At 39.4% G+C, this 120,000-nt stretch overlaps 11 protein-coding genes across 16 annotated transcripts in view; 6 read left to right on the top strand and 5 right to left on the bottom strand.

The window, feature by feature from the left end:
- prickle3 (prickle homolog 3) overlaps nucleotides 1-13,562 on the top strand; it is a 23,482-nt gene extending 9,920 nt beyond the window's left edge. The window contains 10 exon segments of the mRNA XM_030137814.1: nucleotides 7,168-7,351; nucleotides 7,580-7,693; nucleotides 7,885-8,022; nucleotides 8,362-8,565; nucleotides 9,160-9,346; nucleotides 9,990-10,325; nucleotides 10,416-10,654; nucleotides 10,657-10,720; nucleotides 10,800-11,183; nucleotides 11,611-13,562. Of these exon segments, the coding sequence (XP_029993674.1) occupies nucleotides 7,168-7,351; nucleotides 7,580-7,693; nucleotides 7,885-8,022; nucleotides 8,362-8,565; nucleotides 9,160-9,346; nucleotides 9,990-10,325; nucleotides 10,416-10,654; nucleotides 10,657-10,720; nucleotides 10,800-11,183; nucleotides 11,611-12,062 (2,302 nt within the window). The 3' untranslated portion in view covers nucleotides 12,063-13,562.
- A 249-nt stretch (nucleotides 13,563-13,811) lies between these two features.
- fam110a (family with sequence similarity 110 member A) lies at nucleotides 13,812-17,030 on the top strand. Its single transcript, XM_030137863.1, has 2 exons — nucleotides 13,812-13,946; nucleotides 15,195-17,030. The coding sequence occupies exon 2, from the start codon at nucleotides 15,371-15,373 to the stop codon at nucleotides 16,640-16,642; it is 1,272 nt and encodes a 423-aa protein (XP_029993723.1). The 5' UTR covers nucleotides 13,812-13,946; nucleotides 15,195-15,370; the 3' UTR covers nucleotides 16,643-17,030.
- A 198-nt stretch (nucleotides 17,031-17,228) lies between these two features.
- Nucleotides 17,229-24,423, top strand: mfsd2al2 (major facilitator superfamily domain containing 2a-like 2). Its single transcript, XM_030138802.1, has 14 exons — nucleotides 17,229-17,282; nucleotides 18,321-18,440; nucleotides 19,666-19,790; nucleotides 19,890-20,022; nucleotides 20,250-20,328; nucleotides 20,445-20,605; nucleotides 20,914-21,004; nucleotides 21,273-21,394; nucleotides 21,543-21,626; nucleotides 21,735-21,818; nucleotides 21,915-22,027; nucleotides 22,234-22,377; nucleotides 22,450-22,626; nucleotides 24,008-24,423. Exons 1-14 carry the CDS (start codon nucleotides 17,229-17,231, stop codon nucleotides 24,318-24,320), a joined length of 1,800 nt encoding a protein of 599 aa, XP_029994662.1. The 3' UTR covers nucleotides 24,321-24,423.
- A 1,449-nt stretch (nucleotides 24,424-25,872) lies between these two features.
- fkbp1aa (FKBP prolyl isomerase 1Aa) lies at nucleotides 25,873-29,800 on the top strand. Its single transcript, XM_030137890.1, has 5 exons — nucleotides 25,873-26,002; nucleotides 26,107-26,154; nucleotides 26,702-26,814; nucleotides 26,971-27,141; nucleotides 29,153-29,800. The coding sequence occupies exons 1-4, from the start codon at nucleotides 25,966-25,968 to the stop codon at nucleotides 27,100-27,102; spliced, it is 330 nt and encodes a 109-aa protein (XP_029993750.1). The 5' UTR covers nucleotides 25,873-25,965; the 3' UTR covers nucleotides 27,103-27,141; nucleotides 29,153-29,800.
- An 825-nt stretch (nucleotides 29,801-30,625) lies between these two features.
- snpha (syntaphilin a) lies at nucleotides 30,626-37,909 on the bottom strand. Its single transcript, XM_030137845.1, has 5 exons — nucleotides 37,749-37,909; nucleotides 34,150-34,265; nucleotides 33,913-34,044; nucleotides 32,971-33,120; nucleotides 30,626-32,845 (listed from the first exon to the last, which is right to left on the bottom strand). The coding sequence occupies exons 2-5, from the start codon at nucleotides 34,197-34,199 to the stop codon at nucleotides 31,588-31,590; spliced, it is 1,590 nt and encodes a 529-aa protein (XP_029993705.1). The 5' UTR covers nucleotides 34,200-34,265; nucleotides 37,749-37,909; the 3' UTR covers nucleotides 30,626-31,587.
- Nucleotides 37,910-39,676: 1,767 nt separating this feature from the next.
- rad21l1 (RAD21 cohesin complex component like 1) lies at nucleotides 39,677-46,333 on the bottom strand. The gene is made up of 13 exons (XM_030138801.1): nucleotides 45,918-46,333; nucleotides 45,692-45,821; nucleotides 44,032-44,131; nucleotides 43,760-43,857; nucleotides 43,444-43,551; nucleotides 42,992-43,084; nucleotides 42,637-42,744; nucleotides 42,260-42,489; nucleotides 42,035-42,155; nucleotides 40,915-41,051; nucleotides 40,699-40,803; nucleotides 40,405-40,479; nucleotides 39,677-40,039 (listed from the first exon to the last, which is right to left on the bottom strand). The coding sequence occupies exons 1-13, from the start codon at nucleotides 46,062-46,064 to the stop codon at nucleotides 39,854-39,856; spliced, it is 1,638 nt and encodes a 545-aa protein (XP_029994661.1). The 5' UTR covers nucleotides 46,065-46,333; the 3' UTR covers nucleotides 39,677-39,853.
- Nucleotides 46,334-52,942: 6,609 nt separating this feature from the next.
- Nucleotides 52,943-62,046, bottom strand: opn7d (opsin 7, group member d). 3 transcript variants are annotated; one of them, XM_030137852.1, is made up of 6 exons: nucleotides 61,797-62,046; nucleotides 57,372-57,462; nucleotides 57,121-57,283; nucleotides 56,337-56,464; nucleotides 55,889-56,223; nucleotides 52,943-54,954 (listed from the first exon to the last, which is right to left on the bottom strand). In XM_030137852.1, exons 2-6 carry the CDS (start codon nucleotides 57,460-57,462, stop codon nucleotides 54,469-54,471), a joined length of 1,203 nt encoding a protein of 400 aa, XP_029993712.1. In that variant the 5' UTR covers nucleotides 61,797-62,046; the 3' UTR covers nucleotides 52,943-54,468. The 3 variants fall into 3 exon arrangements, with proteins under 3 accessions (XP_029993712.1, XP_029993713.1, XP_029993711.1); XM_030137853.1 differs by having other exon boundaries at nucleotides 61,916-62,046; XM_030137851.1 differs by lacking the exon at nucleotides 61,797-62,046 and adding an exon at nucleotides 60,195-61,206.
- Nucleotides 62,047-70,870: 8,824 nt separating this feature from the next.
- On the bottom strand, nucleotides 70,871-75,414 carry emilin3a (elastin microfibril interfacer 3a). The gene is made up of 4 exons (XM_030137809.1): nucleotides 74,975-75,414; nucleotides 74,694-74,813; nucleotides 74,015-74,547; nucleotides 70,871-73,295 (listed from the first exon to the last, which is right to left on the bottom strand). The coding sequence occupies exons 1-4, from the start codon at nucleotides 75,124-75,126 to the stop codon at nucleotides 71,338-71,340; spliced, it is 2,763 nt and encodes a 920-aa protein (XP_029993669.1). The 5' UTR covers nucleotides 75,127-75,414; the 3' UTR covers nucleotides 70,871-71,337.
- Nucleotides 75,415-82,871: 7,457 nt separating this feature from the next.
- Nucleotides 82,872-88,841, top strand: samd10a (sterile alpha motif domain containing 10a). The gene is made up of 5 exons (XM_030137886.1): nucleotides 82,872-83,180; nucleotides 84,883-85,064; nucleotides 87,975-88,143; nucleotides 88,222-88,362; nucleotides 88,462-88,841. Exons 1-5 carry the CDS (start codon nucleotides 83,168-83,170, stop codon nucleotides 88,482-88,484), a joined length of 528 nt encoding a protein of 175 aa, XP_029993746.1. The 5' UTR covers nucleotides 82,872-83,167; the 3' UTR covers nucleotides 88,485-88,841.
- A 74-nt stretch (nucleotides 88,842-88,915) lies between these two features.
- uckl1a (uridine-cytidine kinase 1-like 1a) lies at nucleotides 88,916-104,057 on the top strand. 3 transcript variants are annotated; one of them, XM_030137839.1, is made up of 15 exons: nucleotides 88,916-89,042; nucleotides 94,979-95,166; nucleotides 95,372-95,478; nucleotides 97,000-97,170; nucleotides 97,501-97,572; nucleotides 97,695-97,884; nucleotides 97,984-98,045; nucleotides 98,278-98,294; nucleotides 99,414-99,512; nucleotides 99,612-99,705; nucleotides 101,358-101,420; nucleotides 101,530-101,652; nucleotides 101,872-101,979; nucleotides 102,191-102,347; nucleotides 102,970-104,057. In XM_030137839.1, the coding sequence occupies exons 1-15, from the start codon at nucleotides 88,954-88,956 to the stop codon at nucleotides 103,050-103,052; spliced, it is 1,623 nt and encodes a 540-aa protein (XP_029993699.1). In that variant the 5' UTR covers nucleotides 88,916-88,953; the 3' UTR covers nucleotides 103,053-104,057. The 3 variants fall into 3 exon arrangements, with proteins under 3 accessions (XP_029993699.1, XP_029993701.1, XP_029993702.1); XM_030137841.1 differs by lacking the exon at nucleotides 88,916-89,042 and adding an exon at nucleotides 92,096-92,410; XM_030137842.1 differs by lacking the exon at nucleotides 88,916-89,042 and adding an exon at nucleotides 92,673-92,827.
- LOC115421865 (uncharacterized) lies at nucleotides 103,353-118,844 on the bottom strand. 2 transcript variants are annotated; one of them, XM_030137856.1, is made up of 7 exons: nucleotides 118,415-118,844; nucleotides 113,098-113,322; nucleotides 112,089-112,146; nucleotides 111,863-111,941; nucleotides 110,343-110,806; nucleotides 108,255-108,392; nucleotides 103,353-107,511 (listed from the first exon to the last, which is right to left on the bottom strand). In XM_030137856.1, the coding sequence occupies exons 2-7, from the start codon at nucleotides 113,229-113,231 to the stop codon at nucleotides 106,972-106,974; spliced, it is 1,413 nt and encodes a 470-aa protein (XP_029993716.1). In that variant the 5' UTR covers nucleotides 113,232-113,322; nucleotides 118,415-118,844; the 3' UTR covers nucleotides 103,353-106,971. The 2 variants fall into 2 exon arrangements, with proteins under 2 accessions (XP_029993716.1, XP_029993718.1); XM_030137858.1 differs by having other exon boundaries at nucleotides 110,343-110,689.
- Nucleotides 118,845-120,000: the final 1,156 nt, after the last annotated feature.

Here is a 120,000-nt window from a genome sequence, read left to right as displayed (position 1 = left end):
ACCTCAGGCCACACTGTGGTGTAAGTTTAGTCTTGTACTCATCATTTGTTTACAGTATGTTTAATCTGTGTAGTATTAACACAGTGCTGTGGTTTAGGGAGGATCATGACGGCAGATCGAGACCACTGTTGTTCAGGTGACAAAGAATGGTCTTAAATGTGTCAGAGCTTTTCTGACTCAGGAGTATGGTGTTTCTGTTGCAATTTGAGATTGATTGAATGATAGAGATTTATGGGGGTCAATATTTTAAGACCCCTGAGTCTTGTGCAAATTGCATCTTCTTTAATTACCAATTTGGAGTAACACCTTCCTATCAGCCCAGTGACCACAGGCTCAGCTGCTGATGCTCGCTGAGAGGGAAGTGATCCATCTTCATCCTGCTCTTTCTCAGACAGAGCTCAGACTGAGGTGAGGGGCAGATGGTGCTTCCGCTCCACAGCAGTCAGTGAATTGAGTTACTTTTGACCTACAGGTCTCCACCATGCTTCAAAAGTGTGTAGAGCCACTATTGCTGTTAGTCTGGGTGGCCATGCAGCAATTACTCAGTGGCTAATTAGTGGCAGAGAGTTATAGGACAAGGCCCATCTGTTTTTTAGAGCAAGATCTGAGACATGCTTTATCATTCTCCACTGGCGTCAGCCTCTGTTATTGATTATTACACCAGCAGCACACTTTTCAGTCTGAGGATTAGACTTAAGACTGGTACACTGGATCCACACCAGTGTTAATAATTATGTACTGACAAATGATATGGCCATTTGCCTCAATGATATGTCCATATGCTATGATAGGAAGATTAGCTTGTGGTGTTTTTTCTGGCATCATATAATCTAAGAAAAACAGAAAAACAGAAAGTGTGATAAGGTATGGAAATGCCCTCTCACAATTTTTGGAGCGAATCGCAATTATTTTGCATAATCATATTATTGCATCCATTCATTAGTATAGAAATGATAAATTTCCTTCTCTATTTCCACATCATTTTCAGTATCAGTAAGTTCTTTGTATATCTCTGTAATAGAATTTGTAATTCTATTGAAGTTTTTTTTATATGAAATCTGTCTCATGCCATTTTTTCTATATACAGCATAAACAGACCTGTCTTCATCCATCACTTGGACCTAACAGCACTACCATTCCTGGTCATGCTTTGGTTACATCCATCATCGATTACTCTGACTCTTGCCTCTCAAGTCCATAAACATCAATTAGTTCAGAATTCAGCTCAACATTTATTACCACATCTCCGTCCACTGAACACATTACTCCCATTCTCAAGCAGCGTCACTGGCTTCCTGTTCAATACAATCGATTTCCAGATTCTGCTCCACACTTTCAAGGCCCTTCTCAGTCTCAGATACCTTTCTGAGCTCCTTCAGCTGTAGTCACACAAGCATTTTGTTGACTGGGTGGCTTGGCTATGTTATTGTAATTGTATGTTTTTATGTTATTTTAATTGTATATTTTTAGGGTATTTTGATGTACTATTTGTGTTGTTGTGCAACAACTTTGGACGTTTTTGTAAAGCACTATAGAAAGTGCTATAAAAAATAAAGTTTACTTACTTATTTTACCAGCCTCTCATACTCTCTATCATCTTTGTTCCAATTCTCCATTTCGTCTGCTACTTTATTCAGCCTTTGTCTTGGGAATGCTCTTCCTCAACACTTTCTACCTTAAAAAACCACCTCCAACCCACCTTTTTAAACTGGTAGATAAGTAGTAATTCTACTGAGCTCTTTTTCTGATCTATAGCTACATTAGTATATTTAATGTTATAATATGTTCTTATATATGATTGCTTCTTTTTTTTTTTAGTAAAATCTTTTATTCCTTTTTTACTGTACCTTGTAATGTGCCCGTGAGTGTGCCCTTAAAGAAACTGCATTATTATTGTTGGTTTTTTATACACTGTTGCCTATAAAGTTCTGGAGACATTCCTCATTAAGGCCATTCCTTCTCTCCATAAGTAATTACCTTTGACCAGGTGCAATGATTATATACAGAGTCCCACTTACACTTTATCTATCAAGAATAAATCACATTGTTACATGTTATGAGAAGAGATCACAATATTTTATTCCAACTTTATGAGCATCAGTGTATGTGTGGGTGTTCAATGGCAGCAAATGGTTCTTCATTAGTGATTCTGTATCTGCATGAACATACTATTGTTATTTCTATACTAAACTGATGACATAAACTCAACAGAAGACTATTAATCATCAGCTAAATGTAATTTTAGTACTAGTCGTTCATGTCATATTCATCATCAGTTACTGATCTAAGTAGAGACAGAGTCATGCTGTGTGTTTAATGTTTCAGATTTTGTTGACTATCTTGGTCACGTAATATGACAAATAGTTCGCTGTTGCTCATAGGCTCCAAATCTGCTCCATTTGTTTCTATGATTAATATTTGGATCAAAGCAACAGTCGCCCATCTGCCATGAATCAGTTGCAGTTTAGTCAGAGCAGAAAAGACACAGTGAGTTTACTCTGTGATTTCACTTGGATTCTGATGTTTCTTGTTATCTTCAAAGGCAGCGTGAGTAAATTGTCGGGTTTAATTGGAAAGGAAAGAAACTTCTTCTGTGTACTTTAGCTTATCTTTGTGAGTATAATTAAAAGTCACCTGAGTATATGTGTACCCGTAACGCTGTGTTTGTATTTTATGTAGTCTACAGTCGGGTTCCGTGCGGTGAAGCCACCTTTTGTTTGAGCCCACTATCAGCGTGGAGGAGGGTGTGAGTCGGGGGTGGTGGGGAGACTGAAAAGAGCCGAACAGAGGGGGGAAATTACCACATGGACAGGAGCTGCCATACAATATCGCGCTCTTACTGACAGACGGGCAGTTGTAGTTATCGGATGCTCAACACCACCAGTGTGGACGGGACTTTGTCAACAGACCAGTCTGGACTAATTTGTCATGATCACAAAAGGTAATGAAGAAACCATACTTTACTGTTCTGACAAGATTAGCATGAATAGAAACTCAAACAGTCATTATGTTGGGAAATTACAGTAGAGAGTGTTTGTGTTTGTGTGTGTTTAGAGGATGAGTTTTTCTGGTGTGTCATAGCCGGTCTTTATGTTTTGTTTGTAGGTTATTAACTCTGTGGACTTCAGATGCTGAACACTACATCGTGTACAGGAAGTTTTACTCCCTGCACTTACATCCTTGTACACATGTGACATTTACAACAAGTGTATAATTGCATTCTGGAGATGTTATTTTAACTGAAATGCATAAAATATCCAAATTATTGGTTAGTATAGAATTTGTAATTAAGTGGATTTAATGTTTATTTTCCATATTAAGCAAAATTGAAATCTCTGATGTTTGATACTTCAGATATTTGACATATTTATATGTCAGCTTCATAGAATGTTTGTATTCACATTTGCATCTAAGACTGTCAGCATGACAAAGCAGTATTCCTGTTGCCCTCTCTGTCCTCCATCAACCAGGTTTATATGGACAACTACATAGCCAGACAACTTCAATATAAGATACATCCTTTTCAATAGGCAGAAGATCAATAGATCCAGGCAGAGCATTTTGTTCCTTATAATAACATATAACAATGTTTCAGGCTTTGAAGTGTTATATATCTTTTTGTACACTTGCATTGAAGCTCCTGATTGTTCTTACTAATACTGATGGATCTATGATTATTATTTTTTCTGTCATCTTTGTGAATCATTATACAGTTGTGGAAAAAATTCTTAGACCATCAAAAGTAATCAAAAACAATGGTTATATAATCAACGACTAACTCCTGTGTGTATCATGTGACTAAAACAGACAGAAAAGAAAACATGGAATGCCTAAAAGCACTGTTTTTGGCAGTACAATGCCATAGCTATTGATGTAAAAACTGAAGTGATTGTGGTTATTATCACGAAAACCACAGAAAATGGCTAGATATCAGCTCTTAAATTAAACTCTTATAAGCTATTTTTGTTCTTATCATTATATTTGTCCAAACAAATGTAGCTTTAGTTGTACCAGGCATTAAAATGAACAAGAAATTGAAGAAAACAAGGGTGGTCTACTATTTTTTTTCTGCAACTGTTTGTAATATGACTGATTTCAGAACAGACAATGATATATGTTCCCTCTAGTTTCTTTCTCTGCAAATATTTACCAGGACAGTCAGAGTGTCTCTAATGGGATTTTACGTCAGTTTACCTTTGTTTTTAATAATTTTACCTGTAAGCAGCTATAAGCAAATATATCACAGAGCCAGAGGTTGTAAATCTCCGTTATCTCAGATTGGGCATGTATTTGCAGTTTCTGATTTGCTCATTTGTGGGATCAGCATTGTGTGTATTGTTGCGTCCCTCTGGTTTAGATTAGTACAGGGAGATTTATTCTGTCACAAACATGGCTTCAGTCTGATCCAAACAATAGCAAGCTGTCCCTGAAAGAGACTGAATGCTTTCATACACCAAATTCATTCATTCGCATTGGCACTCTGTCATCTCTCAGCGAGGGTAGGTTTCATGTGTTTTTGACACCCACTGGTGACTTTATCCCTCTAAGAAATGCTTTCATCATGTGGAGGATGGTGGGGGGTGGGAGCTGGTGGGGTGAGACCGGGTGAGGCATGGTGTATCTGCCATCTGTCCCATCATGCCAGGTCTCCGGCTGTGTCCTGCTGCCCTCGTATATAGGCATGTGTGTCGCAGCCCCTCCTCGTCTTAGCTTCCCACAGACACTCACACAAATACAGCTGGGCCAGATTTGTGCCAGCATGGCTTAGCTAAAGCAGACTAACTGTTTACTATTATTTATATTGGTTCTACCTGCCTGGCGACTTTAGCAATGTAAGGTGCCAATCAAATACTGCTGCATATAAGTACATCCTGTGAGACTGGGATCTAATAGTAGTAATTTCTGTTTTGGCAACTTATGGACCGTGACAAAAGAGGGGAGTGCATTCACATTGTCGCTAATGTTTTAACCAAATACAGTTTTTCGGAGATTATTGATGAATAGAAAAGCCTTAGTTGTGTGTTGGTGAGGTAGCATTTTGGATGGGTGGGGGTTGGGTGCTGAAATAAAGCAGCTTTGTGCCTTGTGAACTTGAGCCACAAGTACCAGCTGGCTGGCCGTTATGCAATAACAGCAGAGACACACACATGCGATTCATGATGCATATGGTCACATTGTTGCATCCTCACACATGCAGTACATGACACCCACTCACCCCACTGTCACACTGCACACTTCACCCAGGCTCCACTGGTACGGCACACATCCACACCAACAGGCGGACTGGATGTGATGAGAAGTTCAAGGGTGAAAGTGGGTGTAGTAGGAGGCTGAGGGAGATTAGTCTTCCCATCTTCGCCTCCCCCTCTTAACTACCCCCGGATTGACAGCCAGCTTAAATCACTGACCTCATTTCTTGTGTGTTTGGTAAAAAATAAAAAAAAAAATTCAGGATGTGCTGGTCTTGATACAGACCTGATCAAATCCCATGTAAGGAGGCTGTGACCGGGTCCTTAATGTCCAATTTTTGCTGTATCAGTTAAAGGATTAGGATTGAATTTACTCAAGCTTGTCAATGCTTTATGCTTTAATCTTACACTGACATGTTTTTGTGTTGTGTTTAATCCTGTTGTGACTTCTACTCTGTCAGTAATATCTGGCTGCATGGAGCCTCAGGGGAGTTAAACTTAAGAATGTGTGTGGGCTGGTTTGTGACATCATGTCTCCAACGCAAAGTGTGTTCATTAATAGTATGGTTAAAACTGTAGGTGTGTCGGCCTGAATCGGGTGTTAAGTGACTTGGAGTCTTCTTATTTTGGTTTGTTTGAGAACCAGCTCTCTTACTTTGACTTAAAAATGGACGTTTTGGGATCTGTTGTTGGGTTCAGCCATCCAGTGAACCTCCAAGTCATATAAGGGCAACATACTGTTTGGCCCATGTATAACCTTAAACATAAAGTAATGTGATATGTTTTATTACAAGTATTGGTACAAGGGCAGTATATTTGATATACCAAGAGAGCATCACAGTAACCAAATAGTTTGTCAGAGACATTTTTCAATCAAGTACACTGGTATTAGTGTGGGACAGAAAATAAAAACCACCAGTACTGTCTTTCAGTCTGTTGAAATTGAGGCAGAAGACTTGATAATGACAGTAACCAACATGTCACACAGGATCACAGGATCAGATTGTGAATTTTTGAGAGACTGTCCATATTAGTAACACAATACCATTTGTTTCTTCAGTGATATTAGCAGCAAACATCTTCACAATAAGGAAGATGATGGTTTATATTCTATTTTTGTTAATTTTTTCCAAGTAGTTTTCATGTTGACCACAGAGTAAAGCAAATGGGCACTTTCTCCTCTTGATGGTCATATATTTATTGTCTAAGCCATTTATTTAGAGTCATACAAGGCAGTAAAGAAGGAAAAGAAATATAATTAATGCTTATATAATTCTTTAACCCTTACCTACCCCCTTTCACTCACACAAGTACACACAATGCAAAACAAAATAAAAAAAAAAAAAAGAACACACACGAAGAACACTGAACAAATGAGTCCATGATCTTAACTGGAGAAAAACATTTCTACAAACAAATTTTATCTCAGAATGTCATCCACGTAAACAGCTGAAGAAAGCAGGTAGGTACATAAAGTCCACACTTAAAAAGAGGAAAGAAAAATCAAACAAACCAGTCAGTTCACCCAACACACATTTTGCAGTTATGCACCATGTAACCGCACTGTAGAAAGACCTAAATCAGAGCATTTCTCATAACCATTCCCTCACTGACAACACCTGAGATTATCTTCAACAACATATTATCATCCTTAGAAAATTAACATTATCTAACAGACAGTTTTATGGAACAAGGATCCAGGGTTTGTCAGAACTAAGCGCTATTTGTTTTATGCTTCAGTTTAATTGTCCATTGTGTAGCGTTTTTTTTACACTATCCAAGTCAAAGAAAGAAGAAAATCTTACTCAAGGCTGCTCTAAATAATTATGTTGCAATCTATTACTTTTCCTCCTCATTTTTGAGTTGCACAAAAAGAGAAGCGCTATCTTATACATCTTAGGTCTTACAGTTGCATCTTAATACTTGAAGCACCAGGAGAACCCACATGTGAAGTCCAACGCTTTCCTTGTCTCCACAGGAAGATCTGTGTGCACTGCAAGTGTGTCCGAGAGGAGCATGCAGTGCGCTCAGTGCCGGGCCAGCTGGAGAAGATGATGACAAAGCTGGTATCAGACTTCCAGAGGCACTCCATCTCTGATGACGACTCAGGCTGTGCCTCCGAGGAGTACGCTTGGGTTCCACCTGGGATCAAGCCTGAACAGGTATCAGTCAGGATGCAGAGCACACGCAGCGTCAAACATCAATGAATGTTACACAGACACAAATGATCCACGCTTTGGCTTGAACGTGTTCATACACACACTCAGACAATTTGATAACCATGGGAAAAATACTCAGCGTTTTTGATTTATTACTATAATTTAATAAATTGCTCTGTGTGTGATATTTCTCGAGTGGCTATGTGTAAACACAATTGTGTCCTCTTGCAGGTGTATCAGTATTTTAGCTGCCTACCAGAGGACAGGGTGCCTTATGTGAACAGTCCAGGAGAGAGACACCGAATTAAACAGCTGCTGCACCAGCTTCCAGCTCATGACAGCGAGGTAACACCACTGCTTGTACTGAATTTTCTGCACTTCCTCAACATTATAGTAGTCTGCTGATTCAGCATTTACATACACACCTGTATCTTGGATGTTTAGATTTATATATTATTTCACATTCTGACAGAAGTACTAAGAGTATTATAACTGATTATGCTCATTTACCAGAGGTGAATGTGTGTTTCTTGCAGCCACAGTACTGTAACTCTTTGGATGAGGCAGAAAAGAAGGAGTTGCGTCTTTTCAGTCAGCAGAGGAAAAGGGAAAACCTCGGCAGAGGTGTTGTCAGACTCTTCCCAGTAACGATGACAGGAGCCATTTGCCAGCAGGTAAACCTAGACTTTTGTTTGATGTTTCAAAAATGAAGATAGTTGCCATCATCAAGCAGCCAAAATCATAGATCAGAATGACAGCATCAGTACCCTAGATTCCTATATTTCTATGTAACATTCATACATGCAGGAAAATGCCTGTAAGGAAGGACAAGTAGAACTGTTCATATGCAAGTAGGTACAGGCATAGCTCAAGGCTCACAACATCATGGGATTTAATGATTACGGGGCTGCATAAATTGCTAAACTACCTCAAGTGTTCACCGCTTGTAAGTGGATATACCACCTAACTTCCTTTCCCTTTGCATCAAACCCCTCTTTACTCCATTTTTCCAGTGTGGCAGGCAGATCTGTGGTGGAGATATAGCAGTGTTTGCCAGTCGGGCGGGACACGGCAGCTGCTGGCACCCTCAGTGTTTCCAGTGTGCCTCCTGTAGCGAGCTGCTAGTTGATCTGATCTACTTCTATCAGGACGGACAGATTTACTGCGGCCGGCATCACGCTGAGAGGCTCAAACCCCGCTGCCAGGCCTGTGATGAGGTAATTGCCCCATCAAGTTTGCAAACCTCACTAAATTTTCATCAGGAGATCAGTTTTACAACTTCTCTTAGCACATAATAGTAGCAGAAAACAGATTATCCTAGTCCCACAGATGATGCTTTGTTTTGCTCTGCTTTGCATTATTGTTTAATCCCCTGCTTCTATATTTATTTTTCATCTCCCAACTTTAAACTACCTACTAAAGTAAAAAAAATCACTCAGTCTATTTAAACCCAAAGTGTCTGGAAACATATTTTAGTGTGTTGCCAAGTGAATTATCAAACTTGCATTGTCATTTTCTGTTGAATTATCCATGTGTATAATAGAAGGGTATTTATAGTCTTTTCTGTCTCATCTTGCTCTGAATGGTCTCTCAGTGTGATTTAAGAGATTAGTTGACATGGTTGACCAACTGATCTGGCATGACTGACCTATAAAAAATCTTTCGACTCAGAGGATATCTCAGCATCTGTTTTTTTCATCTTGTTACCCAAATCCTCAGTACTCAATTGTACTGCGATGATGTGTTTACCTCTGTACTCATAACATCCTCACTGCTGAGCTGTGTCTCTTACTGTTTTCTCTCAATCCTAGATTATTCTGGCAGATGAATGTACAGAGGCAGAGGGAAGATACTGGCACATGAAGCACTTCTGTTGTTTTGAGTGTGAGGTTGCGTTGGGCGGTCAGCGCTACATCATGAGAGAGAGTCGTCCATACTGCTGCTCCTGCTATGAGTCCCTTTATGCAGAGTACTGTGATACCTGTGGAGAACACATAGGTACTGAACTAAACACACAGTCATTTACAGGAGTTTGACTGCAAACTACTGTCATTTTTAAATTTTAGTGTTAGATTTTACATCACATTTCTAAGAAATCATCCTTTACATCAACAGTATATGATACATTGCATATGAATCTCATCACCTCCATCTTGAGTTTGTAATTCTTGCCTCAGGCCAAAGATTCTGATCACCCTAGTTCTACTGCAACAGGAGAACAAAAAGTTCCTTATAGCTGGGTCAACCAGTTAGACTAAGTATGATCTATCAGCATAGCTCCTTTTTACCATAATGTAGATTTAATAGGATTAAAATTTTAATCAACATTAATCTTGTGTTTTACCCACGTACATATTGACATGTGGTGTTAGAACTTAAAATGGATTGAAATGTCTTGAATTCAAAGGATAAATAGAATTAATTATATAGTCTTAAATGCAACAAAACAGTCTAATTTTATTAATCCAGTGTACATATTATACATACAGGACTGAACATCACAAGAGGTCCTTTGTCTTTCAAAGAGGTGTTAAAAAGCATTAACTTTATTTGTCTGATACAAACAGTTAAATCTGTATTTTGAGTTTTGTTTGTCAGTGGCAGGTTTGATCTGTGTAATCATGATTTGATGTCCTCTCAGGTATTGACCAGGGCCAGATGACATATGAGGGTCAGCACTGGCACGCTGTGGAGTCCTGTTTCTGTTGCGCCCGTTGTCGACTTCCTCTACTGGGACGCCCTTTCCTCCCTCGGGGCGGACTCATCTTCTGCTCCAGGTCATGCTCGCTGGGGGAGGACCCCAATAACTCAGACTCCTGTGACTCAGCATTACAGAGCAGACCACCTCAGCACAGAAGGGGTGGGACCTCAGAGAAACATCAGCAACAGTGTGGTTCCCCACTCAAGCCACCAGAGGGCATCACTCCCCCCATTACTCCTGCAAGAGACTGCCTTCACACTGCAAGGGAAAACAGAGGTGAATGTGGTCCACTGGTGGTACACGTTTTTAGGTCAAACACTGATAGGACACTTATAGTAACCATGTTTTTTCCTCTTCTTCACCCAGGTGTCCACTGCACTGCTCCAGTTCAAAACGGAGCACCTTTATCTCGAGGTCACCCTCATCCAAGAGGAAACTACTCACCTCTTCCACACATTCACCTAGGAAATGGATTAGGACCATCATGGCCTAGTGACGTCGCACATTATGGTTTACTCCCAGCGGACTGTGATAATCCTCCAGTCAGCGTTCTTGAGGATGAGCAAATGATCAATGGTGATATAGCACGGCCTATCACTTCAAAGTCAAAGGAACTTCAACTGCTAAAGACTGTAGGACCTGGGTGGATAAAACAAATCAAGCTATGAAAGGTATATTACTTTAATTACTACTAATAATTATCTCATGTGTCAGTTGACTTATTTGATAATCTGTGTTTTCCCTCCTCAGGGTTTCCTCCTCAGAAAAACTCACATGTGAACCACGTCATTTCACCCGACACGTCTCCCCCCTCACCCATCAACCTCCCTCCGCCTCTGCCCGTTAAGTCTCGTGACTTGATGCCACAGGATTCGCCCCCACCCAGACTCAGCCATCCAGAGGACAGACCCCCTGATTCTCCACCTCCCCTGTCTCGCAGTGGGACAGCGAGGGTCAGCTTCAGGGAACCGATCAGCAGCAGCTACTCTGTCGAAGAGGACGAGGACGAACACGAGAATGAGGAGGAGCCGGAAGAGGATGAGGAAAAACAAGAGGATGATGATGAGGTGGAGGGAGCATTTGGAAGCAGGTTAAATCTACAGAAAGGCATCCCACCGCAGATGGATCTACTGGGTAAGAAAGGTGGAAGTGGAGTTGCATGCAGGGTTATTATAGCTCAAGAAAACTTAGGCTACCACTAAAACTAAGAGTGAAAAGGGCCGTTAGCTGTAATATAAATGGAAAAAGAAGAGAGAACCTAATTAAGTGTTGTTGTAATGTTGCACAATATCGGAACTATGGTTTGTATATAAATCAATGGCTTTAATAAAAAAAAAAAAGTCAACTAAAACAAAGTAGGAACTACAGCTAGATAGTTCCTTGAATCCTTGAATTACAAATACAACAACTTAAACTAAATAAAGTCACTCACAAACCAAACTCAAAGACAAATAAAAACAACTTTTTAAAATTTATTTTAAATCAAAATAACTTTGGTTTGTTTCTAATTAAGTGGACATTTAGTCAGTTTTGTTCTGATAATTTTTTTGTTTTCATTCAGATGGATCCTCTTACCATCAGCGTAATCAACGTCGAGGGTATAATCGGTCCCGTATCCCCTCGGACTCTTCTCTCCACTTGGGCTCAGAGAGGCGCTCGAGACGCTCACGACCCGACCGACCCCGGCTGGAAACCTTAGACTGGAGAGCAGAGAAAGAAAGCCGAGGCTCTGCCAACTACCCCTCGCTGAGCCTCCAGCCCGGCCACTGCAAACACGAAGACTCCTGCTCGACATGCTCTTCATCCTCAGACTCGGAGGAGGAGGGGTTCTTTCTGGGACAACGCATACCTCTGCCGCCGCAACTCCAGATGCAAAAACCTGAGGATAAAGACAGAGACGCAGAAAGGGAGAGGGAGGCACAGAAAGAGTGGGGGCTGAGAGGCAGCTTTAGGCGAAGACGAGCCCACAGCCTTGGTGCAAAAGACAAAGATAAAAACTGTGCTATTTCCTAACCCGTAACCACCAGTGACATTAAGGCCCAATCCTAGCACTTGGCCCTACCCCTGCTTTTTGCAGACTCTGGCACAAGGTATAATGTCTCGTGTCCTTTCAGAATCAGGGGGAGAGTTTTCAGATGCAGATGTAGATGCAGACAATATTCCAAATGCTTTGCAGACTATAGCAGTTATTGTGATGTGTGCAAGGAAAGAAGCAGATAACTTACATAAATATATTGCACATAATCATACAAACATTGCTGTAATATCTTACTCACATGTACAATAGTTGCAGAATTATACTTTTTTCATGTACCACAAACTGTTTGAAGGGTTAAAAACAATCCAGCAGCAATTTTTTCTAAATTTTTCTACAGTTCCCCATCCATGTGATATTAGTATATGGTAGACATTTCCACTTTGCTCCACTTGTCAATGTTTCTAGGCTGTAAACCTTTTTCACAACAGACAGTTTGACATGTTACAGCAGGTAAAGCTTCCGATGATCCTAACATTGATGATAGATCTGTTACATTAAAGTGCCCCAGAAAGCCTTGCCAGACAGCCAGCTTGCACAAACCAACATGGAATGCAGCCATGGGTAATTATAGTAATTACACCTGTTCAATTTCAGCCACAAGTCAAAATATTGGCTCTGAAAAAGGTCTATTGTCAATAATAACTTGTGTTGTTCTGTCCTGCAACTGAAGTCAGATTTGTCTGTGTAATAATTGTTAATGGTAGTAAACAAGGGCTTGGGATTGGGCCTGGAATACAGCATGCAAGAGAAGAACATATAGCCCTTTATCACTCCTGGGAATTGACTTTGTGTCCAAACTAAGACACTGTTCATCAAAGGGAAGCATATTAAACCTCAGAAAAGTCTGATGCCATCGACACTTCACTGTTTAACTGTGTAGAAAATAACGTAGAGTGTGTGACTTACATGTGTCATAGCAGGTTTGTTTACGCAGATCTGTCTGCAGTGTGTTGAGCTCAAACGATCATGCAGTGACATGTACAGTATCTGCTTTTCAACGCTACTGTCATTTACATATGCAAACCTCCCATGTAGAACCAGAAGCTGACAGCCCAGTTGTTTTCAAGCACATTCCTCTAACATGGCTTGTAAAAAGGAATAATCTTTGTATTTTAAATTCTGCTGTAAACGTTTTCTGCTTTCATGTGCAATTTTATACAGCTGTAATATATTACAGTTTAAAGAAATGGCCAAATATTATTTGATCGTATGTGACTCAAACACTTGTAGTTTTATACGTTGACAACACAAAGTGGAACTTGTGTGAATGTTACAGGGTTAAGTTTGTAATCTGTGTTGTATAGTACAATACAAAATGCAAATGTCCAATCAAAGTACATTATTTTTATATACATGGTGTAGGTCGTTGTTCTTTGAAATATTATTTGGGATTAAAAAAAAAGATTACTATAATAATGTTTGTTTCTCTGATTCTGTGAGACAATTCTATGGTGACATTAAATCTTCCTAAATAGCTTTTTGTGTCTGCTTTGTTTCCTCACTTCATGTAAACACATGTCCAACATGGACCTTTGATCAGCAGATTGTGTCAACACATAATGCTGATGAATTATGATTCCAGCGAATAGAAAGTACTTATCATGGACCCGCATGAGACAATGGCAGGGTCATGTGTTCTAAGTTAGGCTGCTTCCTTGTATGAGAAGGGTCAGACCAATCAGCAGCTAGAGGCGGGCTTAGAGGAGCACACATGAGTTGTCAAACAGGTTTGTCTTGTGTTGCTAAGTGGTTTCAATACATTCACACACACATTCTCCATAGTGGAACAGCACAGCTCTTGTTGGCTGGACTAAAACAAGAAACAGGAGAGGAACAGGAGCTCAGGCGGGACAGTCAAGGTGAGTTTTTTCAGTTAAAATGCCAAAAGTAAGAGCTCTTTATATGGGTGTTGAAACAGCCACCAAAGAAATACCTCTGACAAGCAGGCTGGAGCTTGTCAGGGCAGGACTGTGTAGGCCTCACGTCTACATGTGGAACATTTGGAATTGTTTACCTTCCTTTCTGTTTCTCTGTCATTTGTCTTTGTGTCTTTTCATGTTTGTCACTAACCCTCAGGTAGAACAAGTTGGCACTTGATTCAGAAACAACATAATGTTTCCATTTTGTTTGACCCACCTCTTTGACATTCCTCTTTGGTGTGTTACACAGTAGCCTGCTATGTTAGTGACAGATTCAGGTGTCCTTCTCCTTTTCTTGGAAATTACCTTGCTTTGTGAACTGGAGAGGTCTGAGGACCACATGTCAGGTAAGAATGGAGGTACTCTGCTGAGTAGCCCTATCAGCAGGAGCTTGGCCTGGCTCAGACTGGAATGGCAAATATGTAGAGAATGTGACTGGCAGATGCAGAGTCTTAAAGCGGCATATTTCAAACACATACAGGATCTTAATTATTTACCGGAGTGCTTCATTTTTCCAGTAAGCATATGGGTACTTACCGAATTTATTACTGTCTTCATAAAACTAAACAAAGAGGGATGGATTGGCAGATGCTTGGTTGACACTCTGTATTTTATGACTTTGCTTAACCTACAGAGGCTTGTACTTCAGAAGGAAACAAGCTAAACCCTGGCAACTGGCTTTATTTAAAGATGAAGAGGCATTGTTCCCACAGCAGCTGTTGGTGTGTGTGATCTAGTGTGTGTGTTTCCTCCAGACAATACTTTGTTGACAGCTGCCCTTATATACCAACCCCATTACCACATACACACACACACACATACACACACTTGTCTTCCTACTCTTTTCACAGGCTCTCCACTGACGGACTGAAAATGAAGTGTCAGTTTTATTGTCTGTTTGTCTGCAGAGAGATGGATGGCTTATTGTTCCAAGTTGATGGTGGTAGCAGCCAATGAACTTGTTGGAAGGAGAGTGGTTCACAAGGATGATTGGTTGCAGTTTAAGAGAAAGGGGAGGGATTATAGGAGTAGGGTCTTTGTTGAGTTGGCAGACAGGACATCTGTTGGAAAGTGCTTGAAAAAGAGATGCTCGCTTGTTATTTTTTAAGTAAATGTTCACTTTCACTATTCATTTTAGTTCTATATCATCCTAATCCTAATTCTGAGGTGGCATCTCTCTTTTCACAGGAATTGCAGATGTTCAGAAAGTTCAGCTGTGATGCAGGAGTTGGATGTCTTCAAAAATGAGCTGGAGATAAAGGCTTACATCTGTCTCCAAAACCAAGGGTGTTTCTTCCAATGCCGGTCAACAAAACGGTGAAGGCAGAGTGAGTAAGTTTAACTACATCCTATCTGTTTACAAAATGCCTGTGGAGACTCTTCAACACCCAGCAAGACGGCCTGTGAGGACCGCTGTAGCTGCCACTCCCCCGCGTTTACGTCCGAAGGGGCCGGTGGGACCAGATTTCTATCGGCAGTGCCTGGCAGCAGCTGGAAGACCAAAGCAGAGTGCAGTGGAGCGGCTGGAAGCAGACAAAGCCAAATATGTGAAGAGTCAAGTCGCTCTTTGCAAGCAGCAGCCGGTCAGGCCTCCTGAAGCCCGTAAACCTCTGCTGATGCCCAGGTCTGCCCTGCAGCCCACCAGAAAGACCCCAGTCCAAACAAAACCAAAGCAGGAGGCTGTCCCGCTAGACTTGGAACACCTGAGCAACCTAATCAGCGGTGTGAACGACGGACCCCCAACCCCCAACACTGGGCCCTCAGAGGACAAGAAGTCTCCAGAGTATGTTTGCCCTACACCTGAAGGAGCTGAAAACCAGAAAAAGGAGAGGCCATGTCCGCCTCCACGCCCCAATTGGTCCAGTCCAGCCAAAGTGAGATTGAAAGCCTCTGGGCCAGCCAAAACAGATAGTCCGGTTTCTTCTGGTCCACCTGCAGGGACGGTACGCAGAGTGGATGTCATGCCTCAGGCCACCTCTGCCAGGCCGCCCTGCAGACCAGCGCAGTACATCCGCCAACCACTTCAGCCCATATCTTTACATTCCCAGTTTCAGCTCCGCCAGACATCTTCACACCTGCGTCTGTTTCATCCCAGACTCACACCCGGTCCTGCTCCTCTGAAACCTGTTGTTGCCCCATCGAAACCTGAAAATCCTCCATCTTCTCCAGTCAGAGCTGCTGCTGCTCCTGCTGCTCCTTCTCCCCCAAACCTCCCTCTTCCAATTTTCCCTCCCCCATCCCCAGCAATCACCCGTTTGTCCTCCACCAGCTCCAGAAAACGTCCCTCTCTGACCCGATCCAAGTCAGATATGAGTGACCGGTACTCCCGGGCTGGGACAGACCTGGAGCGTTTCTTCAACCTGTGTGGTTTGGACCCTGCAGACCTACAGGAGCTGACCGGATCCTCTTCTGATATTGTCTCCCTGGCCCGTTTTCGCAGTGTGAGTGCTCCGGGGTCTGAATGTGCAGGATCTGGCAGAGAACATGAGGATGAGGAGGAGGAGGAAGATGCTGGTAATGCTGCAGAGCGTGTTCCCTATGGCGTCTCTGTAATTGAGAGAAATGCTAGAGTTATCAAATGGCTTTATGGACTCCGTCAGGCCAAGGACAATGCAAATAAGAGCACTGATTTATAGGAACAGGATGAACTTTGAAATAATAACAAAAAATATATCAAAACATTTAATTAAGCTGGAAACAGGGTTGTGAATGTATGACAAGTGGATTAAAACGGGAATGCCAAGTTATTACCATCTGATTGATTGAATATTGTTTTCCTTTTTTAATTGATATTTTGCCCATTCCTCTGTTAAGGGGTGTTTTTTTGTTTTGTTTTTTTTTGTTATAGGACAATAATAAATATGTAAATTCTTTATTTTGTTGAATTTTCTATTTAAACTGTAGTCTTGTAATGGGGTTGACTTAACCCTGTTGTTGTTACTGTCTGTCGCAGTCTGCAGTGACACATACAGTGAATAAATCATATTCTGTGGATGTAAGTGGATGTCATTAAAGATTGAATCATGCAAATTGTTGGAGTTCATTTCAGAGATTCACACCAACACCATTACTAATTAGTGGAGACTGTGTGTAAGGCCGTCCCTATAGTGACACACTGACTCAGATGGAACCGAGAACTAGGTCAGATCCGCTGGTTTTCCCATGGCTGTTCTGAACATCATGTGCATGTAATTACAAGAAGATTTTTTGAAACTAGTCTAAATGTTGCTGATGATGGCCTGCAGAAAACGCATAGTGAAGAATCAGGATCAGCAGGTTTCACTCTAGAGGGAAATTTCATTGCTTTTCCACAAGAGGTCAGAGTACTCTTTCAAACACACTGTTAGATGGAACTCACTTTACAGAACATTATCTTTGAATCTTTACTAAAGTTATCAGAACTAAAATGTAGCACTGCTGTGCATAAATCATGTTCATTCTAGAAAACTGATGTTACATCTCACAAATATTTGCAAATTGGACTCTTTCTTTTTTTTTTTTTTGTACGTGTCTATTTTCTGCGACTCCATACTTTGTGTTTTTCACTCCACTGTAACTCTTCAGATTACACTTTTTTCCTTTCCTGTGTGAAAACCACATCTCTAAATGTGTTGATTTTGAGATAAACTGTAGGATTAAGGTTTATACACTGAAAAAATTAAATAAGCACTTTAAGAACCCCCTCGAGATCACAAAGTACAGATCAAATAATAGTACTGGAATATTTTCACATTGTGGTTTTAGGTCTTTTGCTTTGGTAAAGTATATGAATACTTCTTCCCCTACTGCTGTTGGAAAGTGAGCCGCAACTGTAATAGTAGGATTAGTTCACATTCAAGCGCTAAAGGGTTGTTAAACCAGATTCCAGTGTCAAACAGGTGGGACTTACATTACGAACACCTCTAAGCGCATGGAGAGAGCTACTGTTTGATGAGGACTGTAACCGGCTATAAAAGTTCTTTTTTTTTTTCTGATTTTCAATGATGAGCTGTCTTCAGACTTTAACGGATCACATACAGACATTGAAAAATCAGTTACTGAAACACACTGTGGACAGAAATTCATCTAGTGACCATCAGCACCAGAATCACAAGGTATGAAAGAAGCTCTGTTCTCTTTTTACTTTAAAAAGTATGATTATGTTCATTATGTAGCAGAGATTTTTTATAAGCAGCCACAATAATAATGATTTCTGTCCATGTTTCTCTCAAAAGATTCTTCTCATATTTAGTGATTTACAGTAAGTTTTATTTTATATTTTAGGCAGAAATATTTCCTCAAGCTGCGTTTCCTTTTTTTCTGTGTGGTCTTCAGGGGTCAGGGGGGATTCCTCTGGCCAGGAAACTGTGCTATGCTGTGGGTGGGGTCCCATATCAGATTACCAACATAGCTATGGGTGTCTCCTTACAGATTTTTCTCCTTGATGTTGTGCAGGTAAAATTATTCTCTTTGGTGCATGTATACCTAGGGTTCGTACGGGTGCTTGAAATCCTTGAAAATGCTGGAATTTCAATGTTGTGTTTTCAAGGTCTGAGTTTAAGTGCTTGCATTTAGAACCAAAGCTACATACAGAGAGGTGATACATTATAAAAAAATGAAACCTTAAAACCAAAAAAGAAAATTAGCAGGTGTTAATTTTTGTCTTAATCTTTGTCCTTCAAGTGGCTTCCCTTTTTTGGATAAACTTTTTGCTTTTATGAAACATCATTTTAGGTGTTTATACCATAATACAATAATGATACAATACATGACAAAAATAATCATGACTATATGTATTCCTGTAGATATGTATGTGACCCCAGCGATAAGGTGCGGTGTTGGAAAATTTTGAAAATGACCCTTAAAAGTGCTTGGAAAGTGCTTGGATTTGACCTTGAAAAATCTGTATGAACCCTGTATATCAGGGTGTCAAGCTCATTTTAGTTCAGGGGCCACATACAGCCTGATATGATATAAAATGGGCCGGACCAGTAAAATACTATAAATAATAGGATAAGACCTTTTGAGTGAAAAAAGTAAATTCCGTAATGAAAATGTTTCCATCTACGAATTGTACTTGAACATAACACGAACAAATGTGAACAACCTGAAAATTCATTAGTAAGATAAGTGCAATGTTAACAATATTACGCCTTAGTTTATCATTTATACATGTGAATGACGATTTACAGATCACAGTGGATCTACAAATACACAAAACATTAAATAACAGGGAGAATATTATTAAAATTCCACATACTTCTCTTAAGGCATTTCAGATATTCACATTTTTTGTAAAAGACTAGTCTGTAAATGTATATACTTTAGTGTAATTTTACTTTTTTTATGTACTAAAACAAAGAGACAAATTTACAGGTTTCATTATTTATGTTATTATGATAGTATTTTACTGGTCTGATCCACTTTAGACTGAAATGACCTAAAAGGATTTCAACATCCTTGATTGTTAACATCTTCAGTGTAATTTCTGCATTTCACAAATTCATCCCCAGGGGCCGGACTGAACCCTCTGCCGGGTTGAATTTGGCCCCCGGGCCGCATGTTTGACACCTGTGTTGTATATCAGTAAACCCAAGCTTGTAAATGTAATTATATTTTTAAAAAAACTGTTGAAAATGTATCAGAATTTTAAAACTGATGATAAAAACTGTTCATACAGATGGAAGCTTTCTACGTGTCAGTGATTTTATTTGTGAGCCGGGTGTGGGATGCAGTGACCGACCCCCTGGTGGGATATCTAGTCAGTCGCAGTAACTGGACACCCGTCGGGAAACTGTCTCCGTGGTTAGTGGAGCCAAATATTCAACACATTTCACCTTGAATTTAACTGAAATTTAGCTTCTAGCACCGCAGTCAACAGAGCCGTCCATGTTTATCATGCAGGCTGGCTTTTTCCACACCATTTGGCGTCCTGTCTTATCTGCTGCTGTGGTACGTGCCACAAGGCTCCATGTCTGGGCCTCACAGCGTGTTGTGGTTCCTCACAGTGTCCTGCCTGTTTGAGACCCTCATGAGTGTAAGTCTGTAAGTGTTACAGCCACTTGTACCTCATTTCCCTCCATTTCTCCTCATCTACTTGTGTTTTAAATGTCATTCTTTTATGTAACCATGGCGACTGAACTGCATACTCTTCTCTATGTCACTCTCCTCTCCACTGTGAGCTGTGTCACCACCACCAATTTTCACACCGCTCATCTGCTGTCAGTTAGTCATGTCCTGTTTTCCCCTGTCATCCATTAACAGTGTTACAACGTGCCATACCTCTCGCTGAATATGTTCTTGGGGGGAGACCAGAGAGACAGAGACTCTGCCACAGCCTACAGTAAAACAGCACCAACAGCCAACCTTTTACTGGAACTATTACACCTCCATTATCCCACATTTACTCTGGTTCATCACACTACATGCCCCTTCATCTGTGTATTTGCCCTTTGACAGGAATGAGCGTGGAGATGGTGGCGATGCTGCTGGCTTCAGTAATTCAGGGTCAAGTTGTGGCTGTGTACAATGCAGAAAAGCAGGAGGCCTGTCAACAGCTGGATCAGGCCGAAGAAGCTCCTCAGAGCACGTCTTCACACACTGCTTCGCTCCAGGAAACGGTACAACAGTGAAGTTAAATGCAGCCAGGAGATATTCTCTAAAAAAACCAAAAAAAAATCATTCACTTTCGCTTAGAGAACAGTCCTTTTTCTCGTGCAGCCCTGCAGCATTGCTTTGGCATTGTCCTCACACGGTCCCAGGGATATCTTGTTACCCTGTAATTTACTGTTCTTTGCTAAGCATAAGCATTGTTGTTTATCCATTCCTGTGTGTTCTGGGTCCAGTTTTGTGAGTTATTACATAAGTAGCAGATTACAGTAGTAGATTACATTCATGTGAAGACTCCCTGTGTGTATTTTATCCCCAGCAAAAGGCTTTCCTGACCTCAGCTTTGGTTATGGGTGCATTGTTTTTCCTCTGCAGCCTCATCATCTTCTTGGGGGTGAAGGAGCAGCGGGGTGAGTCATAGATGGTCAACAGTAAATGTCAAAGGCTGCAAATGAAAACAAAAAAATATTATTATGTTTCTAGTATTAACTGGATCAAGAGTTTTATTTGCTATTTGTACACATTCAGGTACATAGGAATTATTATGCAGAGGTCTGTCAGAGGGCAAGTACAAAAGGTTAAAAGATACAACCAGAATAAAAGCCAAAGATATAAGCAGTATAAAACAAAAGAAAAAAAGAGTGTATTTTGAGATTTCATTTTGTTTCTTTTCACCAGCCCCTCTCTGCTCTACTGAAAAGGCGCGACCATCCTTTCTGACCTCACTTAAGATGCTGGTTTGCCATGTTCCATATCATCGTCTGGTGCTTGGTTTTGTGTTCAGCGCACTTGCGTTTCAGGTACAGTTTGAGCTCATTCGGCTGTGCTACAGTCCTCCACATCTTGGCTTTACTGAAGCGTGAAGAAAATCATTCAAACATGTCATACATAGATTTCATGGTTATCAAAGCATGATTTTATTCTCATCCCCTGCCTGTTTTATTTCAGATGTCCCTGGGCAATTTTGCACTGTTTTGCAGTCATGCAGCTGGGCTCGGAGCCCAATTCCAGCACCTCCTACTGGTTCTTTTGGTAAGATGCAACCAAATAGAATTACACACTTTGCTTACCCTTTTTTTGGGAAACATCAGGCTAATTAGTTACTACTACTTAAAATAAAAACTTGTCTGTGTTTTATAGGTTTCTGCTTCAATAGGAGTTCCTCTATTGCAAGCCATTCTTCTGAGAATAGGAAAAAAGGCAACCGTTTTCATTGGCCTATCAGTAAGGGATGCCTGATCTGTGTTCTTTATGATCAGAGTCAGTGTCCGTCGCCTCAGTCTCTTTGGTGCCTGTGTGGCCTTTTTATGTCTTCCTCAGCTCTTCATCCCAGCGGTCATCATAGTTGCCTGTGTTCCCAGCAACCTGCCAGTGTTCATCATCATGTGCCTTCTGATGGGATTCAGTGTGGCGACTATATTCTTGCTGCCCTGGTTAGTCATTTCTCAACAGAGACAAAAAGTTCACAGCCATTTCGAGGCCTCTGTCAAACCTAATCAGTATCAGAAGTGAATGCTGTCCACATAATAGTGATTTGCTTTGACTGTGTAAGGTGGTGAATATTCTGTTGTCTGTTTTGACTGGTCAGTTCACCTTCATTGACATGTGTTTTTGATATATATGTTTGTGTTTGCTGCAGGTCCATGCTCCCGGACGTGGTGGACGACTTTGCCTTGAGACATCCCTCCTGTAAAGACCTGGAGCCACTTTTTTTCTCCTGCTATGCCTTCTGCAATAAGCTGGCAGGAGGTCTGTCTGCTGGAATCTCAACCATGATATTACAGTGAGTCAAACGTCCATCCATTCAGTTTATGTGCTATTTGTGTGCGTGACATTTCGTTCTCGTTCTCTGCAGGTTTGTGGGCTACAAAGCAGGTGCGTGTAACCATGGCGATGGAGTGGTGACTGCTCTGATCGTGCTATTCTCACCAGTTCCTATTGCACTCCTGCTGATAGGGATGGTCTTTTTCCGCTTTTACCCAATCAACGAGAGGCAGCGTTTACAGCTGCAGGAACAAATTACCACAGCTCAGTAAGTGTGTGTTTGCATCATTTTCACGTTTGATTTCTTGTACTGGTATTTGGTGGTAACATTGCTGACATTATTAAAAGGGGGGCCCAATATCTCCACAAAATATAACAGAAAATGTAAAAGTATGGTGCAAGGTTAGGTTGACTGACATCTAAAACTCCTGAATAAGCCTAGAATTTGTTTTAGACAACTTTATAAACAGAGCAGCAAATGTATCATCACAACACAGTCTTTAATGTCTATGATCACCAATAGTATCTATTATGGTGGAAATGCCTTTATTTATATAAAGGACAACATAAAATTCAGGCACTAAGTGATAATTCAAAATATAATTAAATATAATATATTTCAGGAATTATGTGTTACTTGCAAATTTTAATTCTCAAACTTTTCTCATCTAATATTAACTCATATAGGCATTATTTTATCCTGATTTGTCCTCTTTAAATGTATATGTAGCACATTGGTTGCACATGTTCCATCTTCCATCCTATATTCAAAAGTACTTCTGTCAAACAAATACAGGTATTTACAATGTATTGTCTCAGGATTTATTTGATATGTATACATATATATAAAACTGTACTTGTAAAGACAAACTACTCGAATGTCCACAACCTCCTCAAAGCATTGAAACAAGCAATAAATTGACCATAAGTGATTTAAAATGTGTTTATTGCACCACTACTACTATATCATTGGCATAATTGTTGTAGATATTTACTGAGCAGAACTGTCATTTGTAGTGCAATATTTTCATTTTGATGTTACTATGTTTACTTTTTAAACTTTTTTCTGCATTAATGAGGCTTGGGTAGTGTGTTGTTACAGAGCATTATATGACAATAAATATTTTAATAATTATTTTAAAGATTGTTGATCTTTTGTTGAATCTATTCGCACACTGTAAATATATGGATTCCCACACCTTCCTCCCACACCTGCAAAGATGTCTCGTCCTCCCTTTGCCATCCCATGTAAAATTTTCTAGATCCACTCCTGATTTCTGCTGTTAAAAACTTTCTACACCTTTAGTACATAGCTGATCACACATGTCTGTATTTTGAGAGGATTTTAGGAACCCACCACATATTTTGAGCATTGATCAAATCTGTTAGAGACATTGGTGTTTACCACAAAAGTCAGTGTATTTAGAAAAGGGGAACTGCTAAGGAAGACCCTTATTGGTTTAGTTGTGTTTGTGAGAAACATTAGATTCATTCCTCTCATTTTTCTATTTGGAGGTTTATGTTCATTTTGCGTGGGATGAATTGCATGCATCTCCCCTGAGATCTCTGCCTATGAATAGAACTATGTTCTCCAGTGACAACATTATATGGTAATAATTGTTTATGTTTGTTTTTTGCCCTTCATCCAGCTCCCAAGCTCCATCATTATCATCGTCAGACCAAAGAGAAAATGCAGAGCAGTCATCCATTCTGCAACCACCCCATGCTGATCTGACAGCAGCGGCTCGTGTTGCTTCAGATAAATCAAACAGCCCTTCTGGAAAATACGGCAGGCCCAAATGGGTTGTCCCGTCAAATGCAAATCTTCAGTGTCATCCACAGAGACATAGCAGTCCCCAGGAGCGCTCGACAGAACATAAAAAGAACAGACATCTCTCCAAAAATGATCCTGGCCGTCTCTCCAACAGGTCAAATGTGAAACCCAGTGTCTCATGGGTGTAGTGAGATACCAAACTACAAATGACTTAGAATAAAACTGACTGTCAAATGATAAAATTTTTTAATCAGATTAAACACAGGGTTGCTGTGGATTAATTTCGATTAATCACGATTAAATATTCATTTTGCATGAGCAAACAGACTCAAGAAAGAAGGGAATATATATGCACTTAATGTGTTTATTAGATACCTTCAACAGTTTCAACAAAACAACTTGAAACAACTGTTTCGTCTTGTTTTTTTATGCTCATATTTCCATCCAGAGGGCCAACGTGCTGTTTAGTGTCTTCCATCTTTATGGGTTGGTTCTGCTGCCAGCCACTACTGGATCCACTGCCAATTTGCACATGCGTGACAGTAACTCTACTTGGATAAAGTGCCCGAAATGCATTACCAGAGACGTTCAGAGTCATTCTGCGCTGCATATGGGTTAACTGCATTAAAATTTTTTATCAGATTAATCATGATGATGGATTAATCTGTGTCTACATGCTAATTTTGACAGTCCTTGTATTAATTAAAAGCATTAAAAGGGGCAGTGTGGCCTAGAAGGTAGAAGGTTGGACAATTGACTTGTGACAGAAGGGTTGCCAGCTCAATTCCCTGAACCAGCAGAAAAATTATTGGCTCACGTGCCCTTGAGCAAGGCATCTGACAAGGCAGCCCACTGCTCCTAGTCTACATTGTGTGGTGTGTTCCTGTGTGTGCAGCTAGTGATGAGTTAAAACCAGAGGGTCGATTTATGTGTTCATGTCCACATGTAAAATATACTAACATACAAACATTTACATTTTTTTTATACTGAGTCTATTTTAGAGGTTCTAAATAAAATAACATTCCCTCCTACACTTGTGTGATTATCTGCATTGCAAATGTACTGACACTGCAACATAATATCTGTGTTTGATGGATTTCATAATAAAATCATGCTATCCTCTTGCTGACAGCAGCATTTCAGTTTTATGAAACTAAAATGTGTCTGTGTAATTTTATTAGACATGACCAAAGTCTGACAATATTTAAATCTAAGATGAATACATTTTTTTTTAGATCTGCATCCCGCAACTGAAATGGTTTGAAATGCACTCTTCTCTCTTTACCTTACAGATTTCAATTTTTTGTTTTAAATGTATTTAAAATTCTATGTTTTATTGTTTGCAATCTTTAGTCTTGTCTATGTGTTTATAACTTGTCTTTTATTTTCGTGAAGCATTTTGAATTACCCTGTGTATGAAGTGAACTTGCCTGTTATACCACCAACTTAAAACTGGGGTGTTTGCACATTTTTTTCTATAAATTTCACCTGGGATCAATATAGTAGTGCGACAAGAGGATAAAACATAGACAGACACATGGATTATTATATGGTAAATGTTATGATCATGCTTCACTCAGTCTGAATTATGCATAGGTTGACTGTACTGCATATTTACCTCCCACTGATTACTTATAGATTGAGCTGTTATCATAATCTGACACCTGTGTTGAGATGTAGTTTTCATTGGACTGACTTACATGACAATAATATCCTGCATGGTGTGTGTTTTTAAGCCACCCACCCCTCCGCCCCTCCACAGGCCGCCCCTGCCGCCTTCTTCCGCTCACAGGGCTGGAGACTCGCCGAGAGAAAGGATACGAAAGCGCAAACATGGGAGTAGAGATTGAGACCATAACTCCGGGCGATGGTGGGTTTTACTAGCGTTATTTGACCCCAGACTATTACGTATCATTTCCAGAAGCTGTAGTCAATAACCCAGATGTTTTATTTCCTATTTGTGCCTATTTTCAGGACGGACATTTCCAAAGAAGGGGCAGCGCGTCGTTGTGCACTACGTCGGTGAGTGTGGAGGATGGACTGGTGCAGGAGAAACATTTCCACTAAATTTGAATTATTTCTGGCTTATACTAGCAGCCTGGAGGGTGCTGGTTAAAAAGCAAAGTGTGTGAAAGCTCAGTGATTTATTGGCATGGTAGATCCCGTATGTTATCGCTTGTGTTGGTGTTTCCTCAAATGCTGTTTCTGCTGGCTATATTAGCGGCTATTAGCTAGCATTTTATTTCCTCTTACATTTACTGTTTATTAAGCCTGTTCGGTTGACAGTGACATAAGTTAAGTACGGGCTAAACCCAGTCGTTTACCTATCCATTTCGTAACCTTGTCTGTGGTTTTAGTGAGGTGGGGCCACAGTTGAGCTAACGGTACCGTACTTAGTGGAGCCACCTTACGAGCTAACCGGCCCACTGATGATGCTAGTAGGCTAACGTTAGCCTAGCTGCTAGCTGTCAGTTACCGTTAGAAGGATAATGTGACTCACTGACATCCCAGGTCCGCTCAGCATCCTGTAACATACATGGAAAAAACTCCTCATTTTTTGTTTTATCAGGCACATTAGAAGACGGAAAGAAATTCGACTCTTCGAGGGACAGAGGAAGGCCTTTTAAATTCAAGATTGGAAATCAGGAGGTTATCCGTGGATGGGAAGAAGGATTAGCCCAGGTAAGGAGGGGTTGGTTCCCCTGGAAAACCCTCACCCTAACGCACCCAGCAGGTGGAATAACAAGCAGACGTCTTAGATTTACTTCGATAAACAGTTGCATTATTATTTGACCTAAAAAAAAAAGTTGGTAAACTTTCTGTCTCTTCTGTCCACAGATGAGTGTAGGTCAACGAGCCAAGCTAATTTGCTCACCGGACTATGCCTATGGCAGCAAAGGGCACCCCGGGGTCATCCCACCCAACGCCACCCTCACCTTCGACGTGGAGCTGCTGGGTCTGGAAGCCTAAAGCTTGTGCACTCACTTTAATTCCACTCAAACTTTCAGGGTAAGTCCATATTACACTGACTGTGTTTACATGCACACTTGTGTCCTGGTGATAAGTTGTATCCTGGTTTTGATCATATTCAGGAGATGGCGTTTACATGACACACAGAAATCTGGCTACTTATATTCCTGTTTCCATAATATCCTGGTTACTCATTACTGCCAATTGTGCCTGTGATGTTTACAACATAATGCAGTCATTTAATCTGACATTTCAGTACACTGTAAAACCTGATGAGTTGGAACAACTTAAGTTATTTGTAGAAACCACAAATGTGTCTAGTCATTTGAGTTTAACTATGCATAAAAAGTGATTTGATTTGAGAACAGATAATTTGGTGAAGTTATTACATTGACTATTTTGGTTACATTAAGTCAGTTAAAGTTATTTGGATCAAATTAGACTAACTAAAATGGCAAAGGGCGCTGCATCATGGGTCATTAGTATTAGATTATGATCAGCTGCAGATGTCTGACCATGTGAGGAGTCTTCATCCCGGGTGGGCGTGGTGGAGAAGCCAAGCCATGACACCATGAATCACAGTCCATGTGTCAGGAGAGATAATGTGGGAACACAGTGGTGGAGATGAATCCTGCTCATAGACTGACAGCGGCAAGCCATCTCCCCATGTAATGTTATGACAATGCCATCATCATGTTGTGGGTTTGTCTTACTGGTATTCATCTACTACAAGCATTTGGAGATGAGATCAACAGGTAAACATGTACTTCCGATGTTATTCTGTTATTGTCAACGTGTAGGACAAGGAGTAAGATGAAGAACTGCAGTTGTGGCTCAGACTACGTATAAAGTTATGGTCTAATAAATGCAGGGTATGCACCAAGACGCACATGATGAAATACTAAGCAAGTACAAATTTATAAATGAAGGAGAAATAATATTTTAATATGCAGTAGTATTTGCTGTTCCAACCATAAATGTTTTGTATACTGATCTGGTAAATAAAATGATGTGACGTGAAACATTATTGGAAAGATTTCAAGAAGCTCAAAACTTGATTGTTTTGTAGAATAAGCCTAAAAATGTTAATCATACATACAGATGCATTATTTAGTTAACAATACAATGATACTTTATAATATTTCTAAAATAACATTTAAACAATATTTATTATACACTGTAACATTTTTTGAAAGCAGTTTTTATACAAGAATAATTTTTCAAGCGTTAAAGTATCAAAAAACGTTAATCCCTCAACAAATTTAAGAAATGGACTGGTCATTCAGCTGTGTATCTAAAGACCAAATGACAGAACAGAAACGTTTCAAAAACGGTACCTGTTCAGTACCTGTTCCACTTATAAAGTTAATGCGTATTGTTATGTTTATGAAGTGTTTTCCACTTGCAATTTGACTCATTCTGCTGTTCCTGTTGGGGAAGCTGATGTCATTACTGACAGACAAAACTCCTGTGTCAGTAGCTCCAAGTGTGAAATGCTTTCATTGCTGGTGCTATTTTCCTATCTCTCTTACTTTATTTTGCACCTGCGCAGTACTCTGCCATTGCCCTTAACCGGTATAAGGTTATCAGAATTCTTACTCTGATACTATTGGAGTACTCCAGCTGGAGTATTTAGGTTTCTTGTAGCTAGGATAAGGTCCTATCCAAAACATTGAAATCAACATACAGTACTTACATGCACAACATAAAGATGGGATACTCCAAAAAATCCAACAGTATTTGGGATACCACTAAGCAAAGATCATGGAACTGGTGTAGCTTTTTAACATTGCATGTGCATCGGGGTTCTAAAGTAAAACACTTAGGTTAATTCTTCATACATCCCCTCTGTGGTGTCATTTTTTTTCTGCATTGTGCTCACACGCACACACACTCTTAAACTGACTATACATTTAACCCTTGTAATTAACACTGTAGTGTCAAGTGATTAAATGGTATGTACATAACAAGCTTTAGTGTCCAAGTCCCATAATCTCTTCTTGCCTCTCCTCCTTAATCACCGCAATAAGACTTTTTCTTCTCCATGCAGGTTGACTCCTATCTCGGGAACATGGAGGAAAATGTTAACAGATGATTCCTGCTCTTGATTCCTGCATAGGACCTATGTCTATAGCTTCACTACTTCACTCTCTTTTCCATTTAGTTACAAATTGTGTTATATCACTTGCTTTAAAACTTTATTCTCCATACTATATTTTAGATTCTATACAATAAGTCATAGACCATCCCATCCCATGTATGTTGTCATATTCTGCTATGTATTTTTTTATTGTGATTTTTTTTTTTTTTTTTCTCTTTTTTTTTTTGGTTTGTTTTATTTTGGTCAACAGATTTACAAACTGTCTGCCGTCAGGACCAGGTTTTAGATAAATGTCATGCAAGTATTGAATCAGTCTCATTCCTGTGGCTCTGTGGCCTTTTCACTAAAATTGTATTGATTGCGGGTAATGAATTGTCTTGATTAAAAAATAATAAATTGTTGTTTCACACATTGATATTTCTATGAACTACCTTTGTGATACTAGTTATTGGGATAAAGTATTGACTATGTTGTAACCAGGGATTCATGAATCAAGCACATCATTGCCATGAATACAGGTTTCTGAAAATGTAGAATTTGCTTTGTCTATGCTGCAGAATAAATTCTTACTAGAGTAAAATTACTCTACTAAATGTTCACAACTGGACACTGTCTTGTTGAGTGCTGATTTGAGGATTTAATTTTGTCAAATGAAGACCTTGGAGTGAAAAATATCTTCTCTGGCAGGAGGTTGTTTTTTTTTGACTTGCATGATTTTCCCACACAAACTTTGAGGCACACCTTCAGATTTGTGATCTTTATTTTTGATGGAGTTGTTTGTAGCGAGCTGTGGATGTTGTCAAAGGTCTGTTCCTTGAACATTAAAAGAGTAATTTTAACAGACTACTATTTTGGACTCTTAGGTTCCTGAATGCATAACTGAAATGTTCATGAAATGGGCTAATTCAATCTCCCATTCACTTGTTAATATTAATGGTGCTGAAAGAAATTTGATTTTAAAAAAATCTTTATTGTCAAAGAGAAAATACAGTCAATGCATCACTGCCCCTGGCTTGTGCAGAGCAGACTGGATAGTCTAGTGTTAAATGCAGGTTATGCAGTAAGATGCACATGGTGAAATAATAAGCAAGTACAAATTTATAAGTGAAGGAGAAATAATATTTTAATATGCTGCAGTATGTGCTGTTCCAACCCTAAATGTTTTGTATACTGATCTGCTAAATAAAATGTGATGTAAAACATTATTGGAGAGATTTCAGGAAGCTCAAACCTTGCTTATTTTGTAGAATAAGCCTAAAAATGTTTACCATACATACAGATGCATCATTTAGCTAACAACACAATAGGGACACTAATATTTCTAAAATTATATTTAAACAATATTATATACTGTAACATTTTTTGAAAGCAGTGTTTATACAAGAATAATTTTCAAGTGTTAATCTTTAGTTGCTGTGCAAACATTTTTTAGACATCACTGTATCAAAAAAACATTCATCTTTCAACAAATTTAGGAAATGGACTGGTCATTCAGCTGCGTATCTAAAGACCAAATGACAGAACAGAAACATTTCAAAAACAGTACCTGTTCAGAATGATCAATGACTTGATCAAATTAAAGTCCTTACATTCTGACTTCCTAAAGGAAACTTATGGTAACCAGTAGAAGGGAAAAATAGACTGTACAATGTTGAAACTTACTCCCATTTTTTTATTTTCAAGAAATCAATGATCTTTATGCAAGTACACCTGAGCACTAGATTTGACAACCATACTTTTAAGCTTCGGTACATAACCATAAATCCATGAATGGAAATGATATAAGTACAACGTTACAGTAGTCTGCAAATCTATTCACTTTTAACTTTTTTTTTTTCTCCCTGGGGATGAGTAAAGTAAATCTATACCTGTGTTTGTATATTTATTAGCAAGTCAGACAAGTTCTGACTTTTTTGTCTGAACGTGTTTGTTCTCCAAAGACTTTAATTGTAAAAGAAAACTTAATGCTGACATCAGGATGAAGGCTGAAACGTAGATTTTTAATCTCTTTTACTTCTTTGCGGTATAATAAAGTGTGTGTCTTCTTAAATCCAGGGGCTTTTTTAATTCAAGCAAGGAGAGAATCCAACCAAACTGTGTGCCACATGCAAATTGCTGTATTAGAGTAAAAACCACTTAACCTGCAGGCAGTAGCAGTAAGTCTATTTGAGAAAAGCATCTAATGTACAACTAATCCTTTGTTTTCTAATGCAAGGCATGACCACAAACTTACAAGGGCGTATGTGTGTGTATGATCTCAAAATCTTATAAGAGTGGATATCCACATGTTATTAAGACCTAAATGAAATCACTGAAGTCAGGATAGATGTAGCAGAGGTCTGGAGCATTTTTTTTACTGAGGAGTTGAAATGGAGCAGAAAATCTTAGATTGGAGTAGCTCCATTCATGCTGGTCGGTCTGTGTCCTCTGCCTGCACCCTGCCGACGAAGTGAATGGAGGGCCACAGCACAGCAGCCTCTCAGCAGGGATCCGATATGATACACGGGCATGTCCTCCTGCTGCGCCCCTCGGCACAGCCACGCCATTGTGGGCACCACCGGGACCGCCAGCGCTAGAAGGTCTACAAGGAAGTAGCGGCTCCAGTGACAATGCTGAGGGGTGTGCCCTTCTGCATTTGTGTCATCAGTTTGGTCCTTGTTGTCCTCCTCCCTCTCTGGTGCTGTGGTTTCCTGCTTCAGTGGGAGCTGAGCTATAGGAGGGGGCTGGGAGGTCTGGGGCTCTGCTGTAGTCTTTGTTACTTCACTTTGCGTGTCAGGCGGTACTGGCCCTATACTGTATAAATGCTCTGTTGGACACACAGGAGGTAAAGTTGATGGCAACGTCTGTGGTTCTGAGGGCATGATGTCTGCTGTTGCTAAGGAGATGACACTCAGCTCTTCAACGACGCTGTCCTCCTCATGCAGCCACGTCATCGTCGGGCTGCAGGCCTGGGAGCGAACCTCTGGCTTCTTCTCAGCTGCTGGAGCAGGGGTCGGAATAGGATCAGAGGCAGGAACGACAGCATTTGCCACAGCTATTGGGGCTTCTTCCTGAGGTAAATGCAGAAACAGGTGATGATGGGGAATGTAGGTGTGTCCGTTGCACCTGCAGCTGCTGCTGAGTGTGTGGCAGGAGTGTGACATTGGCAGCACAGCTCCCCCACTGCACAGCCTCTCAAAGGTAGAAGAACGGGGCACAGTTGGGGAGCCTCGGCTGTGGGCCTGTGGGGGCAGCTGCTCTGATAAAAGGGCCGCCTCCAGAAGCAGGTGGGTTTGTCCTGCTGGGCGAGATAACCCACTCGACTCAGGAGGGTTTGGGCTGCGTTCCAGCTGCAGAGCTTCGTTGCTTGTTCTAGTGTAGGTGGTGCCACGGCTCAAAGTGCTGGCTGGAGAACAACCACAGGAGCGAGACCTTCCTCCTGGCCGAGCAGGCTGTAACCCTGTATATGGCTTATTTTCATGTGGCTCAGGTTCACGAGCACCCATATTGCATCGCACAGACTCCACCACCTCTTGGAGGTGCTGGATCTCCTTGCGGGCCTCTTTCAGTGCTAACTGGGCCTCCACACGGTGACATTCCTCTTCTATCCAGTCTTCCTGCATCCTGTACAGTTGGGTCCTCAACTCATCTATTTCACAGTCCCTAAGAAAAAGCAAACAACTGGAAATTAGACTGGCTTAAGTCCGTTTTATAGATATAAGGAACAGTAGTGTAGGACTGAAAAAGCTGCAATGCCACAGAGGCAGGTAAAAAACCCAATGCTTCACCTGTGTTGTAGTCTTTCAACATTCTCTCTCAGCCTGGCTCGCAGATGTCGTATACACACCTCCTTCTGTTGCAGGGGTGTGAGGTACTGCTCTGGGGTCGGAGGTCTGATCCCATGGTTGTCACTGCAAGCTGTATGCTTCGCCTGACGCCTAAATCAACATTAAAAATGTAAGTGATGTGCTTCACTCATTACATGGGAGTGCTTCATCTGAGGAAAAAATAGTCATGAAGTGCAGAATGAGCCTGAGGCATAAGGGAACTAAGCACCTGAGACGTTTCAAGCTCTCCCACCACAGAGCTCAAAATGCACAAAAATGCAATATGAAGTGAATGAGCTGGCTGGCCAGTTTTATGCTTTTAGTTAATTTCTGCTGTGTCTTTCAGAGCTGGAGTCACGCTCATGTCCATGTGCACAGTAACGGATATTAACTCCATTTTTCATCCAAGCAATCACATTAATGTACAGTTCTCTCCTTGGTTTCAATGGGAAAAATAGGGAAAAGGATTTTTCACAAGAAAGACAGATTCATGGATTGACAATAGTCAGCAGGTTCTGTTCTAGGTCTTAGGCTACCACTGGTGAAATGTTCAAAGAATTTTTCTACTGCCAGTGACCCAAAGTTTTTGACAAATAGAATCATTCTAATACAACACTGGATTAAACCTTCACTGAGCATTTTCATGTACAATCATATCGAATAACCCTGAATTAATCAAATAATTGAGCTGGTAATTGTGATTCTTTGTCTATATTTTACTAGCTGAAGTCTTGGCTCATAACCTCAGATGAAGGTACACTGTTGAACATTCTCAGTGGAGAGTGTTTTAGTGTCCTGCACATCCAATAATCTTTAACATCAAGGACGGGCTACACAGGACAAGTCAACAAACAACATCATAACACGTTCTTTACAAATTGTGAACAGGTAGAAGCGTCTTACCTGGGTGTATTTGGATACGTCCTGGCTGCGGGGCTGCCTTCAAGTGCTCTAACCCGACCAGGATAGGTGTTGGTACTCAATGTGTCACTGTGGGCATACCGGCCACTGCATCCACTAGTGCCCACTGAGCGCCTTGGAGGAGATCATCACACACTAACTACCATGTCATATTAACAAAAGTCAGCTCTTTAAATATCAGTTGTATGTTTTAAACCACAGTAAAAGAGACGACAGTACCTGCGCTGACCTGAGGAGGACTTTCGGTTTGGAGTGAGAGACATTGACATGCGCTGGATGTTGTAACTCTCCTCTGATGTCTCTATGGAGGGATGCTAGGAGCCCTCAAAGCCAAACTGTCAAAACAAAAACAAAAAAAAATCACAAAAAGATGAGTTTAACATACGTGAAATATCTAACAGAGAATGAAACTATAACTGCACTGTAAGCCCGGACTTTGTATTTACTAAAATGCTTTAATTACAGTGTACTTAAATGACTTAAGTTTTATTCCATTACTATAAAATGTTAAGTATATTCTACTAATTTGTAGACATAGTCAAAAGTACAAAAACAGTTTAAGTTGAATGGATTTAAATCACTAAGTTTTAGTCATGACCACACTTTTTTCGATCGCTGCATTGCATTGTGGGTACTGGGGATGTTGTTGAAAATGTGTTATTTTTATGTGCAGGGGTTCAGCGGGGTGGTGGTGTTAGTGTTAATTTTGACTTAATGTGTATATGGCAATGTTTATTGGCCTGTTTGTGTTTGTTTTTGTATTTTTGTAGAGCTGCACCATGAGTGACAGCCATAGGCCCAACAATGGCTTTCCTGTTCATGACTATTTATCTGTCCAGTGGAAATTTATACACCTTGCCAAATTAAAACACATTCTACAATGGTAAATAACATTAAACTAACTCCCTACCTAACATCCATCCATGCTACAATATATTAAGTTTAATTTTTATGCAAAGCAATTCATATTGCCGAAGATTTTAATTTAAATCAATTTGGGATTGAGTCCATGAATTGATAATATTAAATTATAGATTATACAAAGCAATTGACATTGGAACAAATTTTAAGTTAAATTAACTTGGCATTTACTGTGTTCGACTTAAATAGCAATTCCCTTCAAATCAAGCATTTAAGTTTAATACACTCAAGTTTTCATTACTCATTACTTAAATTTTTTAAGGCAACGGGTTTACAGTTACATTACTTAAAAATTTCAATGTAATCAGTTTCAACTGTTTTTTTGAGTTAATTTATTGGGGTTTACAGTGTGCTCAGAAACACATTTTTGTACTGTACTGTACTGTGTGTGGTCCTTATGTATTTCTTCACTGTAAGTCATTGACAATAGTCTAACCCTACCCCTAAAGAAAATAGTGTTGTGCAGCAGTGAATAAGGCCTGCTTTCAGTGCTGACACAAAGGGAGCACAGTGAGTTCAGAGTCAGTGCAGCTGCTTCTCTGTGAGCCGAGCCTTCTCTCTGCAGAACTGCAGAGAAACATGATTAACCTTTGAATTAACTGTGTAAAAAAACACAAACACAAGAAAAACCTCACATTTGGTCCACTTGAGTACAGATTCCAAATTCTGCAAATACACTTTTCCTTATTCTTAATGGGAAGATTTGTATATGATCAGTAAAATGAATGGATCCATGCACTAAGTTAATATTTTTTCAGTTCAATCCTATGTCAAAGGCACTGGGATAAATCTGAGTACTTTCAAGAACTACTAATATCAACCTAAAATTATTGCTACGTAACTGTTAGATGTAAATAACTCCTGAAAAACTCAACAGATACGTTGCCCATAAAGTTGGAATAATACACATCAGTAATCACCTTTGACCTGGTGCAATGATTACATACTGAGTCCCAGTTACACTTTATCTGTCAAGAATAAATCACATCAAATAATGTCATGAAAAGAGGTAAAAATGTTTTATTCCAGCTTAAAGGGCAACACATATAATAGAGCCATACCTTATATCTGAACTAAATGCGATGTAAACTTTTCCATTATATTCGGCAATTTAGTGAAATACAAAAAAAAATCTGGCAGGAAGTGGAACCTGTAGTCCCACAAGTGTTTATAAAAAGGTCTATACCCAGATAATTTGAAGATGAAAAAGAATCAACAAATATTTGTAGATTTAAGCAAATTATTGGCAAAAACAATAGTAGCACTCTCATGGAAAAACAATGTCTTCAACTCTGCCTTTAGCCAAAATGAGTTACACAATAAAATATCAACTACATAATTTCCATCAGATCTGGGACTCCTTCATTTACTACGTAACTGGAACAGACTTGATTTTTGATTGATTGATTGATTGATTGATTAATGTATTTATTTTAAATATGAATGTCAAAACAGAAGAAAATAAATAAACAAAACACTTAAACATAAGACATATAATACATATTCAAAAAGGAGTGAGAAGACGCATAACCTATAAACTCCCACCCCTTCTCCTTAAATAATTAATAACAGTAATGATCTTCCTAGTCTAAGCATATCTATACTATATATTACATTATGACTGATACTTATTATTACTATTTTGATTTGATTTAGTGATTTAGTCTGAACATGCAATTAAATTTACCAAGTAAAACATAAATAATAATACAAAAATCAACAACCAAGACAATCTTAGACAGAAGAACAACACAATCATGTCTGAAAAGGGCATGTAAATGGGCATGTCTGAAAGGGACTTGACACATATGACAGAACTGAACAGTAGCTGTCTGCAGTGAACAATACAACAGAACCATTCTTCTTTTTTTTTCCTCTATAAAATGGACTAAAATAGATGATATCTCACTAAATCGATCCCCGGCCAAGAACTGAAATAAACTGGAGGGGCGGTTGGGAGAATTCAGCTTGTTTTGACATATTTGTTCAATACATACAACATGTCTTTGTTATGTTTGACTATTGGTGTGAGAAGTGAATGCCAAGAGACAAATCTGTGATGAGGACAGAATGTTCTCCTTTTTCCTCCAAAGTGAACAGGCTCCCTGCAGCTCTCTAAAGGTTAGGAACCAGCTGATGTACCTAAAATATACCTGCTGTACTCTAAGACACATTTACATTGGATACAGCCATGAGAGAGCTCATCACCTGAGAATGAAAACAGTATGAGCAGACAGTAAAATTTGTCCTATATTTATATTCTAGGACAATGATCCACTAAATTTCACCTCCCTCTCTTCTGTCTGCGCAACAAGTGGCAAGTACGTTATTGGTGAGAAATACGCAATCATGTTACGTAAGTGTGAGTATCAGTGTTTACTGTGGAGGCGACAATCATAGATGGATGAAATCCCACTTAAAGCACAATGTAATCCAGATATATGACAAAAACACAAAAGGATCTGTGTAAATGTGAAAAGGATGATGGTGGTGATGGTGCGCAATGGTTAGGTCATTTAATCGCAGTTTTTACATCTGTCGCCTGCAGTGTTAGATAATCAAGCAGAGTAATGATGATCACAGCAGAAAAACACAACAGTTTTACAAGTCTCATCATTGCTTTACATAGTCTAATGAGTACTGCAGCGTCCCAAAACAGGACATCTAACATCCCAGCAGGTACTTCTAATAATAAAAATACAAAAGAAATGCACTGTCCGCCTCTGAAATAATCCAAACATCTGACTCATGTATGATCAGATGTGTCCCATATAGGATTATCTAACAAATCCACTACATGGTTTCCCTCTGAGTATCTAAAACATGCGTGTCCGGATGCTGTAGACGCATAGAGACGAGCCTGTAATTTTTTATTTTTTTTATTTTTTTTACAGTACCATGTCGGCAGGTGGAAGTTTTGCCTCGTAGAAAAGCTCCGGTTCCCGCCAGACTTGATGGAGGTTGAAGAGTCCCTGGTGGTAGCAGGAAGAAAAGATGCTGCTGATGCTGATGCTGATGCGAGTCCATCCTGCAGCCATGTAGCCCGGAGATGAAATGAGGCAACTGCGTCTGCTGCAACGGCGCGTCTTAAAGGGACAGGACAGGACTTAGCAGGACCAGGACCAGGACCTGGACTGAGGCTTTACTGACCCACCTGCTTTTACAATAAGGTCTGAAATGAACGACTACAGACAAGAAACATCCTCCTTCAAATGCTTATAGGCCAGGGATGTCGAACTAATTCTCATTCAGGGGCCACATACAGCTCAATTTGATCTCAAGTGGGTCAGAGCAGTAAGATAATAACATCATCTATAAATAATGTCAACTCCAAACTTTTCTCTATGTGTTACAGTGAAAACAGTAAAATTACATTCTGAAAGTGTTTACGTCTACAAAATATCCTTTAAAGAAATGTGAATAAAACAAACAACCATGAACAATCTGAAATTTCTTGTGAAAAATTCGTACAATTTTAACAATACTATGCCTCAGTTTATCATTTACACAGGTGTCCAAAAACTTTTTCCACTACTCTATATCCAGATTGTATCTTATAACTGACTTTAACTAACTTTACTAAACCAGCAAACTCAGTGTTGGCCTTGGACTGGCACAACATTGTATAAATATTTTCCTTAACTTATAATATACTTATACATATTACACAAGAGGATTAGGGCCACTGGAAAAAAACATAGGGTCCTATATATACACATATAATTATTCTGCAAAAAAAAATCAGAATTCTAATTTTTTTTTTTTTTCCTGACATTCAGGGAGTGTCACTTTTACTTTATGGCATGCAGGATGAGTACAGCCGACTGACATGATGGATTTAGGTGATTTTTAATGCATCTGAGGTGTTCCGGAGGAAGCCATTTCACTATTAGATGAACAAAAGGAAGGGAAATAGATATCAGTGGCTTTTTCTTCAAATTTATGTGCACAAGTTTCAAAACATAGCACTCACTCACCTTTAGCTCATCTGAGAAAAGAGTCAAAATTCTGACTTTAATTTCATAAAAAAATATATTGGACCTTAATTGTTTTTTTGTCCCATGGCCCTAATCCTCTTCCGTAATGATCCCTATGGTGCTGTCACACTGCAAATTTTCCTGTTGTGGGACTATAAAGTAAATACCTTATACAGACTGAATGAGTTTAGTCAGTGTTTGGCCAATGAAAAAGAATTTATATCCACAGCAAAGTTGGTTCCAAATTACAAAATAAAACATTAATCTGACTGTATTTCAATATAATTCACCACAATATAACCCATAACATGTACTGACAATTTTAGACAGAGAAAAACATTGACTTATTTCATGTGTTATTGGCTAAAATAGGATTCATTTCCTAAAGCCATCACTATATAATCTAAAGATATGATCTACTGCTGACACAATCTATGAGATTATGAAGACCTCAAGTTGATAATGTACAATTTAATGTGCTATGCATAGTTTCCAAGAATAGAAAAAAATGTCCAGATCACAGGGACAGTGAATAGATTACATCTCAAAAGTGCAGTCATAAAGTTTTCTTCACAAGATAAAATGTATATCCTTCAGATGTAATGTTCTTTATGGATGTCAAATGTTTATTTTACTGACTGATATCCACAAATAACACAAGAAAAACATTACACAGATAATCTAGAGCCAACAATGTCACTAATACATGGACTTGGAACAGCTAACGTCTTGTTATGTTTAGATGTATACTTGTATACTCACAGGCATTCAGGGTATTAAATGACTTACAGTTAGTGCTTCTTCACGAAAAGCTCTAACAAGAGCTCTTAAAAATTTAAAGTGCCTGGAACAAGCAAGAACATGTACATTTTTGAGAAACACACAATAACACAAACATTGAAAACATTTTTAACACCAGTCCAAGAACCCTTTTGAATAAATTATATTTCATGTCATTCAAGCTCACATATCAATGCACATTTATGGTACTTATCCAAGTTAAGATAGAAATACAGCTTTTCCTTTTAAGACCCAAAGAACTTGGGTCCAGGTGATGCAAAGATGTCTTCGTAGGGGGCGCTCTGGTGCAGGTTGACCATTTGTTGTTTTTTCAGAACCAGGAGACAGAAGAAAGTGGATGCAGCCTGAGTGCAAGTCTTCCCTTTACAGAGTGTTTTCAGGCTGAACTTGTTGCCTTTGTTGCTCTGGCTCTGCCACACAAACACACACCACAAAGTTTAATTCTCCCAACATCACCTCTAATCTTCCCCTTTGCCTTCTCATGTTTGTCCATCCAAAGATACAGAAGATTTATATCTGACAACATTGCTGGGTGATAAGAACAGATTTTGTTACAGATTCCTTTCATTACAAAAGATTATACATTAATAAAGAGGCTTACAGCGAGGGCATATCCTTGAAATCCCCCCAATCCTCTGCTATAAATAAATCTACAATAATTGTTAGACAGTCGATATGAACTCAATTTGAGCTACATCAACCCGATAGTGGCAGAGTAATGGCCAGAGAACCAATTTGGAGACTCAAAGTTGAACATGTATTTTTAGCTTCTTACTTTCAGAGTGTTTAGGAGCTTCTGTGCTTGCCTGGTTATCCTTTTCTCCTCAAAGTCCTGGCTGTCCAGCATAGACTGTTAAAAAAAATAAATAAAAAAAATTCAGTCAGGTTTGCTGGGCATATCTCCAAAGCAGCATGGGGGAATTACAGCAGCCATCTGTCAAACACTGATAGACTCCAGCGTGCCTACTGTACCATCCATTATTTGTTCACTTTCATTTCATAGGTAAGTTTTGGATTCCCATAGCTTCATTCCCTAACGTACTATATGTAATTGTGTGTTCACAGACACCTGAATGTGGACGGAAGTAGACAGACTGTCCTCATTAGACTGATGAACAAACATGGAGTCTTCTGATGGAACATCTGGATGAGTGAACTCTGACCTGTTTTCAACCTGACAGACACAGCAGAGGTTATAAACCAAAGACTAAAAAGTTAAACAGCAAAATGGGTATTGAAAAAATAATCAGCATACCTTGTCTTTGTCAGAAATGTTAACGCTTACCTGCACTGACAAATCCAGTGAGTTATCGACCATGTGATCAAGGATTGTCATATCAGAGTTGTGGGTTTTCTCCTGATCAACTGATGAATCTAAGACACTTACATTGTCTGTGATGAGTGCACTTATGTCCCTCTGAACTATAAAAGACAGAGCCAGGAAAAAAGACAGAAGACAAAGTCATTCAGAACTCTACTATTTAGTATTACTATTTAAATCTTTCATTTAGTGACATTTAGCAGTGAAGTTTCAGTTGTCATTATACCCTCCCCACCCTCATTAAGTCTCTCATTAGAGCCGGTGTTTATTTTGTCCATTCTGGGCTTTTTATTAAAGGGGATAAGAACTCTGACACATTCAAACATAGGGGATGAAGGTAATTCATGAAAGCTACCAGCTAAAATACATGAAAAAAAAAAATGGTAGAAGAGTAGGTCCTTTCAGAACCCCATTAGAAACATGCAAACGCAGCTTGGTACACTGTTAGCATTCCTCTTTAGATATATATGTCAGGGTAGAGACTGCGATCTGGTAGGATCGGCGATTCTACCAGTAGAGACTCCGATTGTTGTCTCTACCAGTAGAAACTCCGATCCTGCCAGTAGAAACTCCGATCGGAGTCTCTACTGGTAGAAACTCTGATCCTACCAAACATTTAATAGGATCGGAGTTTCTACTGGTAGAAACTCCGATCCTACTGGTAGAAACTCCGATTGGAGTCTCTACTGATAGAAACTCCGATCTTACCAATAGAATTGCCAAATGCAAAGTTAATGTTGAAATTCCAAAGGTTTTGAGAAAATTGTTGTCATTTTATATTTCACAAATGGTTTTAATATTTGTTGCTTTCCATAAATTATTTATATATTGTGCTGAGACTAACTAAAAAGTCCAGATGTGGGTTAGGGTTAGGTAGGTAGGATCGGAGTTTCTACCAGTAGAGACTCTGATCGGAGTTTCTACCGGTAGACTCTGATCGGAGTTTCTACTGGTAGAATCGCCGATCCTACCAGATCGCAGTCTCTACCCTTACATATACGATTCCAAAAGCTCTGTGATTATACACTAATATAGACACGACTATGATTATTGTACTTTTAAAGAAACAAAACGAAACTGTCACTGAAATCAGGATTAGGAGCTGTTTCATCTAACACCTTCTTACCCTCTTGTTCATCCTGGCGTAATGCTTCAGTTTCTTCCACAACATGATATTTCCCCTGGAAAATACTCTTTGCAAAAAGCTGCAAAGGCAAGATGATCTTGGCTGTAACTCAATTTTTATACAGAGAGACAGTGATTGGTACATTGATTTTGATTCAGGTGGTAACAGATTATATTTTTTTACCTCCTTTATCTGTGGATTTATTACACTGGAACATGGCTGCGCAAACAGTTTATCTACACCTCCACTCTCCTGCCACTGCATGAGCTGACGGGTCGGTGGAGCCATCTCCATTGCAGCAATCAGATCCAAGTAGTCAGCAAGCTGCTCTCTGATGTCTTCGTTGTTCAGCTGCTTAGTCTCGTCTACAATCAGCTTGCGCTTCCTCTTCCCCCTCTTTTTCTCTGCATTTGCTGATGAAAAATTGTAAAATCTCATCAATCTATTACAAACAGCTGATTAGCAGCACAGACCAGATGCCACTTCCAGTTTGCCTTTAATTTGTGTAGTATTAATTTCCACGTTGAAGTAACACAGTTAAAATGTTTGGTTTTGCCTACGAGTGATAGCCACAGGTTCAAGGGCGAAGGCCTCATCTTCATTAGCAAGCAGGGTGGTAATATTCACAGTTGGAGTCTCCATTTTCACTGGATCTCCTCTGTCAGCATCTGGAAAACATATGGAGTCCTTGAAAACAAATATCCTTTTGCTGAGCGCGACATAAAATTATGAATTCTTGCTGTAACATCACTTTATGCAAACCACTGCAGATGAAAACCAAAATATGTACACAGCAGAATTACTGAACTACTGCAACTGCTTAAAGAAGGTGGTTGTACTAATTTAATGCAAAGTAAATAAATGACCTATACAAGTGTCATCAACTGTAAAATATCTATCACAATGACTTTTCACCTTGTTGATAATGTGATGTAGAACTCTGTGGATGTTCATTTTGAGGCTCTTGTAGGATCAAACTTGTAGAATCACTGGAGTTTGCAAGAAAGTCTACAGCATTAAAAAATACAAAAAATTACGTTTTGACAAAAACTCATTCAGGTAAAGTAATGAAATACTGCGCAGAAGTAATAATTGCACTTTAGAATTTAAATGTAACTTGAAGTCGTTTTTCCTCTAATTCCTCAGTTTTTGTTCAGCTGTCCACAAGGTTCTAAGGTTTATGTGTTTTATACTTAAGAGTTTTAAACTGTAAGTTGAAGTAGTAGTGAGTTTTTCTTGGCACTAATGAATAGTGGACATAAGGCTTTGAAATAGATTTTAACCAAATGCTAGTGTAGTCAGTGAATTGTTTGGCACTGTCAACAACAGTACAATGACAATGAAATTCATGTTGATTAATGCACAACCAAGAAGATCATATCCGGTGCCCTCATCTCCAAAAGCATCTTCATGTGAAGCCAAACTGTGGAAGCTTACATCCAGCAGCCCACTCGGATGGCCATGAGACTCTATTCCTTGCCAGAGGAGCAAACAAGAGACAAATTTGTCAAGACCATGTCAGCTAAACCCAAAAACTGCAATGTCAGTCTAATGATAGTAGAAATATTATAGATATAGATATATCAATTGCTGAGAATTTGTGACCACATAAAATTCCTTTTAAATAACAACATAAACAGCAAAAACCTAACACCACATCAAATGACACAAACAGTTTCTTACCAATGTCTGATAAGATCAAAAATCCAAAATCCTCCTTTAGAGTTATTTCCTCCGATCGACTCTGGTTCAGTGAAAAGTGGTCCACCACATCTATGTCACTAAGAGCCAAGTGTAAATACAAACATAAATAAATGACAACTGAATAATCACAGATACAGTATGTGACCACAATGTAAACATGATATTTTAGACACTGGGTCAATATTTATTCATGCAAACTGGAGTGACAAAATACTCACATAAAAGTCCGGATTTAAGGGGAACAACCGTACCTTGGGTGTGGCAGCTGGGTATCAAAGTCAGTGAAATCCTCAATCAATGTAATGGCTTTTAATGTGGCCTCAAGGCCCTCTAAGGGCAAATCAGTCTGACCTGGTATATTGAGAAAAGCAAAGTAGGTGATGCAATTGTTATACAGTACTGTGAAAAAGTTTTTAGCTGCCTTTAGCTTTGTTGTTTTTGGAAGATTTTTGCACCATCATACATATGTTTCAGTCTCTTTATTAAGACATAACAAGAAAATATAGGTAATACGTGCAAACTATTGGGTATGGGAACATCAAAAAAATCTAGTCTAAACAACAGGAAACATTTGGGTTCAACATGTGTCAATGAACCCTGAAAATTAGCACAGTAAATATAGTCACAGAGTTCAAGGCATGTAATTTTTGTCTGTGGTTGTTGTTTTTACATATTTCCTGTGTATTTCAGTTGTATCCTGATAAAGTGAATGTCCAATGTATATTTATAGTCAGTCTATCCCTGCCAAAACAAGTCTAATGGTAGCCTAAGACATTTGCACAGCACAGTATTTACAAGTCTAATATAGTAAATTAGGAGCAGCCACTGACTTTATAGCATTTCTTTCAAACATATTAATAGTGTGCAGTTTCTTTCTCAAATTATGATAAATTGACTTGTCAAAAAGAAACTAAAATTCTGAATCTACTGTTATTACTCATCTTGTCTGCAAATGCTGACATAGAAATACTTATCAGCCGTGCTAAAGTTGTAAGCAATTTAGCTGAGGGTGTCGAAGGAGAATTTCAGCAGCAGAGTGATGTCTACTTTCTATTTTATGCTATCTGTTTGTTTACAAAGTAATACAACTATATACAGCTTTGGAAATAACTGGACCACTGTGACATGGTGTTGAAATGTATTTCCTGCCTCTTCCTTTGCAGATTTTGGTGCATACTGCATTTTCTTCTGGAGGCTGTAATAACAAACAGTCTTATTTACTCCAAGTCTCTTAGCAATGACTCTGTGCCGGTATTGTCCTGAAGCACCTGTTTTGTTCTCCTACTCATGCAGTTCTCTTGGTTTAGTTACTTTGGACTGTCTCATCCTTACACATGTACTAAGGCACACAAATATAGTGTTGGCACATAATGGAGTTTTGGAGATGTTTTTAGTCAGAGTGTAAAATTTGGAAAGCATACCACTTCAGCGCTTGAGTTATGATATGAATTTCATCCACTGTACTCTTTTATACATCAGATTCTATTAAATTATAAACATTTATAATCATGACTGTGGAATGGCTGTTATGTAGAATTTATAGAGTAAAATCACATGTGTTCTCATAATTACTTCCAAATTGTAAATAAAATGCCTGTGTGGACATATACTTAATGTAAAATACAGTGAGTATGACACCCTCTGGTGGTTGTGCTAATGAGAAAAACAATTTCCCAGTATTTAAGGCATATAAAAAAACAGCCTAAGTGATAAGTGAAATCATCCCATTCTTCTGAACAGCCTCTGGTTTTTAAAGAAGCTATTTACTGTGACTACCTGCAGGCAGCATTTTCAGAGAGCAGTGTTTTGTTTTTCCCCCTCAGCCCTCACTTGTCAGTTTCATTATATTTGCATTTTAACATTTATCATACCTTTATTTGTCATTTAACAAAGGGGAGAGGTAAATGTTACCTGGTCTGAATGCCATTTTAATTTTAACCAAAGCATCATTGCAGTCTGCTAGGAGATACTTTGCTTTTCTGGAGTAGACCCGAACCACTCCCAGGAGGAGATGACCAGATGTCCGCAGACCAATTTTCATCTACAAACATCACACATACAAATGTCAATACTCACTTCAAATGGATGCAACATTTTTAACAACGTCTGACTTCAGTTTTGCCTTCTCAGTTTTTACCTTTGTGGATATTATGTCTCTGACGGTGTTTTCTAAATTGCACTCAAACACATGGGCCTTTGTGAGTTTTCTCTCCCAGTGGGCTGCTAACCAGATTTTGGCTAAATGGCCTCGCTTGGAGGTGAAAAGCTGCGTGTAGAACATCATACTGGAAAACCGCGGCGAATTTCACCTACGACAAACAGTTATTATTTATTTAGGCCTCATACATGCGCCTGTTGTATATTTTAATGGTTACCATTACATTAACCCAGCTAATATAATTAACCCGCTCTTTGCTGAAGGCTGACTTAATATTTCAATGGGCGCTTTAGCCAATTTCAAGGTCGCTATGACTAGTAGCTTAGTTACCATAAGAACGCTAAACTAGTTTTCCATCAACCAGCATTACAACGGCATATCTTTACCCTATTTTACAACCTAGAACGAAACATAAAACTGTTATAATTACTCTGTCACTTGTTAGGACGACCCACCTTAAGAGACAACAGCAGTATGCTAATGCTAAAGCCTACCTGAAATTAGACTATACCGCGTTTTTTTGACGTAGTGACATCATCACGGCTGACGACTTCCGTTAAAAAGGTCAAATTTTTCGAGTGATATAGGCTTCATTAAAAATGTTTTTAATTGTTATTCCTCGTTAAATATTTCAAATTAAATTTATATTCTTAAAGGGCATTTATATTTTTATTTTTCTCTTAGGATGGAACATGTTAAACAGGGCCTTGTTGCAGTTAGTAGAGCCATTGTGGATGGCCGAAGCTAACACGACCATTAGCTTAGCTCTCTTTCCCAAAACTGAAAACTATTCAGCACTTTACCTCACTGGCACTAAATTGGTTCATTAAGGTAGTTTTCTAGCCTTCACCTGCCAGTCAGTACCAAGAGAAGACAAATCTACTACATGGGTAAGGAGTTCAGGGTTTTTCAGTTTGTATGAGCTAATACTAATCTTGTCAAATGTAAATGAATGTCTAAATAAATAAATAATCAACCAAGTCATTACTAGAGTTTCCAGGCTATTAATGCACTCTATTAACAACTTTACCTTTAATGCAATGTTACCTTGAAAACACTTGCACTCCCTTCCTGTTTACATGCAACAAACCAGGTTAATGTTAGGGAATTGGACATTCTACAGATTTATTTAGCGCAAACAAACATATAAAGGCTTGGATATTCGTACAAAAAAGTTTTATTCACCTTAGAAAAAGTACATTTGGGATGAAATAAATTTAGATGTCACGTTCCACGACAGGTTTGATGAACATGGTAACTCATTTACCTGAATTTTTCTTGAGGGTTCACACAATATATTTTATTTGTACACCTCACACTGTCAACCTCACACTGTCAATTTACAGTGAAAACCACTGATAGTGAGCACTTCAATTAATCACTGAGCATATAATAATAATAATAATAATAATAATTATTATTATTATTATTATTATTATTATTAATATTAATAATAATAATAATAATAATAAAAGCAGTACTAGTATAACTAAGAAGTAGGTCTAATACTAGGTGTTATTAGTGATAATAAAGGTTAGTTACCTTGAAGTGCAAGTTCATTACCTCTTGTATTGGCGCATACATGTTGTAACTGTGACATATTTCCATTATTATATGAATTGGACTGTATTAGTGGCAGGTTTTTCCCAAGCAGCTGTTCGTAGTGCCCGTTCAAATGAGAAATATTCCCGTGGTATTTCTTAAACACACCTGACTTCGGAAAGTTCACAAGTCATTTCTCTTCATTGCAAAATGTTCTACCTTTTCTCATCGCGGATGCATCGCGACCACATTTTAGATAAACTTCTTAATAAGTTTGGCCTCAGGTACCTTATCCATCTGGACTCATACCCTGTCAGTTTTCGATAGAGAACATTATCTCAAAGTGCAGCAGCATCAGCATCTTTTGTAAGCTTTGACTCATATGTTTATCAGCTGTTTTCACTGGTGTATATGTACAATAGAATTAGTACTATGTCCCTCTTTAACAGTGGTGTGTTGTTCCTGTCAGGTTGTATTAATACTGCTGGTTTTGAAGGAAAGGCATGAGAGATGACAGTTAGGCCATTCACAGCCGAATTTAATGTAAAAGTCCACAAATTTATGATCAGGTGAGAGGTTTCAAATAATAGTGATTCATAACTCAATAACGGGGCATTATTTCGCTAAGCAAGTTTTACTGCGCATATTGAACGTTTTGGGACACAAAGGATGCTAACGCTAACAGCACAAAGAGTATCGTAATTGAACTTCCGGTCTAGAACGGAAGTAAGATTATAACAATGACAAGATGCAGAACGCCTGCTAGACAGAGAATAAATACTGTTTACATTTAGGTTACATACCCTATAGAAATATCTAAGTGCACTGATGCATGAAAAACAATAAAAACTAGTTTATTGTTATTGGGGGGAGTCTCTTTTATGCCAAGCTCAGGTTCCCTCAGATCGGGTGTAACATTATCTATGCAGAAAATGGTTTGTGTGTTGTCTATTACGGAGTGGCTTGCCCAGTCACCTTTTGACAGACACAGTATTTAAGATTAAAATGATTTTTCTGGCACGTTAATTAGAAAGTGTTAGCCTTAACTGGTGACTTTAACATGTTTATGCAGTAAGCCATGTGCAAGTAAAATTTTACTCTCAGTGATTTTCAGATTAAACTCCTTTTTGATGCATTTAATCTGAATTCTTTCTTTCAGATTCTTCAGTTAGAGAATACTATAGATCCATTTCAATAAATTGAATATTTGACGACATTATCTTGGACTTTGGGGAAATACTGATTGTATGATTTTTTTGTATACTCAAAAATGAAAATGAATTTATTGTTTCAGCCCTACTTTGCCTAATAGTGATATAAAGACAGATAAGGCTATGGGTACAGCACTACAGGTGTTTTTTCTTTACTATAATTAGCTAAAAAGCTTGGTGTAAAAGCTTGTTGTCGTTATGATGAGAGTTATGTCACCAAATTATGTGCAAAAACTGACAAGTATGTAAATTTGCCACCTCTAACAGGTCAACTAAAATTGGAGGCACTATCAATCAAGCACAGTCTCAACATGCTGAAAAGAGCTGCAATGAACCACCAGAATTTACAGTACATTTGTGGGTGAGTATTACTGATCAAAACTGATTGTGTGACCAAATTTTTAGATCTATTTAAATATTGTTAAGACTCAACAAACAAGAGGTGAACACTTTCGATGCATGTGGTAGAAAAGCCTTTAGATGTTTTACATGATCTTACATTTGTGTGCACTAGAGGGCATCAGCACACAGTCAGTGGTTTTAAGGCTCTAATAAAAAGATATGGCCTGCATGAGAGATTGTTACAAAGTCAACTTAAGTCAAGGGTGTTTATTAGAATTACAGTGTCCTTCAGCTTCATCTCACAATTTAGCAGTCCCAATTTCCATGAAATGTGTGTCAGGTAGTAAAGGTTATTTTTGTCAAACTAGTGTTCCCAGGTCAGTGAAGCTTCATGCCCTTAGGGAGCTGATAATGTTCTTTATTAACAGATAAATTCAAGTCATATTCTAGCATTTTTTTTTTTTAATATATTTCAGTTTAGTATCACAACCAGCCTTCTTACATGGATTAATCCAGAAGGTGTAAGAAGAGGTAGCAAGCTAAATATAGCATAGAACACACATATTGGAGGACAAAACAATGTCCCTTCAAGTGAACACAGAGTGAGCCATCTTTGCTATATAGTTAGACATGCCAAAAATAAGTTTGTATTTTGTGCTACCTGGGTGCCTTGGGAAGTGTGGCTGCACAGAAACAGCTGGTTGGCCAGTCATGGTTTGGATTTCAAACCCTGTAACTTGTCGCAAAAAGACAGCATTTTAGGGAAGATTGGAAGCAGAGGAAAACGAAAGGACGAGCATGGATGACTGTAATTGGAAAAGGAGAATAGGAAATCAGATGAGGATGAGCAGTAGAATGCTTTGAGTCTTATGCTGTTTAAGCTCAACCCTCATCTGGGGCAAATTTAATTTGAAGATTTTTATACTTAGGTGCTGTGCTGGATAAGCCCCCCTCCCTGGGATCTTAAAATAGTGCACTGGGCAATATTTAGAGTTGATTTTAGCGCAGCGTCTCCATATGTATCTTAAAAAATACACTTACTATCTTGTGTGTCTGCCAGTGTAGCATTATACCGCCAGTTTCAGTAAATGTTATGTGCCATATAAGTCGTTTTTCTTTGAGTTTTCCTTCTGGCTATATCTCAGAGCATGCTTATATTGGCTGCCAGTGAAAAGCTTATCCCCAAGACTTCTTTTTTTTATATTGAGAAAAAATAAATTACTTTGCAAGTCAATCCTTCATGCACATTTGCTTGGACACCTTGCTGGTGTGGGAGTTTTTAGTTATTTTTACTTATTGCAATTCAGTTCAGCCTAGATAAAATTAGATCATTTCAGCAGATGCATTATTTAGATATTCATAATTAATATTTTATATTTCTAATATTCAGCATTATGGATTTTCTTATATGTGGTTTTGGATGCACATGCATATTATCTCCAGAGCCTTGGCAACCCCCCAGCTGCTGCCTTGCTGTCAGCATGAGTTTGGTCAGTGTCCTGAGAGATACTCCTCCAGTGGCAAACAAAGAAACAATAATGCACAGCTAAAATGGAAGTACATTAAACACAAATCTTTACACTTTATAATAGGTTGTCTTTGTAAATGAGTATTTTTTGTTGTCAGTGTTGTATGTAGACAGAAAATAGACTGGATAATTTCTTTCCTACATTTTTTAATTAAAAAAAATAAATGTAATGTAAAATGTGCTGTCTTTTTTAAGGTTTCACACTGACTATGTTTGCAAGCACATATTATTCCACTATTACTCTGAATATGTCAGTATTCTGAATTCAATGAATATCATGTACCAGTGTATTCAGGTTGAATATTCTGCATTAGGACTTTTCTGAATGGAGAATGTTTCAACTCAGACATGTGGGATATGCCAAAATCAGTCCTGTGTTTTTGGAGATATTTTGTATTGTGCATTTGGAAAATGCATCTCATTTGCAGGTTTTATTATAGATAGTGCAGATACAGAGACAAAGCTATTCTCAAGTAAAAATGCATGCTCCAAAGTGCACACCTCTACTATAGGAAGATGAAAAACACCTACTTTTAAACATTATGAAAGAAGATATCAACAAGATTTTGAATGTGAACAAATGCTTAAGAGCCAACATTTTCAAGAAGGTGTTTGAAAGAGAAGGAGAAAATGTGTTTGCTCATCTTTCATTGCAGTATCCACCATTTCATATGAACAGGAATATCAGTGGAATTGTCATTTTCAATGGCTATGTAAAACTCTTCTTTGTGTTTTGGAATAAGTGCAAAAATTTAACACATTTGTGTGTATATTGGAGAAAAAGAAGTATATTGGTATGCTTTGCTCGTATTTACATTTTTCAATTTCAGCATTTAGTTTAATATCAATTATGTTGTCTGAGAAGGTAAGAAAAAGTTCATTTGTCCTCTAGAAATGGTGCATACTAACTTCACTCTGCAGAAACGTCCCGCTAATACCACCAATGTTATTACAGTTCTTTGTAGGAAATTGGATTGACTGTGCATTTGAACCTTAAGTTAATGAAAATCCACGCTGCCTTATAGATAATTAAAAAAGGAGGGGAAAATCAAGTCACGTATTGTAGGTATATTGCCTTCATTTGCTCATATTGCTTAAGGGGTTGCTATGCTCTAAATTCTTCTATGCTACAGTTTTTAATGTAAAGAAGTGAGGATGAGATTTATTTGGTTTTCATTGCTTTTTATGGTCATGTGAAGTCTTTATTTCTGCTTGAAAGGACAGCAATGTACATTTATTTATTTCTTTAATAAGTGTTTGTTTTTCTCTAAACTGAATGATGAACTTTGAAGCCACACAGCGTCACATCAATGACAGGAAGTAATCATGTAATTTTTATAACACATCCAAGTCCAAAGAGTATTTTTTTTTAATTGATGATTTTATTCTTCAAATTGATCTAAAATCATCGCAGACAGCCATGTAAAACATTGATAATCTATTCTGGATGTGGGATTATAAACAGGGCTGTGTGCATTTATGTGAAATTATGCTGAATAAAGGCCTCCACTAAAAATAATTAAAGACATCCATTAGAAATATTTTTTCTTTTGTCACAAAAGTGCTTCAGACATTTTCACAACTGTACGTGAACAACTACTTTAAGATATCGGTAACACTTGGTATTGAGGTACACAAATTCACCAAGTTGTCAAAAATTCTGTTCTTAATTTGAGCATGAATTTGTATGATCATTTCCTTACCTATTATCACTAAGCAGTAATAGGGGAGGTTATTGAGGGAAAACTTAAAGTTGATGCTCTTGTAGTTGGAATTAATGAAACTTTATAATAACAAAGTTTGAGGTAAAGCTGATATTAGTTGTAGATTATTAAATTATTCAACAAGTATTTTTATAATAATCAATTTGAGTAATTTAAAAAGTCAAAATTTCACTGAATGAATGAATCCAATTTCAGCTTCTTTCTGCTTTATTTTGTCTAAGGTGAATCTTTTCTGGTATCTTTCCTCTCTTGTGACAGTAATCTCAAGGTGTCCATCGATCATTAAAAAGTCTTAAAATTTCTAATTAATCCATAACCTCCTAAGACCCAGGAAATGTCAGCAAAGTACAAGCTTTTTTTGTTTTTTATTCAGTAAGTGCCTATATTGGAAACATCATAATGCAACAGTTTTTTCAGATGGAGTTTTTAAAATTTTTATGGAATATCCTTTGTGGTGGACAGTTTTCTTTTTTTGTATAAAGTTGTGAAAGTCTTGTTCACATATGTGGACAGAAAACCCATAGCTGGGTCTTAGGAGGTTAAATCTGACACTCAAAGGTCTTAACAATTCCATAGATACAATACATGATATTTCTATATGTGCTTTGGAAAATCTTTGTAAAGAACTTGTCAAATTTGTAATCAGTGTTTAGCTTTTTAACATAATGGAGATGGGAATAAGTGTAGCCTCCAACCATCATTCATGGGTGGAATGTTCAGGTTTGAACTTCAGCAGCTTAAATATCAGAAACATAAGTCATAAAGAACTGGAAATGTAACGGTAACTGGATTGAAACATAGTTAAGACTGGTCAAGGAAATAAAAATATGAAGCCTGTTGTACTCTTACTATTGTGAATATAAGGTCTTATATTTGATCAAAGATGCCTTGAAAAGTGTCTTAAAATGTAATAAATTTGGCTTACTCAAACCTGCAGACACACTGAAACTAAATATCTTTGGTGTTTGGACTAAACAAACAATTTGAGGGCATCATCTTGGGCCTTTAGAAACACTGATCACCATTTTCACCTTTTTCTGACATTTATAACATAATTGTTAGTTGCAGCCCTTCTGAAGAACCAATGCATTACTTATAAGACTAGTAAAAAGTATTTAATGGTGAATGTGTGTACCTTAATATCAAGTATTATCAAGACCCTTTTTTAAAAAATCACTTTTACAACTATACTGTAAATAAAAGGGAAATCTCACTTCTTGTTGTTTCCTGAACCGGATGATGAGAAAACCAATAAGGTTCTAGGGAGGAAGCAAATTATGAGTAAAATATTAGATAAGGTCTCTTCCATAAAATTAATTCCTGATCATGAGTTGACATTGGCCTGTTGTCCCAGTTCCTGCCTGTGTCCAAATTAGATTTTTTTTTTTCTCCCCCAGAAACAGACTAAAGATCTACAGAGCAGATCTTAGGTCTATGAGTTTTATTACCTACAGTTCTGAGAAATAGCGGTCCTGAGGCTTGTATCTTTAGTAGGTTTAATGAACAGTTACCCTTGTCCTTTATGTGATGAAGCCCGAAACAAACTTGATGACAATTTGGCACGTCTTGCCTTCTGTGAAATCTCCCCTTAAGCCAAGACCCCTGACACAATTTGATTATTCCCTGATTGTGCTCACTGTCTTATTAACACAGGAGGGATCTTTAACATTTTTCCTTCCACGCCTTTACACACATTAATATATGTCATTTGTTCACACTTGCCCGAAATGAACATGGGTTATCCTCATATCAAGCAGTATGATCTGGCTATGTACAGAAGAGCTGCTTTAAAATGTCATACAGAGGTCTAATTAACCTTAAGGCCACCAGGGGTTCTTGTGTGTCATTTTCTTCTCCTCAGAAGCCCAGCTGAATTACATTACAGTTCTGTGGCAAAAAATGATGAATAGAGGAGTCTTGGAAGCTAATTTATATCACAATAAACACAGAAATTCTCCATCAAATTGTTCAAGTTGGATTGTGTATAATATCCTTCAAAGTTGTAGTCATGATGCTATTAAGCCTTGGGGTCACGTCACTGGTTTATTGGACTGGTGTGTGGACAGATTCAGTGTCTCTCAGGCTGTTTTGTTGTCCATGTCTAGTTAATCTCAGTCTTTTTGAGCTGCTGCCTAATCTTGTCTTGTTTGTCTCATGAAAAAAAAAAATAAATGGTTGCACCACTAGAGGAAATCGGCCTCTGGTTTGGCTGATAGCTGGTCCACTGTCACCTCTTTGTAGGTGGATCCAGTTAAAATGCATGCAGTCCTTTGGGGTGTGGTCACATGACACAGTGCTGCATTGTCAGTGCAGTGAAGACACGCCCTGTAGCTCTCCTGCTGCCCATTTGAGAAGCGTGTGGAGATGCTCACGTCCTTGTGAGGTGCTTGTGAGGTGGATCCGAAATGTTCTTTTGGATCTGACTGGGGGCTTCCTCTGTAGATCCTCTGTCGTAATATAGATGTGTCTCTGTACAGACACTCCCGAAAGTTGGGCTTGCACAGCAGGTATACCATCGGGTTGTAAATAGTGGAAGATTTGGCAAACACGGCGGCCACGGCGAAAGCAGTAGGCGGAACCAGTAGTGCATCTCCAAAGGCAGCCCACATGGCTACAGCAGCGTATGGAGTCCAGGCACCCAGGAAACCAATACACACTGCTACCGACAGCTATGGAGAAGAAAAAACATTAACAACCATAGATACACATAGCACTGAAACATGCATTCACATGTGAATGTCTTTTTGTGATTGTACACACCAGGTTCTACAAAGGTAAAGCTCATGATAATCAGAGAATCTTTAAACTTTTATATTCTGCTCAGCTAGACATCATCACTAGCTGTGGTTTCATTGACCCTAATTTTCTATGAATCATCAGAATAATAGTCTAGTAAAATTAAAATGCCTCATGTGTCAGAAACAGAAGAAACAAGGCTGTTTGGAGGGAAGGAACAGGTTAAGGGGGTGTTGAAAACCTTTGTTGATCCATTCAATAAGAAAACATTACAGCCTAATAACCATTTACTGCTTGATCCAATTTGTTTCTTCATCTTTTCTCCTTGTGGGGATGCTATTAGGTGGTGTGCCGAGTTTCCATACGGGACAGAAACACAGTGGTAGCAAAACAAAACTGGTATGTAGCTGATATAACTATTTTGTTTGCAGCATTAAAAGATTTAAGAATTGTTGAAGCCTCAGTGGTTGAAAGGCTTAAAATAATGCGTTATTTTGACAAGGGAAAAGGCGAACCATGCCAAAATACACTGAACCATCAACAGTATCAAAGGCTGCTTGAAAAGTTTTAAGTTTATATATTACAAGACTGAAGGAAAAATAGGCAAAAATGGTCCTGGTTTTGCTGTATTTCCCTCAGTTTTGACACTTTGAGAAAGCCAGCAAAACTACTTTGCTCTTGTCATGTGATACTGTCTGATTAAATGCTTTAGCCCGTGTAAATGCACTTCATCAGGTCGCTTTATTTATTAGCATCTATGTACACAGTTGAAGTGAAAATCTATTCAGATCCATTTCTGTGATTGATTTCGGGTGAAAAACTATTGAGTGTACCTGCAGCTAATGCAACACAGTCATGTGCTCTGACCTTAACAATGAGAGCGTGTGCATTGGTGGTCTTGGTCTGTGGTGACACATGCTGCTGGACGGCCTGACGTGACCCTCGCACTGTCAGCAGAATGAAAGTGTAGGAGAGAAAGATGATGGTGCAGGGCAGTGCATAGCAGAAGACGAAAAGGCAGACGATGTAAGACAAAGATGAAAGCTCATGGTTGGGTGCATGCCAGTCAATGCAGCAGGCTGTGCCATAAGGTTCAGGACTGTAGTGTCCCCACTGAGCCAAGGGCCCTACTGCAAACACTGAGGCGTAACACCACACTCCAGCCACCAGGAGGCAGGCATGTGATGAGGAGAACTTATTGCCTGATTAAACAGGAGATAGAAAAAGATGTAATTATTGAAGTCAGCTTTTGTTTAACATTTTGCTCTTTGATCAGATCTTTAAGCAACATCATTATCCTCAACATTATCCTCACCATAGGTAGGGAAGCAGACTTTAAGGCAGCAAACTGAGGAGAGGGTTGTTAGGTTGGTTAGGCTGCACAGTCCAAATAGTACTCCGCATGTAGCATATAACTGACAGGTGATTTCTCCAAACAGCCACCTGTAAATTTAGAAGGAGAAATCAGGCAGCAGCAGATTAAATCAATGCATTAATCAACAAGGGGACACACCCGCAGAGAAACTCTGGGAAGATGCAGATGTTTAGAATAACAATTTGGCCATAAGCTGATATTGATAACAATTTCATTTTCTATTTTGTTTTTTTTATTTTCCCCCTTATTGTGCCAGGTAAACAAAGAAGTAATTACCAAAAAAATTTTTCAATTTTCTCAGGCCATCATCTCATTATCTTTGAATGAATAAATAACCGTGGATAAATGGGGACCGCTGCCATTGATGAAATGTCATCTTTACTGATAGCTGATGTCAGTCCTATATACTTGGAGAATGCAGGGATCTGCTAAGGCCGGCAGATGTCAAAAGACAAAATATCCTATTTCACAATGATAAAGTTGAAAAATAATCTTGAGTCTGCCTTTTGAAGTAGATTCTCTCCAAAGGTATTGGGTTTTTCCTTGGCCTACGTTCCACCTCTTATGTTTCATGAATATCAGCCTGGTAGTTTTTTATTACCTTGCTGAGAGCCAAACAAACAGGACCAAAAGTAAAACCTCTTTGGCAGAGGTAATTAAAATGAAACATGAGTTTAAAGTTTCCCAGGAGCAGAAGGGAAAAATCAAAATGAAAAATAAGTACCTGTGTGAAAATGCTGATGGTATCGCCAAAGGGAATAAAGAGAGTGTCATCCCAAGGTCACTGATGGAGAGATTGATGATGAAGTACTCAGCTGGCTTTAAGGTTGACCGTTTGTGATAGGCAACAAGTAGCAGGATGCTGTTTCCCATGAGGGACAGGACACCTGAAGAAAAATGGTTCACCTTTAGGGCTTTATCATACATGCAAAGGGTGAATGAAAGAGCAGCACGGACTTAGCTGTGTGAACTTACAAAATATGCTGTAGACTGAACCCATGAGGAAGTCATGCTCTTTGGAGATGGTGGAGGCAAATACAGCAGATGTGTCTGAAGCATTTCCCATCTAAAATGTTTTTGCACACGGAAAAGTTCATTTGTTTAATATGTGTGTGAGTGGTATTCCCTCACATATCATAGAGATGTGCCAATGAGACACTAATTTTCCATTATTAATATCTGACAGTAGAGCACATCATATATACCAAAACAGAAAAGATTTAGCTCAAAAAATATTTCTATAGTCTAAACCTTAAGTGGAATTTAGTGCAGTGTTTATTGTCCTATTGAGTTTGGTGAAGCATATGTAGAAACAGATGAAAAAGAATTTTAAATAAAACATAATCCTGTGCAAAGATTAGAACAATAGGATGATTCCTATAAAACAGACATAACATTTCAGCTTTTGAAAATGACAGATGGAGAGAAATTAGAAAAACAGGATTTTAGGATTTACGACAGATTTATAAGATTTGGGATTCAAAGCTAAATCAAAACAGCCTACACATATTTACGCATAATAGAAGCACATACACTAACACACCTGCAGTATATACAAATTCACTCAAACTTATTTTACTACTAATCCCAGTTGACAGTTGCTTTGAGACGCTTGAGAGCTAACAAATCAAGCTAATGGGTATTTGGAAGGATCCTAATATTGTCTTCTTAGCCTCGCTGGAGGATACATTTTATAGACACTCATGCCCCTTGTTATGAACCAGACATGTAATCTAGGCATTCAGTATCTTCATGTCCAGCTATCAGCAAACATAGAGATGATTGCTATTCTATACCCTGCTTTGGTCGATAGAAGAATGAAAAATAAAATGGAAATTGGAAAGGAAAGTACCATGCAGGGAGCAGTACTTGGAATGCTATCAGAGATGATGCAGAGGCAACATTGGCTCTCAAGGACTAGGGCAATCACAGAGGATAAAGAATAAAGCTTCATTACTATGCGAGTCAGAACACTAGTCAATGACGAAATGTCCAGTCGGTCTGAGTAGAGGAGACCGGTTTTAATGCCACTCAAATGCAATGACTGAGTAGTGTCAGCCAAGTCAAGGATTCAGGTTTTATCAATGACAGTAATATTTAACAGATGAAGCCTGAGGGAATCGATTAGTGCTGGTTAATCACACAATCTGCCAATGTTTGATATATGATTTATGTGAAAACTGATACAGATAATGCTCTGTACATAACCAGAGTACCTTATGTTTAAGTTGATCTCTTTTTGTCTCTTCTGCATCCTTAAAATAACAATATCAGCGTCACTTTTAAAACTCTAGTATCAGAGACTCTCTATATAACAGCGACAGCCTCCTCCTGCCTTGGTTTCATTATTTTGTTAATGGTAAATGGCAGATCTGAAGGCTTCACAGAAAATATTTATGCAAGGGATGTGCTGTTTTTGTGCAGCTTTGTGTTAAGGAACCGTCATGCCAGTAAGACACTAATCGTACATTAATCAAAACAGTCTTTGAGTAGTTTTGAGTATGCAGACCCCTTTCTCTAGAATGAACAAAATGTTAATTATACACCAAGTGCGTAAGAATTATTTTTAACCATTTTATACTTAGAAAGCACTTCTTCTTCTTTTGAATAAGCATCAAATTAACAAATTTAACAAACTAATGAGTTAAATGATATTCACTCTTTGAATGTGAATATTTCTGTGGAACCAGAGGAGAGGCTGCAGGATGACCCTCACATATAAGCGTGACAGAGAGAGGGAGGTCGAGTGAAAGCAGGGGGAGCTTATCCAGCTGAACTGTGTCTTTGGTCCGCTGTGACAGATTGAGTATTTTGAGACTGGCTGAGCTGTGACAGTACTGTTACCATGTGTCTGAGCTCGGCTGAATAACTCTTCTGTTCAGCTATGATTAATTGGGTGCCTTTGAGACAGGGACATGGACACTGACCTCTGGATGATGAAGATGATGATGGAGGAGGCAACCCATATATTCCCTGCTGACCTGGCATATGTACCCCATTAGTTAATTTTTTATTTACATTTGCCCCCTCAGTGTCTCCTGCCCTGACCTGTTTGTCCAAATGCATAGTTCTTGTGCAATGACAACCTCAGCCTAAACATTTTGATAGAATATCTTTAGGAAAGAAAATGAAATGTATCTATTTGCCGTTTAATGCTATTATCAGCATGACAAGTCATCTCTGCATGTCATCAAAGCTGTGAGATTCATGCGATGCCACTGAACCTAGAACTGTCACTCATAACCATTACACGTCTGTAGTCAAAGGAGATAAAGCATTTAAAAGCTGACAGGCATGTCACAGTGGCAGAGTCCAAAAGCGGCCCCATGTATGAGCTAATGAGCAGTGACAATTACAATGTCAAAGTGTCTAAATGGTTTTCTAAGATTGGCAGCCGGTGGCATCGCTCAATCTTTGACCTGTGTTTAACTCTGACCCTTAAATATAATGAAACCCTGTGTATTAAAACTCCCAAGGTTTTTATCAGCCAAAATTAGCTAAGGCTTCAATCCACACCTCGCTATACTGAAGTGTTGTCAGATGGGTGGGAAACATCTGAACCCCCCCCCACCCCCAGCCCTTTCAGTTGTCAATTCGCCCAGCAACTGACTATAGGAGTGGAGAAAAAGTAGAAGGCAGGATTTTAACTTTTTTAATGTTTCACATATTTGCTGCTGTCACTCCTCATATGTACAACAAGGACAGCTGTGGAGCTTTTCTGTCCTGCAAAAAGCTTTACTAATGTGTCCTTAGTAGTTTATATATCTGGCAAAAATAATATAATATTTAAAAGTAAACCTTTACTTTAGCATGGAGTGCAGTGTGCTGTGAGGCATATCCCCTCAAGGCCTTGTGAGTCCTTTTGCGAGATTGATGTGGACTGTATTCACCCTCGCTGTGTATAACTGCCTCTTCATCTGAAAGTGACAGTGACAAGTAAATGCCACCACAGTAACATTTATACTGTGTTTTAGCAGCATGACAAAGAGTAGTTGGAGGCATCGTTTTATTTGTTAGTGGGGCATACTGTGACATTTCTTATGTAATGGCTCCGGAGACTTGGATTAACAATGTGCACAATGAAATAATGTATTTTAAAAGGCTATTACATTATGAATCCCACAAATAATTACAAAATAGCCTTTGAGTGTAGAAGGAGGTTTAAAAAACTGTAATTAATGTTGAGGTTTTCACATCCTTTTACCTGAGGAAGTTTTATCAGGCAAGTGGGAGCAAAGAAACGAGCAACACAAGATGTGATCATCCCAGTCAGAGCAAATATTTGATAAATACATTTCAGATATTAATTTAAGATGGACTAATTTTTTTTGCATTCTTTAATTATTTGGATGATAAGTCAAGTCAGAAATCGTCATCCTAGGCACAGATGCTATAGAGTATCTATATTCTTATAATCAGGCAATTAATCAGGATTGTCAATGTTTGTTGTCTCTGATCTTCATGCCCGTGGGAAGGACATCAGCCACAAAGAACACAAAAATAATTAAATAAATACATTTCTGCCACCCTAGTAAGTCATGTCATAATCATTCTACCACAACTGCTTCCCCTGACACAAGCATATTACATAACCACAGTATGAATATGGGAAAGCAAATATATCTGTGTCAGTGGTCCCAAATATACCTGTTCTCCTTTGTGTTTGCCTTTGACTCTGATCCTCACTACAAGGTCATTCACTTTATATCATATGTGGTGCAATAGAAAAACAACATAGTCTGGCATCATAATCGATCATTGCCAACAAATATTGATTTTCTGCTCCTGTGTTTGTTAAACCAGAATGCAACCCCTCATCGCAGGTGGCCGCAGCAGTTGCCACTAATTGCACACAGGTACAAATGTCTTATATAATGACAGGTGGTAAAGATAATCAGTATAGCAACTATCACAACTTTGACAAAAAAAAAAAAAACTAAAGATATGCAACCATCAGTTTCAGAGAGGGATGATCTATGATCTCATCACTAATCCTGCCTGAGATCCCACAAGTTGGCTGTGATGAGTATGCCTTCAATTCCATCAGTATTACAGCCAACACAATCTGTTTTCACTTGGTATAAACATTGACTAAATGCCCTTCAGCAAATAGCCTTTTAATTGAAAAATAACCACTGTAAGTCCAAAGTATAAGGTTTTTTGAAACCACAAAACACATAAAAAAAAGAAACTGCAGTATGAGAGTATAAGGTACTAAATTATTGTTTAACATTCATTCTGCTCCTGTCTTATGATCTATTGCAAGATACAGCAATAACCTTAAAAACAAGATCAGCAAAAATTTAGAAGAAATGCGTCACCGTCAGTGATCCCCCTTTTTGTTATTGTCTAATCTCTCACAGCAGAAAAAACAAGACATCCCACCACTGTGCTGCTTACCTTCCAGGGAGGAAAGGTTTGTCCTCAGTTAAACTCATGGAGGCCAGGTAAAGAGCAGGAGACAGAGGAGAGGAGACAAAGAGGGAGACAGAGGAGGAGACAGACAGAGTGGACTGGACCTGTTTCAGGCAGACACTGATGAGTCCGGTGAAGGTATCCTCCTCTTCAATGACACACACACGCAGCCAGGTGGACACACGCTCATACTTTCTTACAAAGCATTCGCACTCATCATGATTGTGGAGATGCACTGAGCCTCACTGATGTAGAACGAAAAGCTCCCAGTCATGGCAGGCCAGTGAGAGTGAGAGAGGGTGAGAGAGAGTGAGAGTGAGAGAGGGTGAGAGAGAGAGAGAGAGAGAGAGAGAGAGAGGGATCAGCATAAGCTTTGAGTGTCGCTGATGATGACTCAAAATACTGCTCCCCACCCCATTTCCTCAATCCATCCTAACTCGCCACTTGCCCAGTATATTACATATCAACTACACTTTGATGTGTTTTTACACTTGGGGTCATCGCCTTGGCACATATGACTCTTGAATGTCATTCATGTTTGTAAATGAGAAGTTTCCTGTAGTCATCTGTGTACATTTGAGCAACAGTTTATGCATATTTACAGAGAATACATGCAGGAGTAGTATTTGCATCCCTCTGTGTGCCTGTACTTAATCCTCTGTAAATTGTAAGAGTGAAACCCAGATCCTGAAACAGACAGCACAGCACTAAGTCTTTGGAAAATGTGCAGATGTAACAGTCGTCAATGTCAGAATGGGTTTTAATCTGAATTAACATTTAAATGCATTTATCTCCATTATAGATTTCATTTTGAATAGAATACTAAAATTAAATATTAATATGGAGATGTACTTGTGAAGTGGTAATTTAAGATATTAGATGTGACTGCGGGAATATAATTCGTCATTGTTTCACCAGGGCATTAGACAGCTTATGATCTTTCATGATCATCTCTGTAATAGTTTCAGTTGATAAATGAGGCAGCACAAAGCCATTTAACACTGTGCTCAGATGTCTGGTACTACTGTGCTACTGGCTTCAATGATGATCCTACTGTGCGCTGAAAATTAAAAAATGTGCTTGGCATAATTTTAAGGGGGAAAGAATGTGAAAGTAATTGTTTTTAACTTTGAAAGTCCAAAATGAAGGTGACAGCCACTTCACACAGTGAAACCAGTCCTGGTGGGGTGCACCTGAAGCGCTGTGCCATCCCACTTTATCATACCCGCCCATGCAGTTTGCTTGGAGCTACACTGCTCTCAGACTGACAGTCATGGAAAGCTGCTTAAGGGAGCATGGGCTCACTCGCTGAGCCGTACGAGAGCTGCAGGCCTGTCAGGAAGCCATAAAGAGCAGCGCTGTCATATTAATACCTCGGCCCAGGGTCCTGGCCCTTTTCAGGCCGCTCACTCTGACAGGTTTAGTCGAACTTAATGTCACAGCCAGTGGTCTGCTGTAGTATGATGTCCCTCCAGTGAGTCATTAGAGTTGACAGTAGGCAGGAAATGATCAGAAAAAGAGGAAATTAGGACAGAGCATGTTCAACATATGTTTTCTTAAGAGAGCAGATGATGGATGTCATTAATGGTGTAAAACTTTTTACGTGCAAGATATTAGCTTACAAAATATGATTGTACAGTAAAGCTTCAGTTTTGAGCTGTTAGCAACTCTACAGACAGTGTGTCAACTCTGGAAATATTATGAAACCAGTAGTTTTACTATTTATAAGTGCAGTCAAGGTCTGAAGTTTACATACATCTTGGCTAAGAACATTCAAACTCACTTTTTCAGTCCTGAACATTTCACTACAGTATTCCCTCCCTTAGTTCACTTTGCCTAACTATTTTATTTTCAGTATATGACATTTAAATGACATTTGAGAGAATTTTTAATTTCAGTTTATGGTTATTTTATCATATTTTCAGTTTAATATTTTGTAGTATTACATTTAAGATGTGCAATTTGAGTCAAATTTTTGTGGTAGTTTTACACATGCTTTGCAGAACACTGCAGGATTGTTGTCCCATTTCTCTTGGAGAATTTGTAGATCTGAATCAGCTTTATGGGCATTTGTGTACAAAGCCACTTTTTCAGTCCAGTGACACAAATGTTGTATTAAGGTGAGGGCTTTGTGGCACTCACTCTAAAACACATACCTTCTTGGTCTTAAATTATGTTGTTAGCAAGTTGGTGGTATGCTTTGGATGATTACACTGTTTCAATGTGTCCTCATTTGTTTCTCATCTGACAACAGAACATTCATCCTAGTATTCATTGGTGGACTAAAGTCTTGTTTTTTTATGCCAGATTAGGAGCAGTGGTTTCCTCCATGGGGAACATTAATTTAGGTTTTGACCATTCGGCATACACTTTACTGTAGATAGAGACATTTTTGGATAAGTTACCTCCACTATGTGCACCACTTCAAAGGCTGTTATCCTGGGATGTTTCTGAACCTGTCATACCAAATTACATTCATCTCTGGAAATCCTGTGGTGTTAACATTTTTGTATTAATATTTGGATAGGTGAGCCTGGTCAAACATTTGAAAATTTCTCACGCCAGATTAATGGATGTTGTTTTTTTTTTTTCTTGGTCTTTACTGATTGTGTATTTTTCTGCACTGACATTCAAAAGGATATCGGATGTTCATGGAGGCCCTGAAGCGAGCCAGTTCCATCTTTAAACTAGCTCACAGTTAAATTTACCCAAGGTGAAGTCTCTGAATCATGACATTGGATCTTATTTAAGGACACAATGAACTCAATTTTATAAATCTGAAAATGTGATATAATGAATAGAACACATTGTATAGTATATGTATTGAAATGAAAGTCAGGATTATGAAAAAGTGTGACTGCATTTAGCTAAGGTGTATGTAAACTTCCCATCATACGTATCTGTGTTTAGGTAAAAGATTTGTGTTTATGCTACAACCCACTGAAACTATATTGTCAATTAAAGCATCACTGCTACATGTACTGTACTTGAATTACAATATGATGCAAAATAATTATGGAGTTTTTGTCTCAGTAATGTTAAACAAGAATAAGCCTGTCACTATTATTATTATTATGATTATTTGAGCAAACCGTGTGTTATTTTACATAATTGTGATAACTGTTTCCATTCACCTATAGAAAAACAGATGGATTTCCACATAATTTATCCTGTTTGACAATTCACTGGTGTTCTTTTAATGGTGTAATGTCATTACACCTCCTTCTCCTGGCGTTTAACTTCTTTTAGTTCTTTGTGTATTTGAGTCAGTCATATATATTTTAATTATTTGTCAAATCTAACTTGTGCAACTTTTGTTTACAAAGTCCATAAGGTTTACAGACATCAAATAATACAAAGAAAACACATGTTCATTTTCATACAACACAGTGTTGATGTTTTTATTTAGGAAGAGTTTAAAAATCCGTATTTGGTGGACTGATTTTTTTTGTGTATGTGTGTGGGGGGGGGGGGTTCATCTTGGTTCTCCATCATTCTTTCATCTTGCTTTTGGTGATACATATCTTTACTTGCACAAAAATCCATGCAGCTCAGCTTTGCATGATGCTAGTGACCGTCTATTTTCATCTTGATCACATCCTGGAGGTTTTCAGTGAAGTTCAGGTCTACATTTTTGGAGCATTTTTTAATTTTCTTTCCTGAGCTGTGTAACGTATTTGTAAATTAATTCAGCATTATTTTAGCACCTGAAACCCAGGCTGCTCATTTGTGATAATATTATAATCAAGAGTCAAACAGCCCTTAGTTCCAGAGGCAATGGACTGAGAACAGAGGACATCCCTGAGGAGTTCTACAGGCAGGTTTCTACAGCTCCAAGCACAGAATTAATCTGATCAGCCACTGTAATATGAATAATTAGTACCAGTGGAAATTGAGTCTGCCACTTAGCAATGACTTATTTGAATGTAAATGTAGAATGATGATCATATTTTTCAGGTAAACACATTTTTTTCTACATTTAAGTCATGACTCTAATCCTACTTTGTGCTTGAAGATGAGACAGAGCAAGTGAAAGAGCAGAAAATGGAATGTTTAAAATGTCTGTAAAATCCCTCGGTGTCAGATGAATTCAATGCAAATGTAGTTTATAGCAACTCATCCACCACATGGTCGCTGTTTCACTCATTTTGGGAATTTAAGATGAATTGATGAGGTGATCTCACAGTTCAGTTTTTGACACAAATTTATTGGCAACAAATATGAAAATTGATACATTTTGTCAGAAGCAACATTACAGTTGATAGAGAATTTACTGTCTTCTCATCTTAGATTATAGTGAATTGAATTTAATAAGAAAAATGGTCAGAATGAAATTAATAATTTCATTTAACCCGTAAAGACCCAAACATCCATCAATGACCCAAATTATTCACTGATATAAAATGTTTAATACCTGTTGATCCACTAACCCTGTCAATACCTGTAAATCAGGGGTCTCAAACTCCGGTCCTCGAGGGCCACTATCCTGCATGTTTTAGATGTATCCCTCTTCCAACACACCTGATTCAAATGATAAGCCTACCATCAAGCTCTGCAGAAGCCTGATAACGACCGTCAGGTGTGCTGGAAGAGGGAAACATCTGAAACATGCAGGATACCGGCCCTCGAGGATCTGAGTTTGAGGCCCCTGCTGTAAATAATTGGTGTAAGATGCAGTTTGTCATCTTTCATGGTCATCAGATATGACCCATTTGGACGTTCAGAGGCTCCATAGTGAACAAGGAAACACCGTCATATTCTAGAACATTGATTTACCAGTGAAACCCATGGCGTTGGGTTAATAACAGTGGATGGAGACGCTTATTTTATATTCAGTTAATGATATATTTTGGAGAAAAATGCATCTTTTTCTTCAGTTTTCTCTGTTTTGGATATAATAACTCTCAATTTTAACCTGACCTTTAATTAACATCTACATAATCAGTGAAATAAATATAGGAAAAACCTGATTTTTACATTAAAAATGCAAAATACAAATCCATGAAAAAATTCCAGCATGTGTCCACGTGTACTGTGTGTAAACTGTATGATGTCTTATACTTGTGCTTTGCATTATTCTGTCAAGATTTATGGCGCCGGGCATGCCGGCAGCTTGTTACGTCTTGTGCTGTTACTGTAACAAAGTAATTTCCCCATTGTGTGGATCAATAAAGTAAGTCTAATAATATTAGGGTAAACAGTGATAAATACTTAAGAAAGGTTAAAAATAGAGAACATTTTTTTGGGAACTGACACAAAAGCAACACTGGATCTTTATGGGCTAAATTATTTGCCCTTTATATATTTCTCTTTCAGTTATATAGAAAATTTCTTTACTGCTGCTTTTTTTATACTTGAACACTGTAACACCCAATAATTTCCCCTAGGATTAATAAAGTATTCTGATTCTGATTCTAAATTGAATTTCAATGTGGCAAATGAACACACAAAGAGAAATGTCTTAAATAAATTAACTAGAGAATAACTACTACCAACAAATAAATGAATTGCTTATTCATCTGCAATTAAGAAACCATTCATTTTTGCACCATCAAAGTTTTTCATGAGCCTATGTTAGTGCTTTAGTTGCTCTCCAGCCATATTTTATGATGACAGTTAATTTATGGTTGAGAGTCATCCATACGTGGGTGAAAAGACTCGGGAAGAGAGAATGCTGAGACCACAATGTCCTCGTCACAGCAGTTTGACTCAGAGGGGTGCATTTGATGTACAATGTGAGATGTTTATTTCTGGCTGCAAACCTGTCCAGTGCCTCATTCATTCAGCTAAGTATAAAGTAGAACGAGTGTAAGACCTTAAGGCTCCATAGGGCAAATATGTCTATTTCAGCAATATGTCTTTCTGACAAGCATTAAGAAGTAATAAATGAAAAGTGAACGCAATCCAGAGACGTATCTAATTCCCTCTCATTCATCATGCAGCTCATTGCATCCAGGTCCATCTAATTCAATGGCTCATTTGCCATGAAAATACTTTAAGTGAGTCTGTCTGTCTTTGCCTCTCATCTATGAAAGATTTCATGGTTCTTAAAGAAGAATGGAACATATGCATGTGTAAGTCTGTTAATTCTACACATTAGTCAATTTAGGACGTTACAGAACCAGTTAACCCTTGAAAAACTAGGAATTTTTCTGTGGGGATTTCCAAATGATTTTTTTCCTCTACATTTAACCTTTCCAAACTGATTTATTACCATTTATTATATTATTATCCTCTGTATTTTAAATTTTTCATTAAAAAATATAGATGTTCATAAAACCTCAGCGTAAACTCAAAGGTTAGAATATCATCATGGAGAAAACTGAAGAAAACATGACTTTTTCAGCAAAATATATTGGTGAATTAATGTTGTGTGAGATGATGGTGTTTCCATGTTCACTACAGAGCTCCTGAACATCCAACTGGATCATATCTGATGACCATGAAAAGCTGAGAAATTGCATTTTACCTAAATTATTTAATGTTTTGATAGGATTAGTGGTTCAAAAGTTCTTATATATTTTAGATCAGTTGATGCTTTTGGTTTGGTGGAGGTCAGCTGTGTTCAGGGTAAAATTTAGACAGTTAAGGACAAGGATCAGCACTCCCACTTCTTGAAAAAAAAAACAGTTTTAATGGTTGTGTGTGCGTTATTAGTGGACATAAAACCCGGCTTATTGTTGTATAGTTTCAAGTAAGTCTTTATTGGCTTTGTGATTACTTTTTGGAGTAATTAAATAATGAATTATAATCAAGACAGCTTAAGTTGGTTAGTTGATTAATAGTGGCATCAATATTAACATGTGCCCTCAACCCCAAGCAAAATAATAATATGAAGAGTTCTTCAATGTTCTTTCAACATTTTTTTGGAAGAAATGCCCCTCTTGAGCAGAAACAGTGCCATACACCTTAATCCTGCATAAAACAACCTCCCAGACGTGCCCCTAATAAAATTTCCGTATGTTTTTACACTTAAGGGTAGCACCTCAGCCAAATAGAAAGTTTTTAATCAAGTTGAAACCAAACTCCACAACCTTGCCTTAAGAATCCTAATTTGCAGGATGTTAAAAAAAACCTGAGGCCAAAACCCCTGTTCGTGTCTGTAGGTGACCTATGTGCATGAAATTTAATCTTCATGTCTGTGGGAGAACTTAATTTACCTTCTGCTACCTTTCGTAAACTTAATAATCTGCTCTTGACTTTGGGGACTGAGCCAAATTGCAGTTTAGGCACCTTAACTCTGCCAGGAATCCATCTTCTGAAAGTGTCATATGAGACCAAAGGAAGTGTATAGGTAAGAACTCTGCATTTTATCTTCCTGTCACATAAGAGTGTTCCGGAGATGAACAGTGGATATAGGATGCAACATTCTTAGTACTTGTTTATATGTACAGTATATTCTGTGAAAATATCCACAAACTACTATATTAAGACCTATATGTTATTATTTATATTTTTCTAGGTCAGTTCCTGATGCCTTACGCACTTCATCTGTGAGTTTTCTTCAGTAACTTGTGCAGCTCAAGACAACAGCTGTAGTTCCACTATACACATCAATGCAGCTTGAAAAATGTAAAATCCTGGAGCTTATTACTGAGCTGTGAGTCCTTGATTTAAGGTAACTCCTCACTTGTGCTCTGTCATGTGTAAGCCAACTGTAATCAACATTGTCTGTTCAGCGCCCATCACTTTAATGAGGACAAAACAGTTCTTTCACCTTAAGCTTCTGGAAAGGACATTATATAGGCTGATTCACATTTTAACCCACTTGAGCTATTTGTTTACTCAAATATCCTTTGTCCTCTGTCTTTGTGCCAGCTTTGCCTTTTGCAATTTGGGAGCGAGCCTTGGCCATTGACAGTCGGCAAGTTGTGCAGGGAGCATAACTCAGAATCAGATCCATGAGTGAGCACTGAAGGGACTCAGAGTCAGAGGAGACAAATTCACTAGAGCCCCAACTGCCCTTTCTGTCCAAGTGTCTACTTGGAAGCAAACAAGATTAATGTGTTGTTGTCTGGCTTGTGTGAGGCGTGAACTTAAATGAAGTATGGGAGGAATACAAAAAAAAAAAAAAAATGCAATGACAGAGATGTAACAAAATGAGAGAAAGGGAAAGTGAAGGATCAGAAGTGATGTGAAATGTCAGTGTAATATCATTTGTGTAAATCTTATGCATATGACCTTCCTACATTTTTTCAGTTTGTACCATTTCATGTACATTAGTATAATAACACTTTTATGTTTTCACCTTTTTAGTAGCAGTCAAAGCTCTCTGTCTTCCCAACACTTCCTGTATGTGTATATTTGCATATACTGTAAACTTGCATTATTATCTGGGTTACATTTGTGTCTCGACATTGCACCATCATTTAGCTCTTCCGACATAAATTTGCTGTCTATCTTTTGTGTCTGACCTCCTTTCCTTCCAGGCTTTTCCTTAGTTATTATTCTGCACATGTCTCAGGCTACGTTTTCACACACAGTGGACTCATCTCCCATATAGCTGTCATTTTAATGGTTGTTTGTCCAATGGGGAAATAGAAACTAACAGGGGAGGTTTATCAACAAGGTCACCTATGGCCCCGTTGTAACGTTCAATAAGAACTGTACTAAAACACCAGCCTGGTGAGATTCATGATACACAAAGAGAGAGAGTGAAAGAATAAGACATCAGGCTACTTCAGGGTTGTCTCTCTATATCACCTTGGCAATAATGGCAGTATGTGCCAAGCAAAGGAAGAGAAACACAGCATGTTTACCCTGATCCCCACAGCTGGATTCAGCAAAGTCAGTCCTAAATCCCTGGCGTTCTGCAGTATTAATGCTTCTCTATTGCCCTCTAGTGGTGTCTCGCTCATTTGCATCAGCAGTTATCTCAGTAAAAAATGCAGGTTGATTTAACCAGCAGAATATGGTGAGGACAATATTTTTTACCTCAAATGTAACCAAGAAATACAAATTATAACTAAAAATCTTAACAGTAAAGACATGTTTATTTCTGTGTCAGTACTCAGAAAGTACCATACAATATTTTTTGAAATTAGAAATGAATGCTCAACTGAAACCATATAAAAAACATAATATCTTCTCATTCTTCTAGTCTAGACATAACAAAAATCAGTACAAAAACATACACATGTAAACATTGTTAAACAACAGTTCATATAAGAATTTTTCATGAGCTTTGTAAAAACAGTAAGACAGACGCTGTTCTTTACCTTTTCTTCAGTCATTGGGGCTCGAGATAATAAATGAATTAATATTATTATTCAACAGTTCAAGTCAGCACCTTCATTATTAAACTGAAAATTTTATCATATGTGCAGGTAGAATTAGCTGCCTTTTGCCTTACTAATTGTTATGTAAGATACTGTAAACTAACTAAAGCTATCGTTATTTCAGTGCAGGTTTAAAACCTTTATATATTACAAAACCAATGATAAAATTAGGTTTTTGTGGACTTCCATAATACCTGCAGAAAATTTACTCTTCAGCGTGTATTGTTAAAAGCTATTGTCCAAATAAACTAAAACAAAGTGAATGTGTCCCCTCGTTTTGGCTTTGCCTCTGGCTCTAAACTCTGCTGAGTTGGCTCCACCTTGCTGGTGCAGTTTTTGAGTTCGTCTTTCAGCTCAGACAGCTGCTGAGCATGGCTGGAGAGGGTCCCATTGACTTGCAGGAGAAGCCCACTCGACTGTCTCTCCAGCTCTTCCCTGATTCTCTCCAGGTCCTCTGCCAACAGATTTAGACCCTTACACTTGTCCTCTACACTCGCAACACGCCCTCCAACCTCTGTTACCTCTCTCTGCACCCCAAGAGCTGTGCTTCTGCAGCCCTGGACCTCATTGGCCAGCCTCCTCTTCATCTCTAGCAGCTCACCCTTTAATCGGGTGACTTTGCGTTCACCTACCCCCAGCATTGAAGCCTGATGTCCAACCAACTGGACCACACCCTTCATCTGTTGGGCGAGACGGGCCTCCCTCTCATGCCAGGAGCTGTTAACTTGTCCCACTTGGTGAACCACTGTCCCCAAGGACTCCTGAAGGCCTCTCACTGTGCGGTTAACAGAGTGGATATTGAACTTAAGGATTGTTAGTTGGCCGTGGATTGGATATTCCTCCTCAGCCTGTTCCTGCTGGTCCCTGAGGGCCAGATTCCTCAGGATGTTTTGCAGTGTAATGTTGAGGTTATTTAAACGGTCAGCTTGAAGGTCAAGCGTCCCCTTCATATCCTGCTCCGCTGCCACATTATAACTCGGTGCAGCAGAGTCTCCCTGGACGGCAGAGGGAGTTTCAGGGGAGGTACACAATGAAGAGCAGCGAGTTTCAAGGCTGCTCAGGTGCTTCTGCACTCTGTCTACATCCACTTCTAGTCTCCCCCGGAGGGACTCCAGCTCTGTCTCTAGGGTGGGAACAGCATGACCCTCTAGCAGAGCAGGGGCAGTGGCATTACCCAGCTCCTCCAAAGCTGTCATCAGACGGCCCTCTAAAGCCTTTAACTTCCCTTCCATTCTGGCCTCCAGGCCTTGTCCTATATCAGGTCTGTCGAAGATGGCACTTCTTCCAGACTCATTTATTTTTGCTTTCCCAGTGACATTAAGCTTGGTTTCTACATACGCCAGACGCCCCTCCAAAATCCCCTCGATGTGGTCCTTATGACCACTCAGCTCCACTCTCAAGTGCACCTGTGACTGATTGAGACCTGCTACTGATGTTTCCAGCAGCTGCACCCTCTCAACCAGTCCTGTTACTCTACTACAGCAACTGTCTGGTGCCTTTAAACCATGGATCTGAGCCCGAAGCTTTCCCATATCCCTTCTTAAATTTGTGGTACTTTCGGCCAGAGCATCTTCCATGTGCTCCTGCCTCTCACTTTGCTCTCTCTGGCACTGATGATGCACATCCCCAGCTTTCTCCTCACATCGGCTTTCTGCACTTTCCACACGTTTTTCAAACCCACTCAGAATCTCTGTCCGGGCTGCACTCAGCTTGGCATCCATCATATTCTCCATATCTCTTTGGGCATCGCCTGCAAGAATATCAGCGGAGTCTGATGCGATGCCAGATTTATTCGACAGTTTCCTCAGTGCACCATCATGTCCACTCACTGTTGCTTTCAGTTCCTGCAGCTCTGCTGTCTTGGCCTGCAGTTCGGTCCTGAGCTCCTCTACTCTTACACTTAGTTCTGTAAGGCCTGGAAGTGTGTGTGTCCCATCCAGACCCTCTGTCTCAGGGTCTCCTCCAGGAATCTCAACAAACCCCACAGTAGATGGATTAGACGCTACAGCTGGGGCTGAAACTGGACCTGGTGCAGCAGAGAGTAGAGCTGATAGCATCCTGTTGGCATCCTCTCTCAGCGAGGCGCGTAGGCCATCCTCCAGTCCATTCACGGTTCCCCTCAGTGTCTCCAAACCCTGGTGCAGACGTCGCACATCTTCCTCCATTCGGAATAGCCGCTCTTCAGTTTCACTGTCTAAAGTCTGGCCTAAAGAGAGAAAAAAGAGAGATAAATACTGAGGACACTCTTCCTTTAAGATAATTTCACGTTTACATTCACCTTAAGAACCACATTAATCGATCACAATCTAGTATGTCAGTCTGTGCAAATTATATAATTGTAAAATGCTACAATTTAAAGGCTCAGTGTGTCTGCAGTGATATTGTATATTCAATAATGCTGAGAAGAGAGAGAGAGTGACATATTATGCAAACAATGCAAAAATGAAAGTTGCTAGTTTTTTTTTTTTTGTTTCTCTGTATTATAATATTAATTTAAGTTTGTATGTTTGATTTTGGACAAATATACACATTTCAAAAAAAGAAAAAAACCCAAACAAGTTCAAATGCTAATTGTAATATTGGCCACAATGATTACAGGATCAATTGTAACCAAATGAGAATGTCCTAATTAATACAAGATAATGGTAATCAGACCTTGACTGATTTCAAGACCTGATGTGTTTCTGTTACAGATAAGTGAATTAGTGTGAGTATAAGCAATTAATACATATAGAATAGACAAAGTTCTATATACAATAGATTAAGTGTAACTGGGACTCAGCATGTAATCATTGCATCTGGTCAAAGGTGATTACTGATGTGTATTAATAGGAATAAAAAAGAAATGAAAATTATTCTGTCTTTAAAGGCAACAGTGTATTTAAAAAAGGACTTGATAGTCAAAGTGTGTGTATAAGGTCTCACCTTCAGCTGGTTCACCACCAGAGGGAGAGGGTGTTTCCATGGAGACATGTTCCTCAGGTTCCATGCTGTGCTCAGGTTGATGTTCATGGTCATGGTCTTGGTCATGCTCTGGGTGATGTGGTTCCTGGTGGTCTGGCATTGGCATAGGCTCTGGTTCAGGTGAATAAGGCTCAAAGGAGGTATCTGGGTAGGAGGAGGACCTTGGAGGGCCAAAGTGATGCATGGGGTAAGAGTTAAAACTACCAGTAGGAGGTCCTTGGGGCTGACTCCATGGGTTGGCCTTTACAGCAGTGTTCATGGGTGGACCCTTGAACATGGGACCTTTGTACTGTGGGCCTTTAAACTGCGGCCCCTTAAACGGTGGTCCTTTCATTGGTGGGCCCTTGAAAGGTGGCATCATATTCATGGGGTGGTGATAAGCTGGAGGTCCGTCCATACAGGCATAACCAGAGTAACCTGGACAGCAACGCCACTCCAGCTCAGTGACAGTTTTATGTGCCACTTTGTACATTGGTTTGTACATCAAACGATACCTGAGAAAGACACACACACAAAAAAACTATGACTCAGAAATAGACATACAGCTATAGTGTTTTGTATTTGAAAATGATGTGAAGAAATGTTTTTGGATTTAAAAGATCATTAAAAAAAGTTGTAATGAGAGCCGTCTTTCACTCACAGCAAAGTTGGGCATTTTTTGCCCCAGGAGCACTTGTTGTACTCAACTTTCACATATGGAGCTGCTCCATCCTGCATCGTAAATGTCACAGTCTTTTCAATGACATAAGCACAGTGGTTCCTTTAAGAGAAGAGATGAGGTTGGAAGAAAAAGTTTGGACACAGAAAATATACAGCAGTCTCTGAAATAGAAATGCTGCCTTTCAAAGAAAATGGTAAAGTAATATTTGAAGTCCAAGGACAAGACAAACAGAAAGTCAAACAGACAGAGTCAGAACTTACTTGTGTCTGCTGGTGGGTTTCCCTGGGACATGGTGTTGATTCAGCCCAGTTTTATACTGAGGAAACTGGACTGGTCTGTAAAATTTTGTTTCAACCAGTGACACAAATAAAGTCATGAACACAAAAGGAGTCACAACTCTCACAAAATTCATCCTGGAAGATTAACTTCTTAAAAAGTAAAAAAAAAAAAACAACTGAAGAATAAGTCTTCAAATTGATGAAGATGAAAAAGGTATTCCTCTGTCAGGGGCAAGTAAAGCTTATAAAAAGCACACCCTAAATATTCCTCTCCATTCACTTGATATGGAAATGATTGTTGCCAAGTCTCAAGCAAAAGATATCACTAAAGAAACAAACTCAATAAATTTAAAAAATGACACCAGAAAAAAAGAGTTCAGTCTCTGAAGTTCAACCTTTGGCTGTGGTGTAAAACCGAATGCCACTGTGTGGATGCTGACCCTGGCTTTGGGTGTGGTGGACTGTGGTGGAGCTACAAGAGTCCACTGTGAGTTTTGGGGACTAGAGACGCCACTAATAGGGCCCCTCTACCACCATTTGCATATCTCCTCCCACTCAGGCTTCACAAAATAACACCAAACTGACACTAGAGGAGAAAAGTCAGCAGTCACCTTCACAGTTAATGTTATGTTGGTGGCATTTCTTTAACTTTTTAGAAAATCCTGTTTTTATGATACATCTAGTCAGAAGGCTGCTTCCACCAATCAGAGCTCAGACATTTTCCCATGATGACATCACGGCAAAACAAAGTGGAAACATCACTTCAGCTCAAGAGTGTACTACTCTACTAAAAAAAGGCATACAGTCACAGAAAAAATATTAGACCACCCCTTGTTTTCTTCAATATCTCTTTCATTTTATTGCCTGGGAAAACTAAACATACATTTGTTTGGACAAATATAATGATAGCAAGAAAAATAGCTCATAAGAGTTTAATTTCATTTTCCATGTTTTCTTGATAACCAAAATCACTTCAGTTCTTACATCAATAGCTATGGCATTGTACTGACAAAAACAGTGCTTTTAGGCATTCCATGTTTTCTTTTCTGTCTGTTTTAGTCACATGATTCCCACAGGAGTTAGTACTTGATTGCATAACCATTGTTTCTGATGACTTTTGATGGTCTAATAATTTTTTCCGCACCTGTACATTCCTTCATTACATTCTGTACTATTAGACTGGAATGTTTTGTAAAATTTTTGTCAAATTGTGTAGCATAGATGGAACTGGTTATTTATTGGTTCTGTAGAGTATCGCATACAGTTACCTTCATTGTTTTAACTTGTTCTGAAACAGACACAAAAATACAAAAGTGATATATTAACCTAATGTAAATGAGCTCAGTATTACACGTGGTACTTTCCTATTGTAAAGTTGTGTTTCAGCATACTTTCACATTTCACATCCAGCATTTAAAGCATGATTATATTGTTGAGGTTATACTGTATAACAGACTGAGTGGTTTATCTTCTCTATAGTTCATCTATTTGCACATATATGGTTCTTTACTTCGCACATGCATATGAAAACTAGCTAATCTCTGACCTAACAGCAAACCTCCAGGAATGGGAACAAATAAAAACTGTACCCTGAGCTGAAACCTACAGTACACACCCATGCCTCTGAGTACTTTGCTTCACAAACCAACGCATTCATTCCCAACACAGGCCTTTGTACAGCGGAACAGGCCGAGCGTAGCCTCCCAACTGCACAGCTAGGACACTTTCCACTTTCAAGACACTTGGAAGGAAAACTTCAGTTGCATGTATTTCACATCAGTTTACTAAAACTTTTCCTCTGAAGCCTAAGCTTTACATATGGAAAGGAAGTATTAACCAGATGGACTTTTGGAGGACAAATTTAAGACTCATCTAAATAAACTCAAAGCCTTCAAATAAAACCTGTTTGGCTTTTAAAGCTGTTGATTGCATTTTGCTTTCCTTTCTGTTCAGGTACTTTATTCAATCACACTAGAAAAAAAATATCATATCATCAGAGTATGTTATTCCTTTACCGGGTAAAACATTTTCCTTGTTATACTATGTCTCTATGTTTCCACATTTAGGTGAAAGGAACATAGGAGCAAACGAAATACCACAGTTTCCATTTATCACCTAAAGGATGGTCTGAAGGTCCATGTTTTATGCACTGACATTGTTGTTGGTATTTTAGCAGCTGTATGGAGCCAAAAATATTTTCCTTGACCCTTTTCATAACATGGCTTCACTGTAGACAAGACTGACATTGTGTCCATTATTTTGCAAGGATCTTTTGATTTGCCCTTTTTAGAAGCATGCCCATTTCCTGTATCCTGTTGTCGCAGGCCCACCTCTTTTACCTAGAAACACTCTTTTACTTGCATATAAACAGTAGTGTGGGTGTGTTTGTGTTTTGCGTGTTACACATTATCGTCACTCTTTAACCTCATGATTTGTCAACAAGCTCCCATTGTATCAGGTGAAACATGTTGCCGGGCGTACGCCATCCAGGCTCAGAGCCTCTGGTTCTGCGAAACAAGTGCAGCTTTATTCTGCACCACAGTGGCAGTTCCACCCAGGTTTTTCCTTGAATGGCATCACTGAGTTACAGCTGTTTTAGGTTGTACTCACCTGCCCGTCATAACACTTGCGTCACAGTTTAGGCTGTTCACGCACCTCTTGACATCGTCACATTATATGAACAGATGGAGACCTGATTTGCCTGCATTCCAACAAAAATAGATTCACACACTGGAAAATGTCATCAGTTTGTTTATACCGCTGAGTAACTCATACATGCATTTAAACACATACGTCTATGAAAGTCTGGACCACATACGGGCAGGTCCAGCTTATGTTTATCTGCTTAATTTCTATGTCTGTTTAGTTTTACACCAGTGAGTCACATTCTGAACCTGCCTGTAAAACTCTTTGTTTTTCCAGCAAAGTTGGTGTTTATCAGACTGTGGCTTTGGCACTGCTCTCCTCTTGAGGTGTTTCTATTGTATTGTATTTAGAAAATACAATACAATAGCCGATGTTAAGACCAATGTTATTTTGTTTTTATCTTGGTTGTGTTGTTATTTTTCCCCCTTTTGTGCCAAGAAAACTAAAGCACTCTTAATCAGGAAAATAACTGTATTAAAATCTTACAAGCTTTCATCTTTGTATGTTTGATCACAAAATCAGTCATGCAGTTTACAAAGCAATCTGGAATATAACACAACAGACAGCAGTGAACTATTATTATTAAATTTCATCTTGTTTTCTGACATTGGCCATAACCAAGGTTCTGTAGCGACATCTGTGCATCCCTACTTTAATTTGCAAATAATTTATTTTGTATTTATTTTGAACTTACATGAAATAACAGATACATTTGCAGGGTTTTCTCTACCATAAGGTTAATCACCCAAGTTCAAAAAGCAGCAAATAAACATAACATGAAAACTAACTAAAAATGTTTTTCTTATATCTAGTGGTTGGGGTTGGTCCCTAATGTTTCTGGCTGGGGGGCACCCAAACTCAGACCAGTCCAAGTCTTCCACAAATATAGGGAAAGTATACAAAATTAGTCAAGTAACATCCAGTACATTCGGTGCTGTAGTACAACCACAGCACCGAAGGCCTCCAGAAACTGAGGAAAGTCTCCTTGTTTTGTTTGTCAGAGCACATTTCATATTTTTATAGTTTCCTCATGCATTCATCTTCAGTTTTAACCATTGCCACAAGTCTGGTTAAACTACAGAAAGCAAAGTTTAAGAGGAAAGGGTTAGAATGCAGATTACTGCTTAAACATCTGTTTGATTTGCTGCATTGTTTGTGTGTTTTCGAGTGGCCTATATCCGCTCTTGTACATTAACAGCCATGTGAAAGGACAAACAAGACTGACTAGTCCCAACACTTCGCAAACCCGAACCTTGTTTCCTGTGCTGGGCTGCTCCTTTTTTATGTGTTTTCTTTTTACCCTTGTAAGATCTGGTCTGGTTGCGTATAATTAGCTTAATTTTTCATTAACCAAACGTTTCTTCTTGTTGTACTTATGAATATGTTTATGCTGTGGGATTAATATTGCATTAAGTCATTTAGTGGGACGGACGTTTGCCTGAATAAACCTAATTTGGTGGTCACATAGGGAGCAAGAGGTCACAGCACACTTCACACTTAAGCCAAGAGCCTCAGTGTGTTTGCTGTTGCCATCCTCGTGGCAGTGTGTACACATCTGGACAGCCCCACATGTGCACACACATACACAAACATCACAAGGATTGTCCGCTTTATACAAACGCATCTGTTCCAGACCACCTTTTCAAGTTTTACCTTTGTGTCTCCATTCTGTTGTGCTCATGATAAATTACTCACATGATTGTCTTGTTTTTAAAGAACAGCGCTCTATATCTGCACTAAATTGTTTTCATTGTAGAGACACAATGCATTCAGTTTACACAGTTTTCTCAAATTGTTTTCACTCAAACTAACCCATCAGCAAGGCTTTGTGTTTTTCAGGCTCATACACATTTTCGCCTTCATCATAAAATGCAACTACAATATTAGATGCTATGTGAAAGCAACATTTCATTTCAATATGAATAACACTACAAAATGTGATCGACGCAGTGTATAATGTATTCATCTTTTGCGTGTATACTTTTAATCAGGGCTGCGTGGTTTGCTCAAAGTCTTCATGTGATCCTTGTTGGCAGTATTGAGTTGTGCAGTTTTTGTCTCTTGCCTGATTAGTAAAGAAAATAATCATTTTGAAATATGTATTTTTTTCCAACTCAAACCTCTTGAACTAGTATAAAAATCTTCAAAGCAGTAATAGAAAATTTGCATGTTTTTTACACAGTGCACCTCTCTAAACCTCTCCTTAGTGTCACTGAATCCAAAATATCACCAGACACACACTGGAGCTTTAAATTACAGCATTTTACACAGGCTGACATTGCATCACATTTGTGATTTGATAAATTGTGCAGCTCTGCTTTCAGTGTTCAAATGAATACTTTTCATGCTACAGAGCTGCAGAGGTGTATTTTCTGTAAATTATAGAGCGTTGCATGACTTAATAAGGTGCATATAATTTTCACATTAGGGTTGTAAGATTAATTATTGTGCCAGGCAGCATGTTGATAAACTAAGCAATACTGAGCCCACCACTGTGAATTTGTAAGTAAGTAATACTTTATTTACATAGTACTTTTCCAAACAAAGTTAAAGGTGCTGTACAAGATAAAACAATACACGGCATAAGAAAAATAATTAATTCACAATAGAGGTACAGCATGAATTAACCCTTAAAGACCTAGAACTATGATTGTAGCAAGTTACAAATGAATTCTTATCTACATTTAACCTTTCCAAACTGATTCATGACCATTTATTATAATGTTGTTCTTGGCATTTTACATTTTTCTATGAAAATATGATTTTTTTCCCATATTTAATTTACTGATTGTGCAGATGTTCCTAAAACCCCAGATTAAATTCAAAGGTTATTTTAACAGAACAGAGAAAACTGAAGAAAAGTGATTTTTTTTTCAGCCAAATATATCATTAACTGAATATAAAAACAAGCTTCTACAGCCACGGTCCTTTGTCAAAGTACATGGGTTTTGTTCGTGAATCAGTGTTGTGGAAGATGACAGCATTTCCATGTTCACTATGGAGCCTCTGATCATCCATATGGGTCATATCAGAGGACGATGAGAAGCTGAGAAACTGTATTTTATGTGAATTATTTGCATGTATTGATAGGATCAGTGGTTCAACAGTTATTAAACATTTTAGATCTGTAGATGCTTTTGGTCGACAACAGCTGTTTAGGTTCTTTGAAGGTTAAAGAGCAAGGCTATGATTTTACACTGATTTAACATAAACTTTACAGCACAAAATCTAGAAATGAAATCTATAATGCAGCTAAAATCATGAATGCACCTAGTGGTGATTGTAGATTTTAAAAGTAGACAGTGCTCAGTATGAGATAGTTGACAATTGACAGTATGTGACTGCCCTCTTGTGTTAACCACTGGTTTAGACTCAGAGAGGAAAAACTGAACCATGGCTGCCTCTTCAGTCTCAACTTCATCTCTTTTACTTTTATTACCAACAACTGGTGGTGACCCGGCAAGCTAAGAAACTATTTACTATGATGTTCCAAAAAAACATTATAGTTGGGTAGGTTTTTGTTTACTGTTTAGTCTAAAAATTAAATACTATGCTGGACATTTTAGGTCACGCTTCAATGACCACAAAACAGTTGATGGAGAAGAATTCCGTGGTTAAACATTAAAACAAAAGGCAGCTGCTCAGTGTAAACCTCTAATGTATACTATTAATATTTGAGGCTCTTTGATGTTCTCTCCTGTGGAAACTATTAATTCAAGCGGTCCCTTTCATCTTTTAGCACACTAACCAGGCCAAATGTGCCCATGGTTAAAGTTTAAGAGGAGCCCCAATTCTCCAGTCTCTGTTTTCTCAATACCATCTGCAGAAACCAGTCGCTCCCCCTCCCTGCCAATTAAATTCAGACTAGTTTACAATCCCAATCCCATGTGCTGTTTGTGGTGTAATTGGGGTGCACTACAATGCAAATTTGTGACCATCTTTGTTAAAAACTCAGGAAACTCAGGGAAAAAATGGTGATGGTGGCTTGGTAATGCAAGCACTGATTGTGGGGAGATATAGGAGAATATCTGACAGATTGTTATCTACTGTGCAGGCGTTTCAAATAAACATCAATCACATGATGCAATATCAAAAACAGAAGCAGGCGAGTTCTGCCTCTCAGATCCATGCTGGGCAGTGCTTGTTTCTGTAAAGAACTAAGAGACAGTTTTAAAGCAGAACGTTACCAGCGAACGCAGCACCACACCCCTCGTTATAAAATGTCTTGGCATTGTGAGCAGGATGGAGCTTGAACTCTTAATATATGCACATGCCCTCTGACCAACCATCGTTACACCTCACAACACCTGCACACATTTGTTTCAGTCACTGATCCGGTGCCATTTGCACTCCTGTTACCTTGATGTGTCTAATCTCCTTTCATCATCACAAATGCACCTCTAGTCTCCTGCCAAAAGCCGTCTCAGAAGGGCAGTCATGTTTTCATCTGCACAGGAAAAAGCTCTGCATACCCCATGAATGTTACAGTTTGATTTCACAAAAGCTGCAGCGTCAGATTTTTGAGAATATTCTGCCAAACGGCTTCAAAATCAGAGCAGCCAGATATAAAAGAATAAAATATTTATGAATATTCAGAAGAAAACTGCAAAAATGTATTTTAGCCCAGACCCTTCAGGAGCTCTCCCACAGCTATTCCCAAAGCTAGCCTCCAATTTGTAGCAATGGAGAAACAGAAAAATCCCTTTTTTAATCGTATTATAGATGGAAAGATCATCCTAGTTTCAACGTGAAGAGAGTCGTATGTATTGTGCTGCTCATAAATGAGAGGTCATAGGTCACTGTGCAGCTTTGTTAGGCCTAATCTGTTCAATAATATGAGTCAGTGGGCAGGTGGAGCAGGAGTGGTGCTCTATGAACTCTGTGCTCTGATGTCCTGCAGCTCCTCTGGACAAATCCCACATAGAGAGTCCATCCCGGAGAGGGCTCGCTGCCCACAGGCGCGCACAGAGCTCCCTTTCTTTAAGAAAGGCAACGGGGAATTCCTTATGGTGGATGCTGCAGTGATGAGAAGCCTTTTCATCCGGCTGTTTTTTTTTCAAAGACTCCACTGGCTGTGTTAATTACAGGGCCCGGGGCTGCACTTTGAGCTCACTGCGCTTTCGCATGCTCTTGAGAAAAAGCCGCGCATCTGATTCTCACGACACAGATAAACCACACACAAATACACGCACACGCAAGCGCATACGCAAGCGCTCGCCTGTGCGCGCATAGCTCTGTGCCAGCGGAACCAGTCAGCCAGCTGCTGGGGGGACATTCCTGTCTGTTTTTAACTACTTCAACCCACAGACACTGGCGACGATTGACGCCGTGCCTGAGCTGGTTTTGAGGCATTTCCCGGTCCAGACCAGCAGGGTTCAGGAGGATGACGAGGCTCGCTGCTCCTGTCAGAGCTCAGTCAAACTTTTGTGCGTAAACAGAGCGGAGCTTCGCGCACAGAGGAGGAGAGGTGGGCGCAGGAGCCGGAGACGATGGCACACTTTGACTAAACGACCAGGACTGGAAAACGTTATGGCTGTGGACGGTAGGCAGCTTTTTAAGGCGTTGAATTACCATATATCGGTAAAACAGTAAGTAAAATACAGTCTTGTGCACTTCAGCTTCAGTCAGTTTGATACTTAGTACTTGCAAGACCGGTTTTCCAGGTATGTTCGCAGTCAGATTTAGTACAAAAAACGTATTGTGTACTATAGTTTTGCAATAATAAAGTCCATATATTAGATCAGAGTATTTTAATAGATGAAGAAAACTACACCTACGACTGGAAATATAACTGACATTCTGCAGAATAATAATCCACCTCGTTTAAGGTGTTACAAAGGCAGAGTCAGTACTGTGTAAGCCCCATTGAGAATATTTAAGGATCATTATGGTGATTTTAAGAAGGAATAACAGGTTGACTGCTGGTCTGAAGGGCAGTGACTCGGTGCTGAAACGGACAGCGAAAAATGGACCAGAATCACCTCAATGAATGACGGCGGTGATTGATTTTAGTGGCTGAGGATGTGATTTTTACTGATGGTTCCAGTTATACCACAGACTGAAGCCCATTTGTGTAGAATCTGCATATAATGTATCAAGCCTGATGACAGCAGGTGGACTCAGGTGGTAGTTTATGATGGTCTTGTTCAGATGCTGAATTTGGAAATTTTCAGATAGACAGAAATAGAAGCTGTAATTTCCATGTAAGATCCCAAAGAAGCGTAATGTAGGCGAACATAGTAAGCTCTCGGGATCATGAAAGTCTGGGGATGTTGGCAGTCTGACAAATAGTTAATAGTTAATTATTTCCATTTAATCTGAAAAGAGGGATGTTTGTGTTTACAGTATCCATCTGGGGAACTAATAACAGTATGAGAAAAGGTTTATGCATACACAGTCTCGCCTCACACCTCAAAGAAACAAAAACTGCATACAGAGTTTTTGTCAGTGAAGCCGTCAATTTGCCTTGATGATTGCAAGACTCAGCTTTGCTGTGCCCTCAGCGGGATGTGTTGAATGACAGAAAAGCGGCACAAAGCAAGAAAACCAAAGGACACTTTCATCTCCTCAAACTCTCATTCCCACCGAAAGCCTTTCTCATTCTGTCCTTTCAAATTCTTTTAGTCAATTAAAGATGTTGAAATGCTCATTATTGCATACACAAACACAGCTGCGCACAACGCTCCACACGTTAAAAAGAAGAAAAATCTTCCTCCATAAGAAAATTCTTCCAATCTGGCACATGAATCAGTAATGACCTGTGGCTTTCTGCCAGTATTGGTGCCAGTAACAGCATGTTTACTGTAGTTCCACACTTTTTTAATTACTGGATGTTGGGAAGCCACCTGCTATTGAGGCAGTTTGGATGTCTGCCTACAGGCCTCCTCGTAATGATGAGAAAGTGCCCTGTCTGATAGCTCCAAAATTCACCTACGGGCTCTGCTCAGAGTAATGGTGTATTTACACACTGGTTTCCAGGAAGTACCCCGAAGCGTGTCCAGGCTCAGGTAACTTTGAACATTACCTCATTCTTGCTCAGTTTCAGAAGAGCAAGTATGAACAGGCAAGTCATAATGAGATCACTACTGAATGACGGCCTGTCTATGTGGTCGACTTTCGTTTTGAGGTTGTATACTGAGGAGTTTTGTGTTTTCCATGACATGTCTCATGCTGTTTTTTCATTGTCAGTAGTGATTGTCACATCTGTCTGCCTGATTATTATGTCTCCACTTGTGTCTCTCCAGCTGCATCCAGTTTCAGTTTCTGCAGGCCAGCTGTAGAGTATAGGGCTTTACCGGAAGACTTCAAGCACCAGCTGAGTCGACGGACAGGTGGGAACCTAACCTGGCACGACGGACGTGGACAGAAAACAGCAGGAGGCAGAACAGTGAAGTTACTGCAGCAGCCGGGTACAGAGGCCCTACAGGTACAGAACCCAAACACACCTACTGTTATAAACCATGATGTTTGGCCTTCTGCAGGTCCATTAAGAGGATAAGCTCCAATAATTTCAAGGGTCTTGAAAGGGATAATGTCCAATGAAAACACTCCTCCCACCCCCTGCTACTGATCTATATTCACTTCAGGAGCATCATCAAAGTTCTCTGCACTGTGACAGAACATGAACTGGCTCTGAGCTCGGAAATGAATTAATAATGGTCTCAAATAAAGGGTGAAACCTGCAAAACCCTGTTAAGGAGATGCATCAATTAACCCCTGAAGTCTGAGACTGCTACTCACTGCTAAAAATAACTATTGTTCTGAAATATTTAATAACTTCTGAACCACTCATCTCGTATGCATCAAAAACTCAGGTAAAAAGTAATATCTTAGATTTTGTCTCATTTCGTCATTGAGCTCCACGGTGAAGGCTTATTGTTTTCCAACATTTGTTCATGGTCATTTGGTAATAAATTCCTCTGCAAAAATAAATCAGTCTATCCACATGTCAAGTAAATGGAATATAAATGGAAAAAAAGGTTTTACTGAAAATTGCCCTGGTAAATATTGAACTAAGGGGATATAACTTGGGTTAGAGGGTCAGAAAAATTTATTTGGAAGTTGAAAACAAGTACAGCTTTCTAAATAAGAGATAACTTTCCAAGGTTCTGTCTGAGCTTACAGTAAAAAAAAAAAACATTTGACTGCCTTTGTTAAAAATATTTTTTTTAAATTCACCCATCCTCAGACAAAGTAAAAGTAAATGAAACAGATGAAACTTCGGTTTGTCCTGAATTATACGATGAATGACACCTGATGCCAACTGCTCTTAGAACGTTTTGAGTCGTAGAGGGTTAATTTATTGTTATGTTACTGGACAACATTAATGACAGTATGTGACAACTGGCAGAACTGGCATCCTAGTTAATATGTGTTTTTGAAGATGACTCAGTCCAATAAAAGTCCTGCTTTCTGACTGTTGATCATCCCTGCTGTTAGTGTTTACTGCAGCAGTTGAAGTCTATCGAGTATCACCATATATGGAAAATAAGAGCATTTTGAGCATTTGTTTTTCATATAAGGTTCAACATTTCCTCTTAGTTCAGTTGCATTCTCGCATTTATGCTACACAGACACAAACTGATTTACTTCAGCTGTGGCTGTTTAATCTACCTAGGAGCGCATGCAAAGGAATGTTTAGCATTTCTTCTCTCACATTTACTTTCAGAAATGTCTGGAAGAAAATTCCTATAAAGCAAATGTGGGCTGGTCATCATCTGTTGTCACAAATGGGCGCTTTGTTAGCAGAGAATGGACGTTGCTCTCTCCCCAGCGGGCTGGTGGGCTCTAACAGCCTTTTAGTTTGGCTTTAAATAGCTCAGGTCTTCCAACACACACACTATGCTGCAGCACCACTCAGTACAGAGAAAAACAGCAGTTAGTTTTATACAGAAGATGTGATGTTTTGCAGTTTATGATTGCCGGTTTGTTTGGTAGTGAAGAAATATGCACTGCTTTTTTTTAAAGATCTTTATGTGAAACTGTTATCAGATCCACTCTGTATTCTGTTCCAGTTTCATCTGAATCTTCACTTGAAGTTTGTCTCCTTGTCTGATACAACACTGCTCATGCTCATGCCGTCTGCCATCAACAGAAGCAATCCATTTGTGCTGTAGACTGGCCTCATTTAAAGCCCTTGGTTACAAGTCGGAGAGCCCATGCCTTTGTCTTCACCTCATGAAAGGCTCTTTAAAAGGCAGCTATGAGCTGAGGCTAAAGCTGCAAACATAGAACTGGGCTGGGCTGATAACACAGTTCTGCACAAAGTGTTGTTTGTTGGTTTCAATCCTCTTGGTTGCACATATTGTAGTGGTTAGTTTATTTTTGTCTTGAAGAACATGAACTTAATGAGCGTTTGGAATATGTGCTGCACATGTGTGCAGTATTTTTCCACAGTGTAGTGGTTCCTCTTTCAGTTAGTCTTTTTGCATATATTACTGTTCTCAGTTTTTCTCTCACTGCAGCCACAGTCCTCACAGGCACACTATTATGATGGGGTAAAAAAGAAAAAGAAACAATCTGTAAATACTCATTATAGTCACTGTCTCTCATCTGACTGCCTCCATGTTTAATGTGACCAATTGTGTTGCATTGCTGTAAACACAGGCAACACAGTACAATCGGTGTTTGGAGGTTAAAGGCAAGATTGGGCATGTTGAAATGTAAATGAGCAGTCATTAGAATACCTGGGTGAACATGTGTTTGTGGTGAAGACCATGTAAAGTGGTGAGCCATAACAAGAAAAACTGAATACTAATTATTGGCTCCCACTTTCTCATCAGATCACGTCAAACAGCATTTTTAAATGTAACTGAAGGCACTCCTCAAGCATGGACCTTGGTTACTGAAATGTAGGAGCACGTTTTCTTCAAGCACCTCTTTCCTGCACAGTGAATCGCTGAAGTTGCTGAATTTTTAAACCTGATTGACTGATCAAAGCCACAGTTTGATTAGTCCTGCACAGTTTTACATCCTGTACATCTATAAGATTAAAGCAGTGGATCTCATGATCACACTGCCGTACATGCCTGTCTTTCTGCTACTGTCGCAGAAGCTGCAACATGTTCGCTAAACTTACGGATGTTCACAGAGTGTTTGATCTGTGGGTACATAAGGTCACAGTTTGTCCTAATAAGTTTACAAACTGTTCCTGCTCTTACAGACTTGTGCACAGGGCTTTTGATGTATGGTATGTGTGTCAGGAGATGTAAGGCTCTGATCATATCGTTTTGAGGATGTGAGATGTTTAAAACCTGATTTGTAGTCGGGATCAGGTCAGAGAAAATCATAAGTCTTTTTTTCTGCATTAATATTTTTTTCTCGTATGTTTCTGCAGTATCATTCCAGTGACAGCTATGGGATATATCACACAAGCCCGACACAGCCCAGCCTGATTCGTCCCGTTGTGCTTTGGTCGCAGCAAGATGTTTGTAAATGGCTGAAGAAACACTGTCCTCACAATTACCTGACCTACGTTGAAGCATTCTCCCATCACGCCATCACAGGTCGAATTGCCAAAATATTCTATTAGCAGGATGAGGAAATAAAAACAGATTTTCGAGCGCTTTGCTTTCGCCTCACAGGTCGTGCACTGTTGCGACTGAACGGGGAGAAATTAGAGAGGATGGGTTTGGTTCAAGAGACTCTTCGGCAGGAGCTGCTGCAGCAGGTACTTCAGCTTCAGGTACAGGAGGAAGGACGAAACCTGCAGCTGCTCAGCAGAGGTGATGCCATGTAATTTTTTTTTTTTTTTTTTTTTACCACTTTACTCTCAGGCTTTGGCTTAAAACCTGGAAAAGTATTAACTCTTCTGTCATTTGCAGGTTCTTTTGGAAATATATCATAGCAAGGGTTGGTCCTGCTGGAAGAACACTGGAATCACTGAATATTTACTCAAATGTGAATCAGAGTTGTTGGATTGTACGCCCAGTGAGGTCAAAGTATTGTTTCCTCCAGCCATGTCTAGGACTATTGTTACATGGAAGTTGGCAGCTTTTCATTTCTACTCTACACAAAAAAACAGACATGTCTGTGTGGATATGACAAACTCTGCGGACTGTTAGAAAAGCATTGTGACAATCTGTTTTGTCAACGCTGTCTATGCCGTTATTAATTATTTCTCTTTCTGTCTCTGCTTATTTCTTTGTGTGTGCCATTTTTTTATTGCCAGAAAAAAATAAATTGATAAAAATGACAAAACATCTGAGTTTTGTTAATTCATGCCGGGATATTTCCTGAAAAGCAGCCGTTTGGAGGCACGTGACGATAAACTACATTACCCATAATCCACCGCGCGGTTAAGAAGTAGTCCATCCATGGCTGTAACCAGCCGATGCCGGCTCCGAGGTCGCAAGATCGCTATGGAAACGGAGTGCGGGAAAATAATGTCCTGCCGCTCGGACAGGTACACGATACTGCGCATTTTTACCTGTGTTTGCATTCTCTTTATTTACGTGATCTGTGTGATTTTTGATGTTTTATTCAGACACAGCGTCCTGATCCCGTAATGTAGGCTAATCACACTCACTCCCCCTCCTGCCAGAAGTAGGTTACATGTAACAGCGCACTGATAAAGACACATTTCGGCTGTTATGGTGATACATTTGATAGTATTTAAGTCAGTCTGCCTGTGTTATTGTACGGTATAGACACATAATGTGGCTGTAAATTGATCAAATGCGCTGAAACGGGTCCATCAGCAGAAGTAGGTGAGCTGCATGCTGTCACTGCGTCAGAGCCTCCACATGACAAAACACAATATTTAGGCTACATATGTAAGATTAACTGTGTTTAAGAACCCACAGAAATCTATCATAAAAAGCAAAAAATACACAGTAAAAACCTTATTTCCAGGGATACAGTGATTGTAAAATTAAAGGCTTTTTTGTTAATTTCTTATTTTGTTCTCTTTTGTGGCAGTGAAACAAAGAAATGTTCATTATAAGTTAAATAAAATGATTTACTGTAGTGTTTTAATTAAAGCTTTCATCTCACTATCTTTGAATGACAACATGTTCAATAATACAAATATATGAAACATTTATTATAATGTAACAGATAGATAATGATATCAGTGAATAAGGCTAATATTGGCCGATATTGATGTTCAGCTGATATGTGCATTCCTGCCTCTAACATTAAACACAAAAATTATTGCATATTGGAATTAAATTACTTAAATGTACAGTATATTCAATATGAGCAGTTAGTATCAATCAGTCAATCAAATGTATTTATATAGCATCACATCATAACAAAAGTTTTCTCATGACACTTTTCATTTAGAGCTGGTCTTAATCAGACTTTTATTGTACACCCACAGACTAACAGTAACAGGAGACAAATGTAATGGGTGTCAATGAGGGATATGATACTTGATTGTACCCAGTGATCTGCTGTATTATCTGAATAAAATGTTAAAAATAGTAAACACTAGAAAGTACATATTCTTAACTTCATATGAGGGTCATTCCACCTCAAATCTACAGATTTTAATCAGATGCTATTAACTAACCATCTTAAATTTGCTTCATACTCTCAGAATATAATGTTATTTGTCCTGGTAAACACCATAAAAAATGTGAGCCATGCATTAAATATTTAGCAGTTTTTCAACAAAACAAAATGTTGATTTAGGATTTTATTTTTTTGTGTATCTCCACATTGAAGCATGTAACATCTTTCAAATGTTGGTACTTATTTCTCATGTTGTAGTCATTATTATGGTGACTAAGTATTTTTTGTAAAAGGAATAGATTGTTTTCTGTAATGAACTAAATATCTCAAATCTAACAAAGATACAAGGCTGAAATTTTGTATGATGTTTACTAGGATTTTTTTTCTTAACGTATAATAATAATAATAACTTTTATTTATATAGCACCTTTAAAAACTGAGTTTACAAAGTGTTTTGATAGACAGAGCAGAAGGGCACAACAGCAGGATGCCCACGGAGTCAAAATAACAACAGAGGGCTTAACAGGAGGACAGAATTAAACTGAAACTGAAGTAAAACAAGACGCAAGCAAAGACACTAAAACATAGAAAAACAACCCAATACAGTAAAAGAGATAAGAACAGCAAACTAGAAAAACATGACACTCTGAATAAATTTCAATATATTGAAGAAGAGAGGGCAGAGATCACAGAGACATAACATGATGCTGTCAATTCAATATAAAAATGAAGGAATGGAGTAATACAACATCATGTATGTCGATATAAGTGAGTATCCAAAAAAAGGGTAAAATTAAATATTCAAATATTAAAAAAAGACAACATCACATAAATGCAAGTTTATAAAAATGCATTTTAAGATGTCACTGATTCTGCAAGCTTTATCTCCTCGGGCAGGCTGTTCTAAAGTCGAGGGGCCCTGATGGAGAAAGCACTTCACCTTTAGATTTAAGCCTCAACCTTGGAACCGCCAAGAGCCCCCCACCTGAGAATCTAAGACTGCATACTGGCTCATAAGTAGTTAGCATGTCAGCTATGTAGCTAGGGGCCAGGCCCAGTCGGGCTTTAAAAGTGATCAGTAAAGTCTTGAAATCAATTCTAAAATGCACAGGAAGCGGATGGAGTGAAGCCAGGATTGGGATGATGTGATGTCGTCTGTTAAAACCAGTGAGAAGCCTGGCTGCTGCGTTCTGGACCAGTTGGAGGCAGGAGAGTGATTTTTGGTTAATGCCGGAAAGAAGTGAATTACAGTAACTGAGTGTGGAGAATATGAATGAGTGGATGAGTGTTTCCAGGTCGGAGTGTGGGAGCAGTGGTTTGATTCTTGAAATGGTAGATGGAGAAAACAGGACTGGGCTACTTTTATTTTTGTGTGATTGGAAGGTGAGATCTGAATCAAATATTAAAGATTTCTGGCAGTGGACATGACATTTGTGGATAGAGGACTGAGGCTATTTTTGATGGGAATAATGGAATGTGGTGGACTGAACAGTATGACTTCTGATTTGGAGTTATCAAGTTCACTGTAAGCCCGGATAAGTTGAGTTTACTTTAAAAAATTGAGAAAAGTGGTTGCCTTAACAACATTAAGTAATGATTAATGAACTTTTTAAGTACATTTAACTTACATTTAACAAAAATTTTAAGTTATATGTACTTAAAAAGTCCATTAGTTAAATTTATGCTGATGTTATCAGGTCAACGTGAGATCAGTAACTTGCTGATGCCTTGGTTCGATGTCTATTACTGTCATTAAACGATAACTACATGTTTTCACTTGTAGCTGTCAATTCTCAATTCACTCAGTCAAAAACCTTCACTGTCTTAAATGCCATCTGGTAGAACGTGTCTTTCATCCTGATTCAGTGAGTTTGTTGTGTCTCTGTGACTCTTTAACTCAGTGAAGGATCAGCAGAAGAACGCCCTGTTCTCTGTTTGCTTACAGGTACCTCTATTAATACCAGCCAAGCAGCTCTTTGCTGCCAGTGTTACACTGATCCTCTTAGTGTTTGTCTTTCGCAGACAGACCTGGACACAGAGAAAGAAGGACACGTGGACAGTTACAGAGACGTGAGAAACTCTGAGTAAAGGTTTTGCAGAAATGTGAATGATTGGAGAAAAACTCTAGTAGAAACTGTACTGTGGGACTTCTGTCGGGGTTCCACCATTGAGGGCTGTTCACTGTAGTTGTGGGGAGGTTGCCACGGTGACGGGAGAGCTGGAGGGGAGCAGGGTGTTATCTGAAGCAGATATGACTCTGCTGGATGGCACCGGAGCCAGAATCTCTGGCTGCTGGTCCCTCAGGTCCGACCGCAGGTAAGATCCAACTGGACTGTGTGCTGTTGTTTTCTCTGTGACTGGGCCGGATGCCAGTTTTCTCTCACAAAGCTCACGTCCACACTGTGAAAGCTGTGTGAACATGCTGAGCTATGAATAGCACCTAAACAGGGGTTGGTATGAGGTCAGAGGAAGTGCTGGATCTAGGTTAGTTTGGAGGGTTTTGGTGTAAGAGCCATCTCCGGTCTCATTTGTGCTCAGTCTCAGAGGTTTTGCCTGTAGTGTGTCGTAACTAACCGAGCATTTGAAACAGCAGAATATGCAAAACATTCATTAGTCTTCTCTTCTGCTGAAGTTTGCCTCATTTTGTGTGCATATATTAAACAAAATAATTTTGTAATCCAACTACTGGAAATGCAGCACTTTTTTTTTCATGTCCTCAGAGAGCCTGTCACAGTGAGTTTAACATGTTCTAGTTGTCGTCAGTGTTGTGGTGACCTCTTCTTCATCAGAATGAGCTCATTAGTTTAGATTACTAAGGCATCATGCTGAGGCCTAAAGATGAATGTAACCTTTGTTATAAATGACTGAAAACATCATATAAGTATCAGATTTCTACATCTAAATTTCACCTCACCTGCGTTCAACACATCTAAACATACAAACTCATGAACAATCTGATAAAACACACAGAACACTGTCATTGTATAACATCTTCCACCACAGGTTTTGGGATATTTATCTTTGACTTGTGGTGTTTTGTTGTTTGAGATGTTTGACGTCACTCTGTCAACCACAAATATGAAAATGATTGCATTTCTTTTCTTGTTTTCTGTGCATCCACCTACTAATGTTTAACCACATTTATCAGTTTGCTAGTTCTGCTCTATTCATATCATAAAGCTCTGAGGAGTTTATTAACATCTTTTTGTGTAATTATCTTTGGAAACTAAAAGTTTTGGTGCATAAAAGGAAGGGGATATTTTATTATTGTTTATGTCATTTTCCTTCTCTTTTGTCATTGACTGATAGATGCCCTTTGACCGACCACATCTCTGTTTTCGTCTGTCCAGTTTTGTTCTGTCTTGTTCAGTGTGTTCATGTAAACTGGGAATGTATGAAACTTTCTTGAAAACACAATTCAATAATTGTGATCCCGTTTTTCTTTCGTATCATAATGTCAGTTTAGTCATTTTTTATATTGATCGAAATACTTTATCTAAATAATTGTTGTAAATCAAACTAAAGTCCTTCTTAGGGAAGTTTTGCCGCTGTTCAGTTTCTTCGCGTATGAAGCTTGTCGACAGTTTGCAAAGTTATATTTTCAAATTAATTTCACTAACGCGGGCTATCCACACAAAATAAAAAATAAAGTCAAATAACTAACAGATCCACAGGGTCATTCATTCAGTTCTTGGGCTCTAATAAAATATATAAAACCATATTTGCCCTTGGAATCTCCTGAAAAGATGATTCACTTCCCTTTTAGTTTAGGTGTTTTTTTTTGTGTGTGTGTCAAATACCATTTTCAGAATCGAGACTAAAATTTCACTTACTTTAACTAATGTTCAAATGTTAAAATATCAAACTTCGCAGTTCTTAGCAAATTTATGCCTTAACAAATCTTAAGGCATTCAAAGCACAGTTCACCAAAACCCATTTCTGATTCTCACATGGTTTGACAGTTCATTTGTCCTTTTAGACTTACACCATAACATTCATCCAAAGATAATTAACATTCTGACCACTGACAGGTAAAGTGATGGGAATTTGAGTTATCCCATTATAATGGGACCTGTCAGTGGGTGGGATATATTAAACAGCAAGTGAACAGTGGATGTGTTGGAAACAGCAAAATGGACAGGAGTATGGATGTGAGCAACTTTGACAAAGGAGAAATTGTGATGGTCTTTTTCATTCCCAGTGTAAAGTCTTTAGGATGTACCAAAAGTATTTAAAGAACAACTGGATCTCAACTAATCCAGCATCTATGGGACCAGAACATTGTTGCCACCTGTCTAATATTATGTAAGTTCTCCTTTTTCTACAAAACCAGCTCTGACCCGAGGCCTAGACTCCACCAGACCTCTGAAGGTGTGTGTGTGGTATCTGGATCAAGACGTTAGCAGCAGATCCCTGAAGTCCTGGAAGTAGAGAAGTGGACCTGCATGGATCAGATTTATTTGTCCAGCACCTCCCACAGATGATTAATTGTCCTGAGATTGGGATCCTTAATCCATTTTTGGTCGGCACTCAGCACTGCAGACCAGGAACACCCAACAAGACCTGTAGCTGTGGAGATGTTCTGACCCAGTCATCACCGTTACAATATGGACCTGGTCAAAGTCACTCAGTTCCTTACATTGACATGAGCTTCAAGGACTAAATGTTCACTTGCTGCCTAATATATCCAACCCAGTGAAAGGAACCACTGTACTAAAAATAACCTATATTATTAATGTTACTCCTGTCAGTGGTCATAATGTTATGGCTGATCAGTGTCTGATCCCTAAACCTTAATGTAAACCTGTAAGTGCTGAACCCTGCTGTGTCAGTATTCATCAGTGGTTCAGGCTCTAACCTGTCCTGCCGTTTGCTGTTTTGCAGTGGGAGTGGGGAGGACTCGCTAGACCGGCTCCTGCCACCCGCTGGGGCCCCTCGCAGGAAGAGCACTACCTCAATGAGTAAAACGGAGCCTCCTCTGCTCCGCACAGGCACCCGTACCATCTACACCGCCGGCCGACCTCCGTGGTATGACGAGCACGGCGCTCAGTCAAAAGAGGCCTTTGTCATCGGTATGACACTCTGAGATGATGTTTTAGTCTTCTTGCTTTGCCAAGTTGTGGCTTTGAGCTCCACAACCTGTGCTCTTGTCCCATTCTGTCTTATTATACCCATAAACACTTAAACCACTATCACACACGCATACCGCCAGACAAAATTAGATACACTCTGAAAAACACACATAATGGGCCATTGAAACGCTGCGTTGATCTGCAGGGTTGTGTGGGGGCAGTGCCTCAGGGAAGACCACCGTGGCCAATAAGATCATTGAGGCTCTGGATGTGCCGTGGGTTGTGCTGTTGTCTATGGATTCTTTCTACAAGGTGAGACTTGGTCATGCAGTCTTGTCTTATTTTATTTGGTTATTACCAATCATCTGTTGGTTTATTGTAGGGAAAAATCTGAAATGTTTAGTGAATGTAGAAAAACCGTGATGTGAAATTTCATCCCATGTCAAAGCTGTCACGGCTTTGAGTAACAGCTTGTGCATGAGTGAAATCAACATCCATGTGACCTGTATTTATTCTGAATGAGCCCAGCAGAATCTCTCATTAATCATAAGTGTCATGAGCTGTTACACTGACCTGAAAAGATAATCCCTGCCTAGCTCTGACTTTGCCTTTTAATAGAAATGCACATAAACACACATGCCCATAGAATATAGGACACACAACTTCAAAGCTGCAGCTTCTCATCTCATAGCTCAATATAGGTTATTTTTTATCAGGACAGGGAAACATATAACAATATAGCACATTAATGTAAATTCATTTTTAATCCAATGTACACTAATAAGACACAAAAAAGTATAAAATACAATAAATAAAATTAATTAATAATAACAAAGGGGGACAGAACAGACATAGATACAGTCAATAACATAATTATATACGCTGTTGCCCATAACATTATAATAACATTGTTTTCAGACACATTCCTCCTTTTTCTTCTTATTTATACACATCAGTAATGACCTTTGACCTGGTGTAATGATTACATACTGAGTCCCAGTTAGACTTTATCTTTCAAGAATAAATCACATTGTCACAATCATTTCATGAGAAGAGCTAAAACTATTTTTATTCTAACTTTATGGATTACAGTGTATAACATATTATATATTATCCAACCTGACATTTCGTGCAGTACCTCGTGTGTTTATTCACAAAGATGAGAAAGAATATCTGGTCTTGGCCTCTGAATTTCAGTTTCATCATTAGTGAACTCCTCGTGTTTTCTGGAAGTTAATAAATGAATAAATAAATACATCATTTATATAACATTTCCACACGGAAAGGCTTATTTTTTATTAATTTGAGATGTACTCACTGCACTAAGCATGTGATAAGACATACAATATTAATGTGTATAAAAGAAAAAGGTAAATACAAAACTCTTTTCAGCTAAAGTAGCAAAAAGAGCCAACATATTAATATGGTCAAAATGACTAAATCTAAACATGTAATTACTCTTATTCCACGTGACAGAAGTGGCCCCTCTTTCAGGTCCAAGCTCAGTCAAAGTCTTTTTCCTTTTCAGAATTATGTCATTCTGAGGGACGTTCACTCTCATGTTTGTTTGTGTTGCTTTCAGTAAGTTTCCTGCCTGCGGCGATGGGGAAGAATATAGAGTATTGTCCACATAATGAGAAGTAGTGCCATAAATAGTGTGATTTACAATGTAACAAAAGAAACAATAGAGCAAAAAGAGCAAAATACATGAATATAGACAAAATGTTCCTTAAAATACATCATAACTTACTCGCTTGATGTATATTTTTTTGTTAGAGATTGAGTAAAAGCTGAGGATTTCACCTTATCTCCTTTTTTTTTTTTTTTTTACAGGTTTTATCTCCTGAAGAACAGGCCCTGGCAGCAAACAATGACTACAACTTCGACCATCCAGGGGCGTTTGATTTTGAGCTTCTGGTCGCCACTCTGCGAAAACTCAAACAGGGCAAGAGTGTGAAAATTCCAGTGTACGATTTCACCACACACAGGAGACAGAAAGACTGGGTAAGTCAGTCAGTCTGCTGTTTGTACTGAATGTGAATTAAACATTAAATATGCATTCTGATTGCTTTGTCAGAATGTTACACCACAAAAGAACAGACAGGCGATGTTCTTTGGATTTAATAAAAAACAGTAAAAGACACAAAGCAGTCAGTTATCTTACTGGAACGCCTCTAACTGAAAATGTATTCTATTCCCAAATTAAATACTGTTTTTATATAGAAAATGTTTTTTTAAAGTGATTTTGTAATCTTGTAAAACCTCTTCATAAAGCAGCTTTTAGAGCAGCTTCTCTTTTGAAGACAGTCTCATTTTTCTCTCCTCTTCATGCAGAAAAATGTCTATGGTGCCAGTGTAATCATATTTGAAGGAATTATGTCTTTTGCGGACAAAGAGCTTCTCCAGGTACGGCAATATTTTCCTTTCTTTTCAAAGTAACCGCAACCAGGTCCTGCTGTTTGTGCAGCTGCTTTGGTGAAGTGAATATTACTGAACCATTCCGGGGTCTTTTCTCTTCCTGCCTTCAGCTCCTGGATATGAAAATCTTTGTGGACACAGACTCTGACATCCGGTTGGTCCGTCGACTGCGCAGGGACATCACAGAGCGTGGACGGGACATCGAAGGCGTCATTAAGCAATACAACAAGTTTGTGAAGCCGGCGTTTGAGCAGTATATCGAACCAACTATGAGGCTGGCTGATATCGTTGTGCCAAGAGGTGTGACACAAAAAAAAAAAAGCTGTGGCATGTTCTATCCATGTGAACAAAGAACATCAGGAACGTCTCCACTTGTCTTTTGTCTTTACTCCCTTTAAGGCGGTGGGAACATGGTGGCCATTGACCTGATAGTCCAGCATGTTCACAGTCAGCTGGAGGAGGTAAGAGGCCAATAACACTGATGGTATCTTGAACAGTGGCGCCACCATGTGTCAGCAACTGGAAACATATAGACAAAAACGTACACTCCTGTTTGCCCAGCAACCAAACTGAAAGGAAGTCTGAGATTCCCCATCACCTGATTCGCTTTTTTTGTAGTTTCTTATCACCTGAACTGTTTTTCTGTATCTGCATCTTAAGTCACTGTTTCTCTCTGAACTTCTCTCTGTGCAGCGTGAGCTCAGCGTCAGGTATGCTCATATGCTCATATGGACTTTTGCCTTTTCCTTTCTCTGCTTTCTATGTTGAATGTTAAACATTATGTTCTGGTTTGCCTCTCTCTGACCCTTTACAATCAACATTATACCTTATAAACTGACATTTTTCTTTCTCCACAAACTGCAATTAATCGAATAACTATTGAAATTCCCATATCATAGTGCATTTATCCCCTCACAAAAGACATTCATAAGTTAAAGATTCAGATTATGGAGAATTAGGGTGATCAAACTGCAGAAATGAGAATTAATAAAGTCAATCTCTGCTGCATGGTGATATTTTGTTATCACATGTAATGACATTATACAGAGAGGTATTGTGTAAAACATGCAAAATGAAAGTCACTGCATTTTTTTGTTGTAGTAGGGTTTTTAAGCATGTCGGTCTGAGGTGGAATCTGTGCAATTTTCGTCAAAACCAACTCTGTAGACTTGAAATTAAAAATTGCAATATTTCTCACAATATTTATTTTTTACCAAATCATGCAGGTCTAATGATAAAATATTCCAGTTCTTTTCCTAAAATAAAAAAGACTAAACTCCTAATAAGCTGTTTACATGTCAAATGAAAATCAATCTTACACTATAGTTCTTCTTTACATGAAGCGACCCATAGTCCCATTTAAAAAAAAAAGGGTTTTCATTGGATGAATGCAGCCTCCCTCTTTCATTCCCTCAAACTACTTGTAAACGTTAGCTTTTCATTATTTATTAACTTGTTGATATCCTCTTTCATAATGTTTACAGGTAGGTAAACACTGTGAGTTGAATCCTGCAGTAAAACCATAATATATCCAAGGGTAAAGCTGACAAAATGTGTCGTTCTGAATGTGCTGTGTACGTGCCTAAAGAATTTTCACATAAAGAGAATCAAAGCAGCATATTCGACGTGTTTTAGATGGAAAATGCTCCACTTATAGAAAGACGTGTATATGCGTGTGTGTGTGTGTGTGTGTGTATAATTTTTTTTTTTAGAATGACAGTGGAATATTCATGTGAATCTAAACATCTTCAGTGTAGGAGTATATTTAAGTGTTTGATAAAGATGAAATCCCTTATGTTTGTGAAAACATGTTGTTTGGTTGTTGTCAGGGCGCTCCTGGCCTCGGCTCAGCAGAATCAGCCTCTGCCTCAGACCCTCAGTGTGTTAGAGAGTACACCACAGGTCAGAGGCCTGCACACCATCATCAGGTAACGTCCTCCACTCATCAACAGCTTTATCTCCATGTTCTAGTCATGTTCCTATACAATACATATGAATACATAAATGTTCCTGTTTCTGTAACGCAGGAACAAAGAGACAAGTCGAGATGAGTTCATCTTCTATTCAAAGAGGTTAATGCGACTGCTCATAGAACATGCTCTGACGTTCCTGCCGTCTAAGGTGGGTACATGTTCTCTGTATAAGAATAATTAATGACTTTAACTTCTTATAAAATCTTAACTTAGCCACAGCAGCATTTACATACATTTATTTTGCTCTAAAAGTCCAGGTGCAGAGACATGCAAGACAATCCTGCTTTGATCTGATCACAGTTATTGTCACATATTTTTTACATTGTTAGGAGGAAATAGCATTAAGTCAATGATTTCACATTTTCCTTTTCACAATATCTCAGTTCCTTATTTTGTGTCTTCATGATTTGATTCCTTCTTTTATTCATAATAACTGCGGGAATGGAAGGCTTTTAAGCAAACCATCCTCAAGTCTCAGTCATCAAAGATTGAATTTACACACAGAAAAGGAGCTTTTAAGCACATCACCACACCACAACAGATCAGAAATAAAGATTTTTCATGAGTCATTGTGTTTTATTACTTTCAAAACTGTATGGAAAATGTTGATAACATACAGGTTTGATACCATGTCAGTAGCTGCCTGAACATCAGTTTACACTGATAACTGTGCCAATACAGAAAATCTTATCTTTTCTCTTTGGGCCAGCTCTACTAAGATCCCAATTTGAGTGTACTAATTTGCATGTGCAATCTAAAATTTTGCTTGTGGGGTTGAACCGCGGTTTGTGGGTGATTTACTAAGATTGCCTGCGCAAATGACAACAGGTGCAAAGTTTTGGAGACCACCTTATTTAAATGAGGATTTTGCGTGCGCTACTGGTTGTTGTCATGGAGACAATACACTGGAAAAACTCCTCTGAGTTACGGGAGCATGGAGCATGAGATGGCCTGGGTGCGAAACGTCTGGCAACCTGGGATACACCAGCACTAATGGAAACAGTGCGCTGGAATGATCCAGACGCAAGGGCAGAGGTGCCGGATTCATTTTAGAGGTGTGTGTATGGGAGGGGGCTGGATTGAATGACTGTCAGGCGCACTATAGCCTAACGTCAGTCCATATGTTTAATCACAATCATCAGATTAAGTGGAAAAGTAACATTTAGTACAACAGTCCTGTAAAGTGTGTGTGTGTGGAGGGGCATATGTCTCAATTAATTTTTCTTCCGTCATTCCAAAAATGTTCACACAAGGGCGAAAAATGCGTTCTCTGCATCTTGTTTCAGCGTTTCGATGTCTCTTTCTTGTGACAATATCCACAGCCATGTGTGCGCAATTATTCATACAATGTGTTTGCACCTCCCTTTGAGACGTGTTAAATAGAGACGCAGTTTCTATGAGCAAAATTGCTTCCGGGTTTGATAAATCGCTTTGTGTGGGCTAAATTAATATATTTACGTTTTCTCCTCCCAGCACACGCACAATTGCGTGTAAACGCCCGATATTGCATATTCATTGTGGAAAACATACTAACTGGATGCAGACGCGCTATTTTGCACCTTTGAAAGATGCAACCCTTAGTGCGCATTGTTAGTAAATCACTTTGTACATTTTTTTGTGTGTGCAATGAGTTTGCACACACTTTTATACACACAAACCTTTAGTAGATCTGGCCCAGAGTCTCTAAGGGGAAATCTGTTTACATTGTGCCTGCACTTCACCTGTAGTAGTTACACTCAGTAAATGCAGGAGTATTTGTGGTTTGAAATTCCATCTGTGACGTTCTGTATCTTTCACCAGACATGTGTAGTTCAGACTCCGCAGGGCCAGGAGTACGAGGGCCGCAGTTACAATGGCAAAGGGGTGAGTGATGCTCCTGTTTTAAGTGAAGGTCCTGTTTAAACTTCCAGTCCGGTGTTTCTGTCCTCTGGGTTTCAGTCGTCACACTTGCACTCCTGTCTCGTCTCCACAGATCACCGGTGTGTCGATCCTCAGAGCGGGTGAGACCATGGAGCCTGCGCTGAGGGCGGTGTGCAAGGACGTCCGCATCGGCAAGATCCTCATCCAGACCAACCTTGACTCGGGCGAACCAGAGGTAAATACATGACTCTTTTGTTGCTAAAACATGTGAGATGCTTTTGACAACTTTTAGGATGTTGTGTATTGGGAATCACACCAAAGAAAAGATAAAAATGTTTTGATTGTTATTTTTTAATTTATTTTCATTCTTCCACATGATGTGTGTCTCCCTGGTAACTACCCTTCCTGCTTTTGTAGCCATGGTAACCTGTCTCCTCCTCTCTGGCCTCTCCAGCTGCATTACCTGCGTCTGCCCAAAGACATCAGTGAAGATCATGTCATCCTAATGGACAGCACAGTCTCTACAGGCGCTGCTGCCATGATGGCAGTTCGAGTCCTATTGGTGGGTGGAGATTAACATCATTACTCCTCAGCACGACAACAGGAGGAGCCCGCTCCTCTGGGGTTTACGACTCATCACTGTGGTTACTGATGAGAAGTTTTCGTATGTTATGTTAGTGTGCTGCTGTAAAGAGGAATGTCATTAACTCATTAACCGCCTGTAACAATTCAGAGGTGATTAATGCTTTTTGCTTGTATATTTGTCTGATCAGGACCATGAGGTGCAGGAGGATAAGATCGTGCTGGTGTCGCTGTTAATGGCGGAGCTCGGGGTGCATTCTGTGGCCTACGCTTTCCCAAAGGTCAAAATCATCACCTCTGCTGTCGACAAGAGCCTGGATGACTTTTTACATGTAATTCCTGGTATCGGTAAGGGATTTGTTCTTTTTTTTTTACTAAACAATGAAATCTTGAGGCCTTTGTGACTAATTGAACACATGTGAAACTATCTGTCATCAACCAGAATTAAAGTTATGTTTAATCTAATCATTCAATCATTTCAGTAGCAGTTTTTAATGAAGATATATGAGATGAGACACTATGATACGCCATTTGGAGATTGAGAATTATAGCCCAGACATTACATGGATAACATTTAAGTATATCTTTACATATTATTTAGTGTGGAACAAATAAAAACACTAAATCAAACGTATAAAACCCCCAACTAAATACACATTTATAAGCATTTTGTTAGCATTTGATTTGTCTCCACATTTTTTAAAGGGCAGAAAGGAAAGTGGATGTCTCTATTGAACCTTGACAAATTTTATTTCATGTCCCAGCAGATTCTAATTTTATGGTCACGTCACTTTAAATTTCAAGTGAGCGCTTGTCATATTTAGCCTGTTATAGAATACCATTTCACAGTGTTTATGCGGTCGTACACAAACTAGTTCTTTTCGCCAAATCATGCCTTGTTCTTTTCTTGTTCGTCAGTTGATGACACTCCTCCATCCAACAGCTCTGAGCTCATGTTGTGTGTTTTCAGGGGACTTTGGAGACCGCTACTTTGGGACAGACGGGTCTGACGGCTGGAGCGATGACGAGGACCAGGATCAGCCGTCGTACTGACACACACATCTGTGAGCCTCTGTGAAAGACAGAACCGACACTACTTGAAAACCTCGCTGTCAAACATCCTCTTCTTCAGGCGCAGATCAGCAAAAAATATTCACCTTGGTGTACTGGACATGAAATTTTGTACTGATGTGACTGATGAATTGAGTGTTTTGTCCTCCTATCATGAATCACAGATGAAACAGTGCCATTACCTTTGACATATAATAATGCAATATATTATTATATAGTGAAATATACTACAAGATTATGTTCTGAGATAAACTTATTCATAATTTTTGCTGCTTAACGGCATTTTTTTTACATGTAATATACACAAATATTATGTAAACTTCACTGAATTTTATATTTAAACACACATTTTTTTCACAAGTCTAAGTCTTACAACTGAACGTACTAGTACAGGAGTAAAATGCTAGAAGTTACATCAGAAATCTCAAATTCAGGGTGTAAAAAAAATCTTCTTTCAGATTCAGTTTCAGTTCTCACTGCCTTTTTCTACTTCTGCTGGAAATTGACTGTAGCTCCATGTGTGTCCAGATGGATCGGCACGGTGTGAATCAGACCATCCCTGCGAGGTCACGGATGGTCACACGCTCATTTCTGAATATTTCCACGCTCCTCTGATTCTCAGGGTTCAGACACAGGCCGCTCAACTCAGCTCAGCTCAGTTCAACTCCCCCTGTGTGATGCTCCTAAAAGCCTGAAGGGGTCAGTATAGCTCACATTTAGCTTCTGTCTCATTGATTTATAGTGTGTCCCTCTGAGAAACCAGTCTCTTTATAGTCCAGAAGAATCCATACAGACTCACCTTAAATACTTCACTTATAAAAGTAAATCCATATGAGATTTAACATGAAGAACAGCAGTTGTGCAAGGATGTAAATAATCCTGTGGAACTCAGAATTCAGTGTTTGAATACTTAGTTATTAAGATGTGAAATACTCATTACAATGTGATTTCAGGGTTCTAAGATGAGCAGTAAAAACCTGAAGCCTCCCAGTTTGCCCTCCCTGTTTTGTTCACAGTGTTTATTCCAAATGTGCCTCGTGATCCCTGTTATGAGCCGCTGGTTGGTAATAATGTGATTCCCCAGCCGGTTTGTGACCTTATGCTCAGTGTTATCTCCTCTCCCCCTCTGATGCTGTGTCTTTTCACTGTCACAGCCTGTCGTTGAACGCTGACTGTGTATCATTCATGTATTTATTCAGTCATTCATGTTCCACACTGTGTGATTAACACATCACATAAGCTGTGAACGTTGTATCATCTTCACACCTACATCCTGCTCCTACATGCTGGTTTGGGCTGTTTTTGTGTGTGCAATCGCTCTTCACCAAGCGGGTGACACTGTGATCACGGATGTCATACGACGCACGCTGTATTCTCCAAGACAGCAGAAGACTCGCTTGCCCATGTGACTACTGCCTCAAGGTTAACCTGTTACCATGGAGACAAGCCCACCAATGAAAATTCAGCAGACGCTTGCGATGTTGACTGCAAGCTTTTTGTTTTAAGGGGTGACCTATTTTTTTTTTCTCCCCTCCACAGCTACTCAGACACAGACCCCACTACTCTGGCACATGTGCACGTGCACACAGACGTTCACACAGATAAAAAAAACATGGGGAGGCTACTCACACACACACACACACACACACATATATATTCCATGTGCAATGAGGTTGTAAGCTTGTACACAAAAGAATCAGGGGACAAAAGAAAACAGAGCAGCGTCAAACATCAAGTAATAGGTGCAAATATGTTAATGTTCTACAAATGTTGTCTTTGTCCCTAGAAATAGAAGTGTAAAAATATTTTTCTTCCCCTTTGACAAGACTGAAGACATGAACCTACAGGCAGCTTTTCAGATCAGAAGCACAGGTTTAAATTAAAAATAGCCCTTTATTCTCCTGCAGCAGATGACAGAGTGAACTGTTCACAAAAGCTCTTAGTGATTTTAAGACCTGAGAGGAAGTCGTCACCAACGTCACTCAGCAAATTTCAAGGAAAATCCTGCTCTCCTTCCATCTTAATAACTGAGACTATGAGATAAAGCATGTTTTTTTAAAGTGCCACTTTATTACAAAAGTATAAACTTGACTGACATTTCATGAATAGTAATCTTGATATAAAACATTACAATCTTTTGCACTTAGCACTTAATTACACGCTTCGAGTACAAGACCCTGTAGTCTGAATAGCAAACACACAACATTAGCTGCCACATTTAACTTAGCTGGGCTTTCCAAGAACACACCGTAGCTTCATGGCTTCAAAAAACAACAAACAGAATACACTGAAATTTACATTGCAGCTGTTTTGCAGTTTGTGTCACAAGATAAGTCATTCCAAAACACAATTAAACATAATAGAAAAAGATAGATTTCTTGACACTGATGATATATTTATTCTTTCTCTTTTGTAATTTACATACACATTGCATCAACATACAGTATAATCACATTGTTTGCTGGGGATATTTGGTCAAACGATTTCATCATTACTGTCCAGGATTAAATGTAATTTTGTGTGTGTTATCCTCAGGGTGATGCTCTGCTGCTTAGCAAAACATTGCTTCACATTTTTGTCATTTCTGCAACGCTGCTATATTTTAACACTGATAATAGAGAGAGGAGAGTGTTCATCGATGGAGTGATGATGGGACATGACATTTGCTAATACACATCAGTTCTACTGTAGCTTTCCAAGCTGCACTATGGTGAAACCCAAGCAGATTCAAATGACCACAAGGCAGGGACTATGTCAATGAACGGTCCACAGACATGAGTGAAGACTGAGCAGAGAGAAGGAGGGGCGGGCGGTTTGAGTGGACTGTCTCCATCTTTAGGACTCGAGCAGTTCTCTTTAGTCTTGTTTCATCTGTACTGAGTGAGTTTGCCGGCACAGGAGGAGAGAAAAGCAACACTCCTATCTGCATCACAGAGTCCCACTGAGCTACAAACATCCTTACTCTAACTGGAATTGTGCTCTACAGAGAAATAAAGCAACACACTAAAAAAACAAAACAAAACAAAAAAAACAACCAACAACAATAGAAAAAAAAAGACATTCATATAGGTACCACATGACAGTGCTTGATTTTTTGTTTGTTTTTCGCTTTTTTAGCATGCAACTTGTAGCAGGCAAAGTGCAGAAACAGGATCAACAAAGTAAAACACTTCATTTACAGACGGCAGTGGAGACAGTGTTCAGTCCATGTAGATGAAACAAAACATGACAGAGGGAAGTATCTGATCGGTTTGTCAATGTGAAAATGGTCTAAATTAGTCGAAGCTTTTAGGAGGAATGCAAAATGTGTGCAGTTTTGTTAGAATACTCTCATAATTGTTTCTCTTGGTCCCTGAGCTTTCAAGTATTTTGATTAGTAATTCATTCCTTGATAATAGTTAAATTCCATCCTGAATCACATCTTGACCGACTACAGGGAAGGCCTGTTCACGACAGACTAAGTGCTACCGAAAGATTCACACAATGATGAGCCGTTTCCCCAAACAGGGGGCCCTCTAGGACCAGATAAACGACTATTTTACCCGCTAGAATTGAGAAAGAATTTAGGCTTTTTACTTCGTTGTGCTTTGCACACATTTTCCGTAAAACAGAAGTGCTACTGTTACCTACAGATTTCTCTGCAATGTTCTTGTGCTCATTTATTATTCATTACCTTTGGATTCCATGTAAGGTTTATAGTTTGGACTATAGTATTCAGCCCAGGTCATAACAGATCAACATTTTTGCCCCAAGGCCTCTGGAGCCTGTCGAAGGCATGACGTTATGACTTGAATGTAAACAGTATGTGTGGGTGAGCATGACAGGGGCTCAGCCGTCACTCTTTGTGGTGTTAGCTCAGCTCCTTGTTGGAAGGAAAGGGGGTCACAGTGCAGCCGCCGCCTCAGAGCCCTGTTACATACATCTCCATGCCATCGTTGAATGTGAAGATGGTGGTGGTGCTGGAGGTGGCGGAGCCCTGCTTCAGGTCACCGATGCTCTCGTACAGGTTCTCCCCCGGCAGCAGCAGGGCTTTGGCAGGCAGGTGCTGTAACTTGGGGGTCTGCTGTGTGGGCGGCGGCGGAGGGGGCTGCTGCTGCTGTAAGGGCTGCTGGCCCTTCTTCCTCCTTGGCCGCAGGGTGGCACACGTGTTGGGAGGCCTCTCTCGCTTCCAGCCACCTGCACCTTCCATGTTCTCATAGGCTGGATCGTACTCCTCGGTCCCAATAGACTCATAGCAGTGATCGTCAAGGGGCCCTCCGACCGCTTTGCCCTCCTGAGGGGCCCATGTCTGGGGTTTGACCACTACACTAAAACCCCCATCCCGGTCTCGGTCCCGGTCACCACGCCCCAAGGTCCGGAAGCCAGGATTAGCTGGAGGAGACCCCGGAACAGCTCTCTTCTTCTTTCCCGGTTTGCACACTTTAGAGTACATCTCAGCCACCTGCGATCAGAGACACATCACTGAGCGAACAGTGTAAAACAGGCCATGTCAGTAGCTCTATAAGTATCACTTATGCAATAAAACCTGATCCATAGTAGGACTGGACAATATATTCAATTATCTCAAATGACCGAGTTTTTGTTTTTGAACACTATGAAAAAACACTTTAATTTATCAATTGCAAAATGAAGATTTGTGCTTCATCTTCGACAATAATTAAAAATGCAACCTGTTGGTTGGTTGTAATACATTAATGTTAAGTCAACTCTATTAGTCCAGTCACTTCTTAAAAGAGGTGCAGAGATTGAGCTAAACTTTTTTTTATCCAAATGATGCACATTAAAGCCCTTTTGTGTGCTTTTTTTATATTGTTAATAACAGGTAGTTTTGATAAAGAAAACTATCCCGAATCATGTTTAGTGCACCGATGAATTTAGTCCATATGAAAATGAGATTTCATGTTTTGCCAATATTATCCAGTTCTACATCAAAACCCACAGACCATTATTTTTTTAAATAATGTTCTCACATATTTTTGATCACGTAAACCTGTTAAAATTTGGCTCAGTAATCAGTTTAAGAGTGATATGAATTTTTGAGGGTTTTGCAGATATAGAATGTGTTGACTAAATAAAAATTTTGACCATTTAAGGCTACAGAAAATAAAGTTTGGGGGGACAGTGGGACAATAAGATGAAATAATGCACTTAAATATGTAAACTGGATGAAGTGTGGTGTCTCACCGCAGCAGCAGACGGCTGTATATTCTCCATTGTGTGAGCGCCCAACTGGCCCAGACCCTTATTTTGGAGCATAATGATATCGTCTTCCTCTGGAGGCTTCCAGATGTACTGCTCACCATTGCCCATAAACATCACTTCCTGTCAATAGAAAAACAAATTACATTTGGGCCAGAGCTCGTCTGTGTTCATACTTCATGCACATATTCTTTGATGCTTCACTGATGAATTAACATTTAAGGAAATAACGACACCCTAACAGGTGCACACACAGGACAAATGAATCAGCTCCTACAAACCAGTGTGATAGCACAAAGCTGACATTAGAAACCTCCTGGATGTATTTCATACAGTACTCAACAGATTTTCCCTGAAAGGTGGAGCTTGCATGTGCGTATATTCTGGATGACTCAATTTCAACATGTTGCGTCATCCACAGGCAAATCAGTGCTGAACAGCCCTGCGAGCAGACTGCGTACACATGTAAGCCTGTGAACTGTGCGTGTTCCTGAACGTAGGTCACAGTAGATAGTGCAACCTCGCTGACCTCACACAGGGCAGCAAATGGTCTCCCACTGTCACCTGGAGGGGAGTACGCAGCCTCGTATCCACAGTAAAAGCAGGCAGTCTGCCTACACTCCTGCTGCTGCGAACATATGGAGGAGGTGACACTGCTGAGAGCAGAAATACCCCACTATCACCAAGAACTCTCCAACAAATAAACACAGCTCACTGCCCAGACTTCAAAGGAATCTCTACAGAAGTGCTAACATATCACAACACCATGCATGATGTAGCTGAGAGCAGGAAAAATGCAGCTCTGGCACAATAAGGCAGGAAACAGGAAATCTGATGGAAATACTCTGCAGACCCTGCTCACACTAACTGGACAACAAACTGCATATTAATATGTCATCCTGATGACATATTTAACACACACTCATATGTTATACACCGAGCTGAAATGGAACTAAGTACTTTTACTCAAGTACCATCTTAACGTGAGTATTTCCATTTTCTGTTCCTTTACTTCTACTTTCCTACATTTAGGGGCCAAGTATTGTACTTGTCACTCCACTACACTTACATTTCTTTATTACAGATTTGTCCTTTATTCAGGCCGACGTGGCTCAGAAGGGAAAGCAGGACAGTCATAACCCTGGAGGTTGCTGGTTCAATCCCTAGCTGTCTGTCCACATGTTTAAACGAATACTGGATCCTACACTGGTAAACGTGAGACTGTCTGGCACACTGGTTTGTTTTTTATAGATTAAGCTTTTAGCAGTATGCCCAGTAATTGATACAATCCCCACCATTACCACCTGTAACATTAAAGATGAATGTATTAATCTATCAATATTTATAATCCACTTCCATAGATTATTCTGAGATGGGTCTGCACTTTTATTTTAGCTGCAAAAAAGTATATTTGAATGCTCATACTTTCGTTCTTAAGGTTTTAAATACAGGACTTTTACTTAACAGATTATTTTTTACAGCGTAGTATTGATATTTTTATGGAAGTAGTATAAAAAATCTGAGTACTTCCCCATGACTGGTTACACATGGAAATGCAGCTGTCAATGAATTTACAACAACTTTGACAATATAAGACTTTCAGACCAGTGTGTGAAGTATAAAATACATCTTCTGTGTCTGAATGTCCTCCTCTACTTCAGTCATACATCTGTCATGTTCATATTTATCTTTGTTGGAATCACCCGAAACTTCATATTTTCCTTCTCACACTCATATTTATCACACTTCACCTAAAACACATATTTATATCTTTAATCTAATCCTTACTTTCCCAAAGAGTGAGCTGCTGATGACCTGAAATGACCTCTCTTACATAAATTATATATAACAAAAAATAACATACATGACACTATGTTGAAGCTGAATTTCCCCTTGAACTGCCTTTGACCAAAAATAGCAAACTGTGTTTGTTTGTTTGTTACAATTGATGAGTTTCAGTCTTTCATCAGAGCTCAGTCGTCATGGAAACACTACGCAGTTGTGTTCAGATGTTTAGGAGTAAGCCTTCATATTGAGTTGCTTTCTAAACAGTTGTAAACATCTACTACTAACCTTTGGGAAAGATGGGACGTTAAAGGTGTCAACGTTTCTACGGGGCAACTTGGTGCTGTGAGGGTGTGGCGGAGGAGGGGCAGGATGTGACGGCGGGGCATGTCGTGGAGGCGGCGCCGGCGGCTCCCCCATATCCGTCCCGCTGTCTCTCTTTTGCGGCGCCTTGTCGGCCTTCCTCAGCTTCCTGACGCAGGCGTACTCTGCCGTCTCTGGAGGGTGTGGTGGAGACATGACCTGGGCTTCGGGTTCGGGCAGTCCCCCTTCCACGTCCCCATCTGGATCCGGAGGCGCCGGAGTGTTGGCAGGTACAGCCGGAGGGGCTGGAGTGTCCGTCTGCCCAGCCCTGCCTACCATGGCGTAGAGGGCATCGTCAGTACGTGAGGTGGAGGAGCGCCGGCCCACTTCAGAATAAGTGTGCTCGCCGTCCTCTCCAGTCCCAGAGGGGATCTGGGGAAGCTGCCTGCCTTGAGAACGAAGGTCAGAGTTAGACCGGTAGCTGGGCAGCAGCAGAAGGTCCATGCTGGCTGGACGTGTGTTTTTAGATGCCTCTACAAGGCACATATAGCCTTCTATTACTGTCCATACAGCCAACGTCCAGCATCAAACAGAATTCACATACATCACTCCTCTGGCCGTTCAATGGCCGTTTGTGAGCATGAATAAATCTCTCAGAGGAAGGAGAAAATCTGGAGTTGACAGTGAACTGGGAACTGACGTCGATGTTTGAGAACACGCATCCAAACTGGCCTCATTCCACCGCAGTGGAAACAGGACAAGTATGAAGCAGGACATATGCTTATATTTCTTCAAACCCTCTCAGGCTACTGTCACTGTGCCCACAAACGCAGTTCCCTGTTGACTGTCAGTGATGGAGCTCCAGGATTTGTCTTGGCTCTCTGATTTCTGTCTTTGAGGGAGAGAGATGCATGTTCATAAATCTAGACTGAACAGTGCAGTAGAAGAAGGCTGAGTCGTAAATGTGATGTGAATTCGGTTTTAGGGTGAATTTGTCCTCTAAAATGTCTTCAGATCTTATTACAGCATGGTTTTGCCTGATCTAACTAAATCTTTTGCATTTTTTTAAAGGATTTTTTTCATTTTTATTTGTTCTCATGGACTGGTAAAAAAAAAAAAAAAAGTCTGAATGAAACTTAATCGCCTACACTGAAACATGATATATGTGGGTAGTTGTTTCTTTAATGTCCTTTTGTGATGCTATTGAAAATTTCCAATTAATTTTCCACTTTTGTCTTGTCATGGGCTGCATTGTTGTCGCTGAGTAATGGCATTGTATCTCTAATTTTCTGGATTTTTATGCTTTTAAGAATAGTAGCTGAATCACATGCTCCTCACGTGGTCGAGAGAAAATCTTCAAGCCCTTCAGCTGGATGTCGCCAGCTAAAAGAAGACTGGGCGTCCCAAAAAGTCGACATGTAGGAGAAACGAGGTTCTCACCTGACAACAGTGATGTACTGTTTGTAGCTCACAGGTCAGACTTTGTATGTGAAAGATGCACTCACTTTTGCCATTGCAGTTCATCTTGTTCATCTCTGTGTCTGATTTACTGATGGACCGCAGCTTGGACTGCCTGAGTATACCCTGACAACACACACACACACACAGGACCAGTTAAACGCTAATTAAGACTGAAGAGCTGTCCTCTGAATGATATTGTTCCCTGGTGAATTGAGTTGCTTCAGCTGCGAAACAAACAAAACAACGAGGAACATGTTGCCTGATACCTACCATGTCCATGAGACGGTGTTTTCCACTCTCACCAGGGACATTGTGTGTCTTCCCCTTCCTGTGGTGAACAAACATAGCAGCTCTGTCACGCAGGTTGACACTTACTACAGACATGCATGTATGTGTCTGTGTGTGTGTGTGTATGAGTGCAGAAATTGTGTGTGAGTCACTGTCCGTGTGTGTCTGAGTCATCCTATGACTGCACGTGTGTGTGTCAGAGAGACACACATGTTTGTATGTGTATGAATGTGTGTGCAGACATGCACAAAAATGGAAATGACAAGGTCACTGCAGGTAGTGTAATGCTTTTTTAGGCCTTTCTGAGATCATTTTTAGCTAGATTTAAGACTGAGTTTTGCACAAATTGTCTTTCTCTTTGGGCTTGGTGATATGAGCTAAAATGTCAGTTTAACAACGGTTTTCACAATACATATCAAAATCATAATTCATTTCATGTTTAAGGGCTGGTGTTCAGTGAAAGTTGGAGAAACCATGTGGTTGGTTGCAGTGCTAAACTACATGACAAATTTCACACATCTAGAAAAAGAACATTCAACATCAAAATATGCAAATATAAAAGGAAACAAAACACTGACATGATCTGAAAATGTTTTAGCTTAAAATAATAACTAAATAAAAGACTAAACAAAAGCTTATATTGTGATAATGACTTGACTCAATCTCATTTTAAAGTTAAGTTGTGTTTTATGGTTTCATGCAGAGGAGAAGGAATAGAAATATGATTATGAGACAGAAAACAAAATCAGTGGTAGATTTCAAGCTTAATAACATCAGAAATGTGGGGTTTAATACAGAGGTGTTCGAACTGAAATGAACATAATTAAATTAACATAAAAAGTTTGTGACAAATAGGACTCAAAATTTAATTTTAGTCGTGTTTGATAACAAAAAACACTTTGAAACTTCACAAATAATGTAAGACCTGCAGACACTTTGAATGATCATTCCCACATGTTGTATGTGTGTGTTTGTGGTCATACGTGCTCACCTCTGGCAGCCCACACAGAGCACCACAATGAGGATCGTAACAACAAAGGCTGAGGCAGCAGCGATAGCACCCAGCAGCAGGACCTTGCCGTAGGGAGGAGCCGTGAAGTTCAGCCCGTCCTGCATGGAGGCCATGTGGGAGCGCTGGCGCTCACTTGCTCTCACACACTCACACTCACACCGTTACACACATGCAAGCAGGGAAGTGCCACGGTCTCACTGGGATCTGCAGTGAGAAGTCACAGAGTGGTGCTTAATTACAAAATTATCTAACCTTTACAAAACATTAAGTAGGTTAACAAAGCAGTGGAACCAGAAGTAAAATATTCACTGTGCACAGGCAGAAGGAAAGCAGACGCTTAAAAAAGAGGGAAGGTGTGAATTCCTGTCCAGTGCTGAAGCAGTGAAGTGAACAGACATTATGCCTCCGGCTTCTGCTTTACCTTGTCTGAGGGATTTACGGCGCCGTGTATGTTACACTTTCATCTACATCAACAGTCTGCACACCAACCCATCTTATTACAAATCTAGGCCTACATGCACAACTTGTCACCACAACAATCCAAAATTCTGCATTTTAAAGCTGCTTTACACTGAGATAAGCCGAAGCAAAATAATTCTGTATGTGAGTCACAGCAAAGCTGAACATGCCAGCAGGAAAAGTGACCTGTTACACTGAAAGACACCAGAATGGAACCAGAGACAGGGAGGACACACAGGAACATCTTTTTTGCTTCTTCTGTTTTAATTGCTGCTTGCCAGACAATCTCACACTTGGCAGTGTAATATGTTTCAAAAAATAAAAATAAAGACACAGAGCTATAACAAAAATACCAAACAAACAAACAAACACAATCTAATCTCTGTCAACTCATGCCATCTGTCCACTGTGAGAATGTGTTTTCATGTGTGTTTATTGGCAGTGTTTTCTCTTGTCCATCAGCAAAACAAGACTGAAACAAACCCCATGGTTTGTCCAGGGTCTTGTCTTAAGTTTTGGGATGGTAATGCTTTAGTGTCTGTCCTTATGCCCATACTTTACACTGTCACATTATCAAAAGCCTGGCATCTGTTTCTAACTACAGATTTTTCTCCACACTTTGGGATGGAGCCTGTCTTTTTTTTAACTTCTCTGCATCTGCTTCTTCTCCACTTGTGATCAAATCTGACACCTTCACCGATGTTCTTCCATAGTGGACTCCACACAGATGTTTTCCTTTCAGACAGTATGCAAAGTCCAAATTAGTTTGTCTGTGGGCCATGGTGTCACTTCTCTGAATAGCAGCCCAAGCCTTGGACACAAGATGTTGTGTGTTACAAGTAATAAATTAGATAATAAAGCATTTTCTACCATTGATGAAGCATAGAAATGCATGAATTTATGTTTTGCATTCATTAACAACAACAAAGCCTGTCTGTCCTGCCAAAATATTCTCATACCAGCGTCTGTTTTCAGTTTCCTAAAACACCCATTTTTGGTATCATCTCTGAGCTCCACAGGCCATCAACATATGAACACATTATAACAGTGTTCAACAAAATATGACAGATGGATCCAGGATATGAACATGAAGTCCTCTTTTCAGACAAAAGAAGAAGAAAAAGGCTATTTGACAGCAGAAATGAAATGTTTCACAGCGTTTTGCTGCTGTAGTGATCAAAATGTAATTGAAGATGATTATGTCTGTTACCTTTTGCAAGTGTCCCCTTTCTGCTGGCGTGACATGAACACACCTGAGTGGAGGGTGGGGTCTCTTATGACCATCATATCAGCACACACATGATGACCTGTACTGCCCATTTTTCCCATTTTACACTGAACTACACATTTAATCCAACTGTCCCTTTAGTTTCCTCTAGTGTCCTCCATGCTTTGCTTTTTCTCTGTGAGTATTGACAGCGTATTATTTGTGTGACTTTGTGTTACAGACAGAGTAAGATAAAAAATAGGACTTGACTTTATGGAGATCTGTGGTATTTTATAAAAGGCTCGTAGTGGTAATTTATCTTTTTTTAGTCGATGCAGACTATGAGCGAGAGTGCCATATTAGTGTCTCCTGACCAGAAAAAAGGTATTTTGTCTTTTTTCTTGATTCATTTGAACAGAGATTAGTCATATCCTCTAACAGTATGTACATAATTTAATACTTTCAGAATGCTATATGAATTATTTTTGGATTTTATAGGATGCAGTTACCATATAAATAATCTGATGGACATGACACCGGTGCTTCACTTTCACCAGTTTGTTCTGAACTGTTATGTAGAATATGCAGAGCACAGGCAGTGATCATTTAATTCATTCCCAGTTGTAACAGTGTGAGTGTAATTATATCTGTGCTGATTTGACAACAGAGGAGGTGAGAAGAGACGGAAAGGGTATGAGGAGAGAGAAGAAAGGGGAAAGGTGTAGGTGTGGAGGAAAAGAAAGGAGAGCGAGGAGGGAGGAAGACATGCGTGGGAGTCCTGTGGCAGGTGTTTGAAGACGCTCAACGCAGATGATGAGAAGAGGCTGTCACATTCCCCGGCGAGGTTTCCTGGCCTTCCTTCCTCATCCTCATAGCTTTCCCCGTCTCACTCTGTGTGTCCACACCTCCCCACCCATTCTTCTCTCCCTCTATCCCCCTGCCTCCGCCTGCGGTGTTCAGCCAGAGTGACGCCTCAGCACTGCAGTGTAATCTCTGGCCCAAGAGCTGCCTTGTCTGAGCCAACCAATTGGACGTAGAGCTCAGAGCAAGAAATGCCCCTCCACTGGCAGCTTTTTTCCGCTGAACAAAGCCCCCCCACTCCCCCGTAGACCCCCCTCTGCCACAGGCCACAGTGAGCTCCATCCTCACTCGTTTACCTGCAGGGCCAGATTTACCAGGTGTTGCCCTGAACATGTGCTGCTTACACAGAGATGGACCAAATGTGGAGAAGGAAGTGGAGCTGTGTTATCAGATGTGTTAACTAGTGATGGGAAATTCTGATTCTGAACAATTTCAACAATAGTTGACACTAATGCCAACATTATTTTTGGCTTGTTTGGTTTTTGTTTTTATTGTTACTTATTCATTTTTTTGTACAGAGGAAACACAGAATTCCTCATGTAGTTTTTCAGGCCTTTATCACATCTTTGAATGAGCACGGAGGCGGATCCCTATTAACTGTACCAAAATTAGCCTTTTGTCATAAAAAAAGTAGTAAATGTAGATGGGGTTGTATCTGTATGATACACAGGAGACATGACATTAGACAAATGTGTAAATGACAACAGTGGGTCACCTGTTGACTTCTATCTAATCTAAACTAAAAATCTTGGAGAATCTAAAAGAAGAGCCAACAGATTTGTCTAATCTCATCCTCAAACAATTTCTTATAATAAATCTTACATACTTCTGTTCCAACACAAGTCTAGTCTGTGTAAACAATGATGATTTGCATGTTTTCAGCTTCTGGCACCTGATGAGGCCATAAAGTCAACAAGGAATTATGGTGTAATCCTCAATAAAACGGAGTAGGAACACATTTAGCCCTAGAAATCAATACCAATAGGGTTAGATTTTCCCAGAACATGTTCTGCATTTACATGTGTGTTCATTATTAATAATACTGGAGCTCCTTTAAACAAGCCAGCCTGTGTGCACTGGCCTCACTGCCAATCTGCTCAGGTTTTGATAAACCACCTGGGAGTTCATGTGGAGCAAAAACCTCACCCTCTGTGTGACACAAATAACAGCAGTGTGTGTGTGTGTGTGTGTGTGTGTGTGTGTGTGTGTGTGTGTGTGTGTGTGTGTGTGTGTGTGTGTGTGTGTGTGTGTGTGTGTACGTGCGTGTGTGTGTGTAGAGAGAGAGGGAGATGGGGGGAGAGAGAGAGGAGTCTGCTATTGTGTGAGAATGTGAATTAGGTCAAATGTTTGCTTGCAACAACGATTAACCATGCCCCTGTGAGGAAGAAAGCTGAAGCCTGTGTGGAAGAGGCTCTGTCTTTATTTATCTGAGCACCACTGCCTCTAACATAAACACCGTCTGATTTTATTTGTCTAAAGCATATTATAATAATAATAATTTCTAGGGATCACATCCTTACATCCCTTCTGGCAGCTTTAACAAACTGATGGCTGGAAAACAACGCGAGGGCTGCAGCTGAAACACAAGCAAGGATGTTAAAAGCGAGCCATCCGTGTCATGTTTTGCTTATTCTGTCTATGTAAAAAAAAAAAAAAAAAAAACAGTGGATCCCCTATATTATAAAAAGGGGCTGGAGTGTGTACGTGGCTCATGGTGGCACCCACTCAGCAGGCATCCATCACTCACTGGGTGACGGTTCGGATGCTGGATGCTGGATGCCCGGCTCACCGCGCCTCTGGGCTCTGACACCTCCAACTGCAGTGGTGCTGATGGTGACAACAGGTTACACACCACCACTGCACACTCCGAACACACAAAACCAGGGTGTGAACAGAGGGAGGGAGTGTGGGGGGGTGGGGGCTATCTGGGGTAGAGATGCCCGTGCAGGTAGATGGATATGCGTTAAAGACTCCCGTGGTCACAGAAAATAGAAAATTTCAGGGTGATGCAGTGGTTTTGTTTCATTAAAGCCTGTAGCGCAGAGATTTCTGCTCTCCTCTTCTTCAGCTCTAACCATCAAAGCGTTTCCGATTCATTTCCAGATCAAAGTGAGGATGGTAAAGGATGTTGTGTCCCTGAGGTCAGCTGGCAACTTACACGACAAAGCCCGTTCCCCACACCCCCTATTTATGAGGGAGGGAGGGTGTGCGTGTGTGTGTGTGTGTGTGTGTATGTAGAGAGGTGGTTGAATGGGGGGGGGGGGGGGGGGGGGGGGGGGGGGGGGGGGGGGGGGCTGCAAATGTTAACGGAAGGTCTAACGTTAATTATCTTTATGGTTCACAGTCGCCAGGGATATTACGCACACAAAAAAAAAAAAAAAAACGCGTGATCGGAGGCTCCCTGCGCCTTCTTCTCGTCAAATCACAATGAAGTTCTCTAATGAATGCGTTGATTTGGGGCTAAAATAACAAAAAGGCAATGCAGTAAGGCTGAGGTGGGTGCACACGTGTCTCTGTGTTAAATGTATGATAAGTGGCAGAGCAGAAAAGGGAGTGTGAGCACAAAGAATAAACAGAAAAAGCCACACAGTTCCAGGATGAACATAGGGTCCTCTGAACCTACTGCGTCTACGGCTTATCAAGCGGAATCTATAGGCACATATGAATGATCCCCCCCCTGTTCCATCCTCCATCCTCCCCACTCCCCCCCTCCAGCCTGTCACATAGCTACGGGCACAGAGCATTGCGCTATAGCATCCCTGTACTCACTCAGCTCACAGATTTTGGGAGGCGCAGCATCAACCCTGGTCGCTTCCTGCAGTTTCCATTCGGACCAGGTGCTCCCCTCCAGCATAATCGATCACAGGCGATAACTTAGCTTCCTCAGGCTTCAGAAAACACGAATGCAGCATATTGCATGTGGCATCCTTTATCGGCGCCCGCTGACCCTTCTCATGCGCCCTGTACGCGCTCCTCTACTCCCCAGCCAGAAGGGAGGCTGGGAAGTGTATAAAAAAAAAAAAAAAGAAAGAAAAAAAAAAAAGCAAGCCTGTCTTTCTCCGCCTGTATCTCCAGTTCTATCTCCAAGAGCCAGGTTCTCTCCTCCACGGTCCCTCAAGCCCCCTCCATCTCTACTCGCATCCCCTCGGCTCAGCTACCGTGCTTCCATGTGACACAGGCAGAGCTGGAGACCCCCCAATTATGAATTTGTCTTTTGATTCTAGCGTCATCCCTCGGAAGGACTGAGAAGTGCGGGTCTATCGTTTAATAAATGGAATGAACTGACTCCCACTGTTATTTTGGAAAGATTTCTCTGGGTAATTTCATAGAAGGATGAGGAACATTTGGAGAGTTTAACTGAAATATGACAACTGTTTATTTTGTCTCTGATGCAAATCCCAGAGAAAATATTAATAATAATTCACCAAAACTGGAATATACTGTTTGCAGCAGAATATGTATGATCTTATACTGAGGAAAAATAAATAAACAAATTCAAAAAAAAAAAAAAAAAAAAATACACAAGGTGAATTTAAGTTCAGTCTCGACCTTGTGTGACCCACTAATCACCTATGACCCCTTATTATATGACTCACTTTCATTAATAAAAGTCACACTAATATAACACAACATGGAAATAGAAATAATGCTATTAATAAAAAATATGTGATATATTATGTTGTTTGTCTACAACCTAGTTTGAGAACAACTGTTTAGAAAAGTAGGCCACTAATGTCTTTTTTCTTAGCCTCTTTTAACCTTGCCACTCTTTCACCTTTAAGAGCCAATACCTCTACCGCTACTGCCACCTACTGGTGACTTCAGAGCATGAACACAAAGCGCCTACAGGGCTGTGGAGGACGGTACAGCTGTATGGGGGTCAATTCATGCCACAGTGAAGGAGGAGATGCAGAAAACCCCAGGTATGCTTACCTGGCTTGGAATTAGGTTCATATTGAGGCAAAACTTGAGTTGATTAACCCTTTCATGCATGAATTATGAGAACCTTAATCCAATTTTTTTTTTTTTCCTGAGTGTTTTTATTCGTCTTTAAGCATGACAGAACCAATGTGATTGAAAATTTTCTTATAAACCTTTTTTTCTTGGAGTTGCAAAATTATCCACTCAGCTGGACACCATGCGTTTAATTTTTGAAGCAAAGAAAAATGTATTTAATGATATGTTGTGTGAAAACTATGAAATAAATACATTTTTAATGCTGCTAATCTGGTGTTTTCTCACATTTTAACATACTCTAATACTAGTCATTACTCACTTTATGGAGATAGTATGCAAAAAAATATCAATAACAAGCAATTAATTTATACTCAAACATGTTACTGCAGATCAGGTTT

The sequence above is a fragment of the Sphaeramia orbicularis genome, chromosome 7 (genome assembly GCF_902148855.1).
Source record: "Sphaeramia orbicularis chromosome 7, fSphaOr1.1, whole genome shotgun sequence".
NCBI lineage: Eukaryota > Metazoa > Chordata > Actinopteri > Kurtiformes > Apogonidae > Sphaeramia > Sphaeramia orbicularis.
Note: the sequence above shows the minus strand (reverse complement) of the source record. Positions and strands in the feature narration are given on the sequence as shown.

Excerpts from the sequence above, each read along its gene's own strand:
- mfsd2al2 (XM_030138802.1), top strand. The coding sequence starts at position 17,229 with ATGTTGCTGATGATGGCCTGCAGAAAACGCATAGTGAAGAATCAGGAT. Across the intron at positions 21,819-21,914 it reads CCGTTTTCATTGGCCTATCA|CTCTTCATCCCAGCGGTCAT; the intron begins GTAAGGGATGCC and ends TGTCTTCCTCAG. Across the intron at positions 22,378-22,449 it reads ATCTCAACCATGATATTACA|GTTTGTGGGCTACAAAGCAG; the intron begins GTGAGTCAAACG and ends CGTTCTCTGCAG.
- rad21l1 (XM_030138801.1), bottom strand. The coding sequence starts at position 46,064 with ATGATGTTCTACACGCAGCTTTTCACCTCCAAGCGAGGCCATTTAGCC. Across the intron at positions 45,822-45,917 it reads GAGACATAATATCCACAAAG|ATGAAAATTGGTCTGCGGAC; the intron begins GTAAAAACTGAG and ends TGATGTTTGTAG. Across the intron at positions 40,040-40,404 it reads AGCTCCTAAACACTCTGAAA|AGCCAGAGCAACAAAGGCAA; the intron begins GTAAGAAGCTAA and ends TTTGTGTGGCAG.
- samd10a (XM_030137886.1), top strand. Across the intron at positions 85,065-87,974 it reads CGGGTACAGAGGCCCTACAG|TATCATTCCAGTGACAGCTA; the intron begins GTACAGAACCCA and ends ATGTTTCTGCAG. Across the intron at positions 88,144-88,221 it reads CTCCCATCACGCCATCACAG|GTCGTGCACTGTTGCGACTG; the intron begins GTCGAATTGCCA and ends TTCGCCTCACAG.
- LOC115421865 (XM_030137856.1), bottom strand. The coding sequence starts at position 113,231 with ATGGCCTCCATGCAGGACGGGCTGAACTTCACGGCTCCTCCCTACGGC. Across the intron at positions 112,147-113,097 it reads CTCTGTGTGGGCTGCCAGAG|GAAGGGGAAGACACACAATG; the intron begins GTGAGCACGTAT and ends TGTTCACCACAG. Across the intron at positions 108,393-110,342 it reads ACGTCCCATCTTTCCCAAAG|GAAGTGATGTTTATGGGCAA; the intron begins GTTAGTAGTAGA and ends TTCTATTGACAG.
- opn7d (XM_030137851.1), bottom strand. The coding sequence starts at position 60,431 with ATGTCACAGTATGCCCCACTAACAAATAAAACGATGCCTCCAACTACT. Across the intron at positions 56,465-57,120 it reads CCATCAGCATTTTCACACAG|GTGGCTGTTTGGAGAAATCA; the intron begins GTACTTATTTTT and ends CTAAATTTACAG. Across the intron at positions 54,955-55,888 it reads CACACGCTCTCATTGTTAAG|CTGTCGGTAGCAGTGTGTAT; the intron begins GTCAGAGCACAT and ends TCTTCTCCATAG.
- fkbp1aa (XM_030137890.1), top strand. The coding sequence starts at position 25,966 with ATGGGAGTAGAGATTGAGACCATAACTCCGGGCGATG. Across the intron at positions 26,155-26,701 it reads CGTCGTTGTGCACTACGTCG|GCACATTAGAAGACGGAAAG; the intron begins GTGAGTGTGGAG and ends TTGTTTTATCAG. Across the intron at positions 26,815-26,970 it reads GGGAAGAAGGATTAGCCCAG|ATGAGTGTAGGTCAACGAGC; the intron begins GTAAGGAGGGGT and ends TTCTGTCCACAG.
- fam110a (XM_030137863.1), top strand. The coding sequence starts at position 15,371 with ATGCCTGTGGAGACTCTTCAACACCCAGCAAGACGGCCTGTGAGGACC.
- snpha (XM_030137845.1), bottom strand. The coding sequence starts at position 34,199 with ATGTCAATGTCTCTCACTCCAAACCGAAAGTCCTCCTCAGGTCAGCGC. Across the intron at positions 34,045-34,149 it reads TCCTCCTCAGGTCAGCGCAG|GCGCTCAGTGGGCACTAGTG; the intron begins GTACTGTCGTCT and ends ATCTCCTCCAAG. Across the intron at positions 33,121-33,912 it reads ACGTATCCAAATACACCCAG|GCGTCAGGCGAAGCATACAG; the intron begins GTAAGACGCTTC and ends ATGTTGATTTAG.
- emilin3a (XM_030137809.1), bottom strand. The coding sequence starts at position 75,126 with ATGAATTTTGTGAGAGTTGTGACTCCTTTTGTGTTCATGACTTTATTT. Across the intron at positions 74,814-74,974 it reads AAACCCACCAGCAGACACAA|GAACCACTGTGCTTATGTCA; the intron begins GTAAGTTCTGAC and ends CTTCTCTTAAAG. Across the intron at positions 74,548-74,693 it reads AAAAAATGCCCAACTTTGCT|GTATCGTTTGATGTACAAAC; the intron begins GTGAGTGAAAGA and ends TGTCTTTCTCAG.
- uckl1a (XM_030137839.1), top strand. The coding sequence starts at position 88,954 with ATGGCTGTAACCAGCCGATGCCGGCTCCGAGGTCGCAAGATCGCTATG. Across the intron at positions 95,167-95,371 it reads AAAAGAGGCCTTTGTCATCG|GGTTGTGTGGGGGCAGTGCC; the intron begins GTATGACACTCT and ends GTTGATCTGCAG. Across the intron at positions 95,479-96,999 it reads CTATGGATTCTTTCTACAAG|GTTTTATCTCCTGAAGAACA; the intron begins GTGAGACTTGGT and ends TTTTTTTTACAG.